The 144,179-nt window shown below is 37.6% G+C and overlaps 2 protein-coding genes across 4 annotated transcripts; both read left to right on the forward strand.

Moving 5' to 3' along the window:
* The first annotated feature begins 439 nt into the window (after positions 1 to 439).
* Positions 440 to 103,150, forward strand: ERCC6 (ERCC excision repair 6, chromatin remodeling factor). Of its 3 annotated transcripts, none has more exons than XM_072627450.1 (21): positions 440 to 588; positions 2,265 to 2,703; positions 12,397 to 12,517; positions 15,666 to 15,771; positions 29,731 to 30,451; positions 54,675 to 54,803; positions 59,080 to 59,238; positions 65,094 to 65,229; positions 78,544 to 78,714; positions 79,745 to 79,921; positions 82,206 to 82,322; positions 84,425 to 84,520; positions 89,232 to 89,450; positions 89,926 to 90,036; positions 90,185 to 90,304; positions 90,850 to 90,944; positions 95,225 to 95,370; positions 95,459 to 96,172; positions 97,995 to 98,199; positions 100,136 to 100,214; positions 101,255 to 103,150. In XM_072627450.1, the coding sequence occupies exons 1-21, from the start codon at positions 444 to 446 to the stop codon at positions 101,675 to 101,677; spliced, it is 4,629 nt and encodes a 1,542-aa protein (XP_072483551.1). In that variant the 5' UTR covers positions 440 to 443; the 3' UTR covers positions 101,678 to 103,150. The 3 variants fall into 3 exon arrangements, with proteins under 3 accessions (XP_072483551.1, XP_072483556.1, XP_072483563.1); XM_072627455.1 differs by having other exon boundaries at positions 97,998 to 98,199; XM_072627462.1 differs by lacking the exon at positions 12,397 to 12,517 and having other exon boundaries at positions 514 to 588.
* A 25,512-nt stretch (positions 103,151 to 128,662) lies between these two features.
* Positions 128,663 to 135,834, forward strand: LOC140524603 (protein DVR-1-like). Its single transcript, XM_072639227.1, has 5 exons — positions 128,663 to 128,933; positions 131,575 to 131,717; positions 133,071 to 133,187; positions 133,606 to 133,810; positions 135,386 to 135,834. The coding sequence occupies exons 1-5, from the start codon at positions 128,663 to 128,665 to the stop codon at positions 135,832 to 135,834; spliced, it is 1,185 nt and encodes a 394-aa protein (XP_072495328.1).
* Positions 135,835 to 144,179: the final 8,345 nt, after the last annotated feature.

The following is a 144,179-nucleotide window of genomic DNA, read 5'->3' on the forward strand; positions in this document are numbered from 1 at the left end:
ATTGTGTGGCAGTACATAAAGCTCTGTTAGATCTGAGCTCAAGTCCACCTGTGAGACCCTGGGTAAGTCACTTAAGTGCTCTCTACCTCAATTTCCCCTTCTGCAAACTGGGCACAGCACCTATCCTCCAAGCCTACTGCGAGGATCACGAAGGTGGACAAGGGCTGGTCCTGGAATCAGGAAGGCCTGAATTAAAGTGTGACTTCAGACCTTTACCAGGTGTGTGACCCTGGGCAGAGGCGGAGTGACTGACCCAGGGTCACACGATTAACAAGTGTCTAGGGCGGCACAGAACTCTGCTCTTCCTGACTCCTGCCCCAGCGCTTCTATCCACCTGTCACATGATTCTCATTCCAGCTGTCCTGCACCCGTGCGCACGTCCGCACGCACCCACGTGAAAATGAGTCAGTACTTCGCCAGGTGCTAGCCCGCTGCGGACGCGCATGCGTGGTCGGGAGAAGCGGATGCGCTTCCTTGCACCGCCCCCACGCATGCGCAGTAGCCCTCCCCGGCGTCCAGCCCTCTTCCTGGGAAACACCTTGGAGCATCGGCGGCGGCGACTCCTTCATCCGGGTCTCCAGGGCTCCCGTGAGTGTTCGCGTGGTCCGGGACCCTTCTCCCCGTGTGCCCTCCCCGTCTCCGCACCGCCCGAAGTGTGGGCAAGACCCCGGGAATCCTGGCCCGGTCACCCACCTTTGGCGGCCTCGGCCCCGGGCCCGGGTCCGAGGTTGCGGCGCCGGGGCGAGATTCCGGGCCCGGGCGGGGCTCGGCGCGGCCCCCACCCGTGGAAGCGACCCACGGGAGGGGGGCGGGGCCGGGGCCGGGGAGCCCCCCTTTCTCCGACGCCTCGGGGCGGTCACTCAACCCTGCGGTGCCTGGGACAGCCTTCTGAGAGTGTAGGGTCTGCGCGAGTGGACGCCGGCATCGGTGGGGGGACTCTTCCCTACCTGGACACCCAGCGGCCATGAAATCTCCGTTGCGGGCCCCTTCTTCCCCTGCCTCCCTCCCCCCCAACAGCGGCCGCCGCAGTAACCCTAGCTTAGCGGCTGTAAACGAGGGTTTTGTGTGTGGATAAAGTGACGGGGCCCGCCCCTGGGTGAGCGGCCCCTTGGGGGGAGGTTCCTGGTCCGGTGAAGCCGGGGCGCCCCTTAAATGCACCCAATAAAATCCTGGGCTCGCCCGGGAGAGCGGCCGGCGCGGAGCCCCGGGTCCTGCCCCCCCGGGGGCCGGGCTGGACGTGCCCGGGGCTTCGTCTTGGCCTCCCCTAGATGCAGACTTGTGAAACGGCCTGGGGAGAGGGCTGCGTTTTCTGTAGATGGACCGCTTCAGTCCTCCTCTCAGGGCCCAATAGAGCTACGTGCGGAGGACGTTCTGAAGAGAAGGCCTCCTTCGGTGCCGCTCGCTCGGGGCCTGTGTGAACTCCAAGTAGGCCGCTTTCCGTGCGTCCGTCTGTCTTGACGGTACTTAATTAGTTCTGCTCGCCGGTAAAACGCGAGGGTCCGGCCCCGCTATCCCCAGTTTCCTCCGCTTTGTCCTTTATGAATCGATGCTTTTCCGCGGAGAAGAGACAGCTGACAGCCGCGAGAGACCGCCCTTCATGCTGTCCTCCCTGTCCGTAAGGTTCCGAACCTTAATGGTTGAAGTGGAGCTTTGGAAGGCGCTGGCCACGAACCCCCTCCGGTGCTTCCCTTGTGGAGTGCAGCTCGCAGGCTGTTTTCTGATCCTGGTAGCATGCCATAAGTAGGACAGGTCATGTGTTATTAACCTGAGCCTTTCGGAAACTGAGCAGCTTGTCCAGGGGGAACAAGCAGCACTTAGTAAAGACTAGAACCCCGGCCTCTTCTGCTACCGCCTTTTCTGTCTGTTCCGTGGATGGTCGGCCAGGCTGGCCTCAACGTCAGAATGTTGCTAGGCTTTTCCCCAGCTTTTTGGATGTAGATGTTGATTTTTAAAAGCTAGAATTTGCTTATCACCCGCCCATAGTGAAAATGCTCATCTGAGGGATTCCCATTGACCGTCTCTTTCTTGGTCCACGTAATGGGGAGTACAAGCCATAACATAACTTAGTATTTTAGATAACCGGCTTTCAAAACTGTGCATCAGCATTACCCGTGTGATTGTCATATGTATTTGTTTCAAAATCGTAGCCCAGTAAAGTTTTTAAAGAAAATCTGTATGTATTTAAAATCCTGACTTTATAAAATGGTACATTACACAATTATTACTTGTGGTCTTTCAGAAAAGTTGGTTTCTGCTTTTTTCAGATATTCTGCAGAGGATGCCAAACGAGACTATTCCACACTCAGGTCAAAGTGAAGAGAAAGATTATTCAAATGGCCAGTTTTTCAGCAATGCTGAAGAAACAGCCTACGGTCCAGAAAATGGTGGAGCTCTTGATAAAATGGAAGAAAGTTTCACCTCTTCCACTTACGATAATAGGCCGTCCACTTCTTCTGTGGTTGGTATGTTTGAAGTCCCAAGGAAAGGACAGCCATTGTTGCATATAAACAGACAGCAAATTCAGTCCGTGGAGCACAGCGCTCAAGCAGTTGAACTCAAAGGTTTGGGAGTTGATGTCTATGACCAAGAGGTGCTAGAGCAAGGCGTGCTTCAGCAGGTGGATAATGCAATTAATGAAGCTAACAGGGCAGCTCAACTAGCTGAAGCAGAAAAAGAGTACCATTCAGTTTTAGATGATCTCAGGTAAGTGAATACAATACAATACTCAGAGTTTGTGTTTAAGAATATGTGAAAAATTCAAAAGCCAAAGAATTTTAGAAGTTAGAGAAGATTCAAGTATATGCTATTTAAAGTAGACTTTTTTGTTTACTTTTAAGTTTTATTGAACCTTACCCTAAACAAGTTGATGACATTATTTTTTCTGCTGAACTTATTTGACATGGAAATTTGTTTTCCACATTAAATACTTATTGCTCAGTTCATAGGATCACAGACTCTATAGTGGAAGGAAAAGGGTCTTAGGCCACTAGTCCAGTTTTGCAAGTGAGAAGACAACCCCAGCTCTTACCTTTAGTAAGTAACTCAGCAGGGATTTGAACTGTCTGACATCAGATACAATAGTCTTTGTAGTCCCTGCACTACTTGTTGAGAATCATCGTTGTCATCCATTTCCCTTCTACCTCGTCTATTTCAGCATTTTATCTGCATTATTTTTTTTATTGGAGGAAAAGTGCTTTGTATTTTCCAGTCATTTTACAGAAATTTAAACTGGGGAAAATGTTGGTGCATTCTGTCATCAGGTTGACCACATGCTGTAGCTTGCTGGATATGGAGCTGTAGGACTGACATCAGAAATTCTCACTCTCCCCTTGATCAGGGTGCCCTTGTGTAAGGAAATCACTTTACCTCTCTGGTTCTGATTTTCTACTCTGGAAATTGAGGGGGTTGGACTGTATGATCTTGCAGGACTGTTCTGGTTTTAAATCTCTGACTTACTGATTATTATTTTTTTTGTGTTGAAGTTGAGTAATTTAACAAGTTCACTCATGTGCTGATGAGGTATGTATGTGTTTGTCCTTCATTGCTGAAGAAGACCATGCCATCAGAGAAATAATGACATGACTTGTACTTGACATTGCTTTGAGTGAGGGAAGGCTGTGAGGTAGCTTATTTGTACATAGCTGTTTGCATGTTGTCTGCACTGTTAGATTGTGAGCAGTATGAGAGAAGGGATTGTTTTTCCTTTCTTTGTATCCCTGGCACTTAGCCCAGAGCTTTGCATATAGGAAGCATTTAAATGCTTGTCCATTGACTTGACTGATTGAATTAGAATCATTGAATTTTTGAGTGGGAAGGGATCTTAAAAAACATAGTCAAATCCCCTCACCTTAAAGACGAGGCACCTGAGGCCCAGAAGGTCTAGAGTTGTCCAGTATTACATAGCAAGTTAGTGGTAAAGGTAAGACTAAAACCCAGGAGTCATAGCCATTCTCATATAAGGAGAATTCAAAATAGGACAAAAATTTTTTTCTACCTGATACAAGGCAAAGTAGAGGTTTGGTCCCTCTGCCCTATTACTTTGGTAGAAATTGGCAATAACAGACTAGGGTTTGATTCCCTGGGTATATCCTAGGACTGTTTTTGTGCTTTTATTTTATAGGTAATGGCCTATCTCTATGTTTTAAATGGTTGATCTGAATAATAAATAGGATGGAATTGGAGAGTTAGAAATACTATGGCACATAGACCTCAGGGGAAAAAAAAACTGATAAATAATTAGGTTGTTTTAGTTTAAATGAATTTTCCATTTTAAATAAATACATTTCAGTCAAAATACTTGCAACTTTTAGACTCTTTGTTATCCTAAGAGATATCTTTCAGAATATCTTTTCACAATCTTCAGAAAGGATATAAACACACCAAATTGCATAGATATCAGGCAGATAGAATTTTAATCTGCATTATGAAAATTGAAACCTGTATTTTAGAAATAATGCCATGATGGCAGTTGACCACATGTGGGACAGCAAAATTCTTTCTCTTAAGGAGATATGATAAAATTTATTTTTGTTACTGAAGAAAGTTATTAAAGTTTAAAAGTTTAAAAACTGCCCAAGGACTTTATGACAATGAGTATAATATATGTATGAAGCATAAGGTCAAGTAATACTAGAAAATCCCCTCAGTGTATATATTTCACCTGTTTTTGTTTAATCATGTGAAATGGTCTCGTAATTCTAGCCCAGCATTCTCAGTGTCAGCATTTAAAGCAGACGGAATTTTCATCTCATAGCAAATGTGGATTTCAGTTCTGCTAGGTAGGTTTACTTTCTCATTTTATGATGACCATTTTGTCAGAGGCTCTGAAATAAGAGTATATTACACATAAGCATATATATGGTTCAGCAGTTTGACCAATTACCATTAAATGCTATTTACATATTCTTTTTTGTAATATCTATAACCTACATCAATAAAGTGTAAAAATATAGAGGATCTTTGTGAAGGCCTTCTATAAATTAAATTTTTTTTTTTTGGCTTTGGAACAAGATTATGTGTAAAAAACTGGAAATCTAATGTCAAGTGTGGTTTTAAAGTAATGAGTTGCTCATCAATCACTTGTAAAAACTCAGCCTCATTACTTTAAAAATAAATTAATTAATTAAATCGTTTAATCCTGGCTGGACATGGGCATGATGCCACATACCTGTGACTGGTGGATCATCTGAGTTAAGGAGTTCTGAGCTGTGGTAGGACTTAAGCTGACAGGGTGTGCATACTGAGTCTAGCCCTAATCTGATAAGCCTCCAGATCAGGTTGCTGTTAAATTGCTTAAGTTGGGGCAGACTGGCAATTTTCATTAGGAGGTGGTGATTGGTGGATTCTTTAGAGTTCTATTTTACCCTCAATCTAAGATATCAGGGCAGCTTTCCAATATGATTTCTTGAAATAATGATATCTAGGTCCTTTTTTTCATCATAGATTTCAGCTAGTCCAATAATTTTTATATTCTCTCTCCTAGATGTATTTTCAGGTCAGTTGTTTTTCCACTGAGCTATTTCACATTTTCTACTATTTTTTCATTGTTTTGATTTTGTTTTGTTTCTTGATCAGTAACTTCCATTTGCCCAATTCTAGTTTTTAAGGAATTATTTTATTTACTGAGATTTTGTATCTCTTTTTCCATTTATCCAATTCTGCCTTTTAAAAAGTTCTTTTCTTCAGTTAATTTTTGTGCCTTTTATTATTAGGCCAATTCTAATTTTTAAGGTGTTATTTTCTTCAATATTTTTTGTGCCTTTTTTTTTAACCAACTTGTTAATTCTCTTTTCATAATTTTTTGCATCACTCTTATTTCTTTTCTCAGTTTTTCCATTACCACTAATCTTCCTAGAATTCTTGTGGAGTTTGTGTCCAGTTAACATTTTTATTTGAGGCTTTGGTTGTAGGGTTTTTCATGTTGTTTTCTTTTGAGTTTGTGTCCTGTTCTTCCCTCCCACCATGGTAGTTTTTTATGTTTGAAGTTCTTTTTTTGTTGTTTGCTCATTTTTGCTCATGTTAAAGTTGGGCTCTGCTCACCTAGGAGTGGAGACACAGTCCCAAGTTTCAGGCTTTTTTATGATGCTGTTTTCATAGCAAATTCTGGGGCTCTGCAAGTTTTTAGTGCTTCCGAGGTAGTGCAATCCAGGGAGAAATGTGGTCCCTGCTTTCCTGGTCTACGTTCTGATCTTCACCCAAGAAGGGCTCTCCTGCAGCCACAACTAGTGCTTCTCTTTGCTTTGGAGCTAAGACAAGGGCCCCTGCTTCGTTGTGACAAGCCCTCAGTGCTCCTCTCTGCATTGGAACTGTGACCCAGGTCTGCAGATGGGCAATAGATTTGCCAGTCAGTGCCAGTTGCACCTCATTGTTGGCAAAGGGTCCTGTATAATCTCTTTTTAATTACCTAAGAACTCTCATTTTATTCAGCTCTTATACCCTTCATTTATATTTTCTTTGCAAAGATTTGGATTTTTAATGAATAATTACATGAACATGTAGAGCACAGAGTATTGCAGAATAATAAAGGACATGAATTTTGGGATAATGCTTAATGTGAAGATCTGAGTTTAAATCTTCCCTTAGAAACGTTTTAGCCATGGGATCTTGGGCAAATCACTTAAGCTCTTAGGCTCAATTTCCTTATCTGTAAAATGAGAATGATCATGTTAAGTTGTTGGTAGGATCAAATAAGATAATAAGGACAGAGGTTCTCAAGAATGAAATTCTGATTGGACTTTCACAAATAATTCACACCATAGAGGCATGAGTCTTTGTACAGTGAAGTCTCGTAGCTGATATTTATAAAGGAGGTTGGAAGTGTGAAGATGGAAAGTGATAATCCAAAAGAATTTCTTGGACCTATCTTAGGAAAGTTAATGCCCAGGAAGATCTAAAGCTTGTAAGAAAATGTTAAACACCATAAAAATGACTATTTTAGGTTCCTTTGAAACAAGAGCAGGGAAGGAATTGGACCCATTCCTTGGGGCAGATGGTGTATTGTTAACGTTATAAAGAATAGAGTCCAGCAACTCTTAATTATTTTCTATCTCCTATGCCAAGATGAATGATACTTAGATTGGAAAATGTAGAACAACCTAGTAAAAAAGAAATAAAACTTAAGATTAGTAAGGAGATAAGAGACCACTCAGATGTGCTAAATGGGTTTAAGTCTCCTAGCTTGTGTGAATTCTGTCCCAAGGTATTGAGATAATTGGTAGGCAAGATTTCTAGGGAAAGTGAAGCATGAGAGATACTTCCAAAGTTTGATATCTTGTTCTTTAAAAGAGGGAAAGAGGTAGATTCTGTAAAGAAATACTACCAGTGACTTTAATGTTAATTCCCAACAAAATTCTGGAACAGATTAGTAAGCAGATGGTTTGTGAACACTTAGAAAGAAAAACTATGGTCTCTAGGAGCCAGGATGGATGCATTAAAAACAAGTTACACAAAACTGTCCTTTCATTTTGAGAAGAAGTTTACTAGCCTGGTAGATGAAGGAAATGGCTCTAGTTGTTCAGTCATGTCTGACTCTTTAGGACCCTATTTGGGGTTTTCTTGGCAAAAAGACACCGGAGTGGTTTGCCATTTCCTTCTCCACTTCATTTTATGTATGAGGAAACAAAGCAAATAGAGCTAAGTGATTTTCCTAGGGTTACGCAGCTAATAAGTGTCTGAAGTCAGATTTGAATTCAGAAAGGTAAGTCTTCCTGACTTCAGGCCCAGCCCTCTTGGTTGCACCTAAGTGGCTCTAGAAGTGGTAGATAGTTCAGTAAAACATTTGAGTTTCTCTTGATATCTTTGTATAAAAAAATTTGGATTTGGGCTAGATGATAGTTGAGTAATATGAATTCATAGTTGTTTGAACAACTGTATCCAGAATCTGCTAATTAATCATTTATTATAAACCTGGAAGAAGATACCTTGTGGCATGCTGTAGAACTCAATTCTTTGCCTTGCTAAATTCTTTTCTTTTTTTTTTTTTTTTACAAATGATTTGTACATCATGCTTATTAAATTTATGGGTGTCCCTAAGCTGGGAGAAGGAGCTAACATGTTTTATGACAAAGTCAGGATCTAAAAGATCTTGTTAGATTGGAATGATGAACCAAATATAATCATATAGATAAATATGAAGTCCTCCTCAGGCTTACCTTCTCTTAATATTCAAAAATCAACTTTGCAGATATTAAGAGGATTGGGAAATTCATGGGGAAAATACTTGGGAATTTTAATTTAAGCTCACTATGAGTCATTAGTAGAGTTGACTAAAAAACAAACAACCCAGAACCCAATCCTAATGTGATTAATAGCAGTATATTGACCAGAATAAGGGAAGCTAATAGTCCTTTTATTTTCTTTGCTGATATCAGGTCTTGGGGTTCCTGATTCACATTTTGTGTTGTCACGTATTTTAACACCCTGCTGTAATGATTAGCTTTTTTTTAAGACTAGGGACAATATAGTGACCCCATGTAGTTCCCTCCTTTGCTGAAGTTTCTAGTAGACAAAAAGTTAGAAGAATATAATCATAATTGTTTTGAGCCTTCAGTTAGGAGAGTTCCGAACATTTATATAGAAGTTTGGTTCTCTGATTTAATTTATAATATATATGTATTGCTAATTAATTTCTGGCTAGTTTGTGATTGAGACAAAGTTCAGGTTACTGGAAACATTTGGGAAAAGAAGTAGCAGAATATATCATAATGTCTACTGATGGTGTCCTAACAGGAGAAGCTGGGAAAAGAGCAGACCTTTTCTTGCAACTTGTCTTGCTCTTTGAGGAAGCAGTGGTTTGATTTCCAAGTTTTCTGCTCTGAGATCCCTGTTGGGCTGAAGGCCCTCCTTGGCATCTCCCTTCTCTGGTTTTGCTGAGGTCTCCTTTTTGCTGCTTTTGGCTGTCCCTGGGCTGCTGATTCTTCCTGGCTCAACTCTGGGTGGTCTCACTCTTTCTCTGTTGCCAGCCCCTCAAATACAGTCCTTTGCTAAATGTTCAAATGCTGATGTATGTCCAGAAGAAAGCCACCAGTGGGGTGGATTTCTGTCATCTGGGGTAACAGCTGAATGAAGTGGGGGTGATTAGCTTGGAAAAGACTAGATCTTAGGGAGACGTTATAACCCTCTTAAAGTTTTTGTGTAACAGAAAGGAAAAACTTTACAATAAAAAGGAAATGAACCACTCCCTAGGTGATATTGATGTTGGTAAGTCAGCAGGCATTTATTAGTCTTTCACTGTGAATGTTTTGAGGTTGGCTGACTACTTATCAGAAATATTGAAGTGGGTGTTCATGAATTAGGGAGGGTTGTTGTAGTGGATGACCTTAAAGGTTCTTTCTAGTGCTTAGATTCTGAGTCTGAGAGCTAATAGCTTTTTAACACATCCATTACAAATATTTAACAAGGATACAAACATAGCAAATTACATGAATCTGCATCATGGAAATTGAAATGTTATTTCCAGTTATTTTAGAAATAATATTAATGGCTATTTGTCACACACTGGGCAGTGAACTTCTCAAGGTGAAATAACAAAAATTTGAGGAAGGAATTAGTAATTGAGGGGATAATTGAAGCCTATTTTTATTCATTTTTATTCAGATGTTCTAGAGAAACAATAATAAAATCAGAGTTCTGTGATTTCTTTGGTTAGGGAATTCCTTCCACCAGTACAGGGCCCATGTTTTATTTGCTAGGGAAAGATTAGGAAGTTACCTAGGCTGAGAATGTAGGCGACTTGTTTATGGTCACATGATTAGCAGAAATTGTGAGAGGTGGAATTTGACTTTAGTCATTCTGACGCCAAGTGCAGCACTCTATTCATTGCACCTCTAGTGTCAAACTCAAATAGAAACAGGGCCCTTGGGCAACATGGTGACTTAGAAAATCACAAATTAACATTATCTATATTCTGCTAGATTTTTATTTGTTTCATTTAACATTTCTCAGTTACATTTAAATCTGATTTGGGCTACAAGTAGGTGTGACACCTCTGACTATACCATGCTGCCTTTTTTGTGCCACATATAAGCAGATGTAATACTAAAATAGTTGTTTTGCAGAAGAGATAGAAAGAGAAATTCCATTTAAAGTTACTGTAGACATTAAAAAAATATTTGGGAGCCTACCTGCCAAGACAAACCCAGGGACTATATGAACCCAATTACAAAACACCACACAAATAAAGTCAGATCTAAATAATTGGAAAAATATCAGTTGCTCATGGGTAGTCTGAACTAATACAATAAAAATGACAATTCTACCTAAATTAATTTAGTTATTCAGTGCCATACCAGTCAAACCTACCAGAAAATTATTTTAACAAAAATCATCTGGAAGAACAAAAGGTTCAGAATATCAAGGAAATTAATGAAAAGGAATGCAAGGGAAGGTGGCCTAGCTGTACCAGATCTTAAATTGTATTATAAAGCAGCAGTCATCAAAACTACTTGGTACTGGCTAGGAAATAGAGTGGTGGATCAGTAGAATAGGTTAGGTACACAAGAGACAGTAATCAATGACTATAGTAAGCTACTGTTCGATAAACCCAAAGACTCCAGCTTCAGGGATAAGAATTCATTATTTAACAAAATCTTCTGGGAAAACCAGGAAATGGCGTGGTAGAAACTTGTATGCCAAGATAAAGTCAAATTGGGTACAGGATTTCTATGTGAAGGCTGATACTATAAGCAAACTAGGAGAGCAAGGTGTAGTTTACCTGTCAGATTTATGGAGAATGGAAGAATTTATGACCAAACAAGAGATAGAGAAGATTATGAAATGCAAAATGGATAATTTTGATTACATTAAATTGAAAAGGCTTTGCATAAATAACCAATATAACTAAGATTAGAAGGGAAGTGGAAAACTAGGAAACGATGTTTATAATCAATGTCTCTGATAAAGGCCTTATTTCTCAAATATATATATAGAGAGAACTGAGTCAAATGTATAAGAATACAAGTCATTCGCCAATTGATAAATGGTCAAAGAATGTGAACAGGCAATTTTCAGATAAAGAAATGAAATCTATCTATAGTTATATGAAAAAATGCTCTCAATCACTATTGATTAGAGAAATGCAAATCAAAACAACTCTGAGGTACCACCTCATCCTATCAGATTGGCTAACATGACAGAACAGGAAATTGATAAATGTTGGAAAGATGTGGGAAAATTGGAATACTCATGCATTCTTGGTGGAGTTATGAACTGATCGAAGCATTCTGGAGGGCAGTTTGGAACTGTGCTCAAAAAGCTATAAAACTGTGCATACCTGTTGACCCAGCAATACCACTTCTAGGTCTGTATCCCAAAGAGATCATACAAATGGGAAAAGGACCCACATGTACAAAAATATTTATAGTAGCTTTTTTTGTGGTGGCCAAAAATTGGAAATTGAGGGGATGCCCATCAACTGGGGAATGGCTGACCAAAGTTGTGGTATATGAATGTAATGGAATACTATTGTTCCATAAGAAATGATGAGCAGATGGACTTCAGAAAAACCTGAAAAGACTTACATGAACTGATGCTGAATGAAGTGAGCAGAATTAGGAGAACATTGTACATAGTAACAGCCACATTGTGCAGTGACCAACTTCGATAGACTTCACCCTTCTCAGCAATGCAAGGATCTAAGACAACTTCAAAAGACTCATGTTAGAAAATGCTATTTATATCTGGAAAAAGAACTATGGAGTCTGAATGCAGATAGAAATATACTATTTGTTCTCTTTTTTCTTTGTCTCTTCTTTCTCATGTTTTTCCCCTTTTGTTCTGATTCTTCTTTCATAATGTGTAATGTGAAAATATGTTTAAAATGAATATCTATGTAGAGCCTATATCAGATTTCAATTTGGGGAGAGTAGGGAGAGAGGAGGACAAGAAGATTTAGAACTCAAAATCTTATGGAAGTAAATGTTGAAAACTAAAAATAAATAAAAATCTCAAAAAAAAGTTCATTCTATCCTAAAATAAAAATTGTTTTGAGCAGAATAAAAATAAACAATTCTTTTATCTCTGACACAATTTAAATAATAAATAATGGTCATTTAAAAATTCAGAGATTTCCAAATTTGGTAGTCTTCCATGATGAGTATTTAATACTTATGCTTGCTTTCTTTAGTATTAGCAGACAATTCTTTTTATATGACTTACAAATGGTAGCGACTTGATGATTTTTTAATGTGTGCTGAATTTAAAATGGGCATTGAGATGAAAATTACCAGGTTTGGACCTCTGGTAATTCAATTATTTTTGTAGCTAACAGTAAGAATTCTAGTTTATTTTATATCTACTTAATGTTGTAAGGAATGTTATTGGTTCTTGGCATCTTCCTATTAGTAAAACTGAAAAATACCTGCCATAGAGTAGAAAATAATTTGTTTTCTTATTTTTCAGGTCATGTACAACATCTCTAAAGCAAATTGATACAATTATTGAGCATCTTAGTCCTCAAGCTGTCAACAACAAAGACGTCAACAGAAAACTAGATTCTGTAAAGAGACAGAAATGTAACAAGGTGATTGAAGAAAAGTGTTCGTTTTCCAGCATTAAAAATGATAGCATGTGGAGTGATTTGCTCACTTATGGAGCAAAAATTGTACAAAGTATATACATATCTCAAAGGAAAGTCAGTTTGTAGTTAGCTTAAATTTTTTTTAAGTTCTGACATTTTAACTATCTCATCCATAACATCATATTAATATAATATGTTGAACATACACAGAAATTTCTTCCCTGAGTTTATTTATACCAGCTAGGGGTTTATATAGAATGAAAAACCTGAGTTTAACCACTTTTCTTTTACTCTCTGACTCCTCCGTTTTTACATTCAAAGACCTTCTGCATTCACTCAGTGCAATGCAAACTCTTTTATCTCTTGCCCCCTTATGTCTTGCTTTCTTGTCTTGTGTGAGATCCCATAGCATTCCTAGTTTCCTTCAAGGCTTAATGGAAGCTCTGCCTTCTACGTGAGGCCTTTTCTGATCCCCTAGCTACTGTAACTCCTCCCTCTTCTCTTCCATTACCTTCTTTGTATTTTGTATCTAGTTATGTATGTACTTGATTGTTATCCCCCATAGAATGTAGACTCCTTGAAGGAAGGACTGTCACATTATTGGATCTCTAGTGTCTAGTACAGTGGCTGGTACCTAGTATGTGCTTAATAAATACTTATTGATTAATTCATGTGAAATGAAAAACTTTTAGGTTTTCTGTTAGCTTCATAAAAATTCACTGCAGCATTTAGACCTGAGTGAGCCTTTTTGTCATTTCAGTTCTTTCTGTATACTAAAATGGGCTGACACAGACATCATTGTTCTCAAAACAGATTTATTATTAGTAAATTAGATAAATCTAATCTTTTGTTCTGTCAGGGCAAACTGCATACCTAGCATACCTTACGTGCCTCTCCACTTTCTGTCACTCAGAACTGTTATTAATATGTCTTTCAGTTTCTATCACTCACCTAGCTTTCTTTTGATTTACCGTGGTGTCTTAGAATATCTAGATACAATGGACTATGAGGTTCTCAGAAGGTATTGTGGGATGAGGAGATCGGAAGGAATGGGAATTACAGAAATTAGAGAGGTGGCTACTTGTCAGCTTACAGAGCCAGTATATGAAGAATCATGTAGGGATCAGAAATGGTAGAAATGCTGACCATTTCGTTTTGGAGGGTAAAGTGCAGCAATTAGAAATGACCAAGTTGTAGACTGGCTTAGGTGTCTAATGGGAGGTCAACTAGGTGGGTCAAATGAGACACACTAAGTAGTCTGGGGGAAGGAGACACCTTGGTTCAGAGAGGAGGGATCGGGATTAGAAGTAGGATTTGTGATAGTTGAAGTTAAGTAGACGCATCAGGTGGTTCTCCAGTGTAGATAGTGGTGGTCTTAGGCAAACAAACACAGGTAGAATGGGTCCCAACACTGCTAGGTATGAGTAACCCCTGAGAGAGGTAGAAGGAAGAAAAATATTGTTAGGTGAGAGAGTAGGGAGGGGTGGGAGTACTTATTCCTGAACCAGTCATTTCATTGGATGACACTACAGCAGAATTATGAAAATTTTTTTATCCTTTCTTTACTAGTATAATTTATTACTATTTTCCTGCTAAAATGGGAGGGGCCGAGTTTTGTAGGCTTGTTGGCTTGAGCTAGTTGCCATTCTTAGAAATCTTTTTCAGTCTTTAAAATTCTTACCTCTCTTTCTAAAGAACAGTGACTCAGAATTATACAATTTATTCAACTTAGTATCCTTATATTTTTTCTTTCAACAGTTTCTCTGTTTAGAATAACAAAATTGTGAGGAAGGGAAGAGGAGGGAAGGTGGGAGAGGGAAAGAAGAGACCAAGATTGAGGAGAATAATCTAGAGAGGAAAATTATAAGCAATTGAAATGTGGTAATTAGATTCAGGGTTGCCTTTCTTTTCAAGTTTTATTCAAGCTTTACATACCAAAGGTTTAGGGTAGGAAGACCCAAGAAATTATTTCATCCCTAGCTCTCTGCTGCTGTTAGCTTTTTATAGGGTTGGAGGTACATTGTGGGGAAAAGCCTTGTATTCTCGGTTTAGGGGAAAATAAATGGAGAGACGGGATAAAAAGGGAGATGTTAGGAAGAAGACTGTACTTTAATACTTCAAGGATTGGTTATTTATATTGATATGGGTGATTGTAGCCCTTCCTTAAGTGATCTTTGTGTGTTGTTGTAGTTGAAAAATTCATCATCCAGTGAACTTGTTGATAAATCTTATGGTCCCCAGATGATCTCTATAAGGTTTTGTAGTCAGTTCTGTACTTGAATTATCTCCAGCTTGGTAGGACCTTCCAGAACTTGGTCTTCACCAAATCTGAGAACCTAGAACCCACCTCTATATGAATCACTGAAATAGGATTTTAGTAGAGAGGGTGTAATGTTATATGGAAAAAATGTACTTCTTGGATTTTTTTCTCAAAATATGAGAAAAATACAAGTAGAAATATAGTACATAATCACAGCTGATCATTTTTACTACTTGAACATTTGTTTCTGTAGCATACCTATTTTAGTGAAAAATCTCTCAAAGAGTGAAATAAGATAGAAGTAATAATTTAAATTCCAGCTGAGTAGATTTATAATTTTGAAAAATTAAAAGTTGTGGCAGGGGACTTGTAACAATGCTTTTGCAGATAGGGAAGTGAGCATAGCTTTAAGTAGAAAATATGAGTCTTTTATGTATCAAACTGTGCTTATATGTCTTGTGTAAATATTCCATTGTTAGATTACAACTACACATTTTATCATGTTAATCATTTAATTGTCATGCCACTGTCTTGGAGTAAGTGTGGAAATTACACTGGAGAAGTAGCGGTTGGCAATGTGAAACTATAGTTTTCACAACTATAGTTGTGAAACTCTGCACCAAGCTTGCTGAAACTTCGTATTCCCATATTTTACATGTCAGCTTGATGATTATAGCATGGGAATGATAGTATTGCACAAAAGTATTTTGAATATTAGTAGTTGATTAGAAATTTCAACTAATCTGAGGTTGAAACTATATGTGCATAAGGTTCCCCTTTTTCACTTTGACTTATGTTTCCAAGTTTTATAGATATTAATGCTAACCTTTTGAATTTAAGAGAAAGAAACTTCCCTGGTACTTTTTCTAAATTGGATATTTGTTATTCAAGGAAAAACAACTAAAGAAGATTAAAGCCAAACAAAAACGTCTTCAAGCCATCCTTGGAACAGAGAGAGATATTGAAGCAAATCTTGTGGATTTAGAAGAGGATGAAGGTGAGAGAAAAAAAGTCTCTTTTATTATATTGCTATCATTTGTCTCCTGTCTTTGGCATAAAAGGATAATTAAGTGGTATATTCAGGGGTTTTGCCAGTGTGATTGAGTACTGCATTTATTATTATTAGATGTTTTGCGACTTGAGGAAGTTTATGTGAGATAGGCTAGTAAAGGCTTAAGTCATTACTTAAACACTTAAAAACATGGGAAAGCAAATACTGAGAAGGAGGGGTGCAGAAAAAGGATACAGCCAGGTCTCTTGCACTGGAGGGGAAGATAACACAACTGATTCTTTGTCACTGTGTGTTCTTCGGTGAGAAGTGTTAGTGTGGCTTGAGTCTGATGGAGTTTGATGATTGACCACTGCGCCAAATTATCTGAAGCCTTTGTTATCTCATGTGCAACCTGCGATGCACCCTGGGTTTTACAGGGAGCAGGCGAAGGGTTTGTTCACATATTTCTTAGAGAAACATGACTAGCGTAGTCGTTGGACATTTGTATCCTTGTTAGAGATCTTCTAGTCCAAACCCTTTACTTTATAGATGAAGACACAATGTCCCAGAGAGGCACATCAGTTTATTTGCTAGGGTCTAGTGTCATGTAGTGAGTACTTTGAGTCTATATCAAGTTTCCTTTCACACTGTATCTTGCCTGGTTTTCCCTTTCTGATGTTAGGAAAGGGAGGCACTAAAAATTGTTTAGGGGAAGCCTCTGATATCCAGGCATAGAACAGATACTTTCAGTAATTTCCAGAGAACGACAAGAAAAGGGGGAATATCTAAAGCAGAAGTAGTTTGCTATATGGGAAGCTTGATTAAAAATAAAAAAAGAACTTTGAGGAAAATTCTATTGTCAAAATAAATTTAAAAGTCACATGTAACTATTAAATTACATAGTTTTTTAAAGAGGGAAAGAAGAATTCTTGCTCAGTGCATTGGAGGCTGTGGTTACTCTTTTGTGTTCAATAAAATAATTTTAACACCTCGCAAATAGTTTAATGAAAGTGACTTAGTGTCTTACTGGAATTGTATAGCATAAATCTAGCATCATTAATCCATACCCAGAATACTCTCTAATGATTTTATGGGAAGTAGGCCATACTCAGCAAAACTCAGGTTTTATAAAGAAGTGTATAACCACATATAAATTTTACTGTTGTCTTAATTTTACGTTTTGTCATTATTAGTCCTTATTTATCCTGGAACTATATAACTTTGCAATAATTTTTCTCTGATTTTAGTAGCCATTATCATTTTCTACTTGAAGTAGTGATTCATAGTATTTGAAATCTCTGAGAAGAAATTTTTTTATGGCTTTTTTGTTATGTAATCTATATTTTGCCAAAAATAGTTTTTGATGTTTTCAAATTTCACTTTAAAGAAGAGTTGATTTAGTAGATAGAAAAACATTTATTAGATATGAGATTGCTTAGATACAAGCTTGAGATATCATTCCATTAGGATCCTGTGCTATGCTTTCTTCTGTTTTGATAAATTTTTAATTCTGAAATTTACCTGTTTATGTCTGGTCCTATATAAGGTTCCAAAATGTGAGATTTTAAAAAATTCATTTTATCATAAACATTTTATGGTTGTTTATTTTGGAATAGGTAGTGACTAAAATCACAGTGTAAGGATGATTTTATTTTGATATTCTAATATTTTATTTTTATATGCTAATATTTAGGACCATAATTAAGGCCCTGAATTATATTAAATATAGAGATGCAAGATAGTCAATATGAGAAAGATTTGTGGTTTTTCAGCTTAGGACACTGCTGGGGTGTTAGCTCCACCAGTGTAGACTGCAACCTTTCTCAAACAGTAGATAAAAGTCTTACATAGCTGATAGAGGGCCGTAGCGGTTGCGGGGGAAGGTGGGTGGCAGAGGGATAGCACTTGTTGAAAAGAAAAGTGCAAAGAGTCGGAGGTGGAGGTGGGGCTGGAGAGGAATGAAGGAGTGCACATGGCTGGCTAGTGCCTGCCCTTAAAATATAAGTTTGAAGAGGAACTGACCAATCAGAAGAAGGGGCTGCTGAGGCAGAGGAATCTTCCATCTTGAGGAGGCTGCTAGAGCATGTTGGTAACAATGTTCTTCAGGGTGAAAAGACTATAATAGAATAGCAAGCAATAGAAAACTTATTTAAAGAACCTTCATTGTTCATGGGGAATTGTCAGTTGAGGATTTTTATGGCGGTCTTAGATATTGATCTAGAAGTGAATTCAGAGACCATCTAGTTCAACATCTTCATTTAGTTGATGAAACTTGATACCTAGGGAGATTAAGTAGCTCCTGGTTAGATACATCACTAATAAGTTTCACAAGAGATTATTGAACTTATCTCCTTTGATTGCAGTGGTGGAAAGAATATCCATACTAATAAAATTATAGGTGCATCCAAGTATCTAACGATGTACAGAAACCAACTGGCTATTGCTTAGGTACCAGTTGACTCAGGTTGGGGTGAAGGCCCTAGTAGTAGCTAAAGCAGTAATGTGCTAAGATCATCTCTGGTCATTAGGACCCCAGGAGAGTCTGATGAGGCTGAGATATTTCCAAAGAACCTGCCTTGAAGTTTAGGAAACTTCCCAAAATGAACAAGTTCCTTACCCTCAAGACCAAGGATGAACTTGAGCCTGGTTTAGTCTCTCCTTTTCCTCGGGTCTCATGTAGTTCTGAACAGTCTGGTTTCAAACACATGTAGTTTAGATAGGACTATTTTTCATTCTGCTCTTATTAGATGATGTAGAATCCTCTTTGATATAAGCCTGTCCTAGTTAGAGCTGTTTGGTGTGCATTTAATAAATTTTTGCTTTAAAATAAGAAAGTAGAAGAAGAAAAGGAGGTTTGCAATTTTCTTAGGCTGAAATGGCTCAAAGTTTTGAACTACTGAATATCAGTGATCCACAAAGTATTTCTTGGTGGTCTGTGCTAGATTAGACATTAGGGAGTTTTGAGGGCAAAAGAAATGTAGTCTTAATTATATATTCTAGAAGGAAAAATAAACTATCACCATCAATACCTGCCTTATGTGAAAGGATTCAATTTTTTTTTAACCTAAATTTTGAAAATCCAAAAATTTCAAAGGTTTTGCTAGAAATTATGACTTTCTGGATAAGAAATGGAAAATCTTAGAAGCTAGAGGCAATTTAGATTATGGAAAAAATAGGTAAATTTTGGAAAGGAACTACTGGTTATAATATCTAAAAATGGGAATTTGGGTTTCTGGGCTATGAGTTAAAGTATAGGCATGATTGTTTGTTGGCCAGGGATAAAGTATGTTTTAAAAAGTTTCTATAAGTGGTAACTTTAATGGCTCAGTGTCAGTTTGGAAGGAGGTCCTTAGTGGATTGCTCCAGAGAGCTGCCCTTGACCCCATGCTAATCAACATTTCTTAGTCAGTGATTTGATTGAAGGCATTGATGATATACTTAGATTTGCAGATGATTCAAAGCGGGGAAAGATAGCTAATAAGTTGGCTAACAGAATGCAAGAGAATCTTTTCTGGTTGAAATGATGTCAAAAGGCAGTATGGTAGAAGGAAAAGTGTACTGTGTTTGGATTTAAGGTCTGCATTTGAATTTTAGCTGTTACTTGGGCAAATCACTTAACCTTTTTGTGCCTCCTGTTCCTCATCTGCAAACTGAAGAGTTTGACTAAATTGCTTCTGATGTCTCTTCCAGTTCTAGATCTATTACCTTACAACTGAAACTAATAAGATGAAATTTAATAAGCGTGACTGTGAAGTCTTACACTTGTGGTTAAAAAGTCTGTTACACAAGCATAGGACTGAAGGAAGGAGTTATAGTTAAATAACACTTCATTTGGATCTAGAGGTTTTAGAGTACTATAATCTTGATATGAATCAGTGGTGTCTCATGACAGACAAAGAAACTTAATGTGTCATCGTAGACTGCATTAGAGAGGCCTAATGTTAAGAATGAGGGAGTTGGAAGGCCTGCTGTAAATTGCATCGCACTGGATGGAGTATTGTATTCAGTCTGAGTACCATGTTTTAGGAAAAGCATTTGGTAAATTAAAGCATGTCCAGAGGAGGGTAAGGAGATTGAAGACCTTGCCATAAATAAATTGGTTGAGGGAATTGGAGATATTTAACCTGGAGAAGAGAAAATTTGGTGTATATGAGGGGGGAAAGAGAGATGAGAACTGTGTTAAAGTATTTGAAGGATCTTCAGTTCAAAGAGTAATTAATTAGACCTAGGCTTAGCTGTAGAAAACAGAACCATGTACCAATGAGTGGGAGTTTCAGAGAAGCAGATTTTAGTTTGATGTTAGAAAAATTTCTTTCCAAAAGTTGAATCAATTGTTTGGGAAGTAGTAGATTCTCTTATCACTGGAGGTATTTGTGTGGTGTCTAGATTACCATTTTTGAAGCATTTTATAGAAATACCTCCTGTCTAAGTTTGGGTTAGACCAGATGATCTCTGGGGTCCTTCCAAACCATGAAATTCTGATAAATAAGTGTCAGGATATTTTAATAATGTATATTTTTCATGAAAACTGAAAAGGAATTTTTTATACAGTTCTCTTAAAGATTGACAATTACTGTTTCTTGATTGGTCAATTGACTTGAAACTAAATGGGCTGAAAATTTGAGGACAAGCTAACATACTACATACAAGACAGTATCTTGCTCTCAGGTGTTAAACTTGTAAGACTACTTTTAAAAAAATTGAAAAGAAACCATAAATTGGAAGAAAGTTTATTAAGTCCCCTGTAGTCTGTGGTAAAGGGATGATTTCATTAAACTGCATCAAGAAATTATGGATTAAGAAAAATTTGCAGTTCATGTGTCTGAAATTGTTTTTTTTTGAAGTTGATATCTTTGGTCTCTTTCTAGTTTTTTGTTAGTATTATGTGACTTTTCCAAGCTTTATTTTCTGTATCTATAATATATTTGCAATGTTACAAGAATAATGTCAGTTCTGTTTAGGTCATGCTTATAAATATGTAAAGATCTTTATATTAAAGATTATATTGTTTGTTTTTATAGCGTAAGTTATTATCAATAGAAAATGATTAGCACAAGAATGTGTATGTGTGTATGCTTATACACATACGTTGTTTCCCAGTATAGCAAGTCAAGCTTGATTGAGGTTTATATTGTAGTGATCTTGACAAATGTTATAGCTGTTTTCCCAGAAGTAGAGTGATAAGTAACTTTTGTATTTCCCTTAATAATAATTGGAAGAAATCTTCCTTCAAAAATTTGAGGAACCCACATAGAAAAATACCTGCTCACTAACAAAGGAACTGATGCTGGGGTAGAAATAATGACCTTAGGGAGAGGATAATTACTCTGTTTTCCTCTTTGTCTTAGAGAAGAAAGCTAAGCATAGTTTGATAGGCACACTCAATTTTGGGAATACACTTTTCAAAAGGTTCAGAGGAAGGATAAATGGGATCCCATGCCTCAGAATTCTGCAAGAAAAGTTAGCCCAGCAGGGATGAAGCTTGCTGTAATGAAATTCTGGGATAGGCATAAAGGAAAGTTCCAATGAAAGAGCAAAGAAGTTGTCTAGGCTTACTTACATGACTGCTCAGGGAACTTAGCAACCATCATAGATATTTTTAAAGATGTGTAGAAAATGGAAGCAAAGGCACTGCACAGCTCTGTGAGCATAGTGCCATAAGTGCTGAAGTTTAGAATGAGGTAAGTCTAGTGAGGAAAACTAAGAGGTCAGAAAAAAAGATTTTTAAAAACTGTTTTGAAAGATAACAAGAATAGAACTCATACTCAGATTGAAAGGAACCATGACAATGGACAACAGAAGCTAGGCTGGTCAGTTCTTGTTTAGTATCTTTTCTCTCAGGTAAGAGTGATCCACTTTTCCACTCCCTCTCAACAGAGGACTTTGCTTTATATTTCACTAAAGAAATTGAGGTTATCTGTCAGGAGTTCCTTCTCCCCAATTTCATACTTCAAATCACCGCAACTTCATCATCCATCCTCTTCTTTGCTCTAGTCTCAATGATGAAAGAGCCCTTAGAAATCCATCCTATCTCTTTCAGCAGCTTGCCCCTTAAATCATTCTGTCTCTATCCCTAATTTTTTAAATTAAGTTATTTTGTTTTCAGTGTTCAACAATCACTTCCATATATGTTAGATTTTTTTCCCCCATCACTCCGTCACTCTCCACTCCCTCCCTGAGATGGCATAAATTCTTATATAGGTTCTACATGTATATTCCTATTAAATACATGTTACATAGAAGAATTAAAATGAATGGGAGAAACCATAAAACAAAACAATATAATACAAAAGAAAATGGTCTGCTTCTATTTGCTATCCACTTACATAGTTATTTCTCTGGATGTGGAAGGCATTATGCCTCGAGTCCATTAGAAATTTTTTAAGTTCTTGCATTGCAGTGAAGTACTAAGTCTACCAGAAAAATTCCTCCTACACTGTGGTTTTTGCTTTGTTCAAAGTTCTCTTTCTTCACTCAGCATCAGTTCATGTAAGTCTTTCCAGGCTTTTCTGAAGTCTTCCTGTTCATCGTTTCTCATAGCACAATAGTATTCCATTACATTCATCTACCACAACTTGTTCAGCCATTCCCCAATTGTGGGCATCCCCTTGATTTCTAGCTTTTGGCTACCACAAAAGAGAGTTGCTGTAAATATTTTTGTACATATGGGTCCCTTTCCCATTTTTATGATCTCTTTAGAATACAGCCCAGGAAGCAGTATTGCTGGGTCAAAGGGTATTCATATTTTTGTGGCCCTTTGAGTATAGTTCCAAATTGCTCTCCAGAATGAATTAGTGTTCCAACTCTTTCACATCTTCTCCACCATTTATCATCTTTCTCTTTTGTCATGTTAGCCAATCTGATAGGTGTGATGTGGTACCTCAGAGTTGTTTTGACTTGCATCTCTCTAGTCAGTAGTGATTTAGACCATTTTTTTCATATGATTATAGATAGCTTTAATTTCTTCCTCTGAAAAACTGCCTGTTCATATCCTTTGATCATATATCATTTGGAGAATGACTTGTATTCTTGTACATTTGGCTCAGTTCTCTATATATTTTAGAAATGAGGTCTTTAGTGGGGTGGAGCCAAGATGATGGAGTAGAAATACACACATATGCTAACTCTTACCCCACAGCCCATAAAATACCTGTAAAAAAGAACTCTCAACAAATTCTAGAGCAGCAGAAGCCACAGAACAATGGAGTGAAGGAGATTTCTAGCCCAGAGTGACCTGAAAGACTGATGGGAAAGTCTGTCCCACCAGACCCAGAGTAGAGCCCAGCCCAGCTTTGGCCATGCGGCACCGAAAGGAGCAGATCTGAGCAGGCTTCGGGGATAGACTGTCCAGCAGCAGCATGGATCCCTCAACCCACAGGTGCCAGAGGTCAGTGAGAGGGTCTTTTCGGCTGGCCGAGAAGGGAGCAGGGTGTCCCCATAGCTCGGGACTCCTCAGGTGGCAGCAGCAGATGGGGTGCCCAAAGCAAGCAGTAGCTCACATCCGTTGTTGAAGGTCTCATTGAAAACCCCCTGAGGGAAATGAGCCCTATGTGGTGGCCCTGCCCCCACCTGAGCAGCTGATCTTAATCTCACACTAAATAGCAGCCTTGCCCCCGCCTAAAGCCCCTGAGGAATTGGAGCAGCTCATCTGACTCTGAGCCCCCAGTGCTGCCTTGGTGGAACTGGAGGTGAGGTGGTTGTGGAGAGGAAACTCAGAAGTCAAGTAATTGGCTGGGAAAATGCCCAAAAAAGGGAAAAAAAAATAAGACTGTAGAAGGTTACTTTTTTGGGGAACAGGTGTCTCTCCCCATCCTTTCAGATGAGGAAGAACGAGGTATACTGTCAGAGGAAGTCAAGGCCCCTGCCTCCAGGACCTCCAAAGGGAACTTAAACTGAGCTCAGGCAATAGAAGAGCTTGAAAAATGAGTTAGCAGCTTACTAAAGGAGAACCAAAAAAATGCTGAGGAAAATAATACCTTTAAAAAGAGGCTAACTCAGTTGGAAAAAGAGGTCCAAAAAGCCAATGAGGAGAATGAAGTTTTAAAAAGCAGAATTAGCCAAATGGAGGAGAAGGTTCAAAAGCTCACTGAACAAAATAATTCATTGAAAGAAAGAATTGAATTCAGGGAAGTGAATGACTATGAGTTAAACCAAGCAGTTAGTAAACAAAACCAAAAATTTGAAAAAGTAGAAGATAATGTGAAACATCTCATTGGAAAAACAACTGACCTGAAAAATAGATCCAGGAGAAATAATTTAAAAATTATTGGACTACCTGAAAGCCATGATCAAAAAAAGAGTCTAGACATTATCTTCCATGAAATTATCAAGGGACACTGTCCTGATATTCTAGAACCAGAGGACAAAATAAATATTGAAAGAATCCACCGATCACCTCCTGAAAGAGACCTGAACAGAGAAACTCCTAGGAATATTGTGACCAAATTTCAGAGTTCCCAGATCAAGGAGAAAATACTGCAAGCAGCTAGAAAGAAACAATTTGAGTATTGTGGAAATACAATCATGATAACACAGGATCTGCCAGCTTCAACATTAAGGGATCGAAGGGCTTAGAGTGGGATATTTCAGAGGTCAAAGGAACGGGGATTGAAACCAAGAATCACTTACCCAGCAAATCTGAGTATAATACTTCAGGGGAATAAATGGTCATTCAATGATATAGAGGACTTTGAATCATTCATATTGAGGAAAGGACCAGATCTGTAGAGAAAATTTGACTTCCCAAAACAAGAATCAAGAGAAGCATGAAAAGATAAACAGGAAAGAAAAATCATAAAAGACTCTCTAAAGCTGAACTGTTTACATTACAACATGGAAAGAAAATATAACTCTTGAATCTTTCTTTTCTCAGTATTTGGGTAGATGGAGAGATTGTACGTACACACGCACACATACACAGACACACATACACACGTATAGATAGAGAGTACAAGGTGTGTTGAATCAGAAGAGATGATATCCACACAAAAAAATAAAATAAAATAAAAATTAAGGGGTGAAGGAGGAAAATATCAGGAAGAGAAAGGGAGAAATGGAATGGGGCAGGCTATAACTCATAAAAGAGATAAGAAAAACCTTGTTCAATGGAAGAGAACAGGGAGAAGGGGAGAGGAAAATGTAAAGCTACTCTCTCCACATGTGGCTAAAGGAGGGAATAACATGCTCACTAAATTTGATATGAAAATTTATATCACACCACAGGAAAGTAGGAGAGGAGTCGACAAGTGGGGTGAGGGGAATGTTAGAAGGGAAGGCAAATGGGAGAAGGGAGTCACTAGAAATAAAGACTTTTGAGAAGGGGCAAGGTCAATTGTGGGGGAAAAAATAAGGGGGATAGAGTAGGACAGAGAGCAATATAATTAGTATTACACAAGATGATGATTATGGAAGTCTGCAAAACAACACATATTTAGTCCATATTAAATTGCTTGCCTTCTCAGTGGGGCTGGGGGAGGGGGGAGAGGGAGAGAAGTTGGAATTCAAAGTATTAGCAACGAATGTTGAGAATTTTTATTGCATATAATTGGGAAACAAGAAATACAGGGAATGGGGTATAGAAATTTATCTTGCCCTACAAGAAAAGAGAGAAGATGGGGATAAGGGAAGGGTGGGGTGTGATAGAAGGGAGGGTACTTGAGGGAAGGAGTAATCAGAATGCAAGGTATTAGGAAGCGGGGGGCGGGGAGGGAGTGATGGGGAGAAAAATTGGGCATGTTACAAAGTGAGGCAAAACCAATTAGTATGAAAACAATTGACTGAATTAATTACTGAGACTAAATCAATGACATCTTTAGTTTGGGGAAAAGAATTTTAGTCTAAATTTCCTAGGGGAAGGTAACCTTGGGTAAAATTTGGCATTGATGGAAAAGTTAAGGTTTTAATGGTAAATATGATTTTATGATTGCTATGTAATCAGGAACTAGAACATGTATAGAAAGGCATGTGAGCCACTTAAGACTTGCCTCAAAAGATGTTCCTTAGCCAAAGTGAAACTATAATCATATTTGAAACCTGGTTATTGGAACTTGCCATTTTTAGATGCTATGGGACTGTTAAAGTGACTGTTCTTCTGAGTCTAACTCCATGTTTGGATAGCAAGAAAGGTGGTCTGAACCTCCAGTCCATGATGCCAGTAAACAGGTGCGATGCTGGTATGAACTGCAAAAGATGATCTCATGGGAAGGGTGGGAGAGTGGCTGTTCATCTTGGGCTGAGGTAGGATTCTCCTGACTCAGTTTTCCCACTGACACTTGGCAGACCTTAAGCCTGACTGAATGCAAGTGGACAATCTAATCCTGCCTGGAATTGACTTGAAGTTGGGGAGATATTGTATACTTGCAATGTCCCTACTCTTGGTGGCAATTTCCTACATTCAAAAGGTTTGTAAGCTTAATACCGGATCTGTTAAGTTTTAGATTGTTGGTAGGGGAACATCTGAGGTTAAGTCTAAAATTAAGCTATTAGGCAGAGGACTTTAGACCAACAACAATAAGTTAGGATCCTTTAATTCTTAATAATACTGTGGAGACAATTAGGTCAAGAGCTTGTGGAGTTAGCAACGTAAATATTATTTGTGTCTCAGTTGGTTAATGTTTAAAAAAAAATTCTTCTGTCGTCCATATTGTAAATGCTTTAAAAAGAAGTATCACCTGACCAAAAGTTTGAATTGTTTATCAGTTATAAACTGTGTTAAAAATGAAAAATAAAAAAATTAAAAAAGAAAAAAAGAAATGGGGTCTTTATCACAGATAATAGTTGCAAAAATTCTTTCCCAATTTTCTTCTTCCCTCCTAATCTTGGTTGCATTGGGTTTGTTTGTGCAAAAACTTTTCAATTTAATGTAATCAAAATTATCCATTTTGCACTTCATAATGTTCTTTATCTCATTTGGTCATAAATTTCTCCATTCTCCATAAATTTGACAAATACACTATTCCTTGCTCCCCTAATTTGTTTATAGTATCAATCTTTATACCTAGACCATGTATCCATTTGGACTTTATTCTTGTGTATGGTATCAGGCATTGGTCTATGCCCAGTTTCTGCCACAGTGTTATCCAGTTTTCCCAGCAATTTTAGTCAATAGTGTCTGCATTTCCCAGCTCCTGGGAGAAGACATTCTTCATTCCCCTGCCATGTGGTGGGGTATGGCCTCCTTTGATTGGTAGCAGGAACAGGCCCAAACTGCCCACATGGGACACTCTCTCTTTCCCAGTATAGACCATACAGGGTAAAGTCAATAGTGAGTTGTTATCCCAGAAGCTGGAGTCCTTGGTTTATCAAATAGTAGACTGCTGTATTTATTGACTACTGTGTCTTCAGTACCTGACCTATTCCACTGGTCTATCCCTCTGTTCCTTAGCCAGTACCAAGTGGTTTTGATGATTTGTGCTTTATAATGCAATTTGAGATCTGGTAGGGGTAGGCCACCTTCTCTAACATTTCTTTTCATTAGTTTTGTTGATATTCTGGACCTTTTGTTCTTCCAGATGAATTTTGATATTATTTTTTCTAGATCTAGAAAATAATTATCTGGTAGTTTGATTGGTATGGCACTGAATAGGCAAATTAATTTAGGTAGAATTGTCATTTTTATTATATTAGCTCGTCCTACCCACAAACAACTGATGTTTTTCTGCTTACTTAGATCTGACTTTATTTGCGCAAAAAGTGTTTTGTAATTGTGTTCATCTAGTCCCTGGGTATGTTTTGCCATGTAGACTCCCAGATATTTTGTAGCTGTAGCTTTAAATGGGGTTTTTCTTTCTATCTCTTGCTGTTTGGCTTTGTTAGTAACATATAGAAATGCAGATGATTTGTCTGGATTTATTTTGTAACCTGCAGCTTTGCTAAAGTCTGTCCCTAATTTTCAGTCCTTCATCTATTGTCCCCTTCTCTTGCCACCAAATGTATTAATATCTCCCTCTTCAGTTCTTTTCCTTTAACAGCCAAATTGCTAGAAAAAGCTATCTATCAGTTGCCTTTAAGTTTTCATTTGCTTCTGAATGCCTTTTAGTCTAGCTTCCAGTCTGAAATTGATCTCTTCAAGCACAATAATGATTTCTCTCTGTTATTAAATGCAGTGGCATTTTCTTAGTTTTCATCCTTCTTTGCAAGTTTTAGAACTGTCTGCCACCATTCCTTCTGGATTTCTTCTCTTAAGCTTCTGTGACACTGTTCTGTCATGGTTGCTTTCCTATAATGTTGATTGTTCTCAGTCTCCTTCAGAGACTCAGTATCCAAACTCTGTGTCCCCCTTGCATGATGAGCTTTTTGTCTCTGTCCTAAGCTGTTTTTTGGTTTGGGCTAGACTCATACCACCCTCCTGGTAGTTTAGATATGAGGAATGAAATGAGATTCTTGTAGGTCATTTGGTCAGCAAACATTTACCATAGCAGGGAAAGGATGTTGACAAAGATATGAAATGCAGACACTGAAATTTAACTTAACTTTGTTTTAAACTCCCCTATCTCTGAGTTGCCTCTGGTGGTCCACCAACTAAACATCAGACATTGGAACTTCTCCAGGCTGTTTGTAGTTAGGTGACTAGGAAGTCTTGAGCCCAAGCCTAGAATTAGGAGGCAGTTAGGTGGCGCAGTGGATAGAACACTGGACCCAGAGTCAGTAAGACCTGAGTTCAAATTTGGCCTTGCTGATTGTATACTCCTGAGAAAGTCACTTAACCTCTGTTTGCCTCAGTTTCTTTAGCTTTAAGTGGGAATTATAATAGCACCTATTTCACAGTGTTATTGTGAAGATCAAATGGGATAACATTGTGAAATGTTTTGTGCGCTACCTGGTAGATAGTAGATACTTAATACTTAATACTTGTTTCTTCCTCTCCTTCTTTTCCCCCCAGCCATTTAATTCTTAAAGATGGTTCAGTACCACTTTTAAGGAAAAACTAGCCTAATTTGGGTTGGCTAATGTTTGGGTGTTGCTCCTACCATGTGGCCCTGCTTCTCTTTTTTTCTCTATATTCTTTTTCTTGGTCATCACATTAACTCCCCTGGATTTAGTTACATTCTCTGTTCAGATGACTTTAAGATCTCCTTGGCTGTCTCTCATCACTCTTGAGCTTTAAGATCCTATTTCCAGCTGTTAGGTGGACACTTCCACCTGGATGTGTCATAAGTATCTCATTCAGTATGTGTAAAGCAAAATTCATTATCTTTCCCCCTAAACCCATCTCTTCTTCTCATTTCCATATTTTTGTTAAGGCCACCATCATTCTTCCAGATACCCAGGTACACAACCTAAAAATTTTCCTTGATATACTCTTGCTCCCCCATCTATTCTAATTACCAAGTCTTGCTGACTTCATCTCCTCAACAATTCTTGAATTCATCCTCTTCTCTTTCTTTACACCAAAACCACCGTAGACTGGGCTCTCATTACTTCTTGCTTGGGCTATTACAGTAGCCTCCTGATGGGTCTCTACTTTTGGTCTTTCCCTTTCCTAGTCCATCATTCACACATCTGCCAAATTAATCTTCCCTAAGTACAAGTCTGTCATTCCTGTGCTCAGGATGCTTCAGTAGCTCCCTCTTGCTTTTAAGGTAAAAACCAAAACTGTGGCGTTCAAAGTCATTTATAGTCTGGTATCCGCTTATTTTTTTTTTTTATTTTTAATTTATGGGATAAAGCAAACATTTCCATAACATAGTATAATTTAAAAAAGATTGCAGATGAAACTGCAAATCTATTATATACTACTTGCTATTCTTTTTAAATATTATAATAAAGTTGTCATGTAAATTATTTTTCCTTTTTCCTCCCTTGCCTACCTCCCCCTGCTCTAGAGATGTCTGCCATTTTTGCCACAAATGATAACTTTTATTTATTTGAATTGTTTTCTGTCCTGTTCCAAGACTGATACTAATAATATTTAGACATGGAGCATTTTATGCCAGACACAAATGAATTTTTTCTCTAATCTTTCAGAACCTGGACCATCTTCTCTTGGGAGTATGCTCATGCCAATTCAGGAAACTGAATGGGAAGAGCTCATTCGAACTGGTCAGATGACCCCTTTTGGCACACGGATTCCTCAGAATCAAAAGAAAAGGCCTAGAAAATTAATGCTTAATGAAGCATCAGGATTTGAAAAATATTTGGCAGATCAGGCAAAATTATCATTTGAAAAGAAGAAGCTATGCTTACAGAAAAAAAAGAAGAAAATTAAGACTTCAGTGGCTTCAAATGTGATCTCAACTTCAGATAAAAAAGAAAAGAACCAGACCAATGGGAAGCAGTTGAAAACAGATAAGCGTTTGAAAAAACATATCAAGAAACTTCAGAGGAGGGCTGTTCAGTTCCAGGGTAAAGTAGGATTTCTAAAGGAAAAAAAACCATTGGAACCAAAGAAGCCCAAATATGATCAAGGAGATGAAAGTGAAGATTCAGAGTATATACCTGATGATGAACCTCTCTTCACTGAAGAGGAGGAGGAAGAGGAAGAACAGGCACTCCATGCTACAAATAAGCGTAATCATAAGCTAAAATTATTATCCAAGGACAGAAAGCAGCAGAATAAAATTCCAGTAGAGGAAATTGATGATGACTGTCTTCCCAGCTCTGGAGAAGAAGGATCCATAGGAAGAAATGGCAAAATCAAGAGATGCCGAGATGATGGAGATGAAGATTATTATAAACAACGGTTAAGGTTAGTCATTAAGTTGGGTTAGAAGGAATCATTTAGGGGCTAAAAAATGTTGGATTTTACAGTCAGTTTCTGCATTAAGAATAACAGTAATGATAACTAACATTTGAAGGGTTGGAGAGTGCTTTATAGACATCATTTGAGTCTCATGACAACTGTGGAGTGGTTATTTACAGGTATTATAAGCTTCATTTTACAGATGAGGAAACAGTCTTAGTGACATTAAGTGTTTGCCCGTTATTATTGAAGTTAGTATTAGAGGCAGGACTTTTGAATCCTAATCTTCCTGATTTCAAGTCTAGCATTGTCCATTATACCACATTGCCTCATGATGTAGATTATTTCTTTTTGCATTGCTGTATTTGAAAATTGAATGCTTCAAGTTTATGAAAAATTAAGAACTCTAGGTATTAGTTAATTTAATATCCTGCTTATAATAGAGTACTGGTTTTGTAATTAGAAGACCCTGAGTTCTATCTTGGGTCCTGGTTATTTACTAGCTACCTAATGATGAGCAAGTTGTTTAATATCCATGCCCCAGTTTCCTCATCTGTAAAATGGGAGTCATACTATTTGCATACTCAAATATCTGCAGTTATTATGCATTATACTTGGAGATTAGACCTCAGGCAACAGCCACTATCCTGAACACATCTGAAAAGAAGGACGTAGTTTCTGAATCTCTGATCTAGTTGTTAGAATAGTAGCACACTAAAATTTCTCCACTTTATTTTGGTGTACTTCTGTGGGGTGGCTTGTTGTGATAGAAGAAATGACATTTGGCAGCCTGTTAGCAAGGAATAGGAAAGCAAAATGACTATTACATTTGGTCACAGGGTCACAGACCTAGAACTTGAAGAATGCTTACAGATCATTTTACCAGGCTCCTCATCTTCTAGTTGAGGAAAGTGATGGTAAGGACAAAAACCCTGAGTTACCAAGAAAAAATTTGAAGGAATATACTCATTTTGGAAAAAAAAGTTATAAAAATGGACGAAATACTGATTATGGCTCTTAAAGAGGTAATAGATTTCTGGTTTCTGATTCATTTATGGAGAGTTTCTCATAAGTGAGGTATTGCTAGGGTTTAATTTTAAAGAAGTTACCTATTGAATTATGAAGAACTCTTAATTCTGAAAATATACTTAGAAAATACAGAATATGTGTATTGAATTTTTTTTCTTTATGGTTTTTTCATTTTCTCTTTCAGAAAGAACTTTCTTTGATTTCAAAGTAATTTGGTTAGCTTGTATAGATACGGTTAAATGGAACATTGGCATGCTTATTCAGTACTTTAAAGTTGCATGAAATCAGTGTTTTAAGTAAAAAGTTTCCAAGCAAACAAAATTTACCTTGTCACTGGCCTGACTAAATCATAATGATGATGATGATGATGATGATGACGACAATGGTAATAACCTAAATTTTATGTGACTGATAGCTTAAGTTTTATGTGGTACTTTATAGTTCACAAAGTTCTGCTTAATTAGTTCAATGTTCCTTATCTTTCATCTAAAGACCTGTGTCAAATTTAAATACCTATTTTATTGATACTTTAAACCAAGTACAGTATAACTTTTTCAGTTATCTGAAAATGACCATTAAAATGACTTATGATATAAACTGAAATCTGTCTTTTCATCCCTGTTTCCAGTCTTTTTGCTATTATCTTTGAAGTATCCTGTTTTTTCACCACTGAGAGCCTCCTATGTCAGTAATCATCTTTCTTATTCAACTGTAGTCTCTCCACAGCTACTGGATTCAGTGCAACAAACATTTAAATGCCTACTGTAATGCCTACTGTGTACAGAGCACTGTGTATAGTAGATGCTATATAAATCAATTAGTAAACATTTATTGAGCACCTACTAAGTGCTGGGGCAAATACAGTCCCTGATCTCTAGAAGTTGACAATCTAACGAGGAAGACAACTTGCAAACAAATATGTACAAAGCAAGCAATTTGTAGAATAAATAGGAAGTAGTTAATTGAAGGAAGGCACTGGAATCCAGAGAGAATGGGGAAGGCTACCTGTAGAAGAAGATTGGGTTTTAGTTGGTACTTAAAGGAAACGTGGGAGGTTAGTAGTTGGAGCAGAGGAAGGAAAGTGTTCCTGGCATGGAGGTCAGCCAAAGAAAATGCCTGGAGTTGAGAGCTGCAATGTGTTATTTGTAGAACAGCAGGAAGGTCGGTGTCATGGGATTGAAGAATAGATGTTGGAAAGTAGTTTAAAAAGCCTGTAAAAGTAGGAGGGGATTAGCCTATAAAGAGCTTTGAATGCCAAATAGATCATTTGGTATTTGCTCCTAGAGAGCAATAGGAAGCCACTGAACTTTATTGAGTACTAGAGGTGACATGATTGAGCCTGTACTTTAGGAAAATCACTTTAGTGGCCGAAGGGAGGAGGATGGATTGGAGTGAGGAGAACCTTGAAGCAGGCAGACCCGTCAACGGGCTGTCGCAGTCGTCCAAGTGTGAGGTGATGAGGGCCTGTACCAGAGTGCTGGCAGTGTCAGAGGAGAGAAAGGAATGTATTTGAGAGATATTATAAAGGTGAATTTGACAGGCTTTGGGAACAGATTGGATGTGGTTATGAGAGAGGTTAGGTGTCCGGGAAGACCATTAGGTTGTGAGCCTGAGGACTGGTAGGATGGTCTTGCCCTCTGTTGTAATAGGGAGAGGTAGGAGAGTAGGGAGGGCTAGGGAGAGAGATGAGTTCTAATTTGGATGTATTGAGTTTAAGGTGTCTTCTGGACATCCAGTTTGAGATGTCTGAAAGGCCAGTTGGAGATTCAAGATTGGAGTTGAGCAGAGATTAGGTCAGGAAAACTAGATTACGGAATCATTAGCATAGAGATGGTAATTAAATCCATGGCAGCTGATGAGATCATTAAGTTAAGTAGTATAGAGGGAGAAGAAAAGAGGACCTAGGACATATAACCTTGAAGGACACCTACAGTTTGAGGGGCTTTGACTGAAGCCAGGGCAACAATAGGAGTGTTGCTTCCTTTGACCATGTTATTGATGTGACTTGTACCTGTGAGGGCATTTGATGGTGATGGGAGAACTGTGTAGATTCTGATTTTGCAGGTAGCATGGCGGGGCAGCACATGGGAGGAAAGATGGAGTAGATGTTGCATCTTCATATGGAAGCAGTGGCTTGGAGGACTATTTGGCCTCTGATTCCAGAGAGGGCAATGGCATCGACACTGAATCCTTTCTTCTTGGTGGTTATCATTACCCATCTACCTGGGCCACTGTTTTTCTCCCAGCTAAACAGTTGAAAACTATATAAACTGTGGAACTCAGTGCTGGTCTGCAGCCTGTAGAACAGAGAAAGGGATCTAGGCCGTTCCTTGGACAAAATGCAAGTTATCTGTGTATCAGATAACTCAGATGAGTATCAGATGCTCCCCTTCAGCCTGAAGACATGTGTACATCTATCCTAAATAAAACCTTTCCTTGACTTGACATTTGCTCAAGCTTTCTCTTTCCCTGCACTGGCAGTTCTGAATTAAAAGTCATTTTTCATTCTGCTTTCACCTTATTTCATCCACTTTTTCCTCAGCTTTTTGCAGTATGGGTCCATCACTAATTCTAATGGCCTTTTATCTGTTCTTATCATCTTGATTTCTTTGAGGAATTTGACCCAGTGAATTACTCTAAGCCTAAATGCCTCCTACTCTACTTCTTGATATCCTTAGCTCCCTTGGCTTCTGTGACACTACACTCAGGATTCTTATTCGGTTCCTCTGATCACTCTTTTTTGATTTCTTTTGGTGGCTCTTTATTTTCTTATGTAGGTTATAGTTGACCCTTCTCTTTGCCCTGTCCAGTCTAATCAGTTGCCATGTTCTGTGCTTTCCACCACTATATCTACCATGATTCAACCTATTGTCATTTCTCACCCAGATATTCCTAATAGTTTTTTCTTTCTCTAGTCTGTCTTCTTTCCAGTCTATCATTCATATTGGTGTCTCAGAAGTCTTGCCAAGATGTCTTCCTAGTATCTCTTTCCTATTCCAAAACCTTTGCTGACTTTCTATAGCTTTCTGGGCAGCCAATGATAGAAGACTGGGCTTTGAATCAGGAAAGTCTCAGATTAAACCCTGCCTCAGATGGTTATTAGCTGTGTCCTCGGGAAAGTCTCTTTAAGCTCTCTCAGTCTCAGCTTTCTCATCTTATGGGAATAACAGCAGTAACTACTTCCCGGAGTGGTTGTGAAGATCAGGTGAGTTAACATGTAAACCTTAAAGCATTGTATAAATGTTTACACAATTAAATCTATGCTTCCTATTCTTTGCTTCAGAGTTGTTAGCAATCTGATTTCAGTGTAACTTAGACTGTTCCTCACCATGTGTTGTATAGTCTAGTTAAGCATGGCTACTGTTTGCCCCTCTCTCTCATCTCCATGCAACGACTCCCTTTCCTGTCTTGCCATCCTCATCTGTTGACATTTTCTCCCTTCAAGGGCCCATTTCCTTCATGAAGACTTCCCTGATACCAACCTCCTCTCCTTGGTTGATTTCTATTTCAAATTTTATGTAGTACTTTGATTGAACCTCTCTTTACACTTACTCTTCTCTCCCTCGCATCCTAGTTATTTATGTTTCTTTACTTCTCCAGTTAGATTGAGAGCAGTTGTATCTAATACTTGAGAGTATAATATATTTCTTTGTGGACCTAGTATCTACTACAATCCCTTTTCACATAGTAGCAGTTTTATAAGTTATTATTCAGTGCATATTGAATTGGGTTATAGACTTTGGAAAGAGTATCATTACCTTTTTGTACAAGCATGCTTTTGTGTTCTGAAGCTTGTGACGTAAAACAGGCTCGTGCTGTACTATAAGTCCTTCTTTAGTAGAAGCGTTTGTGGTTGAGTTATGGAATATTGCTCAGATATGAATAAGCAATGTAAATATTTGTGTATGGTATCAATGGAGTCCTACTTGCCTTACTAAATTAATTTTCAAAAATTAAATCATCATTTTGATTAAATTTCAGTGTTTCAAGGTTCTATGATTTCGTCTCTGTGGGTATTCATACAGTTTTGGCATTTTAGGATCTGCCGGAACTTGCTCCTTATACATGCCTGTGATAACTCAGAATCACCCTCATTCCATGAGGCAGCAGAGTAGGTCTTTTGTAAAGAAAACTTTTTAATATGCTTGCCTAAGTTCAGTGAAGTAGATTTTGTTCTTAATGTTAAAATTGTAAAGCAAAATGATCAGCCATATCCTAGACTAATTTTTTTTTGTTAAAGTTAAAGTAATATCTTAAATGAATTTCAGAAATTCCAGTAACTTCAATTGCCACCAAAACATTCCTTGTCTTAAAATTTCACAGCTATGGTTATTATGGGCATTAACTCCAGTTGTCCATAGCAAAATGTTTACACTAGCACCCCTAGACACTTTTCAGTTTGGGAGATGCAATAAGAAAATAAAATATTCAGAATTGAGAAGTCTATTAAGAACATTTCAGAAATTTCATTCACTTTTATTTATGCTTTGTTTCATGTAATTTTTCAGTTTTTATGTAAATAGCTGTTGAAATTATAGCAGTATTCCCTTAGGTGAGGAAAAAAGACCTTTAGGATTACTTAGCTTAGCAATGGTTTGGTGATAAATAATCAGTATGAAGCCACACATTTTGAAACACAGAAAATGAGTTTTTTTCCTTAAATAAAATTTAGAAATATATATCTAAAAAAGCGAGTTTCATCAAGCTAGAGGGAAAATGTGCTTATAGCCTTATTTGGTTATCATGCCAAACAATATAAATATAAAATCAAGATTGCTTAGTGGACTTGAAGATCAAATATTCCATTTTGTTATTTCAATTTATATGTGAAGAAAAAATAAAAATGAACAGTTGTGTTCCTTTTTCATGCCATTTCTATTCATTCCTTAATTAATAAACAAGGTCATATTGGTTCTTATTCATTTTGACTTTTCATCTTGACTACTTGAATGCATCTTTTAACACAAGTAGTTTTTAGGGTTCCTGGAAAACTCAGGTGAAGCCCTTGACATCAGAGAATTTAGATTTTGACATATATGCATATAAATCCCTTACTTAAAAACTTAAATGTTGAGATCAATTGTATTTGTCTCAAATATTGATTTTTTCATTGAGAGAAATAGATTGCTTATCCTGAGAAGTGCATTGGTACACTAATTCCTTAGGTTTTCTGAAAATTCTGCTTTGTTGCTACTCTTTGATTCAACAGCTGATGAGGGAAACAGTTTCTCTTTTTTAATCTGTTTTAGACTATTGTTGCTACTTTGACATGAGTATAGGGTTTGAATAAGAAAAATTGATACCATACCTCTGAGTCTTTCACATTTATTCATTAATCCTGTGCATTATTCTGGAATCTTGCCATCCCACTATGCCCAGCTGACTCTATCATAAATCCTGGAGATGGATTTATGGAACTAAAACTCTGTGTATGTTTATTTTAAAAAAAAAAAAAAGGAGCACTCATGCTACTAAAGATAGGTGATTTTCAGTAGTAACCATAGAGCAGTTCTTAAGTCAATTTTAGTAGCTTCTGGTTTACTAGAGGTGTTGTAGTTGGGACAGTTGGGCTTTCATGGTACCTGAGTGCAACTTTCAGATATTAAGGGACTGTTCTGTATTGTTCTGCCAGCTGGGACTGCTCATTTTCTCCCATCTCTCACCTCTCTACTGCTTCCCCTTCACTAGGTTTTTAGCACTTTTCTGGGCAAGAAGAGTTGACAAAGATCTAGATTGTAGGACTGAAAGATCACAGTTTAATTTTCTCTCATAGGTAGGGTTAAAGTTGTTATTTTTAGTTCATTTTAAACATAAATCCCCAAACCTCAAATTTATGTTTGACTTTGATTTCTGTATTCGTTTCTCAGTACGGCCTTTTAAATATAGGTTGCCTGCTTTTCTTTTGTGACTGTAATAAACTATAATAAACACATTCATGTAACCTTTGTCTATCAAAGTGTCTGGTTTTTGTAGACAAAGCTTGTACATCAAGGTGGTCCTTTTAATATTAAATATTTATGTATTGCAAAACATACGGTAGAAAATCAGTTGAATGATGAATATAGAACAGAATTTTCTTGAGAAAGTGTGATGAATACATTCTTTAAAAAATTTTTTAATTAAAAAATATTTTTCCCTTTCACTTTCCCTCCTCATTCAGAATAAAAAGAGAGTCTCTTATAACAAAAATGCGTAGTAAAGCAAAACAAATTTTCTTACTGACCCTGCCTAAAAAAATTTTTTTATTTTGAGACTGGGTCTCCTTATCTCACTAGACAGGGAGTTCAGTGACCACTATGCCAACCCCATTGCTTATCAGCACAGACCTCTTCTGTTTCTGATCTGGACTGGTCTGCCCATCATAGGCAGTTTGGTGTGTCCCCACCCTTGGGAGATCTCTCAGCCTCGGCCTTTCCAGTAGTAGGGAATAGAGGAGAACACCCCCATACCTGACACTCAAAATGTATTGATGAATGTATTTTTGGTCCATAGAAGTGCACAAAGGTTTGCATATGTAATAGAATTAATTTTTGTCATATACATAATACAACGGTGTAAAATTTTACTTTTATTTTTATAATGGTATTGGAGGATGAGATTAACCCAATTTTTTAGACTGTCCCATATCAAGCATTCACTGTGTGGTATTTAGTTTTGAATAGACTTGCCAGCTTTGGTATACTCCTGCCCTTGGTTACTTTTTGTAGTGATTGTGGAAGCAGGGAGTAGTGGGGATGAAATGATACCTATGGGTTGAGAGGAAGGAGGAATTGTAGGTTTTAAGAACAAATTATCATTTTCAGACCCTGAGATTCTAGGCAAAGTGCAGTTTCCAGGTGTAATCACAAGGTGGTGCAGTGACTCAGCACATAGCTGCTGCTTAGCATCCTTGAGAGGAAAGCAACTCATACTTTGTGTGTTTTTGTGTGTGTGTGTGTGATTTTTTTTTGGGCAACACCCTGGTAATCTCAAAGCATTGACAGATCCAGTGCTAGGACGTAGAATTTGATTAACGTTGTATGTACCTCTATGTAAGCTTTAGAACACTACCGATCATAGAATATTTTTCTTGATTTCACAGTATGTCATCTTTTAAGCTATTGTATATATTTGACAAGAGCTGCTTTCAGTAATTATTGATTGCTTACTATGAGCAAACCATAATCGCGGTGTTTTGTTGTCCACTTTGTTCTAGTAGGTAGAGGTTGGGGAACCACCTCATAGCCTAGTGGGGCTGGTGATTGGGTGAGAGTTTTTCATTGTTCAGTGATCAGAATGGATAGCAGGTAGGAATCATTCCACAAGTTGGATTATATATTGTCTTTGGTAGAGAGCTCTGATCAGAGTCTGGTTCATGTTGATACAAAGCATAGAAGCAGAAGCTATTTATATGCAAGAGAAATTTGTGTAAAACAATTACTAGAGGTTGGCTTTCCCCAGACTCTGAGGCTTTTTGGGCAGTACAGTTTAGAGAGCACAGGATCATAGTTTTAGAACTGGAAGGGACCTTAGAGATCATTTAATCCATCCCCTCCATTTTACAGAAGAGGAGCTGAATCCCAAAGAGCTTCAATGACATACTCAAGGTCACGTAACTGTTTCTGTTTAGTAACCTGTCATCCCTGAGAAAAATCTTCAGGTGTTAAGTGGCTGTTCTGGCTTCACAGCAGGCTTTCATATTTTGTGTCTATATGTATCCTAATCAACACTGAACCTCTTGAGAAGGAATGTCAGGGCTTCTTTAGGAGTTATGAGTTGGGGTGGGAAGTTGTAGTGTCCCGGTGCGGGATATCAGTATTAGAGTTGTTTCATGCCTCCCATGTCATTGATTACTTTGACTTTAAATGTTCATATATCCGTACATTTGTGTGTATGTGCATGGTTATACTAGGCAGTGAGTGACAATTACCTTTTGAGAGGCACAAATTAAGTGCAATAGTAGTACAGAGGATCAGTCACTTCCAGCTGGGTTCATGAGAATATCTTTGAAGAAGAGATAACATTTGAGTCTTGGAGGAAAGATAAGATTTCTGCAGGTGAGAATGGGGAAGTGGACTTTCCCTGCAGAGAGATTGGCATGAGCAGAAGTGTGAGAAAGTGCAGTGATTCAGAGAATAATGACAATTTTAAAGGACTTATAATGAAAAAATTCTGTTCACCTCCAGACAGAACTGGTGAACTTTTTTGAATGCAGATTGAAGCAAATTGTTGTTCACTTTATTTTTCTTGCCTTTTTAGGGGACAGCATAGCTAATATGGAAATCTGTTTTGGATGATTTCATATGTATAATAGTATCATATTGCTTGCCTTCTCAATGGGTGAAGGAGGGAGAAAATTTGGTACTCAAAAATCATAAATAATTTTAAAGATCAAAAAGCAGTGACTTACATCAGGCCAGTTTGACTGGAGTGTGGGGTTCATGTGGAAGATGGGGTAGGTTAGAACCTGCTTGTGGAGGACCTTGAATTTGGGCTTCATTCATTAGTGATGGGAAGCCAGTAGAGGGACATGTGTGTGTGTGTGTGTGTGTGTATGTGACACATAAAGGGTTGCTTGAGAGCAATTCATTTGACTTCTTGTAGCTAGGTCACTTTAGAAAGGCATGCTTTAGAGAGAGCAGTTCACAGGTGTTGTGATAGTTTGGTAGCACAGTCTGAGAGCTGGAAGGGACCTTAGTGGCCAAGTGCATGTGAAAGGAGTCCTCATGATTACATACTCCTCTAGAGGTCATCCAGCCTGTGCTTGAAGACCTCCATAGCAAACCAAACCACTTTAGGACAGCTCTGATTGGTGTGAAATTTGTCCTGCTATTAGCCCTGAATTAGCCTCTTGGCAGCTTCCACCCATTGCTCTTCCGTGTGACAGCCCTTTAAATTCTTGAACACAGCTGTCATAGTTCAGAAATAAGGCTTGAGTTAGAAAAGAACAGATTCAGAGATCATCAAAGGTCTGTTATAATGAAGAAGACATAAAACTGAAAGTTTTTCTGAGAATAAAAAATAATTAATAAGTGCTAGGAATAGCTAGGTGGCCCAGTGGATGAAGTGCTGGACCTGGAGTCAGGAACACTCATCTTCCTGAGTTCAAATCTGGGTTCAGACACTTATTAGCTGTGTGACCCTGGGCAGGTCACTTAACCCTGTTTGCCTCAGTTACCTCCTCTGTAAAATGAGTTGGAGAAGGAAAGAGTTGGACATGACTGAAATGACTTAAGAACAACAAGGACTTGGTTACCACTCTATTACACTATTGAATCCAGGGCTGAAATGAAAAAATGAGTGTAAAATACTTTGCACACCTTAAAGCATTATAGAAATGTCTATTATTAGAATTGTTTTTGTTGTTATTCTACGGTCACTAGGCCTTCAGTCTGGGGATGACTTTGTTCTCTGAGCCTTCTACTATACTCCTGAGTTTAAGTAAGGTTTCTGTAGCAAAGAGGGAGGAGCATGCAGCGTAGGTGTGTGGGAGAGGGAAAGGAAATGTATGCACATACTTTTGAGTTTAATCTCTATTGTTAATATACTTTCTTAAATCTAGAAGTCAATAACACAATAAATTAAGTCCTGATTTGAAGCGATTGCTAATTTCCAAAGTGTAAGTACTCACGCTGAAAATTAAAATTTTGTTGGAGCTATATTTCACATAACCTTGATTGTAGTGATAATATTTTTAAAAGCTTCTAATTGCCTAAATTAATCTTACTTTATTATAAGTCTGTAATTCTGCATTGACAAAAAGAAATTAAAACATCAACCCGAATAAGTTGTTTTTTAACTCAAAGTTCACACAGAACCTTCAGTGGCAGCTTCTTCGTATAAACTTCTTTTTGTTTTTGGAAACTATCTAATCTGCCTTTTGAGTTATCATGATTAATATTAATCACAAAGATTAATATCCTGTATTGCATAATCATATGATTTTAATAAAATCTTTAAAATGTTTATCTCTAGCAGTCTTCATGTGATGAGGGAATGTAATAGGATAATGAAGAAGCAGTAGCCAATTTATATGAATTTAGGAGACTACATTTGCCTCAGTCAATCTGATTATGTCTTTTTAAATCAAAGACTCCATTTAGTTTTATAATTCCTGACTTCCCTACTCGTTTTAAAACAAATTGATCTTTAGAAACTTGGATATAGCAAATTTTCTAAGACTAAATTTAGCCAAAAAGATACAAACAAATTAAAAAGGTGGCACTTGTCTGTGCCACCAATTTCTGGTAAAATTCATTTTTGTCCAAAGAAATTCTATTACCTTAATATTTTTGTGCTTTTGGGCAATTGTATTTTAAAGATAGAAAAAAAGGATTCATATTCCCATAAGGATATTTTCTTAGAGAGCAGGTTGACTGTTCTTTTAAATGACAAAGCTAAGACACAAATGAAGACTGATTCTGGTTCGCTCTATGAACACACCTTTCATTCTAAGCTCAAGTGCATAATTGTCTGCATCAGTCTTAATTTACTGTGTAAGGTCTATGCTACTATCTATGTGTATTTCATCTGCTAGTATGTACCAATTAAACCCACCCAGATAGACCATAAAAAGGCAGATAAGAAAAATAAAACATTGAGTATCTCAATTTAGTAAATTAGAATAATCTTTAAGGGATTCTTAGCTGTCTGAAATAGAAAACATATTATACTACAGAAATTCAGACTATATTAAATACCCAGCTTGGTGCCTGAATATATTTTTTAAAAATCAAATTGTGCTCATTACTGTGCTTCTTGTTGTAGGGTTTCTTTCTTGGGCATTGCAATAAGTGGAAAATTAGCTTGCTATCTAAATGGAATACTAGATTAAGAATGATTTAGCTGCATGATGTATAGCTTTTTTCATAACCAATGCAGATTTAAACTGCTCTTGAGTCAGTGATCCTTGACAACATAAAAGTAAAGCTATGTAGTAGTAAGATTATCAAATAGCTTGCTATATGAACTGATTGACTCTTTGAAGACTATATGTTCATTTTTATTGATTTATTATTTAAGTATATTGATAATATGTTTGCACTTTGGTTGATATATAATAAAGTAGATGATTTTTCTGTAGCTTGTTATAAATTATTGTATGCATTGATTAATCTTGTATTAAGTATCTTCTTAGTGAGTGCATAGATAGTAAGCCCTTAATAAATGCTTTATGTGCCAGACACTTTGCTAAGAATTGGGGATACAAATGTAAGCAAGGCAGGTAGTGTCTGCCTTCAAAGAACTTGCATTCTAATAGGGGAACACACTACATAAAGGGAAACTGGAAAGTGGGATAGTGTAGAGATGGTTGGGAAGAGGCACGGAGGACTGGTACTAAGCAACACAAAGTGAAGGCTTGCCTATTAAGAACTTGAGATTCCCAAGGGTGAAGCCCAAGATTCTGATGGAGGTAGGGAAGAAGATCCTAAAACTAACTGTTTTTCTGAAAATGTTTACATTTCTAGTGAAGGTTAAATTGCAAACAGATATTTGAAGATGACCAAATCTGATTTGAGATTTTCAAAGTACTGTATTTTACAAAGATGATATGCTTTGGCAATTAAAAGAGGTAGTTACCTTTTAAGCAGTGAGAAAGTGGGTGGGTGGTTTGGAATTTTTAGAATTTGAAAAATACTTTAAAATTAATATTTGGTAAGAACTATTTATTGAGTATAAAACTTAAAATTTGACAGATTCCCACACTTGGCACTGATCAAAATCATGTCATTCTTACTTGAAGAATTCCAAATAGTTTTGACTGGTTTAGTCAATAAGTAACTGGTTTAGTGACAAAAGCACTGGATTGGATTCAGAGAACTTAGCTTTGCTACTTAATAATTATTTGACCGATTTTTTTTCCTCATAAAAAAATTCTTTGTAATGTAGGACATTTCTCTGAGATGAGGGAAAGGCACAGCTGGAAATTTGGCTATGTTAAAAAAGATAAATAAAAATTTATTTGAAAAAACAAAATAATGTCAATTAAAATCTTCACTATCTTCTTCAGATATTCTTGAGGGAGCTAATTTGTTGATGAATTCTGACCCATTAATCTTTTTTCCTGTCATATATTTGAAGACTTCTTGCCAATCATTTTTTTAAAAAATTTTCATTTAAAACCTTTGAAATTTTTCCGAAAAGGGTGGAGGAGGGAGATGGAACAAACATTTATTATCTCCCATGAGCTAGACACTGTGCTGAGGGCTGTATAAATATTATCTCACTTGAGTAGTGTTTAATTTGTGGGTATAAAGCATCTCTCCTGAGTAAGACATAATAACTTATCTAAAAATGGATAAATATAAATCATTTTACCTCTTTTGGTCTCACTTTCCTCTTCTGTATGATGAGGGAATTGGATTAGATGGACTCCAAAGTTCTTTTCATGTCTAAACCTATGATCCTATGATCTTTAAGGTGCTTGAAACGTGTTTTTATGAAAATCATGTTAAATTCATGTGATCAAATATTTGGAAAAATAGCTATTTATCAAGTAAATGTCAGAATGTTAATGTTACAGGTAGGAATAATGAAATAACCATTAGCTATGTATGACCTTTTCATTTTAATGATCTCTTGTTCTCAAATAAGGTGAATTTTCTTTAAGCTAGATTATGGTTCCTTTTTTTTCTTTTAAGTGATAAAACAAACCTACATGTTAATATATTACCAGTAGTTGTGGGGGTAATTAACAATTATTGCTATTGCTTTTACGTATATACACACAATAGAAGGAGCTATCTTTCCTGGGGAGACTAAAATTTGATTACTTATTCTTTAGCTTTTATCATATATAGGATAAGATTAGACATTGGTTTCTTATATAAATAATTGTCCAGTTTGCCATTCACTTTATGAATTAAAAGCTGCTGAGCTTTATTGTTCCTATGCATCTTTGGTTTTAAATGCTAGTATGAAAAAGTAGAATTATTTTCTTCTAAACTTGAAAAGTAATATAAATTGAAAATGAATGTTGCCAAATTATAAAGACTGAGCTTACTCCAAAGAAAAGGCATAGAAAATATGAGAAGACACTTCCTCCCACTCCTATTCAGAGGTAGGAGATGAGTATACAGAGGTGGAACCTTGTATATATTGTCAGATTTTTTTTTTATCCATTGATTGGCTGGGTTTTTTTTCCTACTTGAAAAATTCTTTATTGCATATGATGACTCTCTGGGCCAGGAGACGACACCGTCCTGATTTTCAAAACAGGGAAGAAAACAGTCTGAGCATTTTAGGATAGTAGTATGACTGTGAGTGCTGGCAAAAGTCTGTCATGGGTCATTGAAGAGTTGGTTAGTTAACATTTAGAAGAGGAGATAGTGATTATAAAGAACCAGAATGGATTAATCAAAAACAAGTTGTGTAAAATGGGGAGGGAGGGGTAAGAGGAGGAAAAAAACAAGTAATGGATAATGTTGAATTTAATAAGAAAAGAAACTTTATGTAATGAATATGTGCAGTTTTATGTTCAATCCTTTTTTAATTTTCCATATTGTATATGGAAATGTCTTCTTTGGTGTCTAAATACCTTATAAAAATTACTAAAAGAACAGGTTATATCAGACTTAACATTATTACCTTACCTTGGACGGGGCTGTTAAGTGCTGAATCTGGAGTTAGGAAGACCTGTGTTCAAATCCAGTCTCAGATATTAACTGTATGACCGTGGGCAGGTCATTTAACCCTTGTTTGCCTTAATCCACCGTAGAGGGAAGTGGCAAATCATTCCAGTATCTTTGCCAAGAAAACTCCATGGCCAGTATTGGCATCCATGGGGTCACGAAGAGTCAGACATGATTGGACAACAACAATTAGACCAGTAGATTAGCGGAATACTGTAGAAATAGTTTACCTGAATTTTAGTAAACTGGTTGATAATGTATCCCATCCTATTCTTGTGAGAAGGAGGAAGAGAAATTGATTCTGTGATAATACAGCTAAGTGAAATCAGTCCAGAACTGGAGGAGTGGTGAGACTTAGGAGTCAAGTGAACTTTAAAGAAGTCCAATATTAGCACAGATGAGGCTAGGAGGAATAGTTAATTCGCTGGATGACAGGAGCCCAAAAGATCTTGACAGGTTAATGTGCTGGGCTGAAACTAATTAGATAACATTCAGCAGGGATAAACACAAAATCTTATGCTTACATTTTAAAAATCAGCTTCATAAGAACCTCATGAGTAAGGCATAGTTCATAGTTTGAAAAAAAGTTTGGGCATTTTAACAGACTACAAACTCCATATGCATCATCAGTGTAATATGGCATCCAAAAACCTAATTAGTCTGGGGCTACTTTGAGAGTCAGGAATGTTTCCTTCCTCTTCCTCTTTGTTCTTCAGAGAACTTCCAGGAATAAGGAGCTAAGAGTTCCTCTCCACTGGCCAAATCATATCTGGAGCTTTGTGTTTGGTTCTGGTGCCTCCGCCAAGGATGGGTGTTGATAGATAGGAGAGAATCCATAGGAAGACAAGTGGCATGGTGAAGGGCCTTGAGTCCTTGCTGTGTGAGGATTGGCTGAAGGACCTGCTTGTAGATTCTGAAAAATAAAAGACGCAGAGGGACGTGGCAGGCATTTTCATGTGTTAGGGGATTTGACTCCAGAGAACAGAGCCAAGAGCAGTAGATGGAAAGTAAGGCATGTTGAGGCATGACGTCAGGAAAAGCTTCAAACCCAGAAGGTTTGTCTTGGTAGGACCTCAGGACCTGACTACTTCTTCCTGAGAATCTTGGCCCTATGAGTATATCACAGTAGAGATTCTACCCAAGTATGAGGTGTACTACTACATAGCCAGTTGGGCCCCATCCAGCTCCGACATTTTGTGCTTCTGTAATTTTTGATGCAAAAGTTCTTTTAAAAATTGTACTTCACTGCTTTAGAGGTCAATGTGTGTATTCTTTTAACCCTCTTTAGCAATAAACCAATGATAAAAAAAAATTAATCACCTAGCGTGTGTAAGCATGAAACAATTCTTGCCCTTGAGAGGCTTACAATCTCTTCAGACAAGACAAATCAGCAGGTCACAGTTAATGCAAGCTGGTAGATCGCAAAGTTCAGTGTAGTGTGCATTATAAAATGTCCCTAGTCCCATTTAATGCTAGCCAAAACTCAGTTAATGTGATATGTTGGAGCCATTTGAGGATTTTCTACACTTGTCTGCTGTTGCATGTGGATATATGTATATTGTGCTGATGAGGATGCAGCAGCTAGATATCCTTCCTAGTGTCTTGAAGAAAATAACAGAAAAAGGTAGATACTTCTAGTGCAAAATTGAATAAGATGACTACTTCTGGGGATTCATTATTTGCACTAACTAGTCTCTACAAAGTAGGTCCAAGGCAGTGTGACTTATAGCTGGCGTTCTAATAATGCCTTTTTACATTTAGCTAAGAGAGGTCATTATGATATGAGAAGCCTTTCTGACTTGGTTGAACCTGTCAGAACTTGGTCTGGACTAGAATAGTCTTTGAGAAAAGTTATCTGTACAACACAATTATTGTTGAAGGTAGGACTTCAGTTGAGTCTTAGTATTTGTTAGTGGGGCTGTGAGCAGCATAACTATTTTGCAAAACTATTTGGAATTGTGGGAAAAAATGTCTAAATTGCTTGTCCTCTGATGCAGTGATACTATTAAGGGCATATTTCCTAAGGTCGGTCAAAAACAGAGGGAAGAGGATTCTAGCCAAGAAGGCTACCTAATTGGAAAACAGATTGTCCGCTTTCCACATATCTTGCTCCAGCAAGATTATGACGTCTAGACCAGTAGCACTTTTTAAAAATTAACTTTCTCTTTAAAAAAAAAAAAGCCCTAATCAAACTTTTCTTTTGCATGACATCCTTAATGTAAAATGGTATAAAGCTTGTACAGGGTTTTTTTTGTTTTTGTTTTTGAACCAAAAGGCAGGATAGAACATAGCAAAAGGTATACTAGAAGTGAAATAGATTACCAAACTGTCAGTGTACATTTTATAAGTGCTGTTTGAAAATGTTTGTGCATTAGAGCTGGGACCACTGCTGTTATATTTCCTTGCCTTCTTTGTTTCTTTCTTCCCCCCTCTTGTTATGCTTATGTAACTGAGCATGTACCAAACAGTGGAAAAATGGCTGCAAAATGAAGCCCTTAGCTTTTGCTCCAGCCCCTTTAACTCTGCACTGACAAAATGCCTCACCACTGTACAATTGCAAGAAACTACTTGTGCAGTTAAACTGTTTTTGCCATATGTTGATTTCTTTGGTGTTAGTATTTTGTCCCTTGGTTAGTTACTTGTTTGTGATGAACTGTTTTTGCAAAACTAGTCAGGGGCCTAGTATCTTTGGGAAACTAAGGAATGTGCTCTCTGTTCATATCAAATTTTTTGTCTTGATCAGTATTTTAATTTCATTGCTAAGTTTCCTTGTAGAAGGATGCCAATAGATTTGGAGGGTGGGCTGAATATGAAAGTAGTCTGTGTAGTTAGAAAAGCTGCCAGTGAACAACATGCCTGCTTCATTTTATTTGGTTGCAGCTGTGACTATTATGTGATTTTTTTCTTTTATTTAACATGGGGGTGGAAAGATTTTTTTTAAAGGGTTTTTTCCCTTTTAATTTAAACAAAATGTATCTGAGCCTGCTTAAGTTACTGATTCATTATATTAACTGCCCTGTTGTTTCTTGGATAAAGTAACTTAATTGAGACATTTCCTAATGCCATTTCCACTTTTTTGGCCACTAGACAATCTGGATTCTGATCCTGGCTTTGGTATGCTCCCTCTGTGCATGTAGGCAACTTATTGAACCACCCTAATCCTGTTTCCTCCAATATAAAGATGCTTATACAGTTATGCATAATTCTACAGTGGTTTTATATATGTAGAAATTTGTTATTGTAAAATTTTAAAATTAAGATAATGATCTAGTTTGCATTACTCAGAGAGGAATCTTTTCTGGCATAGTGATATTTTGGTATAATTCATAATTTATGGAATGCTGTTTTATGAATGAAGTAATGAATGAATAGAGCATTTATTAAGTGCTTACTGTGTTCAAGGCTCCATGCTAAATGCTGAGATGTAAGCCCCAGCTCTCAAGCAGTTCACATTGAAACGATAGAGCCAACTCATGGAAGGCTTTAGCTGCAAGTTGGATGCAAAGCCCCTGTGGTCCTTGGAGTACAGTGGCAGTACAGTGTCTTATTTCCTTTGATAAAATCATATCAGTTTCTGAGGTTGAGACGTTTCCGTGTGCTGAGAATTTTGGTGATAAGATTTTTCTTTTCTGAGTTTTCAGTAGATATGACTGTAGCACTTGCAGGAGCACTTTGTTGCCAGGCTGCGCTTGACAGTTGGTTTTCTGGATGATGGTGGAGGACACTGGGCTACAAATATTACTATTCCTAAGACTCTTGTATTAAGGGGCCTAGGCTGTCTGAAATAAAGTTTCTAGGAATCACATGGGAGTTAAGGAGAAAAAATTAAAACTAACTAGCAAATTTTTTTGAACTATGTACTAGATGATAACTCTGAAGGATATAAATAAATATAAGGTCCCTTACTACAGTCTTATTAGCCTAACAAGAAAAGTATGGTAGCTGAGCCATGGGTCAGTAGTTCAGAGGAGTTTGTCAAACTTTATTGTTTGACTGTTTCTTTTGAATACTGCTTATGCAGAGGCTGATACTTTGTGAGGAAGTGTAAAGGACAGGTGTGACTTTATAGTTACAAGATATTGTGGCTTTGGGATTCAGGTGGTTCCTCACTGTCTTACACTTTGTATGTTTAGATGTGTTCTCCCTCTGTTGTGTGTATTTTCCCCAGGGCAGTCTTGTATGTCAGGCCTTGTTGCTCAGCTGCCAAGATATGAGGCACAGAAAACACTTGGAGGACATGACCATGATGAATCTTTGTTTTTAATGTTTGTTAATGTTTTTCCTCTATAAATCACTGTCACTTTTCCCTCAAATAGAGTTGTCCATTGTAGCAAAAAACAGGCAAAACAGACAGTTGACCTTGTCTGACACAGTATGTAACATTCTTATACATCATCTTTCAACTTTCTACTGAGAAAAGACAATTTTGTTAGTCCTCTGTAATCAGTATTAGTCATGACATTAATTTGAATCATAAGGTCATCTAAAGATGTTTTTATGGTCATTGTGGCCTCTTGGTTCTGCTTTTCTGACTGCATCAGTTCATATACGTCTACTCATGTTTCTCTGAACTCATAGTCACTGTTTCTTGTGGTACAATAATATTTCATTACATTAGTTTAAAAGTTTTTTTCACCTATTTTCCAGTCTACGTTAACTTCGATGTGTTGTTTTCAAAATTATCCTGGTTATCTGTACTTCCTTCTGAATTTCTTTCTAGACTCTTCTGTGTTTTTAAAAAATGTTTTTATTTCATTAAATATTTCCCAAGTACATATACAAAATTTTTTTACATTCATTTTTGAAATTTTGAGTTCCAAATGCTCTCTTACATCTTTCTCCCACCCATTGAGAAGGCAAACAATTCAATATTGATTATACATATGAAGTCATGCAAAATATATTGCCATATTAGCTATGTTGCAAAAGAAAAAACACAAAATCAAGAAAAATAAAGTAAAAAAAGAATGTTTCAGTCTCACTCAGAGTTAATTAGTTCTATCTCTGGAAGTAGATAGTATTTTTCATCATGGATTCTTTTGAATTGTCTTGCATTGTTATCTTGATCAGAGTAGTGAAGTCTTTCACAGTTAATGACCCTTATAGTATTGTCATTAGTGTATAATGTTCTCCTGGTTCTATTCACTTCAGTTTCCATCCATTCATATAAGTCTTCCCAGCTGTAAATTTTTAAAAAGATTACAAGGGCCCTTTTATTTTTTGACATCATTATTGCTCAGCCCTATTCTCCTCAACCTCCAGCCGTTAGAAACCAAGAGAAAGAAGAGGAAAAAAGAAAGGGAGGAGGAAAAAAGCCAAAAGACTTTGCAACAAATAAGCTCAGTCAAGCAAAACAAATTGAGCCATCATGTACAAAAAATATATTTTCCTGCATCTTTTATCCATCACTTCTCTGTCAGGAGGTGGACTTTATCATATATCCTTTGGAAATGTTTCATTGTTACCATACTTGTATAAATTCTTCTATTCTGCTCATTTTGCATCAGTTCATACAATGAAATTATCTTTTGTCATATCTTACAACATTGAATTTATGTACTACAGTTTGTTTGGATACTCCTTGGATGTCTAAGAGACAGTCTAGGGGCAGCTAGGTGATGCAGTGGATAGAGCACCAGTGCAGGAGTCAGGAGGACCTGAGTTCAAATCTCACCTCAGATACTTGACACTCACTAGCTGTGTGACCTTGGGCAAGTCACTTAACCCCAGTTGCCTCATCCTGGGTCATCTCCAGTCATTCCAATCACTGACTATCTGGTCCACTGGATTCAGATGGTTCTGGAGGAGAAGTGAGGCTGGTGACCTGCACAGCCCTCCCTAACTCAAAACAAAGTCAAGTGCAATTCATGTCATCATTTCTCTGATGTCATGGTCGTCTTCAGCAACAAAGGATGAACACACAAGAGACAGTCTAAGCACCTTCCTTAGATTTTAGTTTTCCCTTCAATTCTTTAGGTCAGGAAGTTGTTTTGCTTGTAACTCTTCACTCCCAATATTATATGATGTTTCCTATCCCTGCTTGTTTTCCTGTTGAGTTTGATTTATTTCTGTACCAAACTGTTCAGTCCTCTTGTCCATTTCAGATAAGAGTAAAGTTCATCTGATGCCTACTCTTTAGCATTTCCTCTGTTTATATGTTTTTCTTTTCACACAACCTAATATTGAGAAATATCAGGTTTCTGCCCCTTCTTCCTTCTACTCTGATGTGTACTTTCTTTTACTCTTCTCAAACTCTTCAAACAGAACTAGTCTACTTTCAGCTCATTTGTTTTTGTTGCTTAACTCCCTCGGTACCCTTTGATGACATTAAGGTTCTGAAGGGGTGCTTGTTTCTTCTCCCTATTACATTATCCACATTACATAAACTCATTCCAATTGTTCAAATAAATTTATCTCTTGTTACTCAGTACAGTACCTGGGACACAGTAGTCACCTCATAAATGTTTATTGATTAATTGATTGATCTTGAGTTTGTATTTCACAGTTGCTACTCAGCTCTCACTTTTTCACCAGAAATGCTTAAAAGTCCTCTATTTCATTAAATGTATATTCTCTCTCCCCCTCCCCCTGTTAAGGATTGTCTTCATCTTTTACAGTATAAGTTATTCTTACTTGTAAGCCTTTATCTTTTGCCTTTTGGTTTCTGTTTGATCTGTTATAGGATTCAGAGAACCCATCTCTTATGTAAGGATAAGGATTACAACTTTCTACTTCTTCTTTGGGGAGGGGGGTGGATAGAGGGAAAATCACTAGATTTGCAATAATTTTTCACACCAACATGATGTTTTCTTTGAATTACTTGTTTTTTCTAGCTTTACTTCCTGAATTGGGACTGTGTACTTGGGCCAGATTTTGCCTCCTTTTCGAGTGCGGTGGCCAGCCCTTCTTGGTCTCACATTTAGCCAGTTAAAAAAAAAAATTTTTATATATATATATATATATATATATATATTTCTTTTAATCTCTCTTTAAGAAGTAGTAAACATGGAAATAAAATTATTTTTATAATTTTTATTTTATTAATAATTTTTATAATAAAATTTTATGTGTTCTATGCACAAGGTTATAGAATTCTCCCACAATTTAAGAGGTGAGGAGGGAAGAGGAACAGAAACCAAAACTGCAAATCCAATGTGATATGGAAATTTATCACATTAAAAGAGTTAACACAATGAGTTAACAGATAACTCCAAGGAAATATACTTTCTTTAACAAAATCTAGTAGGTGTTATCAATTTTATTGGAAAATACCTAATGACTTATTCTAAATTTGTAAGATCTTAGCATAATGGTATAGAGTCAGTTTTTCTTTTGTTACTTTTCATTCTGATCTTTCTTTGATGTTCTTATCTTGAAATTTAAGAAACTACCTTAATGGTTTTTCAAAAGTGAAGGTATCTGTAGGACCACTATTGTAATAAAGAATAGTACATTTTGAAGACGTTTAAAAATTGCATTTTTTTCAGCATTTTAATGTTAAAGGTGGAAAGCCATTTAGAAAAGTTATTGTAATAAAAATGTTAGCATTGCATTTCTTTCTTTCTTTCTACATTTGTTAAATTGTGGAATCTTAGAATTAAATGGGATCTTCACTTCTCATATCTAGTTAGTTATATCCTATATATTTTACCTTCTTATATCCATCCCATCCTTTATATTTCCATTATCACCACTTTGGTACAGTCTGTCATTGCCACTCATTTGAACTACTGCAATAACTTCCTTAACAGTTCTCTGGTCTCTTTTCAGAACTCTTCAGTCTTCATAGTATTGCAAGAATAATTTTTCTTATAAATAGATACGGTCATTTCATTTCCGTAAAGAACAACCCACAAACTAATGGTTCCCTTTTGCTTACCAAGTAAAAGTTATTTTCCTTTTTCTGGCATTCAGATCTCTCCATAGTCTGGTGTCATTCTACCTTTACAGAATTATCCTATGTTTTTTGCCTTTTTCCTCTATATTTTAGTCCAAATTGGACTATTTTCTTCTCCCCAAATATACCCTATACTAAAGTCTAATTGAAATTGTTATTGCCATCAAGCATTCTTTGATTTCTTGTTTGATAATAACCTTCTTTCTCAGATATCTTGTAACATTTTATTTTATACCTTTTTAACGCAGTTATCATGTAATATCGTTTATTGTGGTTATATAAAGATTGGGTGTAGACCATAAGTTCCATGAGGGTGAGCATAATGTTTTGCATAAGCTTCATGTTTCCTTTTACTCTGCACTTAATAAATAAGTTTTAGTATCAGTTCTAGGTGTTGTGATGTACGTTGGCTTAATTACAGACCTGGCTTTGGCATGTACTAGCTGATCATCTTGGACGAAGCAGTTAGCTTAGTTGGCATCTCTTTCCTTATCTCTAAAATGAAAGAATTCTAGATAAGCTGGAATGTCCCTTTCCACTCTCAAATTCTAGACTTCTATATGGACAACAATCATGTCAATATCATGCTTTAGGTATTATTGTTCAGTTGCTAATTTATCCAACTGTGCTATCATCTAGCTCTACTGATTTATGCACAAAGTTAATGTGAGTGACTGTCAAATATTTTGCTCAAGTTGTAGTGTAATGTGACTGTGGTGTTCTCTGATCTACTAACCTCATAAGGTTATGTCATCAAAAAGGAAATAACGGTTAGTTAACCCATGTTGTGTTCGAACACTAACTACATCCTTTTCTAAATGCTCCCAATGTGTTTAAAAATCCATTCTATAATTTTACCAGTGCTAGCTTATAAACTTATTACTTTGTAGTTATTAAAAGCTACTTTTTACCCCATTTTGAAATGTATGTTGTTTGGTTTAATCTTTTTTCCCTTGTGAAAACTGACATTTGGCCTAATCTATTCTATTGGCATGTCGTCTGTTTTTTGTGATTTTTCCAGAATTTAGCAACTGAACAATAATATCTAAAGCACGATGATGAACTGATTGCTGTCCATATAGAAGTTTAGAGTTTTAGAGTGCAAAGGGACATTCCATATTATCTAGAATTCCTTCATATAGAAAATAGTATAATACTTACATTTTAATAGTGCAGGCCATATACAGAAATAGTATATTTCTGTAATGTGAATAAAATGCCTTTCAGGGGTAGAGTGTAAACATAGTCTTTCATTGCACCATAATGTCATGTTGGCTGTATTTTGGAAATGCATAGTTACATTGATTTTTATGGCCATTTTATTTGTAGGAGCACTTGATATTTTATAATAAAATTAGCTAAGCTTATTTATCTTATCTTATTTATTACTGAAATTTTTTCTTTTGGTATTCCTTGAAATGAGAAATTATTTTCCTCTAAGGGATGAGGTCTTATTTAAAGTACTGCAGGTAAGAATTGGTTTGAGATGAAAATCAGTGAGTGTAAAGAGGGTTTTGTTTTGTTTTTTTCTCTGAATCCAGTGCTTTTTGGCCAGTGATGGACATTTTGAAGCTCCTTCTTTTAAGGCCTTACTTCTTAGTTCTTGATATAGATATTATGCAGTTGCATCTGGCTTTAGATTCTCTGTAGGAACCACACTCATTGAAACATGTTTTTTCTCTTTACATGGTAGGAGGTGGAATAAGCAGAGATTGGAAGATAAAGAGCAGCGTAGAAAGGCTGAAGAAGAATCTGAGGAAAGCGATGCTGAATTTGATGAAGGTTTTCGAGTGCCAGGTTTTTTGTTCAAAAAGCTTTTTAAGTATGTATTATATGCTTCTTTCTTTATATTGTACCATCAGATTATTATGTGCGAATAAATATTTAAAGAATACTGTAATAGCTACCTGTGGTCTCTAAATGCGCTTATAGCAGTTTATTGCCAATACAAACACAGGCAAATCTAAATTTATGCCAAACACTATTCATTAAAATTAGATGATAACAAATTGATTGAAGTGATTATTGGACTTGTTTGTTCGCTGATAAATCTGCACAGAAATGGTTCATAGGCTAATGGCAGTATGAAACAGCCAGCAGTGAAAAAATTTTTTTCTTTGGTAACTTAGTTTCAAGGAACTAAATCTTGAATTTCTTAAATTGAATTTCTTTGTAGCCATAGCTTTTCAAGAAAAGCTTTAGTATTAAAATAAAATTTAAAAAAAATACATTTTTCTGCATGTGAAATCATGAGTCTTACGCTTTGATGTTCTCAATGTTTATCTGAATACTCTCCTAGTAGGAGAGATGATACATTTACGATTAAGGTGGTTCCTGAAATTGCTTAAAATTTCATTGACCAAAATTTGATTGATTTTGCTTCAAAGAACACAGGACACTGACTGTGAGATAGAGTATTGACCCTAATTATCTAACAGTTGTGATTCTTAGATGATTAATGTAAATACTAAAGAACATTTTCACTATCATCACCCCTGGGATTTTCTTAACAAGTTACTGTAGACAGCCTTTCTAGAAAGTTGAATAGTGCATAGAAAGCTGAAGCATTAAGTAGCTTTTTCGTACTCATTTGCACCTTTAATTCCTGGACATTTATCTCTAGTAAAGGTTGTTTTTTCCAGGAAGAAACTCTGAGACAATTAAAAATTAATTCATTATGAAGACTTACTTAGCTGACAGTCCTTCCATCAAGATGCCTACTCACTGTTAATATGCATTAATATAGTTCCACCCTTTACCGTAAAGATATGGAATCATATCATCTTTGTTATTTCCTCTTAATCTGAGTAATTCTTTTGGGGTGGGAGCGTGAAAAAAAGAGAAAATGAATGAGTATGGATATCTTCATTCAACAAAAAGACCTACTAAAGATGTTAGACAAAGAAGTAGGACTAGAATTTTAAATCTGAATGCAAATATAATACTTATTAAAAAGCTAATAATTTTTTACTTTTGAGAGTTAATTGTGTTATTCATTGACTTCAAAAATATGCCGCCTGTGGAAAGACAAAATAAATAACTTGTTGGCAGTACTAGTCATCCCACCTAATGTGCTTGCTTATTAAGAGGTTTAGCTTCAACAATATAATTTAAAAACAGAAGCAAAGTACAAATAAGTAGTACTAATAAAATTAGAACTTAAAAGGACAAGAAATTTGCTATCAAAAAAAAATCATAGTAGCCTGACTGATGGAAAATAGTGTATTTCTAGTTGTGTGATAAAGTCCTAAATGATCAGAGGAATCAAGTAATGGTTATTTTGATTCAAATGTCAAGATTTTTTTTAATACAGCATGGTTCATACTTAATTGGAACAAAATTTTACTTATAAATAAATTAGAATGTGACTCCTATGGTAGTCAATATAAATATTTTCTAATTAGTTTAATTGCATAGTCCTTGAATCTGTTCTACTTCTGAAAAGATGGAATTTTAAATATAATAAACCTTGTATATTTTTCTGTCTAGCATAGGAAGGGATTAATGAGGTTGATAAATTTCTCATTTCTCTTGTATAATTAAGTTTTAGCCAGACTAATTGAATTTTAAACTGTAAGTGTATTTTTACTGTGTTCAACTTTATTGTATTGGAATTAAATTAGCAGAGCATAGTGCAATACACAGGGGAAAGGAGTTCGGAATGTAGAATAATCCCTCCACTAAGTATTTCAGTAGTTAGCTTAGTAGAATAGTCAACCATTTCAACCATGTATTTAAATTTTAAAGGTTTGTGCTGAAAGTTTGCTCTGCAGTCATTTATTGATGTGACTCAACATTGAAAGGTCAAACTTGCATCTTCTAGCTCTTCTTCCAGCTGCAGAGAAATATATATCTTATTTCAAAATTAAATCCTCTGTTCCAGGTTACCATGAAAATGTTATGATAATAATCTATAGTTGGCCTCCAGTGATTGAAATTTGTGAAAGATTTCTGAATCTTATTGTTATATAGTAGAGTCTACTACCCATTCACAACTTTCACAAATTAATTATCTAATCAAAGACAAATATAAGAATAATCCTTTGCTGTGTTTGCAATATTATCTATGATGTGATGAACATTTTTAAGTTCTTCAGTGGTTGTTATTTCTCTGTTTCTGAAATATCCAGAAAAGTACATTTTACAGTCTGCCATGGTATAAGGGGTGTTAAAAGTTTCACATTTATAATCACAGAACCACTATTAATGTCTAACTGAAATTACTTTCATGTAGTCTAAGCTTACTCCTGCCCTCAGAACTGCAGAATAATTCCTCCACGTCATCCCTGTGATATTCCTTCCTGTACATAGCGATGTGTATTAAGGCACAGTGTGGTTGCTCAGTAAATGCTGAATCTTTTTTTAACCTTCATTTGTTGAAACAAAGTCAGTTCAGTTTCTTTAGTTTTCCCAGTAAAATAAAAAGAAAATTCTTGTTAGGTAGAAACAGATACTAGTTTAATGAATTCCATCACTCTTTCGATGAGGCTGAAGCTGAAGGAAGTTAGGTGATGTCTGAGGTTACATGGTTACATAGTGGCAGAGTTACGGTGGTATACAATGTTTGTGTATTGTACCTTAGTTTTAACATGTATTTTAAGAAAAATTGGAAAAAAAAAAGAAAAATCGGTAAGTATATATAGATTGTTATGATTTTGATCTTTTTTTTTTTTTGCCTTATAGACAACCTATGATACTTTAAATGAAATTTGTTTTTCCTTTTCTGAGGAGAATTTTTATCTATATTCTCTCTAAACTGTATCATATTTTATCTTTATTTTTATTGTGAAATATAATATTATCAGATTTCTTGCCACCCCACATAACTTAATTTTGCCATCAAACTTAATGAGAAATAACTTTTCTAATTAAGGCTTTTCCTTATGTCACAGTCATTCACAATGTTACTGTCAGACTTTTGACACTTGTGTCTAAAATAGAAGGGGAAATAAAGGTCATGGTCTCTTTAGCAGGAAAATGACAGAAATTAAAACTGTAATTCAGACTTAAGTTTAGTGTCAGATTTTAGGTAGACACAACAGTAGTTGTGTCCAAAAACTTTGGAAACTAGGAAATTGCTTTTATAAGAAAGTGTTCAATTATTTTTCCACGTGGTCTAGAAAAGCTTAACCATTTTGTTTTGATGGGTTTATTTTTAGATTTTTCACTTTAAACTTTTTCTTAATTTCTTCCTTTGTATCTAACTTTTATTTTATTCAGTATTTATGGGGGAAAAAAATTACACCGTACATCCTTTCACCATACGGTGTGTTTTTTTTCCTATTACCTGTCACCAATTCTAAAAAAGAGCCAGAATTTGTGATACTGTTGTAGTCTGTGATCCACTTAGTAAAATATTTAAGTATAAATGGTTTTTCACCAAATTAATCTTCAAGGCCTTGGCTTCACACAGTCTTTACTTTTCATTTAAAATTGTTGTAGGTCTTTAAATTATTTTCTCTGTTCCCTTCTAAGTCTGATAATAGTATCAGAATAAATTTACACCTGATAATTATTCACCATGTTCCATTTGTTGAAACCATACCTAATACTCATAATTTTGTTAGTGATAGTGAAAAATAATTCTCACATAATTTTACTTACTGAAAAATAAAATTCCATTTAGCTGAATTTCTAGTTGGATATATACTAAATAAGCATTTTCAATATAGCCAATCTTGGTCTTTTATTAGATTGATAGAAAATAAAATAGTTTTCCTTATTTATTATTTTTATGTAACTTTCTATATGCAAAAAATATTTGGAGGTTAGACAGTAATATAAGAAGCTTTGTCTCTTAGCAGGCAGCTCACCAAGTAGGAAAAAAAAATGAAAGTAGCTCCTAATTATCATGTCTGTCAGTTTAATTAGAAATGTTTTAGTATTCTGTAAAGAACAAATTTGTGACATATTATGGCTAAGTACATCAATAATATATGACCTTATAAATACAGCACTCATGTAAAACACGTCCAACATGTTTCTGTAACTGGTACTAGAATCTTGCCAAATGATTAATTCATGAGTACTTTCTGTTATGATCAGTATGATCAAACATTTGCCATTTTCTTTTTTCTTGTTGGTGCATGTTGTTGTAGGTACCAGCAGACAGGTGTTAGGTGGCTGTGGGAATTGCACTGCCAGCAGGCAGGAGGAATTCTGGGAGACGAAATGGGATTGGGCAAGACCATCCAGATAATTGCCTTCTTGGCAGGTCTGAGCTACAGCAAGATCAGGACTCGTGGTTCAAATTACAGGCAAGTGCTCCTCTGCAGACTGTCAGTCTGTGGAGCTCGATTAATATTTCATCAGATGTATTGCTGGTGGAGGAGGGTCTTGTGAATTATTGATGACATTTCAATTACAATATTCCTTTAATTCTTTTAGTGGGGGACATCAAAGGAAAATTTTTACGAGACAATGGAGCTGTAGGGCAGAGAAATTAAACATGTAACACTTTTAATGAATTCCAGGCATTGATGCTTCATTTTGCAGATGAGCCCCACTAGATATTTTGGGTCAATACAGTGTCTAAGGTTAGCTTCCACAAATGGATTGTTTACAAACTCAATTACATTAATATCAATAGTTTACACAGTATGGAATTTTAAATTAGATATGATACCTTTAGTTCCATTTATTAAATTTTACATTAAAATATTTGTTCTGGCAAAACACCAGGTGTGCACTACAGGAAGTATAAAGTCTATTCATGGGGATAGTTGGAGCTTTGGATTAGGAAATTGGAAGCAGCTATCCAGAATTTCTTTTACGACTAGCATGCAGTATAGCAATATTTGTAGGTCTGTTTTCTTTGGAAAGCTCCTGTTAATCTATTTATAGTTTTATTCCTCCTCCTCCTGCTGTCTAAATATGCTCGATAAATTCTAATAATAGGAAATATTCATATTTTTATTTTAGTTTAAAGAATTGCATGAAAATTGACACTTTAAAAGCTCATCTCAAGAGGAAATGAAAATAAGTGATCAGTATTATTTAAATGTGTAATTATGCTCATTTGGGTAACTTTTTTATTATCCTACATACTGAAATAGACTGCTTTTATAATCTAATAAATAGGTCATGAAGAATTTGTTTTTAGAAAGCATAATTGAAAGAGTTAATATAGATAAAAGTTATGATAGATTAAATAGTGATAAGACATTCCATAATGAAACCAGTTAATCTTCGATGAGCTTTTGAGTAACTGGCTTCTCATAATATGTAAAAGGGTATCTATATTTGACTGGTATAAAGGGGGTTTCCTTTGAACCTTAGACATAAATTTGCATTTCATATAAAACCATAGTGAAAAAAATTATTTGAAAGGATGTATAAACTACTGAAAATTTGGTGTTTTGCCCCTCTCTTTCCATAATAAATCAGTAATTGAGCATTATGGAATTATATGTTTTATTTAGAATTAGTCCCTCCATTGCCTTACGTACTTAAGTGAGGTTTTTTTTGATGACTGAATCTTCTTAAAGTATCCATACAGTGATTTTTGGACTATTCTTTTTTCCTTCCAACATTACAGAACTTGTATGGATCTTATGTTTTGGGCCTAGGAAACCTAAAGTCTTCCCTGCAGTGCTGTTTGGATATAAAAATTAAAACGTTCTCTCCTGAGTAGGAGCAATTCTATCAGTAGCTGAAGTCGGTACTAATAATGAGCAGCAGCTGTAATCAATTAACTATCAATGCTCATATCCTCTGCTCCATAATGAAATAGCATGGCTTATTGGATTATAGCCCAGATCATCTTTATTAAAATAGTATCGGTGGAAATGGCTCCAGTGAATGTGGTTATATATCACCCAAACAACTGGGCTATTTATGAATGGAGATATACTCAGGAGCATAGTCCCCTTAAATGTGCCCATGTTGCCATGGAAAATTACGAAAGAAAGTAATTTATATATACCCTTGTCCTCTGAAGCTGGATAACTACTTCATTTTCATGACCTAAAGAAAAAGAAACTGAGTATAGTGGTATTGGCAGGTAGCACATCATAAGGTATCAAACAGCTGATGTATTTTTTCTCATATGTGTATATATACACATACATACGTACCTATTATACTACAGATCTCTTAAACTCAATGAAATAGAGAAGGCTACATGTGTGTCATCTTTAGTCATAACTTCAAAAGTAGTGGACAAAGAAAAGTAGTAAGTCTCAGCAATTGGTGATCTTTAAAAAAAAAGATTCAGTGTCAAAAAGGAGAAACACATTGCATGTGGCAAAACAAAAAACAATTAAAAACCTCTTTTTCAGTCAGCAGACTCTCTTCTCTTGCTTCTGGAGTAGTAATAATACAAAAATATTAGACTCGAAGTTAATTACAGGTAGGGAATAAATAGATCACTTCTCAAATTGGCATTAACTTTTTTAGGCCATTGGATCTCATTTAGTAAATTCTTGTTCCTAATAATTTAATTCTTAATAATTATCTCAGAGAGTTAATGCTCTTTCAAATGATTTCTAGTCGGAGCATTATTATGATTCAAATATGTGATTTACTTCGTCAGATTAATTTTGAAAGACGACAAACTGCAGGTAGTGGACATCATTTCTAATGTGTAGGTTAAAAAACTGAAGCATAGATTCATTGGGCAATCAGTGATGGTAAAGATTATGTAATAACCATTAAGTCTGGTCAGAACTGCTTCTGTTCACTAAAATGTATTGCAGTGATTTCTGATCTTTTAGTTTGTTGATGTTAGGAATTGGAAATGGTGGCTTATTTTATAGGGTGTGCTCTTTAGTGACATGTCTTACCTTTTCCAGACACTTCCAGGTTTCAACTTAATGGGGCTCAATTACAAAGTCCCATTTTTCTCATAATATTGAGAGAATAGAATGAGAAATTAAAGGGCATAATAATCCAAAATTGGAGATCTTTTTTTAAATTGATGTTTTAAAAGCTAAGAGATCATTCATGGTTATCTAATTATAGAATCTAGAAAGAAAAGGATTGGTTTAAAGTATTAAAATGTGCATGTGTTTATTTGAAAGTAATTTTTAAATTGCAGAGAACTTTTGATCAAATGCTTATCAAACATTGTATTGACATTGGTTACATTCCATTTCATTGTATAAGATAGGAGAACTTAACATCTTTTGATGGAAGACCAATATATACATAGAAAGGTGGGCAGGGAAGAATGAGTGTTCCCAGAACAATATGAAAGATAACTAAACACATCATTCTTCTTATTGCAGAAATATATTTATCTCTCTGTCTGTCTCCATCCCTGATTGGAGGCATATATAAAGGTGCTCAGGACTTGCATCAAAAAAATTTTTTTTAAGTTTATTATAAATATTGCTATAACCTTCCCTACCTTCTCCATCTCACACCATTTTCAGATTGTCATATAACATATAAAGGCATGTGGCAGTGGCAGCAGCTCAGCAACCAGCTCCAATTAATTCATTTAACTTGTAGCCATTTATTAAATCTTTACTATGTGTAAGGAGAAAATTTCTCCTTTCTGAGTAAGGAAGGGCATATTTCTGTTACTTTTCTGGGACGCAAGTAGGAATAACAGCATTGTTTTTAAGTTCTAATTTACATATACTACTTTCTTTTTCCTTACAAAGACAAACTGATCAGTTTTTTCCTTAAATTTGACAAATTTTGAGTTTTATTTATTGATGTAGGGGATTTTGTGGTTTGTAATAATTCAGTTTTTTAGTTAAAAATAAAAACAATTTTAGAAGCTTCCTGCCTCCTGCCCCCAGTTTTTTATGGAGTTCATCATAGGATCAAAAGACTGAAAGGGACCTTTGTGGAAAATCTAGTCAGTTGTCTAATTTTATAAACAAAGCAACTTTGTATTAGAACATTAGACTTCGAGTCAAGAGGACCTGTGTTCAAATCCCACCTTAGTTATCTAAGAGTTGAGTATTCCTGGAAAAATCTCTTAACCTTTCTTGGCCTTAGTTTCCTCATCTGTCAAATGGGAATAATAACAATAGCATATACCACGGTGTCTCAGAGGAGGAGCAAATGAAATTGTGTGTGCAAAGCATTTATAATCTTAAAGTGCTTTATAAAGGAAGGCGAGCTTCTCCTGGTGCCCTTGACTACATCCTTTTCTGTCTCCCCTCCAAACTGGTCCCCTCTATTGTTCACTCCCTTTCTCTCAACTTCGGCTTCTGTTTCTCCACAAACTCTTTCTGTGCCAGCTACAAATACCCTTCCCCCACCTCCAAGTTTAAAAGCTTCATTTGGCCCAGCTGTTCCTCAGTCTGTTGTCCTATATCTCCTCACATCCAAAATTCAGAATCACGGATTGGGTTGTTTGGTACCACTGTAGTTGCCTTCATGTCCTTATCTTCCAGTAACTTCATGTCTTTTTGCAGATATATAGTTTCTGACCCTACCACTAGCCTGAACCTACTCTTACTAAGGATACTAACAATTGCTAAATCTCATGGCCTTTTTTTTTAGTTCTCATTCTACTTAAGCTCTCAGTAGTTTTGACACTGTCAACGACCCCCTTTTCCTGGACATTGTTTCTTGCCTTGACTTCTGTGATGCTGCCCTGTCTTTGTTCTTTTTCTGTCTTTCAGTGTTCCTTCTCTGTTTCTTATGCTGGTTTATCATTTATCTGCCTTCTACAAATTGAGAGTGCTTCCCCAAAGTGCTGCCCTGGTCCCTCTTTTCTTTGTGGTCTGTGTTGGTGATCTTACTAGACCTCATGGGTTTATTGTCTCTAGGCATATCACTTCCAAATCTCTTATTTCCAGCCTTGATTTCTCCTTTACTCCAGTTGTACAGTGCCCACTGTACCTCTTCATTTGCCTGTCTGATTGGCATCTCAAAGTCAACATTTTCAAAATTCGTTGTGTTTCCCCCTTAACTTTCCTGTTTCTGTCAAGAGTACAAGGAGAGTAATCACCTAGTATTGCAGCTTTGTTGTCATCCTTGCCTTTTGCCTCTTCCTCATCCCATCTACCAGGCAATCACTGTCTCATGTCAGTTCTACTTCCAGAAGACTCATATCCATCCCCTTCTTTCTCCTCATGTGACCACCATCCTTCTGGTCCATACCTTCATCACTTCTTGCCTGGCTTCTTACTGGTTTACTTTATTGGTCTCTCTTCTTTCATTCTTTTCTGTGTATCCTGAGTGTCTAACAAAGTAGTCTGCAGGTGATAAGTATTTAATATTTCCTGAATTATTATTGAAGGCAGTGAATTTCAGTCATCTGGAATATTCAGTTATTTAGAGGCTAATGTATTATTTATCAGAGGCAGTGTGGTACAGAAAGAGATGCTAGATTTAGGGTCCAGGGAGATCTGAGTTTGAATCCATTCAATCACACTTGTTGTGACCATTTTGTCCTTTGAAGCTTAGTTTTCTCACCCAGAGATAATATTGGAGATACTCATAGTAGTATCTTCCTTGCAGGGTTGATGTGAAGATCAAATGAAATCATATATGCAAAAGCACTTTGTGAGACTTAGAAGTGTTTTATAAATGCCAGCTATCATTTATATAGCTATATGGAGCAGTGGGGAAGATTCTTCTTTCTGAATTCAGAACTGGACTTGGACACGTAGTAGCAGTCACTTAACCTTATTTTCCTCAGTTTCCTCATCTGTAAAATGTGCTGGGGAAGGAAATGGCACATCACTCCAGTGTTTCTTGTGCCAAGAAAACCCCAAATGTGGAAGTATGAAGAGTCAGATACAACTGAAAAATTGCTGAACAGCAGTTGTTCTGTGCAAAGCCACATGTGCCTATATAATGAAATAAGAAAAAAAAGTTTTGTCAGGTATTTTCGTTTGGTTTTCTTTTTATTCATTAGACCTTTTTTGTGTCTAAATAGGAGACTTCTACACCATAGAAACTTTCAAGAAGTTTTATTCAGTTTTGTTCTACGTTGACACCTACATCCATTAACTGCTTTGTGCTGTAGATATTTCCCTTTCATCATGTTTTAACCCAGTAGATTTTTTTTTGTGTTAAAGAAAATGACAGTCAATTTCCATAGTATTTTTTTACTTAACATGTTAGGTCTGTTTTTAATCAAACACCTAACTTCTACTATATTTATTTCACAACAATGTTTTCTAATTAAATATTTTTATTTTAGATTTGAGGGATTGGGTCCAACTGTAATTGTGTGTCCAACAACAGTAATGCATCAGTGGGTGAGAGAATTTCACACTTGGTGGCCTCCATTTAGAGTTGCAATTTTACATGAAACTGGATCATATACAAACAAGAAGGTAATGTTGACAGTAATATAAGATTTCTTGTTTTCTCATTTTAAATCATTTGATTTTACTTATCTGATTTTTCTTTCATTTGTATGTTTCTGAAACAAATATACATTCTAAATTTTTATTATTGTATTTTATTTTTTATATTACCCTTAGAGAAATTGATATTTTCAAGTTACTTTAAAATTATCCTTTTTAATGCCTCTAATACTTTTTTGGGGTATTTTTAATGTATCTATTGTATGGGTAGGCAAGCTGAGGAGAATAGAGTGCCTGGCTTGGTTTAGAATCATTCATTCAGCATTTATTAAGTGCCTACTTTGCTGACCATTGGGGATACAAAGAAAGACAAAAGACAATCCCTGCTCTCCAGGAGCTCAAAATCAATAGATTACAACAAATCGTAATGGAATTTGCCCTCCTTGATGACAGGGATTGCTTTGCTTTTTTGTATTTGCATCCCTAGCGCTTAGTGCATGGTATGTCTGGTATATAGTAATAACTTAAATGCTTTATCATTCATTCTTCCATGGGTTTTCATTATGTTGCACTCTTCTGGCTCTCTCTGTCTGAGTGTTCTGTCTACTTTGTTGTACTATCATCAGTCTTTCAGCTCTAAAAGTGGTTTTGCTCTCAAGGCTTTGTCCTAGAAAATATATATTTTTTCCTTTCCTCTCTAGTCTTTTTCTTTTGGCCCTCTCTTTATCTCCCTTGGATTGAAGTATCATTCTGGGAAGATTAGTCTGAAATAAGTGCAACTCTCATTTCCCTTATTGGTTTCAATCCCATGTCAACTATCCAGTGGACATCTCCACCTAAGTATAATAGAGATGACTTGAACTTAACGTGTTAAAAACAGAACTTACTATCTTTTTCTTTAAGCTTGCCCTTACTTCTGTCTTCCCTGTTTCAGGAGAGGGCACTCCAGTCCTTCCAATTACCCAGCTTTAACTTTTTTTGTTTCTTCCCTCTCTACCATACCTCCCACCTCCATCCTCCATCTAATTGAATCTAAAGTCTTATCAGTTTTCCCTCTACAGTATCTCTCTCACTTATCCCCATCTTCATTCACATGACCAGCATTGTAGTTCAAGCCCTCTACATCTTTTGTTTGAGTGATTGTAAGAGTCTCCTAATTGGTCCTCCTGGTCCCAGCGTCTCCCTCTCCTATGCATCTTCCTCAGCACAGCCAAAATGATCTTCCTAAAGCACACGTTTGACCATGGAACTTTCTGAGGAAGAATCTTCAATAGCTCCATGTTATTTATAGCACAAAAGACAAACCCTTTTGGTTGGCATTTGAAGTCCTTTGCCATCTCACGTTAGCTTACCAGATTCTGTAATTATTTCACTTTGCTCTCCCTCAAACACTGTGTACTCCAGCCAGACTAGCCTACTTGCTGATCCCTGCGCATATCATTCCATCTTCTCTGTGCCTTTGAACAGGTTGTCCTTTAAGCCTGAAATGCCCTCTGTCCTAACTTTCACCTTACAGGAACCTCCCGTTGTTGGGGCTTCCTCACACACCATGCCACTGAGATTTCTTTATCTATGTAGATGTATTATTCTCTTAGTAGGATACAAATTCCTTAATTTTGGGAACTGTTTCATTTTTACCTTTGTATACCTAGCACATTGCCCACAGTAGGTGCATTAAAATGCTTATTGACTTCTTAAATTCACTTCTGGACTGAAGAAGTGTTAACAAAATCTGGACTCCCAAAATAGCAATTGTCGATTAAAATGTCCATAATAAACACTTCTCTTCAATCACTGAAGAAAGTCAAAATAATACATTGAAAATTGTGCTGATAGAGCACTGGCTCCATTATAGTCTTGTTTTTTAGTTGCTTTTTTGTCCTTTGAAACCTTAACTGTCTAATCTCATGGTCAGACCATACCCATTTACAGTTTTGTTAAAAGCTATGTTATAAAAAGTATTAAATTACAAATTAACCTAATTTAATAAATACTAATTAAACATTTTCAAGTAATATTTGTAGAATATATCTCATTATGGATTTTTTGTCACAAATACACCCATTTGAATTTGTAAATTGTTAAGGGGAGGTGTCCAATGAAATACTATTTTGCCATGTTGAGAAACATACCAGTGAAATCAAGTGTTTTCACTAGATTTTGCTAGCTCTTTACTACACTTGCCTTATTAGCATTTCATTTATAAATAGAACTTTAGTTTCAAAAAGAAATGAGGTTTGTAAAAAAAAAACAAAAAACTTTTTAAAACTCACTTAAAAGTGTCCTGGACAGTTTTTGTGTCTGTGGGACTTCTCAGCTCTTTTCTCTAATCCAGGGGTGGGGAACCTGTAACCTCCAGGCCATGTGTGGCCCTCTAGGTCCTCAAATGCAGTCCTTTGACTGAATTCAAACTTCATAGAGAAAATCCTTTTATTAAGGGATTTGTTCCATGAAGTTTGGATTCAGTCAGAAGGCTACACGTGAGGACCTAGAGGCCACATGTGACCTGAGGTCTGCAGGTTCCCCAATCCTGCCCTAATTCTTCCTTCCATTTTCTTTCTCCTAAAAACTAGACTTGGCATCTGTTTTGGATATGGTGGTTATGGGTGTATGTGCCGCACACAGTGAGAAATCAGAAATGACACTGAGGTTGCAAGGATGGGCATGTTGGGTAGATGGTGGTACCCTCATTAGTAATGAGGAGATTAGGAAGAGGGAGAGTTTGGGGAAAAGATAAATTTCATTTTGGACATGTTGAATTTAAAATGTCTATGGGACATTGTTTGAAATGTCTAATAGGCAGTAGAAGATAAGAGATTGGAGGATGGGAGAGAGGTTAGGGCTACCAAGTAGTTCTGAAAATCATCTGCATAATTAAATTCATGAGAGCTAATTAGGTCACCAAACTAAATAGCACAGAGGAAGAAGAGAATAGGGCCCAGAGCATAGTCTTGGCTATACTCTGTTTTAGGAGATGTCCGAAGACTTAGCAAAGAAGACTGAGAAGGATGGAGCAAATCAGATGGGAGAAAACAAGAACCAGGAGAGAACAGTATCACTCAAAGAAAAGAGGGTCAAAGGCCACAGATTAGTCAAGAAGGGTGAGGATTGGGGAAAGTCCATTAGATTTGGTAGTTGGTAACTTTGGCAGATCGTTGATAATTTTGGAGAGAGCAGTTTCAGCTTGGAAGCCAAACTGCAGAGAGTTCAGATGAGAGTCAGAGGAAAGGAAATGTAGGCATCAATTATAGATGATCTTTTCAGGGAGGTCAGCCATAGGAGGGAGGAGAGATACAGGACACTGGTGAGGATGGATGGGTCAGGTGAGGGCTTTTTGGGAGGATGGGGGAGACATAATAAGCATGTTTATAAGAAGCAGAGAAGCACCCAGTAGACAGGGAGAAATTGAAGATTAGTGAGAGTGAGGGGACAGTCTGCTGGAGAAGATGGAAAGAAATGGGATCTTTTGTTCATATAGGCAGGGCTTCCTTTGACAAGGAGAAGGGTTAGCTCTTCATGTGAGATGGATTGAGGAGGAGAGAGTGATGGAAAGCATCTGAGTCATGGGGTGAGGAAGAGGGGATAAAAAAAGGGTCTCAGCAAATGGCCTCCACTTTTTCCATGAACTATGAGACAAGGTTTGCAGTTGAGAAAGTGTGAGGAGGTGGTGTCATGGGGAGGCATGAGGAGGGATGGAAAGGTTTGAATAACATGCTGTGGTGAATGGGATATTGAATTGATCAGAGAGGTGTGAAGGGATTGCTTTGCTGCAGGGAGGACCCAGTAAAGATTTTGTGATATAAACTTGCAGTAGACCCTGTCAACACTGTTTTATGATTATTTTCTCCAGTCTTGTTCAGCACCATGTGAATAGGAGTGAAGACAGCAGTTGGTTAGAGTAATCCAAGACTGAGGCTTGGCAGGTCATAGGTGATGGGGAAAAGGATGACAGTGTAGAATTGAACTGGTTCACCAGGGGGTCAAGATGGGGAAGGGGGGAGAATGTAGTCTAGAGGTGTCAAACACTTGGTCCATAGGCAGCAACACTCTTGAGTAAGGTCCAAACCAAATTAAAGTGGAAATGGAAAATATTTAACAACAACAAATACAGTAAAATATAGATGATATTAACGTGTGGATTTTTTTAGGTCGTTATGTGCTCACAGGGATCCTTATGAATGGTTTACTGGCCTCTCTATTTGAATTTGACATCACTGGTGTGGCCTTTGCAGGGCAATGATCTGGGAAAAATTAAAAGGGGAAGGGCATGAGTTTCTGTCGAGGACAGAGCACAGAGTCAGGAGTTGCAGAGTAGAGGGAGATGTGCAGCGGTGATAGGTTTTGTTCAGATAAGGGAATCTTAGAGTTCGTGAGGATGGAAATGGAACACTTACAGGTGACTGTAAGATCAAGACATTGCATTTTTCATATATTGAGTTTGAAGTGCCTGTGGCACACTCATTCAGAGCTGCCTGGCAGGCAGTTTGGAGATGGGAGATGAGAGCCTGCTGATATGAAGGCTGGATGTGTAGATTTTAGAGTCATCTACATAGAGATAATAGTGGAATTCATGGGAGCTGATGATAGTCTTTTTTTTTAAATTTAGTTTATTTGTTTTCAGTTTTCAACAATCACTTCCATTAGTCCCCTCCCTCTCCCCTCTCTCCCCAAGACAGCTTGCAATCTTATATGGGTTCTACACATACATTCTTATTAAACACGTTTTCACATTAGTCATGTTGCATAAGAAGAATTAAAACGAATGGGAGAAACCAGGAGAAAAAATAAAACAGAACACAAAAGAAAATAGTCTGCTTCGTTCTTAGTTCTGATTATAATGTTCTTTCTGTGGATGGCATTTTGCCTTAAGAGTTCTTTGGGAATGTTTTATGTCCTTGCATTGCTGTGAAGGGCTAAGTCTATCAGAAGCAGTCTTCCCACACTGTGGCTGTTCCTGTGTACAATGTTCTCCTGGTTCTGCTTATTTTTATATATATAATTAATATATATAAATCTAATAAATAAATGAATGAATGAATGAATGAATAAATAAGTCTTTCCAGGTTTTTCTGAAGTCCAGGTACCTGTTCATCATTTCTTATAGCACAGTAGTATTCCGTTACATTCATATACCACAGTTTCTTCAACCATTGCCCAATGGATGGGCATCCCCTCAATTTCCAGTTCTTGGCCACCACAAAGAGAGCTGCTATAAATATTTTTGTACATGTGGGACCTTTTCCCATTTTTATGATCTCTTTAGGATATAGTCCTAGAAGTGATATTGCTGGATCAAAGAGTATGCACCTTTTTGTAGCCCTTTGGGCATAGTTCCAAATTGTTCTCCAGAATGGTTGGATTAGCTCACAGCTCCACCAACGATTAATTAGTGTTCCAGCTCTCACACATGTAATCCAACATTTATCATCTTCCTGTTTTGTCATGTTAGTCAGTCTGATAGATGTGATGTGGTACCTCAGAGTTGTTTTGATTTGCATCTCTCTAATCTATAGTGATTTAGAGCATTTTTTCACATGACTATTGATAGCTTTAATTTCTTCCTCTGAAAACTGCCTGTTCATATCCTTTGACCATTTATCAATTGGGAAATGACTTGTATTCTTGTACACTTGACTCAGTTATCTATATATGTTAGAAATTAGGCCTTTATCGTAGATACTAATTGTAAAAATTCTTTCCCAGTGTTCTGCTTCCCTCCTAATTTTGGTTGCGTTGGGTTTGTTTGTACAAAAACTTTTCAGTTTAATGTAATCAGAATTACCCATTTTCCACTTCATAATGTTCTCTATCTCTTATTTGGTCATAAATTTCTCCATTCTTCATAAATCTGACAAATATACCATCCTTTGCTCCCCTGATTTGTTCATAGTATCAGAGATGATGGTACTCTTGGTAGTAATTATGGAAAGAAATTATAGAAAAAAGAGGAGTTGGGCTCAGGACCCAATCTAGGGTATGCCCATAAATGGTGGAAGGACTTGAATGATGATCATGCAAAGGTGACCATCAAGGGTTGGTTAGAGAAAGAGAATCACTACAGAACAGTTTTAGAAAAAAACCAGAGAGGGGAGAGAGAATATTCAGAAGAGATAACTAACATAGCCATTTAAAAAACTTTTATTTTTCAGTTGGATTTACTCATTTTTCTTTTGTAATATCTCTTTGCCATTGACTCTTCCAAAACATTGACGTAGCCTTTTGAATTGAGCTGCTGATTATTTGCACATAAATGAGGCCTATTTATTCAAAGAATTGGAACAGCTCCATCTAGAATTTGCTCATGTGAAAACAGTGTTTCATATATACACTCATACATGGCATCTTTTAATACCAGTAGTATTGAAATCATGTCCTTTTACTTTTTTTATAGGCAATTAACCTATAAGCCATATAGAAATGCAGGAAGTTTCTAATTTTTTTCAACAGGTAGGAGCACGGACATAATATTATTCTGTCTGTTTCTTTTACCTGCTTGTAAATGTATTGTGCTCTGTTTTTTAAACTAAGTATATGTAGATATGTATCTACATATACATATGGTATGTATAAATTTGCACATAGTTTACATGTAGTATTTGTTTGTGTGCATATATTTTTCCTTTATAAACTGTCTTTGTACTTCATTTATTTCTAACTGTTATGGGTGGCTGATCAAACCCATCACCCAGTGACTGCCTTCACCTGGTCACACTACTCATTTGAACTTTCTATTTGTGCATATAAACATCTCATTATTTTCTCATAGTTCCAGCTTGACAATACATTTAGCCAGTTGTGGCATATAGGATTGGGAAAGAAAGAGACTAAAGGAAAGTTCTTTATAAAGATTTCTTTTATGCAAAATCATTTGTTCTTTGTCATTAAGCAGATTATATTTCTTTTCTTAATCTAAATATTTCATTGCTGTCTTGTTCAGCATAAGAACTTAAGAAAGAGACCCAAGTAGAGGGCAAGTATCAAATATCTAAATTCATACTCTTCCCAAAATGATCAATTCTCAAATTGTTTTGCTGTTGTATTTCTATTTTATATTATCTTCATTAATGTTCCTCTCTACTAACCGGACAACTGAATGGACTGTGTACGTAACTGAAGTCATGTTAGAAAACAGATACCCTTTTTACCTCAATAAAACAAAATTTAAAGTGACTTTCTGAAACTCTTTACTTGAGTCTCCTTAATCTATGAATGCAAGGTATTTTGTATTTAGTGGAGGAATGAGATTATTTTTCCCTTTTAAATTAAATCTTATTTAATTCCTTTCCCAATATGGAAGCCTTAATTGATCAACAAATATTAATTGAGTACTTGTTAATGTCTAAGACTTGATGTATGTTGGGTATAAGGAAGTATGAAGTTTCTTCCCTCAAGTAGCCCACCATCTTAGTAAAATTTCAATACACATTAAAAGATTGCTAACAATACAGTGTACTATTTGTTAATCCATTATAACCTCCTATTTTTTCCTCCTAAGGTTATCCTTGTAACTTTGCAAAGCTGTTTAGATTATTTTAAAGCTTTTGTCCTATAGCGAAGCATTTTATTATACCATGTAGAGGAGTAGGAACAAAGGATATCATAGTTTTAATTTAAAATTGACTCTTGGTTTTAATGTTTAATTGTGATTTAATGAAAATATCAATGAAGGAAGCAATTTTTGTCAAGGGAAATAATCAAAATAAGATTTTATAGTGCTTTGTAAGGACTAAAATGTCAAATGTTCATGAATAACAAATATCATTGAAATTTATATCGTAACTATTTGATCTTAAATAAAAACAATGGAATACAGTCAACTGTTACTGACTGCCTTAAGGTTTTATAATGCATTTGTTACCATTATGTGCAGGTTGAGATACTATAAAATATAAAGACATGCTCTTTTAGAGCCTTGTAAAGAAAGCAGGCTAAAAGCAAGCAAATCCACATCCAAAAGAGGCTCATTGCCTGAAACGACCTAAGCATTAAAACAAAGCAAAACAGACAAGTTCCACGCCAACAGATGATAGTATGCTGTAGGGTTGCTTGCTTTATGATACCTTAGATAAGAGTAAATGTAAGCCTGATATGGTAAACGGGAAATGATATGTTTATATTTTTGTGAGTTACGTTAAAATTGTGTTACTGGAGACTTTTTTCTTCATTGTCAGCACAAATCCTTGTTTATTAAAGATTTAGCTTGAAGGAAATTTTAATTAATTACAGGTTCAGTAAATCCTGACTGGGAAGCTGCTGTGCTGTGTTTACAGTGAATGGCCTTCATGTGCCAATGTTTCACTCCTGTTCTCTCTGCTACCTGACAATGTGATTTATGGCTGTTGTTTTCTACCAGTCCACTGTTTGCCCTCTAGGAGGGATTGGTCTCCTGAGCCTCCATAATAACAGCAGTGCTTTCACAAGACATCTTTTAATGACAACGGCACTGCATTCAGTAAGTCAGGCTAATTGCAGACATACCCTATTAATTGCAAAAACTAGGAGAGGTTACATATTTTACAAGCTTTTAATTTGAAATCGCCCGAGATGATTTGTCTTAAGTGTTTGGGTAGAGATGTCTATAGCAATATACTGTTGTTGAGACTCCAGTTCCATACTGCTATTGAATCAGGTGAAGCTTGTGTTTCCACTCCAGAGTGTGGCTAATGCTTGTAGAGATTGTGTTTTAACTGAGAGCAAAGTTTATGTTGCTTTTTAGGAGGGGCAGGAGAGGGAAGGGAAGACAATGTCATTTTAGTTTTTCTGATTTGTTGGATTTCCTTGTGATTATAATGGGAAACTATGTATTTCTCAAAAGCCAACACTGAGGAATTTATTTTAAAGTCATCATCTAGATACTGATAAGAAAATGGTTATGAACCTTTTGAGAGGCAACATCACTTCCTGGCATAACTTATATGTGTATACCTGAATTCTGATTTAATCTCTGCCATTATTTGAGGTATGAAAACAGTTTAAAGGATATTTATCTTCTTGTGGCTCTGTATATACATACATTCCTATTTCATCAGTTTGGAAATGTATGTAAGTCCTCTATTTCCCTTATTTTTCGTCTACCTGGCTGTCCAAATCTATCATCATAACTTATAAAAACCATTGTCACTCTTCAAGTACCTTGGAAGGGATGGGGGAACCAAAAGAACACGAAAGTCTGGGTTGAGAAGTGAGAATTGGTGAGCAACCTGGCTGGATGCACTAAAAGCAGGACTTTTCTGGCTTTTGTTGTGGGTTCTGTAGTAAAGGGGAAATGATGATACCTGGGAATGGCAATGTGAGAATTTAAAAAAAGGAAGGTGTAAAGTTAAATTACATATTTTGTCTGTTTAGTATCAGACAGATCAAGTTACTCTCCCATGGTTTTATTTTATGATTTTAAATCAGTCTGAGAGCTTAATTGCATCATTTCTCATCTGTAAACTGAAAGTAACAGTTGTTTTTGTGAGGTATCACTAATATAGCTAGATATCTAAAAAATAAGTCTGAAAAACTGGTGACTGGTAAAAGAATGAAGAGAGAGACTTGAAGGAGGGAGACCAATTGGAAGGCTGTATGAAAGTTTGATTGAGAGGTAATGAAGCCTGAACCCTGTGGGCTCTGGGTGTGGAGAGAAGAGGAGGTTTAAAAGAGAGATTGTGAAGGTAGAAAGGGCAAGATTCAATTCTATCTCCACAGTATCTCTTGCCTCCATTCCCTTTTTCTCCACATTCCACATTCCGTCATTCCACTGTCACTCAGTGATTTGTATGCCTTAGTGATTTTCCAAAGGCGCAGGTCTCACATACTACATTGCTTCTCGTTTAGTAACCTCCAGGAGGTCCATATTACATACTGGGATCTAATATCAAGTCCTTTTTGTCATTTAAGGCTTATGATAGAAAGATGGAAAGACTTAATATGAACTGATGAAGAGCAGAGTAAGTAGAGTCGGAAAAACAAATGTACACAATGACTGTAGCGGTTTAATTGGAACAAACGACCATAAAACAATGGAGAGTAAATGTTAGATCTTAGTAATTTAGTGTTTGATAAACCCGAAGATCCAGGCTTTGGGGGCAGAAATTCATTGTTCAACAAAAGCTGCTGAGAAAACTGGAAAGCAGTCTAGTGGAAACTAGGCATATCTCAACCATACCGTATACATCTCATGTTATATACCATGATCTGGCCAAAATGGGTACATGATTTAAACATAAAGGGTGATTATCTTAAACATAGTAGGGGAGTATGGAATAAGTTATCTTTTAGATCTATGGATAACGGAAAATTTTATGACCAAAACAAGAGAGACCTAGGATCATGGAAAGTAAAATGGATATTTTATTTGATATATCAAATGGATTTTGATTACATGAAATTAAAAAGCTTTTTGCACAAACAAAACCATTGCAGCCAAAATTAGAGGGAAACAGGTTCCTCTCATAAAAGCCTCAAATAGGAATCTGAGTTGACAAATGGTCAGAGGATATGAACAGGTAGTTTTTAGAAGAAATCGGAGCTTTTAATAGTTATATGAAAAAGTGCTCTAAATCACTAATAGTTAGAGAAGTGCAAATTAAAACAACTCTTAGGTACCACCTCTCATCTGTTAGAATGGCTAGCATGACAGAAAAAGAAAATTACATGCTGGAAAAGATGTGGGACAACAGGGACACCAATGCACCATTGGTGGAGTTGTGAACTGGTCCAACCATTCTAGAAAACAATTTGGAGCTAATTTCAAAGGGCTTTCAAAACTATACATTGCTGTTGACCCAATAATACCACTGTTAGGTCAATATCCCAAAGAGATCAAAGGAAAAAGAAGGAAAGGACCTACCTGTGTGTGTGTTCAAAAATATTTATAATATAACAGCTCTTTTTGTGGTGGCAGAGAATTGAAAATTAAGATTTTTATCAGTTAAGGAATGGCTAAACAAGTTGTGGTATGATTGTGATGCTAATACTACTGTGCTGTAAAAAATGATGAAGAGGATGATTTCAGAAAAATGTGAGAGGACTTGTGTGAACTGATGCAAAGTGAAGTGAGCAGAACCAGGAGATCATTGTAAACAGTAATAGCAGTATTGTGAATATGATGAAGTGTGACAGACTTAGCTGCTCTGATCAATGACAATCCAAGACAATTCCAAAGGAATCCTGATGAAAAACGCTACCCACCTCTAGAGAGAAAGCTGATGAACTCTGAGTGCATATTGAAGCATATCTATTTTGTTTTATTTCTCTTGCTTTTTTAGTGGGAGGAGGTAGTGCTGGTACAATTTGGAAATAAGTTTTGCATGACTTCACATATATTATAAGGATATTATATTGTTTTTTTCTCAATGGGTGGGGGAGAGGTTGGAAGGAGCGAGAGAATTTTGAATTCAAAATAAAAAAAATGTTGAAGGAAACAACAAAAAGCAGGCGAATATTAGAAAATTACAAAGAAAAGGCATGAGCTCAAAAAGACACCTATTCCTCTTCAAAAGCAGGAAGGCCATAGAAATGTATAACACGGCATATATTTTCAGATTTTTTCAATGTCTGGATTGTTTTCTGGATTTCTCATCTCCCCCCCACTCCCATCTTCCTGGCTTAATTTTTTTTCTTTAAAAAAAATGTTACATAGGATCATCTTTGGGAAGGAAAGGAAGAGGATAGAGAAGGAAATTTAAGTGCCATGAAAAGAAGATATTAATAGATATTTTTTCTCAAAGCTCTTCATAACTCGACTCCTTCCTGGCCTTGGATTCTCCAGTGTGCTTACATTTTCCTCTCCTACAAGATCTCTACCATAGAGCTTTACTGGACTACTTCCCATTCCTTTACCTTATACTACTCCTGACTCTCTTGCTTTTCACTGACTTTTCCTTTTCTCCTTCACCTCTTAGTTTCCCTGGCTTGCTTCTGGTCTGCAAGAGGCCTTACCCAGTTGCAACTCCCCCTCTGAGAACTTCTGTGATCTCCCCTCCCTCCAGTTACCTTCATCTCTTTTGTGTATACTTGTATGTGTACATGTTGTCTTCCCTGATAAAATGTAAGTTCCTTGAGGACAGAGGCTATTTAATTTTTGTCTTTATATTCCTGGCACATAATAGGCACTTAATAAATGCTTACTGATTGATTGATACAAGTATCTTTTGTGTTAATATAATATACATCATTCTCTGCCACAGACAGATGGACTTGACTGAACTGTAAGTATGTATTTAGTAGGAGGAACTTAACCAAAAGATGACTTGTCTGATCAGAATGTAGGGTTCAGAACTCTAAATGTATCCTGCACTTGTTCGAGGAAGTATAATTGAAGTGTGTTATTGTGGAGTAATGCTCAAGTAAGTTGTACCTTCCACCTTTACCCTCCAAAGTCAGGCAGGAAGGTGGGAGTGGGGTTAGGGGAGGACCATAAAATAGAATGAAAAGACAGGGCAAGTTTTATGCTTGTCTGAGCCCAGCTGGTCATTCCTTTCCCTTCCCTCCTCCTACTTTTAGGTTATAATGGTGGTGGTGATTTCCTCAATTTTAGTAGACTAGGAAGATACACTATTTTCTGATGTCGAATACAAAAACTTAATTCTGACTCCACTAATTCAAAATTTATCAATTAGAAGTTGACACTAGTTAGTCTGGTTCACATTAACCATACATATTATAAAGTATTAAAACTGTAATAAATTAAACTTGGTACATCTTATTTAATCCAAATTAGTGACCTACTTACTGTGTAATATTGACTTGAATAACCCTGAGAGGTTAGATATTATACAGAAACATTAAAATGACATAGTTCACCCTGTAAAAGCTGTAGGAAAAAGAAAGATCCTGATTATTTTGAGGCAAGAATTATGTCTTTTTTTTTTAATCCAAATATCTTGCACATAATAAACCCTTAATAAATATTTCTTGAATTGAGGCAACTTGATACAGTTTACCTCTTATGACTATTCAGGGCTTTTTGAATACTTTCTGGAAACTTGCTGTTATCTTTTATTTATTTGTTAATTACCTTTCACTTGACATTGTGTCCTTAAGTCCAGGGAGGTTAAAATTTTGAAGAGATGGCAACGGCTTTGTCACATGTGATAAGTTGTCTAGTCTTATCTTGTGGTTTTTATGGTTGTATTAATCTCATTTTAATTGTTGGTCTATGGGGCAATGTTGGTTCTATATAATAAAGTAAGTGCTGAATAGAATGCCAGTACTAATAAACATATAATTAGTATGCTATATGCACATTCATGAAGTGTTTTGGGATCCTTTAGGATGAAAGATTATTGTAGGATTATTCTTATTTAATATGGCTCGTGCTAATAAATTTACTGGAACATTATATTGCTATTTTAGGTGAAACTTGTCCGAGAAATTGCAAGATGCCATGGAATTTTGATCACTTCATATTCCTACATTCGATTGATGCAAGATAATATTAACAATCATGACTGGCATTATGTGATCTTGGATGAGGGACACAAAATCCGAAACCCCAATGCTGCAGTTACACTTGCTTGCAAACAGGTATAGCCCTTTAAAGTGATATAAAGGATATTTCACATTTGTTGTTCATTGTTTAAGTTGTGTCCAACTCTTTGTGACCGCATTTTGGTTTTCTTGGTAAAGAAACTGAAGTGGTTTGCCTTTTCCTTCTCCAGCTTATTTTACAGATGAGGAAACTGAGGCAAAGAGAGTAAAGTGACTTGCCTAGGTTCACACAGCTAATAAGTATCTGATTTGAACTCAGCTTTTCCTGATTCCAGGTCCAGGGATGCATTATAGTTCATTCAAACAACTCTTCAACTTTGGCTGGTGTTCTACCAGACTGCAGAATCCTTTCTGTGCTTTCATATTATACTGCAAATGCTTTATTGGTTCTATAAATTATGCATGTGGATTAGGTACTTTCTCCATTGGTGTAGATCACAGGGTGCCCCAACCTTCTTATCCTGTGATTCCTGGCCGTAAATCCATGAAGTATATACCCAAGCTCTGGAGGCTTTTCTCTGGTTTTAATATTTTGTGCAGCCAGTGAAACTTTCAGGCTAGCTTATTCTTCACATTCGCTATAGTTCTCTTGATAAATCTGTATATGTCACTTCTTTTGTAAGTCATCATCAGTGATAAGTTGGAGCCTGCTTGTTATAACTCACTAAAGATTTTTCCATGTGTCTATGCATAACATTTAGAAAATGCTGGATATTTAAACTTTTGTCATCAAATTTTACATCAGATATTATCACTATTTTTGCTCTTCAGTTGTAGAATGAACAAATCTCACTTTCAGTTTCATTTAGCTTTGGTTACGGCCAGATTTAGCTAAAAATGAGACTCTTATCCTTTTTATTTTCTGACCTTTGTGTTAATTTGGAAATATTTAATTACAATAACAGAATTTTCATATTGAGAGAGACCCAAGTTGATATTCAGTGACACTGATTTAATATGTGGGAATATTCTTTGGGAAATGATATGGGTGTGTATTAAAACAGAATTTTAGGAAAATAAAATTATATTTTCTTTAATGCAACTATTTTTGTCTTTAAAAAAACAGTTCCGTACTCCTCATCGGATTATCTTGTCTGGATCGCCTATGCAAAATAACCTCAAAGAACTGTGGTCTCTCTTTGACTTTGTCTTCCCGGGAAAACTGGGAACATTGCCAGTGTTCATGGAACAATTTTCTGTTCCAATTACCATGGGAGGGTATTCAAATGCTTCTCCTGTACAGGTAAGTTATTCAGGTAACAAATATTTGTGGAGTTTATAGCAACCAATTTAAAGGAGATAATTTCTCTTATTGGCAAAAAGTATACTAATTTGCTTTATTTTGGTGCTTAATTTACAGTCTAAGATTTTAATATTTAAAATTAGATTTTACCACTTTAATCAAAGGAGAGATAAAATAAAAATTTAAGGCTTTGAATTGGCATTAAAGTAGTGAAAATGTTTTAGTATAATAGCTTTTTAAATTCACGCAGTATTTAAAATTTCATTTAATTATTAAGAAAAAGAAGAACTCTTAAAATAAGTATCTGGAAACATTTGAGGGATGGGATGAAATAGAGTGGGGGAGGGGAGGCAGTGGATTTGTTACTTTGGCAGTTTGGGAAAGTTTCAGTCACCTATATATTCCCATCATTGAGATCTACAACTCAGCTGTATATTAAGAGTCTTAGAGAGTTGCCTGTGCAGCCCAACACAGAATCGGTATGTGTCAGAGACAATACTTGACCCCAGGCCTCTTTGACTCTAAGTCTGTCTCTGTCCATATGCACTATCTCACTCCTCAGTGCTGCCTTCAGTATGGGCAACACAACAGATAGGCACTAAAACAATGCTTCGTTGGTATTGCAGAGGCTCCCTCTGCCAGTGCACATTGGTACCTTCTCTGCTCAGGGTCTTGGGGTCAGAAGGTATCACTTGAACTCAAAGCTTCCTTACTCTGCTGTTCCTCTCCTGGAGAACACCTTAAAATACCTTTAATGCTTTCATCAGATATTGGAGGGGAACAGAAGAGGAAGGAAGAGTATATGCCAAAAAACCCAGTGGAATCTCTGTGTAGAGAGCTAGTAAATCTATTTGAATATTAAAAAAAAAAAATCAATTATTTTCAGACCTGGTTTTTAAAATAAATAGTTCAGCTTTGAGAACTTGTTTTATGACCTCTTTATGCATCACTAGAAACTCTTTAAAGAAGATGCAGAATTGTAGAATTTTAGGAAAGCATCTTATTCACTCCCTCATTTGACAAGTGAAGGAACTTAGAGTTGAAGAGGCTGAAATGATTTGTCCAAGGTCATGTAAAGTGGACTAGAACTGAGTTCGTTTGTTTTTCAGTCTAGTGTTCTTAACACTACATCACACAGGAAATTCAAATGAAATTATATTTATTTATGATTCATACTTTATATCTGTCACTGGAGAAACTAAAGAAAAGAATTTATAGAAGTCTTCCTTAGCATAACAGTAACATAGTATTAATTCCAGTAGCTAAGACATATTGAGCTGTGCTTTTTTAGCTTAAAATCCTTATCAATGAATAAATGATACATTGAATGAAGAAGCTGGAAAAGACAGATTCCCCATTAGTTTGGCAGCTTTGGCATTTGCTATTTTCTCCTCACTTAAAAAATAGAACAGTAGCAAAGGACTTATATGAACTGTTCTTGGAGTTACTTATAAGTATTTTGTTTTATGTGACTTGTCCATGTTTACTTTGAAGTTTGTTATTCTCTTGAATTCTAAAACCAAGTTCCAGACACTTAAACTGTAGTTGAGGTTCGTCCTGTTCTACTGATTGGTTATTTACTAAACTAGAAAGCCAGTTTAGATTTTCAAATATATATCAATAATTTATTGAATTTCTTGCCTTGAAGTGAATTAAGAGTGGGTGTTTTTTTTTTCTGGGTTATGTGTTTTTTAAGCCATTATCTATATTTAATACCCATCTCATGTAGCTGTGATCCATTACAGAACCATATGCTCCTTTTAAGGCCAGAATAGCTTTTTGTTTCTCTGATCACAGGGATTTTCTTGAACTTATTTTCATAGTCTCAGGTGGGCAGTCATCTTTGCTCATTGTCTGGTAGCTCCCCTGGCTGCAGCCTGCTAATAGTATTAGCTTTTGATCTTCAATCTTGTAGAGTAACAGTTCTCTTTTAGCTTTTGATCAATTATAAAATTATGTTCAAAGATTCATTTAAAAAGAGTTTTTTTTTCCCTGTAGTACTTTTCTCATAACTATATAAGACTTTGATTTTAAAATGCAAAAATATAATAGTGCCATTATTTCTGTGTACTTTTGGTTAATTAAATTCCTTTACACATATAAATTTACATACTACTCTAAATTTGAGAAAGCTTTTGGGGGACCCTTATGCCATTTTTTGTTTATATAACTTTTCTAATATTGTTGACTTAATCATTTATATTGAAAAAAATTTTGGAGGGTAGTGACAATGCTTACTATATTATACAGTAATGATTTTTACCCCCTTTTTTCTTTATTAAAGGTTAAAACTGCTTATAAGTGTGCATGTGTTTTACGAGATACCATAAACCCATACCTACTGCGTAGAATGAAGACAGATGTAAAAATGAGCCTTTCATTGCCAGACAAAAATGAGCAGGTTGGTAAAACTGAAATGCTATAGCGTTTGAAGTGTTTTTTAACAAAATATTCATAAGTCAAATATACCTGTTTCATTCAACTCTTATTTGAATACACATTACTGGATAGTTTAGCCTGTGACAATTTTAAATCACTCATTCACATATCTCAAATATATCTTGTGGAGTTCACTGTTTTCCAGATGAATCTTTATCTGTACAACGTTGAAAGTGAACTCTGTTCTTTTTGTGAGGAGAGTATTTAAAAATGAGTACTCTTGAAAGATGTTCCTGAGGAAATTAGCAACTGATTCTAATTCACTAAACTCAGTCTTTACCAAAGTAAGCAAACCAGAGATGAGAGAGGGGGTGAAGTGACTAAAAGAAAAAAATAAAAGTCAGAGGGTAAACATAAAGGAGGAAGGCCTTGTACCTGGGGGAAGGTTGACATGGGGATGTGAAGGCACATTCCTCAGGGCCTTGTGGCTTTTTCACATTACCCTCAGAGGTTGAGTAGAGAAAATAGTAAAGGAAAAGAATCAGATTCTTTCACCTTGACAAGAGGGTTGGAGCCTAAAAATCCCTAACTGAGCAAGAAAGCTGGGGTTGTCCAAGATTGTCCAAGAGACGATTCTCTAAGAACAAGAGATGCAGATGAAAAGCCAAAGAGTATCTAATAGAAAAGATATTTTAAGATCAAATAAGCTTAGAGAAGAGAACACCTTTCTTTAGAGTCACGGGATGGGATTATAAAGCATAAAAGATGACATGAAGAATTTTTAAAAGAAAAATAGAAATATATATCAGAGACTTTCTTTTTTGAAGTTTAAGGTTACAGAAAAGACTATTATACTAGTTTTGGATATGTATACTAGGATTTGGATAGTTACATAAACTTTTGCTGTGGACAGCTCATTCTTCCTTTTCTCTGTATCCGGAAGAGTAACCTGGCAGCCACAACCAGCTAGTAGCCCTTGTTGGCCTTTCCTGTACTTCTACCCTAAAGAACTTGTGGTAACTTTTTCCCTCCTACAAAAATCCCATACAAGAGGGAACTTTAGGACCAACAAATGGGATTTTAGAAAACCAGATTCACTGCTCTAAAGCTTCCTCCCCAAGCTGTTCTGCAAGGTGATGATAGTGCAACAGTGAAGACAGAGTCACAATTGGGCTCTGGAAACTGGCTCTTTTTGCCTAGAGACCAAATCCTGTAGTAGTATTTGTATAGTAACAAATGCATTTAAACATGCTTATGAAAATAGTGAGAACAAAATACTATGACAGAGCAAAAAAGAGGTAGAGAAGAACTGCAAATAAAATAATAGATAGGACGAAAGAGCTGAGGAGGAAACAAGATGGGAGATATGGTGAGGAAGAAAAAGGAGAGAGCATAATAAAAGGAGAAATTAAAGTTAAAAGGAAAGGAGGAAAAAGAAATGAAGACCCTTGCCCTCAAAGATTTTAGAATCTTAATTGGGGAATTAGTACACATGAAATAATTGTAAAATAATTGAAGAGTGTATGATTGTCCTGCTCTGTGGTGGAGAAACATCCTATACATGTCTCAAGAAAGGTGAGATTAGTATGGACTGGGTTAGTTAGGGAAAACAGTAAAGCTTGAATTGAGACTTTGAAGAATGTCTAAGATTTCAAAAAGCATTTAGATTACATTTACATTAAAAATATCGATTATACTCTTTCTCAAAGTCTTATGGAGTAAGGGACTTGCAGAGACATCCCAATAGATTGTGAAAATTGTCTGCCGTCAGCTTTGTAAACTATTTAAGCCTGATGTAACAGTTGCATTATTTGTATTTTTTCTTTATGGTCGAAGCATACAGTCACAGCAGCCTGATTTTAAAAAATTGTTTCTGTTATGTAATTGAATGTAATTTTATAAAATTTAATAAGATTAAAATCTTTGTTATTAAAATTTAAAGACATTTCTAAGCAGCTAAAAACATACATTTTGGAAATTGTTAGTAATATTTCATTTAAAGTTGTCTTTTTTAAAAAATGTAAACAGTTTTGTTTCCCTCAATGCAGTCTCACTCAGATTTTTAATTTACATTTTCCTTTAATAATTTGAAAGTTCTCATTTGTATTTATGGGTTTTTTTTAGGTCTTATTTTGCCGCTTGACAGATGAGCAACGTAAAGTATATCAAAACTTCATAGATTCCAAAGAAGTCTACAGGATTCTTAATGGAGAAATGCAGGTTAGATGAGAAATCACAACACTGAAGTAGTGAATGGCCCAAGAGAAAAAGCACTGATGTCTAGTATCTGATGGGAGCCCAAATTGTGTCCCGCATGTAAAAAGAATTTATTCATATTTGCCCTGGTCTTGCTGTTATTAAGTCATTCTTCTCTCAACAGCAACACAGAATTCAGGACTCAGAGATTAATAGATATTCTCTTCTCAGGAGAGTCCTGTTATAAAAATGATATGAGGCAGAATGGAATTTGGTTTTCTCGAACACCTTTCATACTTCACATAATCCCAAAGCACTTTAAATAGTAATGAGTTTGTAATAATAGCTTGACTGATATATCATTATAAACTCAGCCAGAGCTAACACAGTGGGACTTGAGTATCAGTTTTTATAGAAGGGAAATACTAGCCATTATAGCAGGGATTTTGCCTTATTCTCTTTTCTGAATAAATTCAAGGCCAGCTTTAACTTGAAACACCACCTGAAGTAAGTAAAGCAATAGTTAAAACTTTGTACCTTCCCTGTACTCACATGTGATTTTAGGTACTTTTACTAGGGTGAATCCATAACAACTTAGCTTAGTGGAAGAACATAACAATCTGAATCACTGTATCACCTTCCAGTGATAAATTAAGTATTGCAGCAATTGGTAAAACAGATGCTTTTTACTACCAGTAGCAAGGAAAACAGCTGTGAACCTTGAATATTAGTCTGTATAAGGAATACTATTTAAAACAAATAAAAACAGTTGCATTTAAGCTCTTGATGACTTTCTGTGCTGTTGTTTGTCTTCTATACATGAGTGTGCATGGCCATTCAATAGATACATGTGGGTGTAAATTCTGGCCCTTGCTCAATCTCCTGTTTTACTTTAAAGCTTTAGATCAATTAGTTTCTTTGGGCTTTAGCTTCCCAAAACACAAATTGTAATACTTATTTAATATCAGCAGCTTTCTAGAGCTAGAAGAAATTTTGAAATTATTTAATCTGTGTTTTTCCCTTAGCTGCCTCAGATAGATTAGGTTCCTGAGAGAACATTTTAAAAGACCTCTCATTATTACACTCTAGTGGTCAGTAGCCCTGAAGACAAAGGCCTTGTCTTTGTGGGGCACTTTTTTGTTGCCATTTCTTGTGCTTGGTTCTCAGTAGAGACAGAATCATTATTTACTAATCCTTAGAGTCAGTCACCTAGCATTGATTCATTTGTACCAACTATTGGTTGCATCCGTTGTATCTTATTGCTGAAGATAAAAGAAAGGCAGCTCTCAAAAAAGAAAGGAGCTCTCAAGGAGCTCCCAGTCTTATGGGGAGACAACATGCAAACAATGATGTACAAATGAAATAGAAACAGGATAAATTAAAGATAGCTTTAGAGTGAAGGCGCTAAGATTCAGGAAGATTAGAAATGGCTTTTTGCCACAGTTGGAACTCTGGTTGAGACTTTAAGGAAGCCAGGAGGCAGAGAGGAGGATCTCAGAAGACACGGGGGGAGGTAGAAAGGGGAATGGAGATGACAGTTTCCTGCTCTCAGTACCCTAAGTCTGCATTTCTTCGGTTTGAACGTTTTCATCTTTTCTCGTAGTTCCTGTCATAGTTTCTATTTAATATGCCTTTGGTTATAATAGAGAGTTGTCTAAGTGATTTGCATATTCATTTATTTCTTTTCTGAAATCTCTTCCATATTTTCCATATCTTCCAAGCTGTACGTTCTCATACTGAACCCTAGTATTCTGAAGAAATAATTGATATATTGGGAAAATTGCTTAGAAATTCCTAATTTATTAATGCTTCAGCCACTTATCAATTAAGTTCCATTATCAGAGGATCATCAGAGGATTCAATCATTTGAATTCAGACTTAACTTAGGGTTTTTACTAGGTTGTAGTATTTGACATTGTGATGAAGAATCTGGTATCCTTTTATTTTGGTTATCTTAATTTAGGGAATGTTTGATCTCAATTGGCATATAGTTGAGAAGTCTTTTAAATTTAGAAATGTCTGTGAAGTAAATTGAGACTTTGTAGGCTACTCCTTCACACTTTGAGTTAAAAATACTAGTAGACTTTTTTAGTCTGTGGAATAGCAGTTCTCTGTGTTCTGAAGATGAAATTAAGGAATTTTGAAGCTCAAGTATAACAACTATAAGTTTTAAGTCCTTTCTGTACTAACTAGTGTCTCCTTTTGAAACTTATCATTCTTGTTAGGAAATTTTACACATGATTATTTTTGTATTGCAATAAAAGCCCAAATGTTTAGGAGAAATAGAACATAAAAGTCTAATTCCTGTATTAAGTTAAGAGAGCTTTTGGTTAATTATACTGATAGATATCCAGAGTTAGAGGTATCTGGCAAATCATTTCACAGATTTGGTTTATCTTTTTAGCTATCATTATAATCAGTGCATATTCAAAGGATGGATTGATTATGCCAATTTTGCAACATAATAGATTTTTTACCATGTATTTTTTCCTAATGAGGAAAAGAAAATTCATTATTAGACACGGAAGGTTATTTTTAAACATTGAGTCCTATAATTGTTTCTGCCTGTTCTTGGGATCATAGGATTGGAAGGGACTTCAAAGGTCTTGTATTCCAACCCCTTCATTTTAGGGAGGAAATGGGTTCAGAGAGGAAAAACTCACTTGACCCACAGTTAAGTAAGTGGCAGATGTAGGATGGAATTAAACCTCTGACTTCCAACCCAGCCTTTCCACCTACTTTTATTGTGTTGCCTTTTTAATCTTAAAGAAGCCTTGGATGGTAGTAGCAAAATTTGACACTCCTTCCAATCTGACTTACTTCCTACAGTTGGTAGGGTAGTAACCAAAATGGATCTTGAGGACTTCTTGTCTTCTTTGTGAAGAAAGTTCAACATAGTGATTATTTTCTTTCTCTTCTCAGTACATCTTTAGGTAATGTTGTCTGCTACATTCAATAAAGATGTTGAAATAAAGGTCACATCACTTAATGTATTTATTTAATTATAAAGAATATCTTAGGGGGAGAAATTGTGGTTTTGGTCATAGTTCCCTACGTAGATTAAGTATCATAAATTAGTCAAGGTCCTTTATTTCAGATTCGGAAATGTGAGTAAGATCCTCAACTCTTCCCTTCTGTCTCTCTATTTTAGTCTTTATGTAAATGTAACTCTTAGCTGCTGAAATTCTCCACCATTCCTCAGTTAAGGCTTTCTTGATGCCCATAGAAGTGAATATCTTTCTTCTTAAATTACCACTATTATTTCACCTAGACCTTGCCCTTGCATTCCTATTTCCTTGTCCCTTTTATCACAGTTTTTCATCTATGTTTTCCCCTCTTCCCCTTTTCCCAGTAGATTGTAAGATACTTGAGGATGGATTCTGGGTGTGATACAGCTTTGTATCCCCAGTTACAAAGGGGATTATTAGAAATCCATTATGGAAATGGTGGATGGTGTAAGCAAATTCATGGAAGTGAAAAAAGACAGAATATGAACAGAGGATAGACAGAAGTCCATTTTGGTTAGAACATAAGGGATATTATAGGGAGGAGTGAGAAACAAGACTGGAGCTAGGTAATATAGGGCCTTGAATGCCAGGATCAACAGATTTAGGATTGGCATTTGTTACAGCTAGAGCTCACTTTCTTCTGTCCTGTATTTAATGAACAAACTTTCACATTGCAAATGATTTTTACCCCATAAAGTGTTAGAAATATAACTAACAGCACATTATAAAATCAAAGATACAGTTTTAAAAAACCCCTTTTACTCTTAAGCTATAAAATTATTCTCTTATACCTATGTAATGGATCATAAGAGTCTTGATTTAGAAAGGAACCTCAAAAGTTATCCAGCCCACCCTTGTTCCTATCTTATATAAGAGAAAACTGAGACTCAGAGAAAAAGAGAGAGAGTAATATGCCTGGACTCACTTAGATTGTGGATGGGAAATGTGTTTTTTTTATAATCTTAATGTACTATAAGTTGTATGTATATATATGTGTTTGTGAATAGCACATAAAAACACAGCTTTTCCATGCCCTAAGTTTGACTTAAAATTAATGTTAGCTATACACTAAACATAAAGTATAGGATTTTAGTGTCAGAAAGGACCTAGAGATCATCTAGTCCAAGTCCCTTACTTATAGATGAAGTGCCTTTCCCAAGGTCACACATTGAGCCAGTGACAGTTGGGACCTGAACCTAGGTCTCCTCATCCCTAGATCATTGTTCTTTCTGCTGTGCCATCTTGCTTGGCCCATAATTGTTTTTGGTAGGGGGAGTGATTTCCATGGCCCAGGTCTCTTAAATATATCCAAGGAATTCTGAAATTAATCCTTTCTTCCCCTTGATTAATTTCCCTTATAAGCAAAAGTAGTCAAGACCATTCCATTGTCCTTTCCTACTGCCCTTTTAGAAAACAGGATGCAGTTTCCCTTATTTGCCACTAGATAGCATGCTCAAGCATTAGTAAAGCATGAAATGAATTAATAAAGGCACCACAGAAATGAAATGGAACTCTAAGCAACATCAAATGAAATTTGACAGAATTTGTAGTGAAAGGTGTGGGCATTGTCTATATAGAAAAAACATGAATTGAGAAGAGTGGCTTTTGATGCTGAGAAGTAATAGTGGTTCATATTTCCTGCATATTAGCATCTATCTGCTCTTGCTTGTTGTATAAACACCAGTATGAGGAGATACATTATTTTGAGAATTGTATTTCTCCTATAGGTTTTTTCAGGACTTGTAGCATTACGAAAAATATGCAACCACCCTGATCTCTTCTCTGGAGGTCCAAGGATTATAAAAGGTATTCCAGACGATGAATTAGAGGAAGCTGACCAGTTTGGCTACTGGAAACGCTCTGGAAAAATGATAGTGGTTGAATCTTTGCTAAAAATATGGCACAAGCAGGGTCATCGAGTGTTACTGTTTTCTCAGTCAAGACAGGTGAGCATTCAAGCGTCATACCAGAAACTCATGATTCCTAAAGATTAAGTTCTGTGAATACAACTTCAGAAGGGAGGGCATAATCCAGACAAAATAAATGGCAGTTTTCTTCATTAAAACCAGGTAGAATAAATAATTAGTGAAAGAATGTCTTTGTTTTATGTATCTGAGGCATAACAACTACCTCCCTTCTTTGTAAAGGTAGAGGATTTATGGATGTGGAACACTTTTTTATTCTCCATCTTAAGGGCTGGTCTACAGAGTAATGGAGGGAGGAAGTGCATATTTGGAAGTGAAGGTGATATGAGCTAAAAATATCAATAAAACATTTTTTTGAAAGAAGTAGTGCAATAAGTCTCTCCCAACAGAGCAAAAGTTGTATTTGTCTACCTTGGCGCTTCTCAGTGGAAGAGATGAGATATTTATAGAGATGTACAAGCATTTATTGTTTATTATTTCATTAAAATCCTTACAGATGCTACATCTACTTGAAGCATTTCTTAGAGTACGAGAGTATTCCTACCTCAAAATGGATGGTACTACTACAATAGCTTCAAGACAGCCACTTATCACAAGATATAATGAGGTAAGATCTTATTAGTATTAAAATAAAGACCGGCTACTACAATACACGTTGCCAGAATTCCATATGATATTGACAAGTGCGCAAAAGAATTATTGAGCATGTGACTGACTTTAAACGTAAACATTAAATGTTTGTGTGTTGTCGACAGGACACTTCCGTATTTGTATTTCTTCTTACCACTCGTGTGGGTGGCATAGGGATCAACTTGACAGGAGCAAACAGAGTTATTATCTATGACCCTGACTGGAACCCCAGCACAGACACACAGGTTTGTTATGTTCCAATTAAAAGTTAAAAATTGAGAGCTTATTTTTTAACGTTAATTTTGTAAGCAACATGGCATGTGCTAAGTGCTTTTGCGGATTTCTGTAGGTGTTTTTGTAATTGTGCTTACATCTATGCATTAGATTGCTTTGGCATAGAGTACTAGTAATTATGTTTGAGTTTTGAGGACTTCACTATTTCTTGAAATTTGGGTGCTGTGTACAATGAACATAACTTATCATTTGGGAAAATATTTTCTACCTGAATCATAGTCAGATAAATTCATCATTATTGTAATATTTCTGTATATTTGCTGTATTTAAAATAGTGGTATACGCTTGACAAAATTTTGAATTGCTGAACTGCACATGTTTCAAATTATAATGGGACAGTTTTAGCTTTATAATTTGCCTGTCTTTATTTGTAGCAATTAGGCCCATTTGTTTCTCTCGGATGTTGTTGTTTTAACTTTAGGGTGAACGGGAAGACACTGCTTATTGTCTTTGAATTAAGCCTCAGTTAAGCTGACATGCTGTCTTTCTGTAATAGGCTCGAGAGCGTGCTTGGAGAATAGGTCAGAAGAAACAAGTGACTGTTTACAGGCTTCTTACTGCTGGTACCATTGAAGAAAAGATTTATCACAGGTCAGCAGAATCAACAATCATTTTCTTAATAATGTTCCTGCGCTTCAGGAAAATAATTTTGTGGTTACTATCCTTCATTTTTGAAGACCAGTGTCATCACAGTGTTGGAGTCAGGGTATGGCGTATTGAGCTGTGGCTGATCAGACCAGTATAAGTTTCGAGGGCCCCACCCCAGATCACAAGTGTTCTTTTAGAACATCTAGAGTGGAAGTGGCTCTAGATTTGCACAACTCATGTTTTATTTGTGCTTCTAATTCTGCTTTGCTCAGAAAGTATAGTGTCTTCTTTGATCTAGGCATGCCATGCTTCACAGTCTTGTCCACTATTCCCCCATGTCTCACAGTCAGTACTAAAGTTCTTCAGAGATACCTTGACAGTATCATCATTCCACTTCTTCTGACCACCATGTGAGCATTTTTATGTGTGAGTTCTCCATAAAATAGTCTTTGGGTAAGAGTGTGTTGGCATTTGAACTATGTAGCTAGCCCATTGGAGCTGTGCTCTCTGCAATAGAGTTTGAGTGCTTTGCAGTTCAGCTCTAGAAAGGACCTTTATGAAAAAGAAAAATCACTTTGGTGGCTAAATGGAGGATGGATTGTAGTGTGGAGAGACTTGAGGCAGGCAGACCCACCTGCAACCTATCACAATATAATCCAGACATGAGGTGATGAGGGCCTGCACTAGAGGGCAGTGTCATAGGAGAGAAGGGGGTATATTCAGGAGATGTTACAAAGGTGAAATCGACCCCAGGCCTTGGGAACAGATTAGCTAGAAGGCAAGAAGGGTGAGGATTGGGGAAAGTCCATTAGATTTGGTAGTTGGTAACTTTGGCAGATCGTTGATAATTTTGGAGAGAGCAGTTTCAGCTTGGAAGCCAAACTGCAGAGAGTTCAGATGAGAGTTAGAGGAAAGGAAATGTAGGCATCAATTATAGATGATCTTTTCAGGGAGGTCAGCCATAGGAGGGAGGAGAGATACAGGACACTGGTGAGGATGGATGGGTCAGGTGAGGGCTTTTTGGGAGGATGGGGGAGACATAATAAGCATGTTTATAAGAAGCAGAGAAGCACCCAGTAGACAGGGAGAAATTGAAGATTAGTGAGAGTGAGGGGACAGTCTGCTGGAGAAGATGGAAAGAAATGGGATCTTTTGTGCATGTAGGCAGGGCTTCCCTTGACAAAGAGAAGGGTTAGCTCTTCATGTGAGATGGATTGAGGAAGAGAGAGTGATGGAAAGCATCTGAGTCATGGGGTGAGGAAGAGGGGATAAAAAGAAGCTCTCAGCAAATGGCCTCCACTTTTTCCATGAACTATGAGACAAGGTTTGCAGTTGAGAAAGTGTGAGGAGGTGGTGTCATGGGGAGGCATGAGGAGGGATGGAAAGGTTTGAATAACATGCTGTGGTGAATGGGATATTGAATTGATCAGAGAGGTGTGAAGGGATTGCTTTGCTGCAGGGAGGACCCAGTAAAGATTTTGTGATATAAACTTGCAGTAGACCCTGTCAACACTGTTTTATGATTATTTTCTCCAGTCTTGTTCAGCACCATGTGAATAGGAGTGAAGACAGCAGTTGGTTAGAGTAATCCAAGACTGAGGCTTGGCAGGTCATAGGTGATGGGGAAAGGGATGACAGTGTAGAATTGAACTGGTTCACCAGGGGGTCAAGATGGGGAAGGGGGGAGAATGTAGCCAATGCAGGATTAATGGCCTGGGAAAGAATTGAGGGGGTGGAGGATTTGGAGCTATGGTGAGGACAGAGAACAGGAGTAGGAGTTACAAGGTAAGGGCAAAGGTTGAATGACAACGTATTTTGTCCAAATAAGGGAATTTCAGAGTTCATAAATATGAAAATGGAACACTTTTAGGTGATAACAAGATCAAGAATATGACTCTTGTGTAGCTGTGGAGTGGAAGCTTAGGTTGTGGGAAATGAGTGAGCTGAGGAACTGAGAGGTTAGAGTGTTTGAAGTAGTATCAAAATGTATACTGAAGTCCCCTTAGTATGAGAGGAGGAAAGAGTATGAGCCAGGCACTGAACTCATTTGAGGAAAGGAGAGAACATTGGAGGTCAACACATAATAGTTACAGTATCTTAAATGGGTGGTATGGATTGAGTGAACCTCCAAGGAAGAGAGATCCTGAGTGTTGGACATAGTAGGTAAAGCTGTGCCAGTGGAAGCAATGTTAAAACATTCTTTCTCCACTGGTGAGTCAGGAAGTGCAACCACTACTGGAAAGGGTGGTCAGGGAAGCTGTGTCAGCAGTAGGGGTACGTTTTCTATGACTATATGGTTTCAGTAAAAAGCAAGTCTGTTCTCTATGGAGTTGGCATCTCAGAACACAGTGGAAGAGATTGGTAGCTTTAAAGTGGGATGTTATAGGGCTTGAGTGGAGGGGTATGGGAATAAGTGGATACTGGGGGATAGGGAAGGAAATTTGGATGATGAATTCTGAAACACTGGGATGGGGAGCATATCATAGGGTAGGAGTTGGGTAATTACTGAAGCATGAGTTCACGAAGAGGTTACCAACATCATCAGGTAGCAGAAAAAGGAGACTGGAGAAGCACTCATACTGGTGTAGGCTTGGGCCAGCAGGTGGAGAGTGTTCTCTCCTTCCCTGGGAGAGCAGGTCAGCAATTAGTGGAGAGGAGTAGAATGATGGGAGGTGCTTGGGATACGAATACAAAGAATAAAATATGTACTCAGTGGAGCTCATATTTGAAAGGGGAAGATGACAAATACATATATAATTATATGTAGGATAAATATGAAGAAAATAAATGCAATCAAATACCAGATAGTTTGGTTGGAGTCAGTATCATAGAGATAATTAATAACGCATGGGAAATAGGGTAGAAAAAGAAGAGGTCCCAGGACAGACCCTTGAGGAACACTCACAATTAGGGGTTGAGATATGGATGGTGAGTCAGTGAAAGAGGAGGGTTAAATAGTATGTCTAGGCATAAATAACTTGCCTGCTCTGTCACTGGAGGGAAGGCCCTCGTCATGGAGATCATAACCTTTGGATGAGTTTGGGTGTTTGTGCTTTTTCATTGACTTGATATCTCCTCTCCCTCTTTGAAAGGATGGCCAAAATGAGGCTTTTCTATCATTTTTACAACTGCATGTGAAGTGGAAAATTTTTATGCCTTCTTAAACTTCACAGGAAGTAGCTCACATGTGAGCTTAAGATTAATTTGCATCCTTGGCTGTGTACGTTCTATGGAATGAATCACCTCTTTAAGAAAACAAGAAATCTGGTAGCAAAATAATTGACTATGGAAGGGGCTGCCCATCAACTGGGGAATGGCTGAACAAGTCATGGTATATAATTATGAAGGAATACTATTGTGCTATAAGAAATGATGAGGGGGATGGTTTCAGAAAAACTTGAGAAGACATATGAACAGTAACAGCAGTATTAAAGTGATGATCAGCTGTGGAAAAACTTAGCTATTCTGAGCAATACGGTGATCCAAGAGGATTCCAGGGCTCATGATGAAAAACGCTCTCCTCTTCCAGATACAGAACACATGAACACTTGAGCATGGACCGAAGCGTGTTGTTTTTCACATTCTTTATCTTGAGTGCTTTTTTCCCCAACATGGCTAATATGGATACATATGTTCTGCATGACTTCATAGAAATAATGGGTATCATACTGCTTGCTTTCTCGATGGGTGGAACAGGACAGAGGAAAGGAGAAAATTTGTTCAAAACTTAAGAAATTACTCAAAATTTAAGAAAACGAATGTGTAAATAAAGTATAATTATTTTTTACAAAAGAAAAGGAAAGCAGGAAGTCTAAATGCTGAAGTACTGGTATTTACAAGGAATACTCGAGGATCCTAGTATATTTTGCCTTGACCTCTTCTAATAAGTGTGGATCTAAAGCTGTGTAAAGAAATATTGAGCAGCAGACACCCTGTTGCCTCAGCTCGTAATTAGAGTGGTTCCTCATGTTTTGAAATTTTCCTTCTTAAAATTCAAAAGTTCTTTGAATTTAAAAAATCTTTCGTTATTGCTGAAATTGTTTTTTATTTGGAATCTAAATAATATGGATTAGCAGTTACCTGTTATGTTAATGTAACTGGTGTTAAAGTAGAAATTCTTTATGGTTAATTGACTGTAGGGGTTAATATTGTAACTAGGTATAACATCTCTCCCATTGCTTTAGAAATCCTGGGTAAAATTATTGTAGATTTCTATTGCATTTTAAGGATTATATACTCAGGTATTATTTTATACCAATTCTAGTTTTTTTCCTATGTTTTAGGCAAATCTTCAAGCAGTTTTTAACAAACAGAATCCTGAAAGATCCCAAACAAAGACGTTTTTTCAAGTCAAATGATCTCTATGAGCTGTTTACTCTCAGTAGTCCTGATGAATCTCAAGGCACTGAAACTAGTGCTATTTTTGCAGGTATTGGATGAAAAAATTACATTTAAAAGCAGCATAACCCTAATTCATGCAATATAATGAGCAGTTTTTTTTTAAATCCATAAATTAGGAACTGGTTCAGATGTTCAAGCACCTAAACATCATTTGAAAAGAAAATTTCAAAACTTTCCTGTTGCTGATAGAGAAGGTATGTGCCAAGCAGATGTTTCTCCAGAATGCAGTAAGTTATCTGATGTCAATATTTCCGAAGCCATTGCTGGTTCATCTCAAGAGAAATATAAGGATAAAGAAACAGATGTAAATTTAGGAACTTTTAGCCAAAGCAGCTTTTCAGTGGAGAGAGTTGAAACTCATCTTATAGAAGAAAAATGTGCACTTAAGAATACATTTTCTGCTTCAGACGAACCATCAAAGATTGTGATGACTTTAGGGAATGGGGAAAACTTAAATTCTTCATGTATCTCTGAAAATTTCAAGACAGCAAGTGGTAACGGTTTAGATATAAAGGAGGATCTTCCTTGTGAGAAGAGAAGCTCACAGGCCAAACCGGATCACAGCCTTGAGAGTGAGCAGACTGAGAACCAGTTCTGTAAACACAAGTCAAAAACAAAGCATCACCTTGTGGAAGGAAAGGAGATTCGAAAGCACAAAGGGCCGAAGCAGAACTCTAATGCATCTAGACATTGCAAAGATGCTAAGTTTGAAGGAATACGTATCCCACACTTGGTAAAACAAAAACAGTACCGGAAGCATGATGATGAGAAAGAGGAAAACGAGCAAAAAAGTGATGATTATGTTCTGGAAAAGCTTTTCAAAAGATCAGGTAATCTTTTTCATTGGCTTTTCCATGGGGGGGAGTGCCAGAATCAGAAAATGGAAACAATCTCTATTATATAGACTTGTGGCGGAAAGTATTGTGCAGACCTTAAGCCCAGAATGTTCCCCCTTCTATGTTATAGTTCTCTCTGTCTTTGAGAATAGTTGCCATCTTCAAATTAAAAAAAAAAAACAATAACACTTTTAACCCTTTCTAAAGACTTGGAGGAAATGGAAGTTTTTGAAAAATTAGATTTTGCTTCAAAGCAGTAAACTGAATGTTTACAGAAGTAGCCAGTTCTTTGAATGGTTATTATGCCGTATGAACAGCATTAACAAGTTTATTTGCATGTTATCCTTAATCTCAAAAATTAATTTTAAATGACTCAGCTTTTAACGTTTTTTAAAAAATTTTCAAGCTACCGATGATTCAGATTTAGTTTGTTCTGTTTTTATGCTTTGTTATTATTATTTATTGCTTTTTCACTTATTTGCCAACTTTGGGTATCCAGAACATAGCTAAAATTCCAAATGTAAGTAAAATGACCTTTGACCCATCCTTGGGCCTTTACTCATAACCTGTTTACTGGACTTGAGACACATTTTTCATAACAAGATTGGTTCACTGATTTCCCAGTCCAGAGCAGATTAGAAACAGAAAACTAGGAAGAGGATTTGAGATAAAGGAGATGAATCTTGTCATACTGGCAGGAGTTGGAAATGAGGTGGATTTCCTGATTTTAAAGAGGAGAAGGAAAAACTGAAAAATCTAACGAAAAAAACTTAAATATAGTACAAATAAGACTGCACATTCTTCAGTAGTTTCAGGCGACATCAGGCTTTTGCAACTTAATAAAATAATTTGTATTCCTGGCGATGACACTAAAGAATCAGGAAAGTTACTAGAATCATCAAATTTGGATTCCTTGTATTCATTTTTCTCTCTGCAGAAAATGTTTCTACCTTTTAATCTACATTTTATAATATAGGAAAAGAAACATTTTCAAGGTACCTGTTTTTTCTGTACTTAAAAATTCAAGTATTGTGGGGAAAAAAAGTCACAATAAATTGATTACAACAGGTCGGGGACTGTGTTGGGAACCTAACCTTAGAGCATTCCTCAGAATTGTTCTCTGTATCATTTAGAAATTACTAAACTTTGTTGTAATGAACTATGACTATAAAGAATACTGGAAGCTATAAATTTTAAGTGTGTATGCAGAGTGTGCTGGATGTCTCAGCATTTGGTATAAGTGCTTTAGTTCACTTGATTTAATGAATGAAACTATTAAAAGGGAATAAGCATTCAATAAATGTTCACCTTTAAGTAGATTTCCCTAGAGTCATACCCTATTTAAGTATGCTACGTACACTTGTAACATGTGAATGGATGCAAAATGAAGTGAGAACCAGGAGAAAAAAATTATACATTGACCACAGCAATGAAAATGGGAAAATTAAATGTAAATGAAGTGTAATTATAATGGCCAAACAGCCCTGAAGAATTGTCGGATTCTGCCTGTACTGTTGAACATATTTGATATGTTGGGTAGTTTTGCTGAACTTTTTTTCTCATTCTATTTTTATTCTTTATTAAAAGAAATGGTTCTTTGGATGGCAACAGGATGTATTGGAAAATGAGTGTTATGTAAAATGAAATTAAAAATTCATTTAAAAAGAAATTATTAAATAAAACTATCCAAGGGAAATAAAAAAATAATTCAGACATAAGACTTTTACCTTTCATTTGAGAATGGACAGTACCATAACTAGCAGTTGTACAAGCATGGGCTCTTATTTCAACTTGTTGTTTTGATTTGTTTCATTAGTAGGAGTTCATAGTGTCATGAAACATGATGCTATTATGGAGGCTTCCAGTCCGGATTATGTGTTAGTGGAAGCAGAGGCAAATCGAGTAGCCCAGGATGCATTGAAAGCACTGAAGATGTCTCGTCAGCGGTGTTTGGGTGCTGTCTCTGGTGTGCCCACGTGGACAGGCAGTAATGGTCTGTCAGGTGCACCAGGTGGAGGAAAGTAAGACATCATTACTACTTATAGGATATATCAGATCCATATCAGATCAGAAGATTAAAAGGCTTCCTAGTGCAGTCCCTTCTCTTACAAATGAGGAAATAGATCCAGAGAGGTTCATTAAGTGTGAGAGACAGGATTTGAACCTGGGTTCTCTGACTCCATATCTAGTACTTTTTCTGCAATACCATGCTGCTTCTCCATTATCATGGCTCAGTCATGCAAACCTATGAAACACTAGAAATATTGTATTCTCATTGGAAAGATAATTTATAATTATCTCATGTCACTGTACATGAGCCCTAAATGTGGAAATTGTTCCTCTTAAAATTATGTGCCTTCTAAACAGAGTTGACCATGTGTGTTCTATTTTTAGACTGAATTTGACTGATTTTGAGAAGTAGGGTTTAAATATATATATATATATAATATAATATAATATAATAATATAATACTCAGTTTTCCCCCAACTCGTACTTTAGAGTTGGAGCAGGTAGGATGCTCTTTCCATCATATTGTTTATTTTCTTTTCCCAATGTAGAAACTAATATAAAAAAACCACTTCATTAAAAAGGGATGACAGGAGTTAGAGCAAAATTAATTAAAGTTTTGTAAGAACATTAATCAGTTCACAATAATCAGCTGTGCTAATGTAAAAGCAATCTTAATACTCCTCCCTAATTGATTCTTTGCCTCTGCTGCTCCTCTCCATCTTAGTTCAAGACTTTACCTCATTTCATTGAAAAAACTGAAGCAGTAGCAGTATGCTGGGAATCCTCTCCCTGCTTATCTCATGTGCCTCTGATGTCATCCCTCACTGCCTTCGCCACTCAAGCCTCTGATGAAGAAGTGACCCTCCTACTTGCAAAGGCTGACCCCTCAGCATATACCCTGGAGTCTGTTCCTTTCTGTCTTTTCCAGCAGAGATTACTCCCATTCTAATGTTCAGTCTCTCACTATCTACTGGTCCTTTCTTTGCTGTCTGCAAACACACCAGTCGTTCCCAGCCCAGGTCCTGCCATACGCTTTAGTTATTCTCATATCTTTCCTCTCTTTTCAACTTAAACTCCTGGGGAGAATCTACACTCTGTGCCTTTATTTTCTTTCCTCTTACTTTCTTCTAGACTCTCTGCAGTTTGGTTTCTGTAACTGTTCTCCATAGATATCCATGACCTCTTAATTGCTAAGTCTAAGCTAATGGCCTTTTCTCATTCATCACTGTTCTTGGTTTCTTTGTAGCATCCGACACTATTACCTGCTTTTTTCTGGATAGTCTCTGCTGTCTGGGTCTTAGTGACTCTGCCCTGTCTTGCATCCTTCCCATCTGACCACTCCATAGTCTCCTTTGCTGTGTTTTGATCCATTCCTTGCTCAGCAGTAGTGTCCCTCAAGGTTCTGTGCTAGGTCTTCTTCTCTTCCTTTCTCCCTGTACTGCCTCCATTTGTGATCTTGGCTTCTATGGGTACAATTATAATTTCTGTGAAAATAATTCCCAGGCCTATGGATCTAGCATTAGTCTCTCATATTCTTTGTATCATTTTGCATAGTGCCTAGCACATAGAAAGCCCTTAATAAATGCTTGTTGGTTAATTGATGAGATTGTATGCTCTGTTAGATGAGTATCCCTAAGCTAAAAAGAAAAGACATTGCATTTAAATGTAGCTATGAATATAGATTTAATTAACCTATTTGATAATAACCTTTATTTGATTATGGAAATAGTATGACATAGCAGAAGAGGGATCTCTGAGCAGGGCCATGTGGGAATCAAAAGTGTTAGGATAGACATGGCATGGTGAGTCTTCTCTCTCAGTCACCCCCCTACTCCCAATCCCCAGGAAACTAAACATTTCCTAAAGGAAATCTTGGCAGGGACTGGGGGTGGGTATTTGGATATTCTGGCTCCAAAAAACTGAATGCAAACATTTTTCTTGTTTAGGAGCAGATTTGGGCAGAAAAGGAATCCTAGCTTGCCTGTTCCACAGTCTTCTTCAAAGTCTGCAAAAGAGAAGTGTCAGGTAATGCATCTATTGTACCTATGTGGGGCTTGATGGGACATAAGTGAGAAGCTTCCACTTGGTCATTTTTGGGGGGCCAGTACATGTATATCACAGTATGTCTTACATCTGTGTGGGGCTTTATGATTTACAGAACTTTTTCATATTGAGGAGCAGAAATCACTTGATCTTTAAACCATTAATTAAATTTGTTACTGTTCTTAGAGTGCCTTCCACTCAAGTACTTCTGTCAGCTCTACAAGAGATAAGTTTACACAAACATCCTCAGATCAATAATCTAAAAACTGAAGTTAACCAAACCCTTTCAATGATAGCTCAGAAAATAGAGATTTATGTTCAATTTTTGTTCTTTCTGTCCTCAGCCACCTCAAATGAGGAGTTGTCTTATTGGTCACATGTAGACCGTACTTTTTTCTAGACTCGTAACTTACACAACACCAAATGTGTTCTGTCATTGTGTTTTTAGTCATTATTTATCAGTGAATGGGTGTGTATCTTTTTCACTTACATGACATCTCAGTTTAGGGGTGTGATCTGTATTTGGACCAATACTGGTGGGAGAGCCTAAGTGTTTTGCATGAATGATTATCTTTGTAAAATATTGATTGTTTCCCAACTACAGACAAGATGGCAGAAACCCCCCAAGAATTTTTAAAAGTGATGTATTGAATATGATTAACAGTGAGGAGCTGGTCAAAGGCTTCCAGAAAGCAGTGACTTTTTCTTTGTTTTTGATAATTTTCAAGCTTAATGTACAGGCACTCCAAGTTTCAAAATTCAGGACCTAAAATAGCCATGGTCTGGGGACATGGTTGTCCTGTTGAACTAAATTTGAAAATTCCAATATCAGCTTAATTTGACTCCAATTTCGTGATCACACTTAGGAACACAGACTTTGGCTTGCTGTCTACTTAACAAAATCAGTAATTTTGTTTCTCATTTGGTTCGCTTTTTGCATTTTGAATTAACTTAAAATGTTTTGTAATAACTGATTCAGTTGCTTTCAAGTTTTAACTTTATTTAAAAATCTCTGTCTTTAGGATGCTGATCTAAAGAAAGATGAGAAAAATGCCACTACAACACATTTTAGTGGGAAAATAGAAGGTGGAGAATCTTCATCTGGTGCTTTAGCTTCTTCATCATTGTTAGCTAAAATGAGAACTAGGAACCATCTTATTTTGCCACAGAGAACAGAAAATGAAAATGTGAACCTTCAGCAGGCTTCTGCCCCACTGCCTACTTCAACAGAGCATGATGACCTTTTGGTAGAAATGAGGAACTTCATAGCCTTCCAGGCCCGTATCGATGGGCAGGCAAGCACACAAGAGATACTGCAGGAATTTGAATCCAAGTTGTCCTCCTCCCAGTCTTGCGTATTTCGAGAACTGCTGAGAAATCTCTGCACGTTTCATCGAGGTTTGAATGGTGAAGGTGTATGGAAGCTGAAGCCTGAGTTCTGCTGACCAAGACTTTTAATAGATCTTTTATCATTGAAATTTGTGGATGAGTTTATTTAATGTGTATGTTTGTATGGAATTTGAGAAAATGATGTAAACACAGACTGCTTTACATTTACTTTGTACTGAATCTACCTCATAACTATAGCTTTAAGGAAGAAGAAATTCTTATCCAATTTTGAAACTGCTGTGATGATGCTGACTAAAAATTATCTTTTAAAAATTGCAATAAGAACTGTGTTGCAGAGAGGCAGCATAGCATAACTGAAATCAGGAAAACTGGAGTCACATCCTGCCTCTGGCCTTTATTCACTGTCAGACCCAGGAGCAGTCACTTAACCTCCGTGTTCCTCTGGTGACACTTCCTAGGAGTTCTCTACTAAGTTAACTTTAGATCTACGGAGCTAAATTGGTAGAGGGACCTCTCACACCAGGGTCTAGTACAGATCCTTTGCATATTTGGTAAGATCCATGGATGTCTTCAGGGACCTAACACTTATTCTCTCTTGAAGTTCCTTTGTTCTGTATATTTTGTGAGCATTCATGAAAGAATATCAGGGAAAATATTGTAGTTTATTATTATAAAACTCATGACATAGGATCTCAAGACTATTAGGTTATTTTTATTGGCAAAAACTTTTTGTCACATTTGATCAGTCTTATTTCACAAATCAAATTACTAATATATGATAGTAATAATTCTTTTGATAGTCAGTTTTAAAGTATTTTTTAAATTTACCATCAAAAGTAAATTTCTCCCCAAACCATTTTATCACTAGTCTTGTGAATTGCTACTATTGTTTTTCCCTTAAATTATGAAGTATTTTAGTACTGCAGAATGAAGCTATAGATAATACATCATAGTCCCTACAAAGAACTAAAAGAAAGTTATTAGAAATTACATTTATAATACATTTGCTTCAAACAAGGAGATTACCACGTAGTTCTTTGAAATAGGGTTGGAAAGCCCTAACCTTTTAAGTAAAGCCAGGGTCTAGACCAGGGGGTGGGGAACCTTCAGCCTGGCGGCCACATGTGACCCTCTAGGTCTTCCATTGTGGCCCTTCGACTAAATCCAAAGCTCACAGAACAAATCCTTTTATTAAGATTTGTTCTGTGAACTTTGGATTTAGTCAAAGGGCCTCACCCGAGGATCTAGAGAACCACATGTGATCTCCAGGCTGCAGGTTCTCCACGCCTGGTCTAGGCAAACTTAATGAAGTGTATAAGCCTTAGATACCTTTAGCCTGGAATATTTCTATAAAAACAAAAATATTCAGGGCAAATGTAATAGCTGTGGATGTTCCCCCACTCCACCCCCACCCCCCCAAAAAAAACCTGTTTACATGCATTGCAGTTGTCTTCTTAGGCTCATTGTGTTTACAATTTTTGAAGTTTGGCCATCATGTCTAGTTGTCATTACTGTTTTGTGTGAAATCTAAACTTATAGTAAACCTGAGAAACTATGACCTTCTCCTCTAATCAGAAATGTTGTCAAGTTTTTGTCATTGACTGGAGGATAAAGTTTTCATCTCTCTTCTGCTACTGATCCACTGTGACTTTGGACAAGTCACTAAACTGTCTTCCTCAGCTTGGCCATCTGTAAACATGGCAATAATGCCTCACAAATTAAAGGGCTTAATAAAGATGAAAGGTGCTGACTGTATATTTGTTAGTATTGTTTCATAATAGAAAGTTTGTACCTTGATGACGTCTCCTAATTTTTCCTTTTGCTTTTGAACATCCAGCAATGAAATGTATATAGATTTTAATACAAGGTTCCTATAGTGTATTTTTATTCCCTTACTGTATTAAGCATGTTCAGTAATAGTTTACTTTATTTTCTTCTTTCCCGGACTTGACCCTGTAGCTAATAGCTTCAACTACTCTCCAGTCCCTTACTGTTCCTGGCTTGTCAGACTCAAACCCTGGGTTTACCCCCACCATCTCCTTTTTAACCTGTGTTCACATGCTGGAGGAAATCTTGCAACAGTGTAGATGAGATCCATCTCAGCTTGGCCCTCACTTGACCCAAGACATTTCTTAATTGACTCACTCTCACTTTCTCCATGGCAGCTGTTTCAAACCTCTTCTTTCCTCATGTCTTTCACCCATCTCCATTTCTTCCACCTTAAGGCAAGAACCTTACTTCATACCTTGCTGAAGAAAAAAGGCCATGAAAAGAGGCCATTTTCCTTGAGCTCCTCCTTTCCTATCTCAAAATTCCAACTCTCCTTTTACTTACACTTTTACACTCCAGTGAAGATGCCCTTGTCCCTTACCTCCCCAAGGCCAGCCCCTCCAATTGTAATCTGGATCTCCTCTCCCATCTTCTCCACAGATTGCTCTCACAGTCACCCTTTCTGTCTAATCTTAATAGATTTAGAGCTGGAGGAGACTAGGCCAATGCTCTCATTTTACAGGAACCCAGAGATTTTAAGTGACTCTTATGATCACACAGGCAGGATTTGAGCCTAGGTCATCTCATTCCAAAGACAGAGCTCTTTCCATTGTCTCTCTTGATTTACTGGTTCCTTTCCTGCTACCTACAGGCACATCCAGGCCTTCCCACGTTTTAAGAAGCTCCCATGTGGCCCTTAAACTCTGATCCCGTGAACCTGTTCCTTTTTAGAACAAGTCATCTCCTCCTGCTTCCATTTCATCTCTTACTCTGCAGACTCTGCAGTTTGCCTTTTGGCTTCGTTACTCTGAAATGGTTCTCTCCTGGGTTACGGTTGCTGTCTTAATTACCAATTGGGATGGCCTTTTTTTCTTAGTCACCTTCTGCATTTGAATCTACTGAGCATTATCTCCCACTGGATTCTCTTTTCTCTCCATTTTCATGATACTGCTCTTGGTTTTCTTCCTACCTGTCTAATCTTTCTTAGTCCCATTTGTGAGTTCATCATCATCCATATTCTACCCCTTGTGGGGGAGTGAACCCTTCAGCTGTGTTTTAGGCGGTTTTTATCTCTTGGTGATCTTAACATGTTCAAAACCACTCATTATCTTTCTGCCAAAACCAACTTTTCTTTCTCTCTAACTTCTGTTTCTGTTGAGGGCATGATCATCCTTCTAGCCACCCAGATTCTCAGCTTCAGAGTCATTTCACCCAGTACACCCAGCTAAGTTCTGTTGATTATTCCCCGTAATATCTTTGATATCTATCCTTTTCTTTTCACTCACAGGTTCAGAACCCTAATTTGGACCTTTGTAACTTCTTGCCTGGCCTACTGCAGTAGCCACCTAGTTACTTTCTCAGCCTCAGATCTATCCCCTCTGATCCATCCTCATTATTGCTGCCACGTGATAACCCTACACAAAACACAGCAATGCCTTCCTTTATCAGAAAGTTACCGTGGCTCCCTATTGCTTCAGAGATCAAATACAAATTCCTGTGTGGGAACTCAGTCCCTTGACAGCCTGGCTTCTATCTACCTTTCTATACTTCCTGCATGTGATTTACCTTTATATAGTCTGTGTTCCAGCTGATTACTTCTTTTCTGTTCCTCACACAAAACATTCTATCTCTTGTCTCTGCTTTTGCACAAGCTGACATCTCTGCCTTGAGTGCACCCCCTTGTCATCCCAGCCTCTTAGAATCCCTAACTTCTTTCTCAGCTGAAGCCAAGCACTGTCTCCTTCCTAAAGGAGGTCTTTCTTCAATCTCCCTGCCACTTGTGATTTGCTCTCCTGAAATTAGCTTATATTTAATATTATGTATGTTTTGTATTTGCTTATCAAAGAATATGTTATTTCTCCCTTGGAATTTTGTAAGCTCCTTGAGGGGATGGACTATTTCATTTTTTTCTTTTGTACTCTAAGGACCTAGCATGGTGTCCAGTACGTAATAGGTGTTTAATAAACACATACTGATTTCTTGGCAAAATGTCTATGAAGATATTTCTTAATTTTGTAATAGTTTAAAGCCATTAACACGTATTTTCTATTTTTAGATCCAAAGGAGTTAAGACTGTATTGTTTTTTTTTACTTAAGTAGGGACTTATATCTTTGTCTTTTTCAGTTTTTCAGAAATTGGGCTTTCTTCTCTCAATTCATTGCAGCTTCACCCTCCCCCACTGCTCCTCCCCCACCCCCACTATTCAGCTTTTCCCATGAAATCAATGGAAATTCAAGAGAGGGAGGGAAAGTACAAATTAAGAAAACAAATCCACCTTGTGTTACATTTAGTATTGTGTTTGAGTAAGCTGACAGGAGCTGAATGTTTGTAAATAGTGGGAAAAGTTGGTCTAGAAGTATAGGACTATGTTTTAGGTCTAAAAATAATGGTTGAGATTTAATTCTTTCAAAATTAAGTTTTATACAGAAGACAAGGGTGTACTTTTTGCTAGTGAATGCTAGTGAGATATAACCTTGAAATGGCATTTATTCAGGATAGTCCTCACTGATTAGATGTAAACAGCCACCAATTTGTAAATTGATACCTGTTTGCTAAAAACTTTGTTTCTTCTGGGTTTTTTTTTATGACTAATAGTTTCTAATAGACCATTTAAATTGTTGACTTTCAGTAACCTTTTTATACCTCTGGAGAAGCAGCAAGACAGGTGGGCTCAATTATCTTGGCTACTGATTATTTAGCTTTTTCTGTGTTGTTAAGGGAAGAATGAGGATCCTTCATAGAGCAATTCCCACCCAAAACTAGCCAGTAGGAGAGACATCACAGGCTCTCAGTTTGATTTACTTCATGTATATTAAGCACTTATTGTATACTATGCAGTGAGAATACAAAGATGGTAAGATAAAGGCCCTGTTCTGAGAGCTTAAGATGTGACATCATTCACACAAAGGAATGATGTATAGAAAGATTGTTAGAACATGAAGATTGGCTAATCAACGTGCCATGAATCTCTCACAGAAAGGAACAGCACTCACTCCATTTCTGTGACCAACACACAGCCATATTCTAAGGTGCCAAATACTTACATTAAATTCAAACTTCATTGTGGAAGGTATTCTGGTATGCATGTTTTATAACCAAATCCTAAATCCAGCAGTTTTACAGATTGTCCTTTTGTATGTGTTGCTGATTTCAAGAGAGAGAATAAAATTCTTTATTCACAGATTTGGATAATTGTTGTTGATTTAGTAACTTAACTCTGAACTAGACTGGAGAATTGGAGGCAAATAAAGGAGGAAAAATCCATAACATTCTCTTCATTTTTTCAGTAAAAAATATTTAAATTTGTTATGATTTACTTGGAAGAGAGAAGAGATGGTATACTAGTTTTGTCCTAAGATTTGACTGTCATTACCATTCCTTACATTATCTCTAAATTCGTGAACAAAAGGAGCTTTGCATATTTTTAAAGTAATCCTGAAATAACTGCGTAAGAATATAACATAAGGGAATATATTGTTTATCAAGAAAACCAGGTAAAAATTGTAGGCTTGCTTTGCTCTTTACTCTCCCTACTTTTAAAAACTTGATGAGATTTCTGCTTCTAGGAGCCGAGATGGTAGAGTAAGAAGTAAGTCGCTCTCACCCTCCTTTATTGACCTCTGAAAGCTCAGAAAATAGGCCAGGGAAAGTTCCTGGAATAGCTGAGCCAGCAGAAAGAAGGGGTGCAGTGGTCTTGTAGCCTAGTAAGCTTGGAGGCTTAACAGGAAAGGTCCCCCCCTCACTCTGGAGAGGGGGAGCAGAACAGGACAGGAGGTGTCCCAGCAAGCCCCCCCTCAGCAGACTAGGTGCAGGGTGGTGGAGTATGCCAACATCAACACCAGGACCCCTGAGTGCCTCAACAGGGAAACCAAGACCCCAGCTCAGAAAACCAACGTGTGCGCAAGCTTTCTCCAGCAGCCAAAGCTTCAGTATGGCTCCAGGAGGCGCAGCTCCAGGCTGGTGGACATCCTCCAGCAGCCAAACATTGATGTGTAAAGCCTGGGTGAGAAGGCATCCCCCAGCGGCCAGACTCCCCACCTCCATCCCAAGAGCTTCAGTGTTGCTGACCACAGCTCAGCACCAGGTAAGCTTCCAGACCCCTGCAGCCTCCAGCTGCCAGCACCTCAGGCCCTAGCATGCAAAGCCAGTGACCAGATCCCCAGCTCCCAGCACAAGAAGCTTAGGTCAGTGCCCCCAGCACTCCAGCAAGAGAATTCAAATTTAAAACCCAGGAAATAGGCAAACACATGAGCAAAAAACAGAAACGGACAGTGACTATAGATTCTTATTATGGGGACAATCAAGGGACAAATTCCAAAGAGGACAACGTTGTCCGTATTAGAACTGGGCAAGTGGAAGCTAATGACTCTGAGATGTCAAGAATCAGTCAAACAGAAACAAAAGAATGAAAAATTAGAAAATGTAAAATACCTCATTTGTAAAACAAACTGACCTGGAAAATAGATCCAGGAGAGACAATTTAAAAATTTTTGGTCTACCTGGAGACCATGATGGTGTTAATTTAGGGAATAAGAAAAATGTTGATTTATTAATTTTTCAATAAAATGCACTAAAAGAAAGAAGTTCACGAAATGGTTAGCATCATAAAGACTGCTCTAACAGTTTTTATGCTTAGGTCCAAAGAACTTAGCAAAGTTCAGAAAGTCCAACCTTGTATATTTTGGTTGACCTGCACAAATCAGAATATAAAATCCAAGACAGTTTGACTGTGATAAGTAGCAAGGCATCAGTTACTACAGATGGAACTTCCCTATAGACCTCTGATTTAATCATTACTCCCTATGTGTTATTATAGCATCTTTGAACCTAGGCTGTCTACACTGAGAATATTTTTGTAAATTATTTTCTATGGAAAGAAGAATTGTAGAAAGAGGAGGGGCCTCAAACCAGCTTTTCATGGCTAATATAAGCTAAAGTATCATTTTTCTTGAATTCCTTCAAAGAAAACTAACTTTTGTTCTCGTTATTCTTTCATACCTCAGATCCATGATTTCATGTTTGGGAGCTCCATCCCAATTTCCCCAAAGATGATCTCATGGGAAGAAAAAGAATCCTCTAGCAGACAGTCTTCAAGCTATGAATGTTCAGAACTTGGGTTGGGTCTCAGAAAACAGACCCAGGATCCCTTACACAATCCATACTCAAATATTTCTGACTTGTTAGCGTCTGCCAGAGCTTGTGCTCCATGAATGTGACCTTTGAAAACCCTAGGTCATCCTCAGGAAATAACAAAGCACTGGAAAATCCCCATCCCATATTCTTTTATGCTTGTTAATTGATAGGCACAGTTTGGATTGGAGTGAAATAAGATATTGGTGGAGGTATGTGGAAATCAATAAAAAGTGAGAAACCATGGGTCTTACACAATATCCTATAAGGGTCTACAGCAGAAACTGTATGTTGTGGTTTGGTCATTTTTCAGTCATGTCTGACTTTCTATGATCCCATTGGGGTTTTTTTGGCAAAGATACTGGAGCGGTTTGCCATTTCCTTTTCCAACTCGTTCTATGGATGAGGAAACTGACACAAACAGGGTTAAGTGATTTGCCCAGTGTCACACAGCTTGTAAGTGTCTGAGGCTAGATTTGAACACAGGAAGATGAATCTTCCTGACTCCAGGCCTGGTGCTGTATATACTATGGCTCTACCTACCTGTCCAATAGAAAGAAATACTAAAACTTAAAAGCTGCTGCTGATTCTCAGTAGCAATTAATAACTACCTACTTTTAGGCAGTGCCTTGTAGTGGTGTCAAACTCAAAACCATACATAAGGATCCTTGCAGGGGGCAAATTGACTTAGAAAACCACATATTAATATTATCTATGTTCTATCGTAATTTTATTTATTTTGTTACATTTCCTAGTTATATTTTAATCTAGATCAGGGGTTACTCAGGAGTACAGCCTGCTGGCAGAACATTGGCACTTCTGACTGTAGTGGATAGAGTACTGGGCTTAGTGTCAGGAAGACTTGGGTTCTGTCTGCCTCAGAGGCTTACTAGCTATATTACTTATCTTCTCTTGACCTCAGTTTTCTCACCTGTGAAATGGGAATGATAACAGCACTGGGTGGTTATAAAGATACAGGGAGATAAACATGGAAACTATTTTGCAAACCTTAAAAGGAACATATAAATGCCAACTATTCTTATGATAACATTCTGAAAAGAATCCATCCCACTTTGGTGTAAGTACAGTGGTTGGAAAGTTTTTTCTTTTTACATCAAACCTAAAACTGCCTCTTTCTACCTTGGCAGCTAGGTGGGGCAATAGATAAAAGGCTGGCCCTGCAGTCAAGTTAAATTAAGATCTAGCCTTGGTAGCTGTGTGATTGTGAGCAAAATCATTTAACCCTATTTGTCTCAGTTTCCTCAATTGTGAAATGGGGATAATAACAGCTCCTAATTTGCAAGGTTGTTGTGAGGATCAAATGATAATATTTGTAAAGTATTTATCATAGTGACTGCTATGTGGTAGGGGCTATATAAATGTTTATTCCCTTCTTTTCCCTCCTACCTCCTCTTTTCCTTCCCCTTCCTCACATACTGAGCTCTTCCCTCTAAGTCCAAGTAGCACAGATTTAATTCCTTTTTTATATGATGGACTTAAAGATAGCTCTCGTATCACCCTGTCTTTTCTCTTCCAGGCTGACCATCATTTCCCTCAAATGACCTGAGTAGCAATCAACTCTCCTTTTGTCAACAGGGCATTAATCATCGAATCCTCTCCCCTGTATCTCTTCTTACTACGTTTTCCCCAACTTCTTACAGAGATGTATGTCACCATCTGAAATTATATTAGCAAAATTAAGGAAATTAAACCTTCATACAAGTGTTGCATGTAAGATCATTTGATATCTGCATAATTTCACATTGAATATTTGTAGAGAAAATATCACTAGCATCAGCATTTGTTGGTATTTCTTTTTTCATGGACCTCCTGTCCAGTTTCTATGGAACATAGTTTAGGGAATGACATTCTTAGTGAAACTGAATTTCTTGGCTTGAGTCACGTTTTGTGTTTAATCAGTGTAAGATAAACTTCCATGTAAAGCTCTAGAGACTGAAGATGTAAATGTCTCCTGCTGATTTTAAGTTGAACTCTATTACCCACTTCCTTATTTAATGAGCTTGAGAATCTTGTCCAAGTCACAGTGTTTCTACCAGGGACAAGATAGCTTTCCTAACTCTGTCCTAAGCAGCCTTGATTCAAGCTAGGAAAATGTTTCAGCTGGCTTTACCTGGAGGATCCCTCGCTGCAATCAAGCATATATTATTACAAGTTGTTAATTAGAATATTTTAAATGTAAAATCCAGGTGTCACTTTGGGGCTCTCTGTTGTCTTTTTTTTTTTTTTTAAAGCATGTGAAATAATTGAATTGGAAATCCACACTATAGTTTTGCTGAGAATGTCACTGGAGTGCCCTCTATTCCAATTCAATTCAGTTAACTTGGTGGTCAATGGAAAGAATGTTGGATTTAGAACAGAGCTTTTGGGTTTGAATCTTAGCTCTGTCACTTTTAATCTGTGATTTCAAGTGTCTTCACCTCTCTGAGACTGAACCTCCTCATGTGTAAATGAGAAGTTTGGATAAGACAGTCCAATAAGATCCCTTTCAACTCTAACTTTCTATGATTATAATAGTGTCAGTCAGTCAATAAGCATTTCTTAAGTGCCATTATGGGCCAAGTGTGTGTACAAGAGGCCGAATGGGAGAGCTCAGAGAATTGGGAAGACAGGACCAGCACTGCCTGGCTGATCCCTTGGTCTTTATGATTTAGGGATAGACACAAGTAAACCAAACACTGACAACCAAAATGAAAGGAGACATCCACTCAGTCACTTAAGCTCTAGGCAAGGGGCCAGAGTGCATGCTCAGCTTTGCTGGAAGGGCTGATATACTTCTTTCTGCCTTGTTTTGCTTTGCTTTTGTGGTCGGGGAAGAGAAGAGAGAGAAATGTGCCCTCTGCTACGGATGACCTGGGGAAGCTAATTCAGCAGCCTGTCTATATGGCTCAAAGTTGTTCAGTCGTAAATGAAAATAATATACCAGCCTGAGTCCAGTTAGATGCAACCCTGTACCATTTGAGGTAAAATCAAGGATGCCTTCTTTTCCTGGGAAAGAAAAGCTATTTTTTCTTTTTTTTAAAAAAATCTATTTTTAGTTTGCAACTTTCACTTCCATAAGATTTTGAGTTCTAAATTTTCTCCTCATCCTTGCCCTCCCCCACCTCAAGACAGCATGCAATCTGATATTTCTCTGTATACATTTATATTAAACATATTTTCACATTAGTTATATAGTAAAGAAGAATTAGAATCAATAGGAGAAACCATGAGAAAGAAGACACAACACCAACAGCCAAAAAAGAGAGCAAGTAGTACGCTTCCATCGGCATTCAGACTCCATAGTCCTTTATCCGGATATGGATATGATTTTCCATCATGAGTCTTTTGGAGTTGTCTTAGACCCTTGAATTTATGAGAAGAGTGAAGTCTATCAAAGTCAGTCATCGCACAATGTTGCTGTTCCTATGTACGGTGTTCTCCTGATTCTGCTCCCTTCACTCAGCATCAGTTCATATAAGTCTTTCCAAGTTTACCTGCTCGTCATTTCTTATGGAATAATAGTATTCCATTACATTTGTATACCACAACTTGTTCAGCCATTCCCTCAATGTCCAGTTTTTGGCCACCACAAAAAGAGCTGCTATAAATTTTTTTTTTTTGTACATATGGGTCCATTTTTCTTCTATGAATGGACAAAACCATATTCAGATCCCTTATTTGCAAATGACCATGAGGATCACAAATATTTATTCAGCATCTGCTCTGTGTAGATAAGAGCTCTATATGATGTTGGGGAAAAGACAACTGTGAACCCTAGCAAGGTTGGAAATGCAGCCCCTTATAGGTTCATGCCTGGGTGGGAGAGCTATATGATAGCATTAAATGAATACCAGGAAGAAGGGATTTTCTGGCATAAATAATAATAATAATAATTGCTAAAATTTATATAGTGCTTTCACGTTGGCAAAGCCCTTTAAAGATGATCTGTTTGATCCTTATAACAACCCTTCGAGGCAGGTTCCGTTATTGCCCCCATTTGACAGATATGGAACAGGAGACAGAGATTAAGTGACTTGCTCAGTCGCACAGCAGTAAGTGCCTGAGGAAGGATTCTAAGGGAGATTTCCCAGATGACATCAGGATCACAAATATCTATTCGACATCTACTCTGTGTTAGGCACTGTATGTAGAGTTCTGTATAAAGTCGGAACAAAGTCCAGAACTTTGTCAACGGCTACACCTAGCTGTCTCAATGGACGTTTATATAAAGTGTTATTTTAAAAGTGTTTGTCATTTCAACCCCTAGTTCTTCTTATGTAGTCAATCGTCTACATTTCCTACCCCTAGGTCTCATTCTGGGCATTTAAATAAATAGATATGAAGTTTATATTTATGTAACAAATATATATTGTGTGTAGAATATATAATAAATATAAATAAATGAATAAGATAAACGCGCACACACACACACACATATATATATCCTTGATCTTGAGGGTATTTTAATCTGATTAGGAATTTATGGCACTCATAAAAAAGAGAAATAACAAAGAAGTGCATGCCAAAAGCCCAGTGAGTACAAGAAAAAATGATGGCTTTTAGAAGAAGTTAATTCAGAAGGGGTAGAATGGTCAGACCTCTTAATTATCCATTAATGGTTTGATGTCAACTCTGAGGGAGGTCTGCAGTGATCTGGTCTTAGCCTTGTGCGTTTTTATCATTGAGATGGATGATTACACAGATGCTATACTTTTCAAAGTTGCAAATTACACAAAAGCTAGGAGAGATGGTTAACACACTGAATGGCAAGGTCAAGAGCCCAAAAAATCTTGACAAGCCCAGACACTGGGCTAAATCCAATAACATGAAATTTAACAGGAACAAATGCAAAGTTTTAACTTCAAAAAATTGACTTTATATGTATAAAATGCAGGCAAAATGGTAGAGGGCCCACAGTCTATGTCATATAAAGAGTGTTGGAGGGAAAACGGGGGATGTTTAGCTTTCAGAAGAGAAAACCTTGGGGGAAAGGTATGGTAGCTTTCTTAATATATCTGAAGGCAGTCATATGAAAGAAGAATTAGATTTCTGCTTGACTCCAGTAGGCAGAATAACCTGAGAAAGACTTCCGGCAGAAAAATGGGATTCAGCCAGCACCTGGATGCTAAATGAGTAGTGAGAAGAAATTCCTCCCTCCCCCCCCCCCCCCCCAATCTTTTAACCACCCCCTCCTTTCATTCGGGCAGTGGCTGAAACTCTGTGTCTGGTGTCAGGATAGACCTAAGTTCAAATCCAGCATCAGACACTTACTAGTTTCGTGACCCTGGGCAAATCACTTAACCTCTCTGTTTGACTCCATTTTCTCCACTGTAAAATGGGGATGGGAATAACATCTACCTCACAAAGTTGTTGTGAGGAACAAATGAGATATTATATATAAAGGGTTTAACATAGTACCTGGCACATAGTAGGTGCTTACTAAATGATTGTTCTTTTCCCAATTTATTCAGTAACTGGCAGTTCTCCTAAAAGGAAGGAAAGAATTGTTCCCTTCCTCCTTTGATTCCTTTTCTATTTATAACCCACTTAAGTATGGTTAAGTATCTTACCTAGCCTAAATTGGGACTGCTAGTATAGTCATTTGAGAATCACGGTTCTTTCAAAGTGGCTTAGGGGTGTGGGGGAAGGGTAATAAGAGAAATTGCTTCATTAGACTCGTTAAGATTAATACTTAAGTAGTTCCTCCTTAGCCCCCAGGGTGTGGATCAGTTAGTCTGTTAGTTTTTAACTAAAGACCAAAGATTCAGAAAATCTCTTGCTTTCCCCCTTTCAGACACACTCCTCAATCTTCTTTCATTCACATTGGAATTTCTACAGATTCTCACCGGGAGGCAATATCCCATGTTCTATTCCACTAGTGAGAGGTTTAGAAGTGAAGTGGAGGGTTATTTTGATTTTGTTTTTTACTGATGATAGACAACATGCAAAACATCTTTTAAAAATATTTTAACATCCATTAAAATTTTTTTTGTTACAAATTCTTTCCCTCCCTCATGCCTCTCCCCCACTCATTGAGAAGGCAAGCAGTGTGCTATCAATTATATATAGGGAGTCATGCAAAACATTTTCATATAAGCCATATTGCAAAAAAACCCCCAAAACAAGTAAAAGCAAGTGAATAATAAAGAAAGTAAAAAAAGTATGCTTCAATCTACATTCAGAGTTCATTACATTTTTCATCATGGGTCCCTTGATTTTCTTGGATTCTTGTTTTGATCAGAATAGCTAAGTCTTTCGTAGTTGATCATTGTTAACAATGTTGCTGTTACTGAGTACAATGTTTCCCTAGTTTTGCTCACTTCGTTCTGCATCAGTTCATATAAGTCTTCCCAGATTTTTCTGAAACCATCCTGCTCATTATTTCTTAAAGCACAATATTCTTCTATAACAATCATATACTACAACTTGTTCAGCCAATTCCCCAATGGATGATCATCCCCTCAATTTCCAATTTTTACTATCACAAAAAGAACTGCTATAAATATTTTTGTACAAATAGGTCATTTCCCCTTTTCTTTGATCTCTTTAGGATACAGATCTAGTAGTGGTATTCCTGCAAAACTTCTTTAATAGCTTGGATTGTGACAAAGGATTTCTCCCTTACCCCAGAGCTCAGAGGAATAACTTAAATCCACTATGCCATATAGCAGACTTGAAAAGAAGTCAGTGCTAGAAAACCTATTCACCCTCTTCATGGATTCAAGAGCAAAGAGCTAACATGGGTGTGGGAGCAGTGTGGGCCATTATAAATACTTAAATGGCAAATATCAAAATACTATTTTCTAGGAGTTTGTTTGTGTGTCAGCTAGGGTTAATAGAATCATAGGATTTTTAGAGTTTTCAAGTGGCAAGAAAGAGCCCTGGACCTGGAGTCAGTGAAACCTGAGCTTATATCTTCCCCAGTTATTTACTAACCATGTTTCCCTAAATAAATAATTTAACCCTCTCTGGTCATCAGTTTCCTCATCTGTAAAATGAAGTGTTTAGACCTCTAAGATCCTCTTTACTTTTCAATCTATAATCCTTTGAATTCATCTAGTCCAGGGTTGGGGAACCTCTGGCCTTCTAGGTCCTCAGGTGTGGCTTTTTGACTGAGTCCAAGTTTTATAGAACAAATCCTTTTATTGAGGGGATTTGTTCTGTGAAGTTTGGATTCAGTCAAAGGGCCACACTTGAGGACCCAGAGGGCCACAGATAGCCTTGAGGTCACAGGTTCGCCACCTTCCCTCCCCTGATTCTAGTCCAGTTCAGGGGGTAGTCTATAAAGCTCTAGGCCTGTTGTCAGGAAAAACCTGAATTCAAATCTGGCCTCAGACATTTACTAGCTGTGTGACCCTGGGCAAGTCACTTAACCTCTGTTTATCTCACTTTCCTCAACTTGCAAAATGAGGATAGTAACACTTGTTGTGAGGACAAAATAATATAACATTTACCAAGTGCTTAGCACAATGCCTGTCACATAGTAGGCACCATACACATGTTTATTCTCTCCCCTTTCTGACCTCTTAACTTAGGGTTACCGAATTAGCCCAAGGCCACTCAGAGCAAAAATCAGGAACTAAGATTTCTAAAATTCTAAATTGAGAGCCAATTTCACAATTTGGTCAACTCTGGGAGGTTTCAGAGTTCACCAAGAGGTTTTAGGCCACAGTCAGCAAGAGGGGTTTCACTAACCTTATTTGCACATGTAACATGTAGAGTCCTGGGGTCTAACAGCAGGCTTTGACATTTCCATTTTATGTCCTCACCGATGCTTAAGCACAGCGATTGGTATATAGTAGCAGTTTGTTGACTGACTGACCCCCGCTATCTCTAACAATTCACGCCCCTACTCTGAAGAGAGAGAAGATTGGGTTGGGGGGTTATTGCATGTTCATCTGAATCAGATGACTTGTTTGTCGAGTAGCTGGATGCTTTCTTACTATCTCTTTATTCTTGATCAGTGACTTTATTTTTGTTCTGTCTTTCCAGGCCATTTTACAACTGAGGAAACCAAGGCTCAGGGACATTAAGCCATGTGCCCTTGGTCATATAACTACCTCCCTTATCTGGTTGCTGAGAGGAAAGTATGAATAAACCTTTGATTAGAGGGCTTGGTATGAGCTATTTTAATTATCATTAAATTGCTTGATAACTGATCTTAGAGAGACTTCTAATAGTTTTGTTCCCACCGAAGTCATTCAGAGCGATTATCATTCTTCCTTACCCCTTATCACCAATTAATTAACAAGTATTGTCAGTTCCCCCTCCGTAGTGTATTTTAAATATACTTCTCACACATCTAAGTTCAGGCCCACAGCACTTCTTTTTTTAAAAATAAAAATAAATTTTACAAGTTGCTTTTGGTTTTATATCAATCATTTTGGGAAAAAATACTCACTCTACCTACCCCAGACTCTGTAACAAGTAATAATAACATAGTGCTTTAAGATTTGGAGGGTACTTTTACAAAAATGGTCTCATTTGATCCTCACAACAGCTCTAGAAGGTAGCCTTAGTACTTAGCACAAGGCCTGGCTCATAGTCATTGCTCATATGCTTTGTTATCCACTGACTGAAAGACAGAAATAAAAAAAACCTAGGAGGAACAAGAAGGGCTGTCTGTCATCAGGAAGAAGGATCACACTTATCTTACTTGGCCCCAGAGAGCACAACCAGAAGAAATGGGTGTAAACTGCATAAAGGGCAGATTTAGACTTAAGGTAAGGAAGACCTTCCTAGAAATTCTAAATATTGCTAAGTGGAATGTATTATCTTGGTAGGTTGTGGTTCTCCCTCACTGATGGCCTTCAAGAAAGTGCCAGAAGCTCACCTGTCAGGTGTGACACAGACAGGATTAGTGTCTATCGAGGGATTAAGTCTCAATGACCTCTGAGCTCCCTTCCAACCCTGAGACTTTGTGACAGCAATAATATCCCTTCTTAAGTCTGAGACTGTTTCAGAGAGGCCTATGTACATTTGGGCACATGTACAGCTGACTTGAGGCCCATCTCCTCCATCTTAGATCAGGAAGTCTTTATCTAGAGGTCTTTTGTACAGAGGGAAGAGAACTTCTCCCATATTACCTGCCTTGAAAGACATTGGGTGTGCATCTTCTCTTTAAGCAGAAAGCTTTGAAAAGGAATGGATCTGAGACTCAGGAAGGCTGCCATTGCCAATGACCAAGAGTATGCTTCAGAAACTGACCCATGCCTCCTTCTTTGAAGGTTGCCTAGGCTGATCCTAAAAGAGCCACCCACCTTTTATGCTCACTGAATCCAAACCACCTATAAATCATTGGCTGCATCTGAGAAATCAAAGGATCATTGGATCATAGGTTCTGGAAGGGATTTAGAGATCACTCAGTCTAATCTCCTTCATTTAAACGAGAGGAAACTGAGACCCAAAGAGATTAAGTAATATGAGGGGCATTGTGGTACAGCCTCAAGAATACTGAATTTGAATCCTGGAGTTTTGCCTTCAACACTTACTGGCTTTGTAAGATCATGGGCAAAGTCACTTAGCTATTTGGTGCCTCAGTTTCCTCATTTGTTAAATGAGTATAAGAGTATCTATAGTACTTACCACATTATATTGTTTTAAGGATCAAAGGAAATAATGTTTATACAACTCATTAAATATGAAAAGTGCTAACACACACACACACACACACACACACCCCAACTATCATCATTATTATTATTCCAAGGTCAGGAAGGCAATAAGTTGTTACTATTCCATCACGTCTGACCCTGTGCCCATTTGGGGTTTTCTTGACAAAGATACTGGAGTGGTTTGCCATTTTCTTCTCCAACCCATTTTACAGATGACGAAACCAAGGCAAACATGACTAAATGACTTGCCCAGGGTCACCCAGGTAGTAAGTGTCTGAATTCAAGTCTTCCTGATTCTAGGCACCATGCTCCATCCACTCCATCACCTAACTGCTCATCGTCAATAAATGACAGATCCAGAATTCAAACTTGGGCCTTTTGATTCCAAAAGCAGTGTTTTTCTTAATCTATCATATAGATTCTCAGAATCTACTTCCCACACCTAATTAACACACTTTTTAAGTCTCCTTTAATTTTAGTAGGAAGATCTCAGTTCACAATCTAGCCCCAGATTGCAAAGTATTACAATCATTTTATCCTAAAATCTGCTTCATGGCCTCACCCAAGGATCATGCATTCTTATCAAATGGACCTCTTCCCTTGGGCTTTCTAGTTGAAGGGGAAAAAAATAAGATTTCCCTTTGGCATCAACTTCTTCCATTTGCATTTTTTATGTCTGCACCACCCCTCCCCCAAATAAAGTAAGACAGAGAAAGATAGAGAGGAAGGGAATGAGAGAGACAGAGACAGAGAGAGAGAGACAGAGACAGAGAGAGAGAGAGAGACAGACAGACAGAGAGAGATCAGTTTCAGATATTCAATGTGATAGCAAGAGCATTAGGTATGTAATTAGAAAAATTGGTTTTGAGTTATAGGGGGACAGCTTATTACCTTTGTAATCTTCAGAAATTCATCAAAGTTCTCTCAGCCTCTTTTCCTCATTGGTTGTACTAGATAACATGAGAGGGTTAGACTAGTTAAACTAGGGGGTTAGGTTAGATAATTTCTAAAATCTCTTTCACTTCCATGTACAAGGGACTATAGAAATGACACTTGGTTAAGGCCCCTGACCCCTTCTTACAATTCTTCTCCCCAGTCTCACCCTTCCTAAGTCAGTTTTGGTTGTCAAGCTAACAGAGGTTTATTCTGTGTCTGCCATGGTAAGGTACTGAATGCTCTCTGCTTTGCTTCTTCCAAATCTGTGACTCATTTGATGTCACCATGCTTCCTGCACACAACCCTCACTAAATCCAATGAATCTGGATTGCACATCATGAATCCTGGAAGCTAGAACTACATTTGAGGTGGTGATTTCTTAGCCCTATTACTCCTCTTCCATCAAATCTGTCCCTGTTTCCACAGTTTTCAGTGGATTGAACTTTTCTTTTGTGTTACATCTTTAAGGTTTGCTAATTTCCTATCCCATACCTTACTGCAAAATAATATGTTAAGTGCCTCAGAGATGAAAGCAAATTGCTAGGTTTGGTCTAAGGGGCAAGAGCTCATTGTTGACATGGGGATCAGGGAAGATTCCATGGATAAAAATGTTGGGTTTGGGTCTGAAAGAGTGGGCAGTGATTTATCAGGTAAAGAGGGAGAGAGGAACATTCCTGCCATGTAGAATTGCAGTGGGCAAAGTCATAGTAGCTAGAAAGACAGGCCCTTGGAATATTGATTTAATTATATGGTTGCTTATATACTGGTGGGGCAGTGGATAGAGTACTGAGCCTAGAGTCAGGAAGACCTGAGTTCGTAATCCTAGTTATGTGACCTTGGGCAAATCATAGAAGTTTCTTTGCTTGCCTCACTTTCCTTAACTGTAAAATGAGGAGGATGATAACACCACCTACCTTGAAGGATTGTTGGAAGGATCAGATGAGATAATATTTTAAAGCACTTAGCAAAGAGTCTGGCATGTAGTGTGAACTTGAAGGGTTATTTCTTTCCTTCTCTCCCTGTTTTCCAGATTCTAATTATGGCCTCTTAACCTGGGGTCCAGAAATCTGATTAGACTTTTTTATAACTTTATTTCAATATAATTGGTTTTCTTTGTAATCCTGTTTTATTTTGTTCATTTTAAAGTTTTATTCTGAGAAGGGACCCATAGGCATCACCAAACTGCCAAAGAAGTCTGTAACACACAAAAAGGTTAAAAACCTTTTTATGCATCTTTTTTCTTTTTACTTGTTTAATACTTTTTGTTTTGACCCGATATCATTTATCCCCTCACCTTCCTCCCTCCACCACCTAGGTAGCATGCTTTATTTTTTTGAAGATTTCTTTGTACATTTTGTACATTTTTTTGTGTGTTGATTGCATTAGTCATTTTCCCTGCCTGCCGCAGCAATCAGGCCAGGGTTGGGTAAGCAGGCAATGTTTAGGGCACCTTTTCTAGCCCCCTTCTTCACCCCAGGAGGTGAGCAGTGCAATCCTGAAAAGGCTGCTCAGACACCCAGGGGGCTGCCGAGTCCCCCTGCTGCTTCCAGTGAGAAACGACCCTATGGCCTGGGAGGCCTGTGTGCAGGATTGTGACTACAGCTCCCAGTGTATCTGCACCTGCCCGTTGCCACCAGACTTTGAGGCTTAATAGTAAATGGTATGGGTGATGTCTTTTGATTCATGTGTAAATTGCATTTAAGTGAGGCAGAGCTGCAGGAAGTCTCAGTCTTACTATCTCCTCCAGAGTCATCATAGTCCAGTGGCAGGACAGAGACAAGATGACTGGTGCTGGCTCAATATGCAGTGGATGACCTTGGCATCTTCAGTGTCTAACCAAGCTCTAAGTGCTCCACATTGCCAGCTTCATCTGCCCTCATGGCCATTGAAACAAATTGCTCTCATCTACCTATTCCATCAGAGGAAGTCCTCACACCCCACTAACTCACCAATGGGTTTGAGACCTCTTGGTTACCTTCAAACAGGTTTGGCCTGGTTTACCCAGGGTGGCTGCTGCGCATACTACAGCTTCTTGGAGCCACAGGTGAGTTGGGTAGAACAGATGAACACTAAAGGTGGAAAGAGCCCTGAAAAGGGCTTGGCAGCATCACACCAAAGGTAATGGTCATCCCTGAACACACCCTACGTTAGGGTAGAGTTAGTGCTGGAGTGGTGGTCAGTTTAGTTTTCTAAGTCTCAAATGCTTTGTCCTGCTTGGGGTCCTACTCTACAGGGAGTGAGTCAGTGCCTTGTGTAACAATTAATGGCTGCAGTCCCTCCTAGGTCTTGGGCTTAATTAGATATTGACTGTGATAGGGGAACACTTTAGGGTCTGGGAGGCAAACAACGGCTGGGGTGGCAGAAGTAGCTAGCCTAGGAATTTGTGGATCCCAAACAATTGGTTCAACTGTCTCCCACACTTTCAAGCAAACATGGGGAAATCTGGTGAAGAGAGGGAAAGGGGAATGGGAGGTTTAACTAGAGAAAACTGACTCCCCAATTTCACCATCAGGTCCCCTCCCAACAAGGGGGTAGGGCAAGAGGAGATCATAAGGAAGGAGCATTTAAACAACAAATCTTCAACTAGGCTGGTGAGGGGGTATGTCTGGAGACATCCCTTAATATCCCCTTCCATGCCCATAACCCTATTGGTCAATGGATAGATAAGGCCAGAGTAACTGGTTAAAACAGAGAACTTAGCCATGTTAAAGTGGGTAACCTTACCTTCAGCCTCAGTTTTTACCCAGGGCAAGAGAGAGGGAGAAAGTAGGAGTGCTGCCAGGACCCAGGCTTTCCCGTTGTTCTGAGTCTTGAGAAGACTGAAGGACAGGGTACTTGGAGGTGGCTCCACCACTTTTCCAACCATGGGGACAATCCTTTCTCCAGTGTCCTTCCTGGTCACATGGGCACAGCTCCATAGGCTTCGGTTCCTGGGGCTCCCTCTGAGGGGGGTGCCTGGAGGGGCACTCCTTGGAGCAATGACCCTCCTTGTGTCATCAAAAGCAGGTTTCCCCACTGCCCAAGTGGTTGAACTTCCTCTGAGGGGGAGCTCTGGAGGGGTATTCTCTGGGTCTTTTCCTGGCCATGGTAGTAACCAAGAATTGAGCACATTCTCTTTCCTCTGCTGCAACTACGTCTGTATTGTTAAAGACTCCAAAGGCTGTCTCCAGTAATTGGGCCTGAGGTGTTTGGGGTCCCATCCAATTTCTGCAGTTTCCTCCTAATATCTAGAGCTGACTGATTAATAAAATACATGCTAAGAATTACTGCCCCTTCTCCAGAATCAGGATCCAAATTCCTATACTTTTTAATAGCTTCTATTAGCTTGTCTTGAAAAAAGGGCAGGGTTTTCCTTTTCTCCCTGAATAATCTCCCTAATTTTTTGAAAATTTACTTGCTTTGGAAATGCAGATCTCAGGCCTTCTAGCAGGCAAATTACCATAGGATCTCCCTTTCCTCTATCCTCACTCTTCTGATAATCCCATCCTGGGTCACTAGTGGGAACAGCGGCTGTTCCAGGGGGATATTTTGTAGGGTCATCGCTAGTCAAATGATCCCCAGACTTTTGGGCTTGTTCCCAGATTCTCCTTTTCTCTTCAGTGGTACAACAGATAGAGAAGAGGACATGCAAATCACCCCCAGAAAGCTCAAATTGTAGGGATATGTCCCTAAAACCCTCAGTAAACCTAATGGGGTCTTTCGAATATCTCCCCAGTTTCTCCTTAACCTGAATGAGGTCTGAGATGGAGAACAGAACATGCCCTCTAATTGTCCCACCAGAGGCAGATACTTCCCTCAGGAGAAAAAGCCTTGAAGTGGCTTGGGAAGAGATAGGAAGTTCTAATTCTTGTAAGGGAGGGGCTGGAAAATTCTGCATGAACTGGATTAGGCTAGGGGATCCAGCTGGCAATGGGAAAGATCACCTGGCACCTGAGGAGAGGAAGGGGTCAGAGGGGGAGATGCCCCAGAGACTGCTGTGAGGATGGGACCTGAAGCCTGAGTGGGTGTTGCCTCAGGGGAAGGGGCTGAAGAGGGAGGCACCTCAGCAAGACTCATGGCTGGGACCTGGGGAGTGGAAGGGGGCAAAGCCCTGGGGGTCATAAGAAGAGGGTCATCAAAAATGTCCAGCTGACCCCCATTGCCACTTTTAGGGGCAGTTCTAGTTACAAGCATCTTACAATCTTACCTGAGAACAGGGTTTTGAGAGAGTTCAATAAAGGCCATTATGTAAGAAACTTCTATCAATTTTCCTTTTTGGCAGCAGTATAATTCTAACTTCAAGAGAGTATTCACTTTTTAAAGTCCCAAAGATGGGCCATGCTTTGTGGCCCTCTAGGCGATACTGAGGCCAAACAGTGTTGCAATAGAACATGAGCTTTTTCTTTTTAAGTTCTTTAGAGAAACTAAAAATTTCCCAATTTTGTAAAAGACAACCTAAATGTGAACTTTTGGGAATTGCAAAGGAGTGACCCATTATAGATGTGGGGGCTAAAAGTCCCTTCCTCTGTAAAGTAAGATCTGGGAGTAATCCTCAAAAAGCAGACATAACAAACCAAGGCAGAACAACCACAAAAACGTACCTGAAGCTTTCCCAATTTCCTTGTGCTGAGAGAATTGAAAGAATCTGGCATATACTTCCAAACAGAGCCTCTGTCCCTGTCCTCCGTGCTTCAGGAAGTGTGCCCAGGTCCATGGCTTCCAACAATAACCACTGGACCCAGAACCTGTACCAGACAGTGTCTAAGCTGTCTAACCTACTGGGACCTGAAAGGTCAGGCCAAAAAAAAATCATTTCCAAGGTACTTAGAGAGGAAGAAGGGATAAGGGAGAGCGGGCGGTTTACATACCTTCCAGTCTTGGTACAATATATATAGTACAATATATCACCATTGACACATGGAACGTGTGCACACTTGTAGACAACACAAAATCCAGTAGACCTGAAAGATGAACTGCTCTTGTTGCAAGAGAACTCAACAGGTATAGCATCCAAATAGCAGCACTGAGTGAAACAAGGTTGGCAAATGAAGGCCAGCTTACTGAAACTGGAACTAGATACACATTTTTCTGGAGTGGGCACAGTGAAGGGGAGCGCCATGAAGCTGGTGAGGGTTTTGCAATCAAAACTAATCTAGTCAGCAAGCCGGTATGCCTGCCAAAAAGAGTGAATGACAGGCTCATGACAATGAGATTTTCACTCGCAGATAAATGCCTTGCCACCATCATCAGTGCCTGTGCTCCCAACATGATGAACCCTGATGAGATCAAAGAAAAATGTTATGAAGACCTAGAGACCCTTATCATCAATGTGCCAAAAGAGGACAAACTTATAATTTTGGGGGACTTTAATGCTAGAATATGCTCAGACTACCAGACTTGGCAGGGAGTCCTAGAGAGGAATAGAGTTGGAAACAACAACAGCAATGGTCATTTACTGCTGAAGACTTGTGCATCGCATGACTTTTTTATCACCAACACTGTTTTCCATTTACCTGAACACAATAAAACTTCATGGATGCACCCTCGCAACAAACATTGGCATCTAATAGATTATGTGATTGTAAGGAGAAGAAACAGACAAGATGTGAGAGTGACAAAGGCAATGTGTGGTGCAGAGTGATGGACTGATCACAGACTTATCCTTTCCAAGCTAAATATTCACATTCATCAAAAGTGCCTCCCCCAAGGCAAAATGACTACCAGAAGAATTAATGCTAACAAATTGGAACTCTTCTCTGAGCGTGAACAGTTTGTTGGTAACTTGGAGGGAAAGTTGAGCCAACACATACTTGGCAGCAATGGAGCAGAAAAGGAGTGGGCAGCTTTCAGAGATTTGGTGTACAGCACTGCATTTGCTCATCTGGGTCAGAACACTCACAAACACCAAGACTGGTTTGATGAAAATGATGGGGAAATTCAGAAGCTGCTAAACGAAAAAGAACAACTCCACAGGATACAGCAGCAGCATAGTACACCCAAAAAGAAGGCAGCATTTAATTCCATCTAAAGCAAAGTACAAACAAAGTTTAGAGAGATGCAGGATTCCTGGCTCAGTAAGAAGGCAGATGAAATTCAGTTTTATGGTGATAGTAACAATCCAAAGTACTTCTATGATTCCCTGAAAGCTCCTTATGGACCAAAAACCTATGGTACATCACAACTACTCAGTGCTGATGGAGCCACATTTATTAGTGTAAGGACATGATCCTAGAGAGATGGGCTGATCACTTCCATAATGGTCTCAACAGACCATCGTCAATCAATGTTGAGGCCATTGACCGTTCACTTCAGGTTGAAGTAAATCCCTCCTTCGCTGAACTGCCAACTGAAGAAGAGGTTTTGAGGGCCATTAGGCTTCTTTCATGTGGCAAAGCATCTGGTGCTGATTCTATTCCAGCTGAGATTTACAAGGTAGGGGGATCGTTGCTCATACAAAAGCTGACTGAAATTTTCTAGGTTATATGGCAAGAGGAAGTTATCTCCCAGGAGTTCAAGGATGCCTCCATTGTCCATCTCTATAAAGGTAAAGGGAATAGATTGTTCTGTGACAATCACTGGGGGGCTCTCTCTCTTAGTCATTGCTGGCAAAATTCTTGCTAGGGTCCTCCTTAATAGGCTGATCCTTCACCTGGAAGATGGTCATATACCTGAGAGCTAGTGTGGTTTCAGAAAGGGTTGAGGAACAGTTAATATACTGTTTGCTGCTCAACAACTTCAGGAGAAATGCCAGGAGCAGAACAGAAGTCTGTACAACAACATTTGCAGATCTGACCAAGGCCTTTGACACTATTAGTCATGAGGGTTTATGGAAAATTATGTCACTATTTGGTTGCCTGAAGAAGTTCATCAGAATTGTACATCAATTTCATGATGGCATGTTTGCCCGGGTTCTGGATAGTGGACAAAGCTCTCGTGCCTTCCCAGTAACCAATGGAGTGAAACAGGGCTGTGTGCTTGCTTCCATGCTGCTTAGCATGATGTTTTCAGCCATATTGTCAAATGCTTTAAATGAGGATGAACATGGCATCACGGTCAATCTTACTGTGCTGATGGAAGTTCTTCAATTTGAAAAGGTTACAAGCCAAGATCAAAGTGGAGGGAGTTTTGGTGAAAGATTTTTTTGTTTGCAGATGATTGTGCACTCAGTGGAGCCTCTGAAGCTGAGATGCAGCAAAGTATGGATCAATTCTCTGCTTCCTGTGCTAATTTTGGCTTAATGATTAACACCAAGAAAACACAGGTGCCCCATCATCCACCACCACACCATCTATACATGGAACCATCAATTACAACAAAAGGAGAAGTTTTGAATGCTGTGGATAAGTTCACTTACCTCACACTTTTGGAAGTGTGTTTTCCAGGGATGTACACATTGACAATGAGGTTGATGCACGCATTGCCAGAACTAGCTCAGGGTTTGGGAGGCTCCAAAGAAAAGTTTGGGAGAGAAGAGGTATTAGACTGACTACCAAACTGAAGATCTACAGAGCCATTGTGCTGACCTCATTTTTGTACGCCTGTGAAACATGGACAGTCTACCAGCACCATGCCAGGAAACTGAATCCCTTCCATTTGGTCATAGGAAGATTCTGAGGATCACCTGGCAGGATAAGGTACTAGACACTGAAGTCCTTGCTTGAGCTGAACTTCCTTGAACGTTCAAACTATGCTTCAGAGAGCGCAACTCTGATGGGCTGGCCACATTGTTCGAATGCAAAATATACACTTGTCAAAAAGACTATTTTATGGAGAACTCACATGGGGCAGGTGATCACATGGTGGTCAAAAGAAGCAATACAAGAACACTCTCAAGGTCTCTCTCAAGAACTTTGGATTTGACTGTGCAACGGGGCAGACATTGGCACAGGACCACTCAGCATGGTGTGCCCCCATCAGAAAGTGCTCTATGAGTAAAGCAGAATTGAGAGAGCACAAAGCAAATATATGCTCAAATTTGGAGTATCCACCCCAAATATCCATATGGACTATCTGTGCCCAACCTGTGGTAGAGCATTCTAAGCTCATATTGGTCTGATCAGCCACAGTTGAATACACTGAAACTTCACTTTATCATGGTGATGTCATTTTGGTCCTCTTCGAAAACGAAGGACAACAACCCACCAGGTAACATCCATCCCCATTAACAAACTACATACCATGAAATATTTGCCTAGAGTTTTGACATCTCTTACAGTTGGTGTTTTCATGGTTGTGGTAATATGTATTATTCTTTTGCTTATGCTTTTCTTCCTCTTTTCCACTTTATACAAGTCTTCCATTTTTCTCTAAATCTTATAGCATAGTATATGGTACAATATATGTCAATAGATTGATAATTTGTTCATCCTTTCCCCACTGTTTGGGCATTTTCCTTCTATTTTGTTATCACAAATAATACTGTTGCTACTAAGATATTTGTGCATATGAACCAATGATGTATAGTCTCAGGTGTGTAGTCCCAGGAATAGAATCTCTGGGTCAAGGGTATGACATAGCACACTTTCTTAAATCAGATTCAATGTCTCCCACCTGGTGCTAAGAATCATTAATGTGGAAGCAGCTGGACTTGACCCAATACCTGAATTATCTCAGTAATTGGAAGTTCATTGAACTGGGATCATCCAGCACCATTGATGTAGAGCTGGAAGGGACCGTGAAGGTCATCTCCTCCAACTCTCTCATTTTGTAGAAGAAGAAACTGGCCTACAAACTGAGACCCAGAGAGTTTAGACTATATACCCCAAGTCACACAAGTGACAAGTGACTGGTGGTAGAGCAGGAGTTCAAATATGGGCTCTCTGACTCTAAATTAAGCCCTTTCCACTAGACCACTGCTGTCCATATATGAACCAATAGGTATTTATTTTTGTCTTTTCTGGCTAAAACAATGAGCTGGATTCCATCCCATCTGCCTTTTGCCATTAACTGTGACCTTAGCCACTTTTAGTTGCTGGAGCTCTCCTTTTCCAACTTCCTCTGGGGATCCAAGACAGTGTCTTGGGGTTCTGGCCCTCAGATAGTGGAGCACCATCTTTCCCTAGAGCATCTTGGTCCAGGAAATGAAAGATGAAAGTCCATTCTCCCCTCCCTTTGCTGGAACCAGGAATTCTTTACTTTGGTCTTTTGTCACGCAGATATGTCTCCCTAGGGCCTGCCTCTATGATTATAATTAGTTAGCTGAGTTCCTTCAGGTCCCTTATCTGGTAGGAATCTAATCTGGCCCTTCTGGTCCGAATCCTAATAGGAAACGACTGATACAAAGTATTAAACATCCACAAACATCCACTCCTTGCCCTGGAGCTCTTGGGACTTAATAAAACCCTACTGGCCTTACTTAGGCACTGAAGATCCAGACCTCCTTGGCTTTCTCCAGCTTAGCTCCTCTATGTGGGCTCAGCTCACCAGGTGCAATGGCAATAGCCCTGCTTTGGAAGAGCCTGCTGCTGCTTCTTTGCTGCTCAGGGATCCTCTCTACACTACCCAGGAACTGGAAGCTGAAAATGTTAATTGACGAGATGGAGCACCTCTTTACTATGGAGGAATTGGACCACAAATCTGGGGTCCCCCGGAGACCACCCACATTCATGACTAACTTATTCCGTCGGGTGGCCCATCCCAGCGGCATCAGCAAGGCTCCAGGTGTCCTGATAGGAAACATGGTGAGAAGTTTTGAAGAAAAGGGTAAGTCTGCACAATCTGGTTTAGGACTGGGGCAATTAACTGGAATTAGGCTTCACATTTTCCTAGCCCTTTCTCCTCTGCTCATTTAAAAGGACCTAGGATCTTGCTAGGCAAACTAGATGGATGGCTCATTGGGTTAAAACTCTGGACCTGAAAGCAGGAAGACATCAGTTCACAATTAAGTCTCAAACATTTATTAGCTATGTGATTTTGGGCAAACCACCCAACCTTCTCATCTGTAAAATGGTAGTAAGAACAGGACCACTCTCCCAAAACTGTTGTGAGAATAAAATGATATAATATTTATAAAGCACTTTGCAAACCTTAAAACACTGTATAAATGCTAGTTATTGTTGTTAGAGTATATAATCATATGGGCAGTTAGGTGGCACAGTGAATGGAGCACCAGCCCTCAAGTCAGGAGGACCTGAGTTCAAATTTGGACTCAGACACTTGACACTTACTAGCTGTGACCTTGGGTAAGTCACTTAACCCCAATTGCCTTGCCTTCCCCCTCCAAAAAAAGAAAAACAACTGAGATTATGTAAGCAAAGAATTCTAACTTAAGTTATATTTTCAATTCTACCTTGATTTTATTAAAAATTTTTTCTGTATCCCAAAGATTTTTCTATTTTTTAAATACACAATTTATTTATTTTCAGTTTACAATATTCATTTCTACAAGATTTTGAATTCCCAATTTTCTCCTCTTTCCCTTCTCCCCACCCTCTACCTTGATTTTAAATCCTTGTAGATGGGCAGAACAGAAAGGACAGGGGAAATGGTGTTAAGAGATCCGATCTTTTTTTGCTTGAGATAGAAAAAATAATTTCTGACAAAGAATCAGGAATGGAACTTGAAAGAAGTAGGATTTTAATATAGTATCTGCTCTGTCTCTGTGTTTCTATCTGTGTCTCTGTCTGTCTCTGTCTCTCTTTCTCTCCCCCTCTCTCTATCTCTCTCTATTTCTCTGTCTCTGTCTCCTTCCTGTGTCTCTGTCTCTCTCCCTCTTTCTGTCTCTCTCATAGATCTTACAACCATTCATTTAAAGTCTCTCATTATACAGATTAGGAAACTGTGGCTCCTACTAGTTCAATGGCTTACCCAAAGTCATGAAGATAAGTAGAAGAATCAGGGTTAAAACCCAGATCTTTTGACTTCAAATAAAACCCCCAACATTTTTTGGCAGATACTTTTTTGGGGGGTGGATGAGTGGAGGGAGTTAGTGGTATTGGAATTTTTACCTTGAATGTCCTGGGAGTTGAGTCTGGTACTGTATTTATTTTAAGACTATTAATTATAGAAAACCTTGAAGAGGGGGAAGGAAGGAAGGAAGGAAAGAAAAAGAAAGAAAGGAGGAGGGAAGAGTGGAGGAAAGAAAGAGGGTGGAAGAAAAGCAAGAAGGAAAGAAATGACAGAAAGAAAGAAACAAGCATTTATTAAGTGATATTGCTTGACTCACTAGCTGTGTGACCTTGGACAAATCCACTTAATCTCTGTTTGCCTTAATCCACTGGAGAAGGAAATGGCAAACCATTCTAGAATCTTTGCCAAGAAAACCCCATGGATAGTATTGGTGTGCTATGGTCTGTGAGGTCATGAAAATGACCAAGAGACCCAACAGCAAAGTGCTAAGCACTTTACAAACATCTCATTTGATTCTCTCAACAACACTGGAAGGTAAGTACTATTGTTTCACACATTTTTTAGTTGGGAAAACCTAGGGAGGCTGACCAGGGTTAGAGTGAGGTGCTTAGGGCTACAAAGCTACAAAGTGTCTGAGAATGGATTGGAATTTAGGCCTGATTCCAAGTCCCATCCTCTGTGTCCTGAGCTATTTAGGTGTAGAAACAAGACACAAAGTGATTGTGAGATGGGTGTATTTGTGTGTCCATTTGGAAGGATAGCTGGGAAATGAGAAAGGGAGGAGAGATAGAGGACAATCACTTTAGATAATGATAGGATCAAGTGACAAATTTTATAAAGGATAAGGTAGACATTGAATGGTAGTAGGAATCAGATAGGGAGAAGATGAACATTTTGGAGAGGATGGGGCCAACTGAGAGACAGGTTTTCTGGAGCATGTTTGATGGAAAGGATTTAAGGGCACATGTAGAAGGGATTGGCCTCTCAAAAGTGCCACCTCACTATCAGAAACTGGGGGAAAGGAGGAGAGAGTAGAGGATGTCAAGGGGTTTTGAGATGAAGAAAAATGAAGAAGGTGCTCTTGATTAGGATCCTTCATTTTTTAAATAAGGTTAAAGGTTCTCAGCTGAGAGGGGAGGAGATGTGTGGGAGGCTTGAGGAAAATAGAGATTTTGAGTATCTGACAAGTAAATAATAAGTAAAATCTCAGGGGTAATGGATATCTCCAGGGAACTCAAAATCAATCTCCTTCTTTTTCTGTTCTTCCATTTAACTGTGTCATTCTGTTTCTGTTGATAATCTACCATTGCTTCCCCATATCTGTTCTTTGAACCTGGTTGCCTGTATATTTCCCTTTTTCCTGCACTTGAGTTCTGACATTCACTGACATGATGCCCCTTGGCCCATCAAAGGTTGCTGGGAATTCCATAATCACATTGATCACTGTTCATGGGAATACTCATTAATGTTGCTTCCCTTCACTAATCTTTTGCAGTACACATCAATCATTCTCATTTTTTCTTCAACCTCTCTTCTGTTGGCAAACATGAGAAGATATTAAGAGCTGAACTCCATGTATTTAAATTCAGACAATCACAAAAGCTCCTGAGTGAAGACAGAGCTGTTCATTATAGTAGAGTAAGTATGAGTATCTTTGTCATGGAAAGCTAAGATTACCTCTAGAATTGGAAAGGTCTTTAGAGGTCATCTAGTCAAACATGGACTGATTTTACAGATGAAGAAACTGAGCCCCTGGGGGTCAAGCCACTGCTTAAATTCACACGAGTGAGGAGGAGTGATAGAGGAGCCAGGTTCTCAGATTCCAAATCCAACCTTCTCTCCATTATGTCATGCTACCAGATGTGTGATGTGATCATTGATGGTTATGAATGTTTGAAATTGTTAGCCTCATTTAAGCCAATCAGAAAACATTACTAGCAAACCCCAAATCATAGAGATAAAACTAATTTTTTGATCTGATAAAAATGCAATTATGTCAAATGCTCATGTGAATCTATAGTCTAAAGGCAAGTAGATATATATTGGTATATACTGGTCACAACAACACTGAACACAATTGGGAAAAGGGATTCTGGGAAGGGAGTCAGGAGGGGCAATTGAATTTAATCAATATAGAAACTCCACTGGTACAGAACAATAATTCATTTCTGACTTAAAGTCTTAACAAATTTCCTAGATTACTGAGATTAAGTCTTGTCCATGGTCACAAAGCCAGTATGTGTCTGACACAGGCTTTGAACACTGGTATTCCTGACACCATGGCCAGCCTTCTATATTCTGCTTCCTCTTTTTGGAGCTTGATAGTATGAAAAAATTTAAGAAAGAGGCATGTGTGGTATTCCATTGGACATTCCTGCTCTGACTTGTTCAGTGTGTTGTTACTGAGGGCATTAGAAAAAGGTGGATGAGGGGGAGTTAGGTGGCACAGTGAACAGAGCACTGGCCCTGGAGTCAGGAGGACCTGAGTTCAAATCCAACTACAGACATTTGATACTTATTCGCTGTGTGACCCTGGACAAGTCACATAACCCTGATTGCCTCAAAAAACCCCCAGAAAGATGGGGGCTAAGTGCCATCTGAAGAGAGTTTGGAGCTGGGAGACAAGTATTCGAGTGGGGTTAGTCAGGATTTAAGTGACTAATTATAGAAGAGATGGGATAGTGAGTGGGGAGAGGGAAGAAGGAGAGAGAAGCGATAGCTTACTAAAGGGGAGGGCAATTCTATGTTTCAAACAAGGTGCTTCAAACCAATTAGATGATTTCTTGGTATCTTGGGGTTGTGACAGGGTAAAGTCCTAGAAGGACAAGACTACTTTAATTCAAAATTCTAGCAAGAATCTCTGAGCTTATGTGGTATTTCTGTGTGTGTGTGTGTGTGTGTGTGTGTGTGTGTGTACACATGCATGTCATTTGTGAGTACAGAGCAGTGATAATTACTATGTAGTTATTGATTCATTTTTGGTGTTTCCAGGTGGAAGTCCATGAGCTTTTAGGTTCCAATCCAGAGGCCGAGCGAGGTAGTCTTCTTAAATCGAGGAATCTGTCTCTGAGGTCGGAAGGCTGGTTGGTGTTTGATGTCACTCAGACGGTAAGGGGAAAAAGAATGAACTTTTAAATGACAGCGAGGAGCTCAGAAATAAATGTCTCCTAACACAATGGAGCAAGAATGCCAGAATTTCAAGGGAAAAACAGCACTGAATGATGGAGCAGCAGGGAGTATGTTCTGAATAGCTTTGTGGGTTTAATTTTTGTTTTTTTTGGTGGTGGCGGTGGTGGTGGTAGACCTTTGATTTCATCAGCATGGGAGAACTTCTGGTACACAATCTCCTTCCACTGATGGAGGAATGCAAGTCACTTGTAATCTTGGAAAGTTACTTGGTATACTGAGAGATTGTCTCTGTTCACACATAGGTCAGAGGCAGGACCTGAACTCAGGTCTTCCTAGCTCTGATTACTTCACCAACTATGCCTCTCATACTTATGTCCTGCATATGTGTTGTCATTAGGTAAATGACTGGGTTCATGGAAACTTGTCTGACCGCAGCTTTTTGGTACTCACTACGAAGAACGTTGGATTGCCCTTGAATTATAACTATCATAGAACAGACCGGAAGTGGAAACATAATGAGAACAGGAATTCCTTGCTTATCGTCTTCACCCAAAATGAAGACCCTGGACCTATCAGAAATGGATACATGGCACTACCAATGAGTAAGAATTCCTTTGAGGGAGGTCTTTTGGTTGACTCTCAGGGGTGAAGGCTTTTGTCATTTGCCATTTGGGTCCACCAAGTATTCCTGAAATCCACATACCATCTTCAGTCAGTCAGCAATACTAGTCTCCAGACCATTCTAGTGCCAGGAGTGTTGTCTTGCCATGTTGAACCATCCATGGGATGGAAAACCAACAGTCTTCTTGCTCACCCTTAATGGAGGTATTAGAGAAACTTTAGTTGGAAAAGTTGAGGAAGCTGGCTGTGGGAAAGAGACTAAGAAACCTAAATGGGAGAACTAGAATGCCAATAGCATCTTATAGTAGGTATGCCAAGTTAGCTAGGAGTCCATCCTGTTGGACAGCTATGAGCCAACCTCAGGAGCTAGATTCTTATGTGGGCCAATTAACTTTGCTGTGCCTCAGAGCCAAAGCCCACAATCTAATCCTTAGCTAGCCATTTCAAAAATATGTGTCATTGACTACAAGAGAATCTGAGCAAGGGTGTATGGAGGGAAGATCACCAAACCATTCATACTTGTGGGAAAATAACTCAAAAAGTTCCTGACCATTTGATGTTGGGTCAACAGCAGCACTGTAGCTAAGGAGTAAAAAGTAATACTCACTTCATAAAAACATTTTGTAAACTCCTGTAACAACCTCTAAGGCTTTGTTAATATATAAACTCTTTAAGAATGGATATGGTTACACCCTTTATGTTGGAATCTCCAAGGCCTGCTAGCATACTCATGGACAGTAGGCACTTAACAATGCTTATTGATTGATTGGTTTATCTAAATAACAAGTTACATTTGATGCAGAATTCTTGACTGAGTTAACACTGGCACAAACCTTAGTTTTCACATGATTCAATTCTCATGAGAATACTTTGCCAGAAATGGAAATGTTTCTTTATTGGGCAAGGCACCATGTGTCATGTCTTGAGAAGGTACATAAGACTCTAATGAGAAGAAAAAAGAAGACTACTCTAGATCAGGAGTTTTTAACCTTTTTAGTGTCATGGACCTCTTTTGTAGTTCTGATGAAGCCTATCAACTTTTTCTCAGAACAATATTTTGAAATTAATAAAATAAAATACATAGAATTACAAAGCAAGCCAATAATATTGAAATACAGTCATCCAAATATTAATAAAACAAGTTCACAGATCCCAGGTTAAGAACCCTTGCCCTACCTTGCCCTCTAGTCAAACATTCTGAAGAAACAGACAGTCTGAACAATGACTAGAGAAGACAGAGTGACAAACCAATTTCTTCTTTTCCAACATGTCCTCATTGTGAGTTTCCAAAACTAACCCTATTTTCCAAGGAATCTTCAGAGAGACAGATGCAGTGAGGTAGTGGAAATGGACTAGGACTTTTGGGATGGAGTGAAGGGAGTAGAAATAGACTAGGAGTTTTAGGATGGAGGTGTCAAGTCTAAAACTGAGTCCAGAAAAATGGGGGCAGTCCATGAGAAATAAGAAAATACATGTGGTAAGGACTATGGTATCACCCTATCTGTCACCTCTTCAGTTTCAAGAGGTTAAGTAATTCCTTGTGGTCTTTTTGGCAGTGTTTCGGTCTGATGGAGAGATGAATTCTAGCTTTTTGGACTCTTTTGGTCTTCCTGAGCCACCGTCTAACCTCAACGTTAGCCATGACATCCGGAAGCCCAGAAGCACAGCTAAGAATGAATTCATTCCAAAGGGCTGCCATAAGGCTCCTCTCTATGTTGACTTTGAGAAAATAGGGTGGTCAAAATGGATCATTTCCCCGAAAGGATATCAAGCCAACTACTGCAGGGGAAAATGTTTATTTCCCTTGGGCCATGGGGCAGAGGCCTCCAATCATGCATGCTTCTTGTCCTTTGTTGTTCGCTTGAAGTTAGACCCAAATGTCTCTAGGCCCTCTTGTGTCCCTAGAAAACTAAATTCCATCAATCTCTTGTATTATGATGATTTTAACAATGTAGTCCTCAAACAGTATAAAGATATGGTAGCTGATAGCTGCAGCTGTCAGTAATAAAAGTCTACTCTTTGAGTCATTCCAGATGGCAATTCAGAAGGGGGATGAAAGGAAAATGGAGGAATGACACCACAGATTGTAGCAATGTTACCGGGCATTCTTTGCCAGGAGACAGTGATGCAGAGGGGGGAAAGTTGCCTTAGGAGTTCAGAGTCTATGTTTCTATTACTCTTAAGTCTGGTTTTTCTCCTTTGTGAAGGGAACATCATGATTCTTTGTATCACAAGGTTGTGGGAATCAAGTGACAAAATGCATATGAAAATACTTTGGAAACTGGAATGGTGATTCAAGTGTAAAGTATCATTGTTACTACATCCTTTTATAATTCACAGAGAGGCTCTGTTATTGTTACTATTTTTGCTTTTATTATTGTTTAGTTATTTTCAGTTGTGTTTGACTCTTCATGACCCTATTTGGGGTTTTCTTGGCAAAGATACTGAAGTGGTTTGCCATTTCCTTCTCGAGTTCATTTTACAGATGCGGTAATTGAAGCAAAGTTTAGTGACTTGCCCAGGGTCACACAGCTGGTAAGTGTCTCAGGTCAGATTTGAACTCAGGAAGAGGAGTCTTTCTGACTCTAGGTCCAGTTTGCTATCTACCTAGCTGCCCCTATTAAGTGATTACTATGTGCTAAGCGCTAAGGATACAAGGAAAGGCAAAAAAGATGATCCCTGCCCTCAAGAAGCCTATAATATAACAGGGGAGAAAACATTCAAACAACTATGTACCTCCAAGATATATATTGTATAAAAAGAAGGAAATCTCAGAGGGAAGGATTGTGGGTAGGTGGGAAGATTGAGAAAGGCTTCTTGTAAACGGTAGTCTTGAAGAAAGGGAGCTAAGGGAAACCAGGAAGTAGAGGTAAGGAAATAGAGCGTTCCATGACTGGGAGATAGCTGTCAAAAGGTCACAGAATCAGAAGGTCAGTGTGGCTGGATTATAGAGTATGTGTAAGAACATTGTGTAAGAAGACTGGAAAAGTGGGAAAGGGCCAAGTGATGAAGGACTTTAAAAGTCAAACAGGATTTTATATTTGATGAAAAATCAAGCCATTTCCTTGTCCTTAAACCTTATCTTAGAACCCTATAGGGATTTTTAGAAAGGAAAAGAGAAAGGATGAGCAGGGGAGACTTTAGTGAAATGTTTTCTTTTCATGGATTTTCAAATTTCTTCATTGCTCTGATACTACTGTGAGTAAATTTCCATTATTTTAAATGCCTAAAAAAAACATCCTGAGCTAATTTTCCTGAAGTCTGAGTTTAAGAAAGGGAATAAGAGGACTTCAAATGCTTATACCTAAACAGATGGTTTTGCTGAGATAGGCCAGGAGTAGTATGCAAAATAGAGATTAAACCTAGTCTTTGCCCTCTGAGTTGCTTTGTCACTTTGCTCTCTCCACTGCTGGTAAAGACAAGTGAGGACAAAAGGGTGCTTCCTCCCAGTCCATTTCAGGTGCCAGCTGCTTCCAGCCTGTAGGATCCTAGAGGAATTTAGATGTTTGTAAGGACTAACTTGCTTACCTGTATTTGTATTCCCAGCACTTAACGTGATGCCTGCTATATAGTAATCACTTAGTAAATGGTCTGTCCATCCATCCATCCATCCATCCATCCATCCATCCATCCATCCATCCACTTATCTATGCCTCTGCCTATCTAGCCACATATATATTGGTTTATACACATATAAATAAAGTATATTTATATGTATAAACACAATTATATTTGTAAATTTATGTAGAATAAACACATTGCAAACATATTTATCCAATGTGAGTATATGTACATGCTTACTTATAAATATATTCCTAAACATGTAAACATATACATTCAAAGACATGTAAACACATAACATGTTATAAACAAAGATAGAAGCAACTAGGTGGTTCAGTGAATAGAATGCTGGACCTGAGTTCAAATCCAGATTCAGATATTTACGAGTTGTATAACCCTGGGCAAATCATTTAACCTCTGTCTGTCTCAGTTTTCCTCTACTATAAAATGGGGATGATAATATCATCTACCTTCCAGGGTTGCTATGAGGATCAAATGAGATATTTGAGATGATCTCAAATGAGAAAATATTTGCACAAGGCAGGTTAGGAGAGTGTTTGCTTCTGATGACGCCTTCCCCCAATCTGCTGTCCTTCTGTTATCTTTCATCTTCTTTCCCCTTCCCCCCTGCCTTCCTGCAGGGTAAGAGATTTCCATACCCAGTTGAATGTGTGTCATTCTCTCCTTAAGCCAAATGCAGATACCCATTTTTAAAATCCAACGGGTTTACAAGTGTTTAGGAGGTAGAATGCTGCCATCATGAGATGGGCAATCAGAATCATAAAATTCTAGACTCTTGGAGTCAGAAGAGACCTTGAAAGTCATTCAGTCCCACCTCTAGCAGGGCAGTAATTTCCCCCTGCAGCATCCTTAATACAGGATCAGTCAACCTAAAGCAAACTCCCGGTCTCTGCTTTGTCATCTACAGCTGAACAAGCTTGGACGAGTTACTTTGTCATTTTTCACCCCCAGTTTTCCCATCTATAAAACAGAAATAATTAAACTTACACTACCTACCTCACAGGGTTGTTAAGAAGTCTAAGTGAGATAATGTATGAAGTGTGCTTTCTGACCACAGATGTCCAATACCATTATTACTATATGTTAAGGTTCTTGGGTTATGGTTAAGGTCCTTTGATTATGAATGTTTGTTACAAGGGTTTTGCTTTTCTTTTTCTAGTGAAGGGGTTGGTGGGAGGAACAGAAAACAAATGCTTGTTAATTGAAAATAAAATAATTTAACAGAAAAAAAGGATGTATTCTCTGACTTTTTTTTACATTACATCACTTTTGTAGTTAGCCTTCTCACTTCTCACCCCTCCTTTCTAATAATGAAGTCCTCCCAGTAAATCTGTGTGAGTAAGTATTTTACCTTTTTTACTTTACAGAGGAGAAAGTTGAGGCTGACCTGGCCGCTTCAGGTGAAGGAGGATTTGTTTCCCCTCCCTGGAGGGCTGGGTGGTCATTTGTCCTATGTGTTACAATCTGAATAGGGTTTGGGTTGGATTAAATGACCTCTGAGGTCTTTTCCAAATGAAAATCCTGTGATTCTGTGTTTTATTTCCCCACTTATTCCTTGATGTCAGAAATTTTGTCTAATTTATTTCTCCAGTGCCTAATACAGGTACATAAGAAATTAGTACTACGGGTAGCTACGTGGCTCAGTGAATAGACTGTTTGACTTGTAATCAGGAAGACACCAGTTCAAATCCAGATTCAAATATATGATGTGACCTTGGGCAAGTCACTTAAGCTCTGTCTACCTCAGTTTCCTAATCTGTAAAATGAGCATAGTAGCACTTACCTCCTAGTGTTTTTGTGAGAGTAGGATGAAGAAATGTTTGTCAAGGGCTTTAAAAACCTTAAAGCATTATATACATGCTACTATTAGTAAATTATGTTTGTAGGCTGGAATGGAATACAAGTTCTCATTAGTAATAATCACTTATTTTTACAAATGATGAAGATTCTGTACTTGCCAGCTATGGGATGGATCCATTGTTTTTCAGAAATGGTTATAAGTTATGTTGAACCATCTAGTCCACCATCTTGTGACCACTAGCATTTGTGAGATAACCTGGCAATTTTAACAGTGTACTCTGTGGCACCAAATGGAGCTTTTAATAGAATCATAGATTTAGAGCTGGAAGAGACTTTAGAGGTCATCTAGTGTGTCAAGATATTAAGAGACACATTATTGATTAGAGATATGCAAATTAAAACAGCTCTGAGGTACCACCTCACACCTATCAGATTGGCTAATATGACAGAAAAAGAAAATGATGGATGCTGGAGAAGATGGAACATTAATACTTCGTTAGTGGATTTGTAAACTGCTCCAACCATTTTGGAGAGCAATTTGGAACTATACCTAAAGGGCTATAAAATTGTGCATAACCTTTGACCCAGCAATACCACTGTACTAGATTTGTGTCCCAAAGAGATCATAAAACAGGGAAAAAGACCCCATATACAAAAGCATTTATGGCAGCTCTTTTTGTGGTGGCTAAGAGTTGGAAATTGAGGGGATGCCCATCAGTTGGGGAATGGCTGAACACATTGGGGTACATGAATGTAATGAAATACTATTGTGATATAAGAAATGATGAGCAGGCAAATTTCAGAAAAACCTGGAAAGACTTACATGAACTGATGCTGAGTGAAGAGATCAGAACCAGGAGAACACTGTACACAGTAAAAGCAATACACTTGGTTCTTCTCAGCAATACAATGATCTAGGACAATTCCAAAAGACTCATGAAATACTAACTGCTGGGGATGGAAGCTCAATTCCATGTGGACAGTCTCGGGCGGGTAAAGGTGGGAACTTCTAAATCTTAGAGTTCTCACGAGGCCCCCCCAGGAAACGACTGGGAATCGAGGTGAACCGAGCTATCTCGTGTATTTCCGCCTCTTCCCATGAGAGACGTGATGGGAGAGAGCTCTCCCCGCCCTCGAGATTGTCCCAGATCTGGGCACACCTAACAGCACGGTATTCAGATGCAAACTATGTGGCTGGAGAGCTTAAGTAGGGTCAGGAAAGCCTGAAAGTTCTCTTGGGCGGAGGGGCGTGGAGCGGACAGGACAGAAGGCTCCGCTTTTCCTCTCTCCTCTCTCCCCTCCCCCTCTCTCCCCACTTACACTTCTACTTCTAATCTCTTATTGTAAGATCTTTGCCTCCTTGGGAGATTCTTCGCTCCCTCCTAAGGAAGAATTCCCCTGCACTTGTAACTAGACCCTGAAATAAAGCTCAACCCTTGTTCGACTCTGGAACGTCCTTTCTCTCATACGAGCATCCGGTTTGGCCAGCCGAAGACCTCCGATAGAGGTAAGGGAAGACTCGGGTAGCCCACAGGCTTCTAGGCCTGGCAACTAACCACATCCAGAGATAGAACTATGTAGTCTGAATGTTGATTGAAGCGTACTATATTTTCTCTCTCTCTTTTTCTTTCTTGTGGTTTTCCCCTTTCGTTCTGATTCTTCTTTCTCAGCATGACTAATGTGGAAGTATGTTTAATTTAAGTATATAATCTATATCAAATTGCTCTCCATCTTGGGGATAGGGGAGGGGAGGGAAGGAGGAAGAAAAAATTTTGGAACTGAAAATCTTATAAAAGTGAATGTTGAAAACTTTCCTTACATGTAATTAGAAAAAAATAAAACACGGTAAAAAAATAAAAGAAGCCAAGACAGAAAAAAAAGATATTAGGAGACACGGTTTTCCAGAGCTAAGACCAGAAAGCAGGCTGTGCCCTGAGCTTGGCATAACAAGAATCCTTTACCTTTGCCCTGTGGATGACCTCAGCCACAGCAAAATCCCAGAATTGTTTCTAGTCATGAACCCCTGCTACTGAGTCAACCTTCTCATGTTGTTGCTGTTATTCATCATTATTAGGGCTACAGTTCACTGTGTAGCCATTGGTATAAGAATTGAGATCTTCCCACACTGCTTTGGGTCCTCCTCCAGTACAGGCAGTGCTCCTTGCTTGCAAGTCATTTCTCTCACTTTGGAATTAAACTTCTGTTTGATTTTTGACTTTTCTGTCTCTAGCCTGTTTTGTTTGTCTCTAGTCACTCACAAGTAAGAGGCTGGTTCCCTCTGATTGACAAATCCAAATCCTTCATTTTATAAGCGAGAAGACTGAAAACCAGAGGGGTTAGTTACCTGTCCAAGGTCACACAGGTGGTAAGTAGCAATCAGTAGTTTTTGAACCCAGGTCCTCTCGCCTCTGATCACATTTGCCATTTTGCTATGCCTCTGGGACAATTCAGTTAGACCATATCAGAGCAGCATTACAATACAGTAGGAAGAAACCCAGGCATGACATCACAAGAGCTCAAGTTCATATTCTGACACATTCTAATTATATGACTATAGGCAAATTGTTTTACCATTTTGAGGCTGTTTCCTATTCTCCAAAATGAGGATGATAGTTATGGTTGCTCTGCCTACCTCTCAACATAATTATGAGGAGAGCCCTTTGTAAAGAGCTATAGAAATGTCATCTTATTATTTTGATTTGGGGAATAAATGGCTACTCTTGATTGTATTAACATAGTAAGTGACAAACTGAGTCAATCTACCAGAAATGATGGATAAAGTGATTCCTTATTCTTTTCTCAAACTTCATCCTGAACAACTAGAATCGCAGACTTTTAAGACTTTGAAGAGACCTCAATGTCCATTTATTAAATGAGATAATATTTCTAAGGTGCTTAGCACTGTGACTGGCACCTAGTAGGTATTATACAAATGCTTATCCTCTTTCTGTATTTAGTTCAATTAATACACAAAAGGAAGCCTCATTGTAGACATGGCCTATCTCCAATGATAACAGTTATTTATAATTCCCATTCTCTCTCTGTTAATTTGTTCATTCATCTTCCTTCCTTCCTTTCTTCCTTCCTTCCTTCCTTCCTTCCTTCCTTCCTTCCTTCCTTCCTTCCTTCCTTCCTTCCTCCCTTCCTTCCTCCCTTCTTTCCTTCCTAGTTTTATGAGATGGCATGGGAGAAAAGAAGATGAGCCAAAAAAAGGAAAATTGCATAATTGCTTTGAAAGGGGATGGAATTGTGACGTAGGCCAAAGGCTGAATCTGGGGAGGAGAAATTAAAGACATAGTTTATCATGGGTTTTGGAAGACCAACTTAGTTCAGGAGTTCTTAACATGTGTGTGTGTGTGTGTGAAAATAAAAAAGGAGAAAATTTTAAGAGAAAACAGGAAGCATTCTCTGACATTAAGCCTCAAATTTCAATGCTTAGTAATCTGATAGAGACTATGGATTCATTCTCAGAATGATGTTTTCAAATTCATCTAATAAAATATGTGCAGTATTAGGTAACTAGGAAAGCTAGTTCTATGATCCTCACTTTTTAATTTTTTAGAGATGATCCATGTTTGACAAAGTATATCTCATTCTCTACCTGCAGTCTACCACCATTCTCTTTAGATGAAGGTATTATCTGTTTTCTGGAATTGATTGGCCACAGCACAGATAAGGGTTTTAAAAGAGTTCTCTTTCTTTCTTTACCGTGGTCATTGCATAAACTTTTAATGGCCTCTGTGGATAGCTTGATCCCCCTTATCAGAAAGGGCAGGAAGAAATACCCATGGTTTCAACTAAGTTTGTAAAACTGATATTCCATTCTTTCAAGGACAACCAACTACTCTAGTTTAACCTTTGCCCTACATATGATGATTAATAAAACAATTAAAATTACTGACAGAGAGTAGATATTTTCTCCCCTTCAGTACTTTACAAACTCCTCTGCTTTGACTTGACACCAAAGATGGAACTCACTGTTGTTGTTGTTCAGCTGTTTCCAATGTTGTCTGTCTTTTTGTGACTCCTTTGGGGGTTTTCTTGGTAATGATGCTGGAATGATTTGTCATTTCCTTCTTCAGATCATTTTACAGATGAGGAAACTGAGGCAAACGGGTTTAAATGGCACAGCTAGTAAGTATCTGAGGTCATATTTAAACTCAGGTTTTCCTGACTCTAGGCTTGGCATTCTAGCCACTCTTCTACCTACCTGTAAACTGTTAGCATTCATTGTTGACTTATATAGAGAGGATTGGAAGTGATGTGAGTACGTGTGGATGGCTGGGTCTTGTTTTTATATCTGTTTTGATTCACTGTCAGTCATAAAGGACAAAACTTTTCTGTTATAAGTATAAAAGCACAGGAGGTTGAGAAATGATGGGCAACCAACAAATAGAATGGATAGAATGGCTACCAAAGTAGAACTGCAGGGAAAGCAATTGGTATAATAAACTATAAAGATAGATTCCCTCCCTGGAAGATGAAGAAGGATGCCATGAAAACACACACCTTCCAGTGGAAAGGAGATGAGTGCCAATGATTACTAATAAAATTTCTTGTGGTTTTGAACCCAGGATCTTTACAGGTAACTGAGGTCAGAAGAAAACCACTTCCAAATATAGACCATGAGTTTGAATTTAAGGGAAAAGGCAAAACGGGAAAGGAAGAAACTAAAATTTCAATGTTTATTTCTGAGTTTCTCCTTTTTCATCATTTGGGAGTATGCAGGCATTGGCACAGCAGAAAGTGTTGGATTTGAAATCAGATGACCTCAGTTCAAATGCCATCTTTGCCACTTACTACCTGTGTGTCTCTGGGCAAGTCACTTTATTTCTCTAGGTCCCAGTTTTCTCAATGAAATGATGGGGTTGAACCAGGTGGCATCTTGAGGAAAGTAGGAAGTGGTTCACTTTCACTTTTCCATTGGAAATAAAGAAGAAAAGAAAGTAAACTTTTAATTTGGTTTCA

The sequence above is a fragment of the Notamacropus eugenii genome, chromosome 1 (genome assembly GCF_028372415.1).
Source record: "Notamacropus eugenii isolate mMacEug1 chromosome 1, mMacEug1.pri_v2, whole genome shotgun sequence".
Classification (NCBI taxonomy): domain Eukaryota; kingdom Metazoa; phylum Chordata; class Mammalia; order Diprotodontia; family Macropodidae; genus Notamacropus; species Notamacropus eugenii.

Coding starts and splice junctions, on each gene's coding strand:
- ERCC6 (XM_072627450.1), top strand. CDS start 444: ATGCGTGGTCGGGAGAAGCGGATGCGCTTCCTTGCACCGCCCCCACGC. Junction 84,521..89,231: donor TTCTTAATGGAGAAATGCAG/GTTAGATGAGAA, acceptor TTTCTCCTATAG/GTTTTTTCAGGACTTGTAGC. Junction 100,215..101,254: donor CTGCAAAAGAGAAGTGTCAG/GTAATGCATCTA, acceptor CTCTGTCTTTAG/GATGCTGATCTAAAGAAAGA.
- LOC140524603 (XM_072639227.1), top strand. CDS start 128,663: ATGGCAATAGCCCTGCTTTGGAAGAGCCTGCTGCTGCTTCTTTGCTGC. Junction 131,718..133,070: donor GAGCTGTTCATTATAGTAGA/GTAAGTATGAGT, acceptor TGGTGTTTCCAG/GTGGAAGTCCATGAGCTTTT. Junction 133,811..135,385: donor ATACATGGCACTACCAATGA/GTAAGAATTCCT, acceptor TCTTTTTGGCAG/TGTTTCGGTCTGATGGAGAG.